At 45.9% G+C, this 121,144-nt stretch overlaps 7 protein-coding genes across 14 annotated transcripts; 5 read left to right on the top strand and 2 right to left on the bottom strand.

Annotated features, from left to right (window-relative positions):
* The first annotated feature begins 1,180 nt into the window (after nt 1-1,180).
* Nucleotides 1,181-12,833, top strand: LOC308128870 (PHD finger protein 20-like). Of its 3 annotated transcripts, XM_080494572.1 has the most exons (18): nt 1,181-1,310; nt 3,267-3,373; nt 3,982-4,153; nt 4,418-4,502; nt 4,677-4,715; nt 4,838-4,914; nt 5,040-5,628; nt 5,725-5,775; nt 5,872-6,141; nt 6,352-6,546; nt 6,734-6,829; nt 7,443-7,598; nt 7,960-8,141; nt 8,236-8,335; nt 9,925-10,120; nt 10,234-10,672; nt 10,893-11,073; nt 11,463-12,833. In XM_080494572.1, the coding sequence occupies exons 2-18, from the start codon at nt 3,291-3,293 to the stop codon at nt 11,603-11,605; spliced, it is 3,054 nt and encodes a 1,017-aa protein (XP_080350698.1). In that variant the 5' UTR covers nt 1,181-1,310; nt 3,267-3,290; the 3' UTR covers nt 11,606-12,833. The 3 variants fall into 3 exon arrangements, with proteins under 3 accessions (XP_080350698.1, XP_080350699.1, XP_080350700.1); XM_080494573.1 differs by lacking the exon at nt 4,677-4,715; XM_080494574.1 differs by lacking the exon at nt 7,443-7,598.
* A 1,572-nt stretch (nt 12,834-14,405) lies between these two features.
* On the top strand, nt 14,406-51,783 carry LOC308128990 (protein NDRG3-like). 6 transcript variants are annotated; one of them, XM_080494727.1, is made up of 18 exons: nt 14,406-14,541; nt 30,350-30,433; nt 33,994-34,026; nt 43,366-43,471; nt 43,632-43,752; nt 43,992-44,054; nt 44,142-44,202; nt 45,240-45,326; nt 47,077-47,133; nt 47,454-47,557; nt 48,274-48,339; nt 48,428-48,479; nt 48,602-48,649; nt 48,725-48,760; nt 48,845-48,896; nt 49,312-49,337; nt 50,185-50,223; nt 50,734-50,755. In XM_080494727.1, the coding sequence occupies exons 2-16, from the start codon at nt 30,377-30,379 to the stop codon at nt 49,335-49,337; spliced, it is 969 nt and encodes a 322-aa protein (XP_080350853.1). In that variant the 5' UTR covers nt 14,406-14,541; nt 30,350-30,376; the 3' UTR covers nt 50,185-50,223; nt 50,734-50,755. The 6 variants fall into 6 exon arrangements, with proteins under 6 accessions (XP_080350853.1, XP_080350850.1, XP_080350851.1 ...); XM_080494724.1 differs by lacking the exon at nt 49,312-49,337 and having other exon boundaries at nt 50,734-51,783; XM_080494725.1 differs by lacking the exons at nt 49,312-49,337; nt 50,185-50,223 and having other exon boundaries at nt 50,734-51,783.
* Nucleotides 51,784-54,063: 2,280 nt separating this feature from the next.
* On the top strand, nt 54,064-57,481 carry LOC308128738 (src-like-adapter 2). The gene is made up of 8 exons (XM_080494404.1): nt 54,064-54,199; nt 55,186-55,298; nt 55,380-55,479; nt 55,545-55,646; nt 56,066-56,169; nt 56,516-56,668; nt 56,760-56,889; nt 57,246-57,481. The coding sequence occupies exons 2-8, from the start codon at nt 55,226-55,228 to the stop codon at nt 57,367-57,369; spliced, it is 786 nt and encodes a 261-aa protein (XP_080350530.1). The 5' UTR covers nt 54,064-54,199; nt 55,186-55,225; the 3' UTR covers nt 57,370-57,481.
* A 2,252-nt stretch (nt 57,482-59,733) lies between these two features.
* On the top strand, nt 59,734-72,932 carry trpc4apa (transient receptor potential cation channel, subfamily C, member 4 associated protein a; the record flags this gene model as incomplete). The annotated part of the gene is made up of 18 exons (XM_080494719.1): nt 59,734-59,859; nt 63,210-63,338; nt 63,441-63,557; nt 63,644-63,701; nt 63,793-63,848; nt 63,956-64,084; nt 64,588-64,789; nt 64,894-65,079; nt 65,174-65,316; nt 65,407-65,538; nt 65,623-65,681; nt 65,773-65,958; nt 67,888-67,978; nt 68,081-68,221; nt 68,310-68,421; nt 68,648-68,760; nt 68,914-69,120; nt 70,518-72,932. 18 exons carry the CDS (start codon nt 59,734-59,736, stop codon nt 70,653-70,655), a joined length of 2,325 nt encoding a protein of 774 aa, XP_080350845.1. The 3' UTR covers nt 70,656-72,932.
* Nucleotides 72,933-73,020: 88 nt separating this feature from the next.
* On the bottom strand, nt 73,021-86,557 carry myh7ba (myosin, heavy chain 7B, cardiac muscle, beta a). The gene is made up of 43 exons (XM_080494713.1): nt 86,085-86,557; nt 85,580-85,683; nt 85,335-85,478; nt 85,091-85,247; nt 84,965-84,992; nt 84,601-84,697; nt 83,982-84,005; nt 83,796-83,888; nt 83,653-83,716; nt 83,469-83,567; nt 83,268-83,371; nt 83,021-83,159; nt 82,810-82,928; nt 82,390-82,539; nt 81,982-82,152; nt 81,727-81,906; nt 81,509-81,641; nt 81,337-81,413; nt 80,974-81,061; nt 80,772-80,889; nt 80,567-80,690; nt 79,936-80,072; nt 78,357-78,612; nt 78,034-78,276; nt 77,741-77,917; nt 77,490-77,635; nt 77,309-77,399; nt 76,842-77,231; nt 76,625-76,751; nt 76,414-76,532; nt 76,105-76,301; nt 75,828-76,011; nt 75,480-75,645; nt 75,244-75,368; nt 75,037-75,152; nt 74,762-74,954; nt 74,466-74,669; nt 74,257-74,382; nt 73,971-74,141; nt 73,787-73,891; nt 73,609-73,704; nt 73,377-73,511; nt 73,021-73,126 (listed from the first exon to the last, which is right to left on the bottom strand). Exons 1-43 carry the CDS (start codon nt 86,179-86,181, stop codon nt 73,115-73,117), a joined length of 5,826 nt encoding a protein of 1,941 aa, XP_080350839.1. The 5' UTR covers nt 86,182-86,557; the 3' UTR covers nt 73,021-73,114.
* A 17,942-nt stretch (nt 86,558-104,499) lies between these two features.
* Nucleotides 104,500-108,202, bottom strand: snai1a (snail family zinc finger 1a). The gene is made up of 3 exons (XM_080494728.1): nt 107,814-108,202; nt 106,764-107,282; nt 104,500-106,080 (listed from the first exon to the last, which is right to left on the bottom strand). The coding sequence occupies exons 1-3, from the start codon at nt 107,887-107,889 to the stop codon at nt 105,896-105,898; spliced, it is 780 nt and encodes a 259-aa protein (XP_080350854.1). The 5' UTR covers nt 107,890-108,202; the 3' UTR covers nt 104,500-105,895.
* A 4,709-nt stretch (nt 108,203-112,911) lies between these two features.
* On the top strand, nt 112,912-117,525 carry LOC308128736 (glutathione hydrolase 7-like; the record flags this gene model as incomplete). The annotated part of the gene is made up of 12 exons (XM_080494402.1): nt 112,912-112,929; nt 113,307-113,458; nt 113,541-113,658; nt 113,727-113,794; nt 113,878-113,951; nt 114,058-114,239; nt 114,350-114,437; nt 114,527-114,610; nt 115,154-115,178; nt 115,261-115,378; nt 115,467-115,604; nt 117,457-117,525. 12 exons carry the CDS (start codon nt 112,912-112,914, stop codon nt 117,523-117,525), a joined length of 1,134 nt encoding a protein of 377 aa, XP_080350528.1.
* Between the last annotated feature and the right edge of the window lie 3,619 nt (nt 117,526-121,144).

The following is a 121,144-nucleotide window of genomic DNA, read 5'->3' as shown; positions in this document are numbered from 1 at the left end:
AACTGACGCAATTGTGTGAAGGAGTTTATGTTCCTTACTTTTTACAAAATTTATTTAAATGACTCAACTCCACAAAGACACTGGTGAGATCGAGTTTATAAAAACGAAGAAGTGCTTGGACTTCACATCTCTCCGTACACGTGATTGACTCTGAAAGTTTCTCTGTAGCAACTGGATGAAAGTAAAGTGAGCTCAGAGTGAGTTCCAGAGGAATCTTTCTTGCTTGGTATTTCAGGGAGTGACGTGCTTTAACCATGATGAAATTGTTGATCTGTACCAGGGCTGAGAGCTGACTTTTAGGTAAGTCAGCTTCACATTACAATACTCGATATGAAAGTATTTACTTACTTTTCTTAATATCTCTAGCATCCAACAACATGTATGAGGTAAACTGGAAGCAGTTGTAGAGCAGTGTAACGTTGATGCATTTTCATTTGATATATTAAGAAACTTTTTTGATTGACGCTACTTACAATAATACCTCACTAAATTAAATCTCTTTAAGTTTGTTTTCAGTGGATAGATGGAAGGAAAAGAAGCTTAACCTTTTCTAGAATAGTATCAAAAACAGAGCACCAATAGTTACTTGGGTGAAATAAAAGTAATAACGTCAAATTAATCATACAAATGATAAAAGACACCATTGATGAAGGGTTGCACGGCTGTGCAGTGGTTCGCCTCACAGCCAGAATGTTTGAGTTCATTTACTGGCCGGGCTTTTCCATGTTCTGCTGTTCGGTGTGGATGGGTTTCCTCAGAGTCTTCTTGTTTCCCCACCATAGTCCAAAAACATGCACATGAGGTGAATTGGTGACGTTTAATTGCCCCTCAGTATGAATGACTGGAGATCTGTCCAGGGTGGCTCCTGCCCTGGCTCACAGTTCACTGGAGATTTGCTCCAGCGACCACAACCTTGAACAAAATTAAGTGGTATAGAAGATGGATAGATGGATCCATACCCAGAACCAGGGTTTGAATCCCTCCCCACAGTCTTTGTCTCTCCTTCTCCTCACCCCAACATAGTTCTGCAGGTTTCTTTCCACCATTGCTTTTGCATGCTCATGTGAAATTGCTGTATTTTTTCTCTGGATGGACAGATAGGCAGGCCCTGTTACACACGAGGGCACGGCTCAGCCCTGTGCACATGCGCACTGCAGCGCCGCTAAGCGCGCGCCGGTGGCGAAGGCAACGGGGAGAAATTCAACTGCGTGATCTAGGGCAGACAGGCGGAGGCGGCGGTGCCTGTGCTTTCAAAGGATTACGCTGCACATTTTTTACCCCAAACCGGACAACGAGTGACTGGAAAACAGGTAGGGGACCCGACACAAACCCGCCCTGTGCATTTCAGAGTTTCGGGTTCCTCGAAACACGGCGGCTGCGGCCCGCTCGGTGGATACATCAGCGGCGTCAGGCGGTGCGATGCCGCATGTCGCCTCTCCGAGTTCAAAACAAACGTGACGAAGTCGCTTATAAAATGCTAAGCTAGTACAGCTCGTGCTCCGAATTGGTGAATCCTCGGCGTGTTTTTTTGGGGCGCCCGCATAATTTCCGGCGGGGTGTGTGAAACATGTGTGCGGGGGGGGGCTTCTCCGGTGGAGAAGTTTGATGCGTCGCGTTTCCACGCCGCTCGCTCGCGGCAGGAAAGTCTGAAAAGTAGGCCCAGCGCGAGGCCCCGACGAGCGTCGAAGAGTGACGGCTCCTCCACCAATCACACGCGAACATCCCGCCCACATCGCGTCGTGTTGACCAATCGGGTGGGCCCGACCCGCTGACGTACGACTCGGTTTTTCTCGCGCTGTGTCTGCCGGTTATAAAACACCGGACAATAAAAGTGGCAGAGTGAGGTGGAAGAGTGGTCAACAATGAGAATCTTTCAGCTCAGCCTCCGTGCTGGAAGAGAACTATGCTGGTAAAAGCTTTTAAAATGCATCGAGCCCTCTTTGGAGGGCAAAAAAAAAAAAAAACTCCCGCGCTTCCTGTTTATTCCCGTAAAATATTAGCCTGCAGTAAAAGCGACCTTTAATAGCCATGCTCGCTGCAACCGCACCTTCATGTAATCTAATGATTTCTGGCCTTTTCCAGACTCGTGTGGCATCACAAACTCTATTCAACCCTATGTCTCAATGGCGTCCATGTAGCTTCTTTATACAGGACCTTAAATCCACCACTTTAATTTTTTTAAATCGTTAGTCGGTGGTTATTTAATGAGTCGAATCGACTTGCACCATGCGAATATTTGAGATGCAATGTGGCATCGTCCCCCCCATTGTGTCTCTGCGTGTGATCGGCTGACCGGCGAACACGTGGGCCGGGTAGTGTGGAGATATCCGGTTTGTGGGCTGCGCTGAGCGCCAGCTCCTCCAGACACTGTCCGCGATGCTGAGCCCGATCCGCCGCATCCCGGCTCACTGTAAGACCCTCCGGTGTTCCATTTGTTACGTTTTGATTTGCTGTAATCCTCGGTGGTCTGTCAACCTGTCGTATGTGTCGTGTGCATGACAAAAGAAGCGTGGTTATCTGGTGCATAAAGACGCCCCCCCCCCCCCCCCCCCCCCATCTGATCGCGCCACCCGTCCCTTATATCGTGTCCATTTATGGAAAGATGTATTCGACGAGTCACGTTAGAACCGATCCACAAAGAATACAGTGTAAAATCAGGCCAGATGTCACTTGCTGCATCCGTCCCAGCCCTCCTGTAAGGGTGGGAGCCTACGTTGAAAGATAAAATATATCTGCTGTCATCCCCCCACCCCCCTACCTTCTCACCGCCACCTGTACTCTGTTAAAATATGATTTCCCTTTTTAATCATTTCAAGACACCCATGCAACCTTAATGAGTGATGAGCTGAACATCTGGCTAGGCTACATGTCCACCACCATTTGAGGGGCATGGCTCACCTTAATCGGTTTCCTCTGCTTTGCACACTATGCTGCATCATGTTACAACACATGTGTTCTTTAGTGTGTGCGTGTGCGTGTGTGTGTTTGTAAAAATGTCTCCTAGCTTGAACAGCAGTATGCTGCTGAAATGGAAGGGGGTGTCTTACTTGCTACTCAGTTGCTGAGGAGTGATTTCCTATGTTCTCTGGTGAATGAAGTGAAGCTGAGAGACACAAAAAGGGTTACAGACACCGATGTATGGTTTACATGCACACGCGTAGATTTTTTATTTTTTTTAAATGCGTTTCGTTGCATAACTACAGTCACATAAGTCTAGTTTGTTATAATTAGTGTGTTTATTGGTGTGTGTGTGTGTGTGTGTACAGGAAGGGAGCCTTGATGTGGGCAGTATGAGTAAGACGCCCCCTAACAGAAGAGGGATAACATTTGAGGTGGGAGCTCAGCTCGAGGCCAGAGACAGCCTCAAAAACTGGTGAGTCATGGCCTCGCTCACTCCTCTCCATCCATGTTCCTGTTCACTCCCCTCATCCCTGCACATCGAGCTCCCCTCCTTTCTGGCCCACAGTCAGGAGAGAGTGAAACAAGCTACTCGGATGTCTTATTGCATCACTGCTCCAGTGCGGTTAAACAACAGCCGGTCAATGGGATTACACTCCTGAATGTCCACCAACATGGACTTTGACATGGATTTGTAATGAAGTGTATAAAATGCCCACCCCCCCTTCCCTAAAAAAAAAAGTACCAGTTAAAATATGTTAACAATGACGATGCCTTTACAAAGAGGTTAAGATTTCTCTTTTTATTTATAACATGCAAAGATTAATACACAAGACATCCAAGTAACTCACTTTTACACCAGCTTGTCACGTAAATGTAGACTGTGATGGAGCACATCAGACACGTGTTTATGCCCAGCTCTGCCTCCATTGCCTCACGTGACTCATTGTCGTGCTCCATGTTTACATCGTCCAGCTTCTGTCATTATGTTTTCTTTTGGAGAAGGAAGTAACTCGCAAATGAAATGGCTATCACTATTCTGTCTTCCTCCCCAGTCACACGTGATTGATTGTCCCCGTGTAGGTATGCTGCCAACATAGAGAAGATCGACTACGAGGATGAGAAAGTGTTGATCCATTACCGGCAGTGGAGCCATCGTTACGATGAGTGGTTTGACTGGACAAGTCCCTACCTGAGACCCGTAGAAAGGGTACAACTGAGGCGGCAGGGCCTGAATGATGACGCTTCCAATCCCGTAAGCAAACAATGCCGTTGTCACTCCCATGGCGTTTGGTGTGTGTGAGCCTTTGTTTTGCTGCATATTTTTTTTTATCCGAGGGTTATTGTCTTTATCTTTCTGTGGGGGGGAATGCCCTGAAAATGACACTTGCAGTTGTGCAAGTGAAATGGTCTCTGCCATTTCTACGTTTTGTCAGTCTGCCAGTATTGTTGGTTTGGGGAGCAGGTCTCCCCGCCACAAGGTCGCGACGTTGTGATCACATGTTCCTCTTTTCTCCAGGGCTTTCGCGTGAATGACAAGGTCCTTGCCAGCTGGTCCGACTGCCGCTTCTACCCTGCTAAGGTCATTTCTGTCAACAAAGATGGTGAGTTGGTGATTTCAGGAGTAAATACTGGCTACACTAAACTATTTCAATATACTCGTCTGTTCTGGTTTCGTGGTTTTAGTAAGTCTAAAAAATCCTACTGTGACTTTTGTTTTCAAAAAGTAAACTGGTGTTAAATGGCATCAAGCAACATGTGACTTTCTCTCTCACTAGCAAAACAAAGAGGGACAATGAAGATAGATCTATCTGAAAGTTGGAATATCTCACTTTCATTACAAACATTTTAAGCATGACTGCTTTTGAAAGAGAAAAAAAAGTGGTGTAAGGCTTGTAATTGTTAGCATCAATTGGTTTTTGTGTTTTTTCGCCCTCAGCATCGTATACGGTGAAGTTTTACGACGGTGTCATTCAAACTGTGAAGGGGATGCACGTGAAGCCGTTTATTAAAGAGGTAAACAGAAACGGATGGGTTTTAAACGTCCGGTTTTCTTGGTTTTGTTTGGCCTTGAAAACACAAATCGTCAGGAAGCCACCGTCTGACCGTCTTCACACCTCTTCTCTCTCTCGTGCCCACAGAGGGGGAGCGTTGGTGGAGGGAGGGCCCGGTCCTCTGACAGGAACATGGTGAGGCGGGCCCCCAACCGCCGAGACAGGAGGCCCCAGGAGAACGGGGCTCCCAAAAACAAGCGGGTCAGACGCAGCACCTCTGACCAGGAGGAGGACAGTAACAGTGAGGACGAGGAGCGCGGAGAAGTGGCGGCGAACGAGAAAGGGAAGGAGACAAATGGCGAGCTGGAGGCGACACTTGCCATCAAAGAGGAAATGGACACGTCGGAGGGCGCAGACCAGGATAAGCTGAAGGAAGCAGCGGACTGTCCAGGGGTCCCGAACGGAGTGAAGGTGGAAGGAGACGACGAGGGGACGCTCCACGTAAATGGAGAGGTGAAGCAGGAAGAGGTGGAAACCGAACAGAGCGCGACGAAGCCATACACGGACTCACCAAAGCCATACACTGACTTGCGCACTCAGACGTTATCGCAGACGGAGCCGGTGCCCGTCACCATGACAACCGCGGAGTCCAATGGAGACGTGGAGCACAAACCCAACGTCCAGTCGGAGAGCTCTCAGCCTGCCGCCAGTGTGCCCCCCCCACAGCCCGTGAAACGTAGGTGTTTGTGAAGTGTGCATTTACTGTAGTGAAGATGCCACGTGTGTGTGTGTGTGTTTACAAGAATTCATCCATCTTTTCCTTCTTTGAAAGCGGTGAGGAAGCAGGGATTCCACAACCCCAACAGATTCAGTCGAGAGCCATGTGAGTACATCTGAACTCTTGTGTTGTTGAGGTGTTCGGTTTCAACCGGGTGTCTTCTTCAAGCCCGCCTCTCCTTTTTTTGTGTCACTTCACTAGTGTACAGAGTGATAAAGAACCAACCTCCTCCTGTCCTGTCCATCAATCTGGACCACAACCCTTTCAAGTGCAGCGCTCCCGGCTGCACAAAGTCATTCCGTAAAGCCAAGCTGCTGCATTACCACATGAAATATTATCACGGTGAGGAGCAGCCTTTGGAAGGTGACGGCAGCCCCCCCAGGAGTGTCCAGACCAGGACCTCCGATAAACAGTCCACTGCTGCCGGGCTGGACGGCACCAAGAGGAGGCGCACCATCTCTGCCTCGATGCGTGAGTGTCACTTTTAAGTTTATCTGAAATTATTTGACAAATGAGCTGTATTAGAATGCCTCTTTTGTAATGATATGGTCACTTGTAATCAGACAACTTAATAAACCAGTTATAATTATGTTAGAGCGGCACTATTTTGGACGCCTCTGGTCAAGCCTCAATGCAATGTGTGGACACTGGGTTTCTACCCCGTCCTTTGACTTGTCTCAGACTCAGTCGGAGCCGCCGCAGCTCCCCGTGGCGAGGTGAAGACTGCAGGCAGGCGCACGTCAGCCCCACCTGTCGCCAACACTCAGGGCCATCAGCAGAGGGCGCTGCTGAGGGAGAAGAGCAAGGAGAACCAGTTGGACAGGAACGGGTGCCAGCTGCAGGACAAGGACTCGGACAAGAGTGGCTTTGACATTGGTCAGTATGATGCAGCATAAAGGTGGCCTGTATTGTGTGGCAGAGAGATTTCATTGTGTGACATGGAGTCCAACTTCTTCACCGTTGATTCAGCTTCATATTATACACGCTGCACAAGAGCCACCACCTCCAGTGTTTGCTGAACCGCGGTGTCTTCATTATCCCGATGTCTCTTAATGGTCCCCAGGGTCGGTGAAAGACAAACTGCGAGATAAACCAAAACAGAAGGACTTCCTCCGCATCAAACTAAAGAAGAAGAAGAAGAAAAAGAAGGCCAAGTCTGGTAAGAAGCGGCCTCCCGGCTTGGAGCTGCGTCACCCCTCTTGCCGCTCTGCATGTGCACTCACCGTGACCTTGTGGAACCGGCGAGCCTGCCCAACGCATAAACTCCTCCATTCACTCCTGTCGGTGTGGTCGCTGAGCCGCTGTGTGTGGGAGCAGTGCAGCATTTCGTTTCTGGCTTGTCGCTCAGTTGTGCCGATCAGGAAAAAAACAAAACAAACAACAAAGAGGGAGCCCCCACTGATATCTGTCAGTCGTGGCCTGCTTTTACTCTTACGTGAGAGAAGTGGTGCTAAGCAGTCAGATTTCACTGTGGCAGAACGCTGACAAATCCAGACACAAGTCCTACACTCTTGGTCTGCTTGTCAGTGTTCTTCCCAGTGCGTAGGGCACGCACACAGCCGTACTACCGTCAGACTATCCTCCACTTGATCGACGCGTTGAAAACTGATTTTCCCTGACTGTGATATCATTTGTCCATAATGTATGTTGTGCCGCATTTTATCCCCCCCCCTGATGGGCGTTTGTTTAGCATTTTCAAACCTGACATTTTTGTTTTACATCTGCTTCCCCCCCCTCCCTCCCCTCCCCTCCCCCTTCCCCTGTATTAACAGACTACACAGGTAGTGAGGAGAATATTGACATCTCTGTATTGGGTCTTCAGTCCAAATTGAATTTGCCACTCAAAACACCCCCCTCACACAATTACAACCCCGAGGCCTACCCCAGCAGGCCTGGATACAGCTACTCAGAGCAGATACATGTGGATGGTGGGTATTTCTGTGACAGTTTGTGTTGTCGTGTGTGTGGGTGTATTACGTTGCTTCCTTCTCCCGACATTTTTCTATTGACTTTGGATTCAATCAATCAAGCCACTATTTAAATTTTTATTATTATTTTTTTTTTAGTTGTTGCCCACCAGACCTAAGACTCAATTGGTAAGCCGTGGTTGATTGAATCCAGAGCTGCTCTTTGCTGCTGTGGCTTGCTCCTTCATGCAACATTCTTTGAAATTCATCCATTAAAGGCAGATTCTGTGGAGTGAAATAGTCGCAATTCAGCAATTTTTTTATACATTTTTTTTCCTGAACCGAAACCGACAACCCATGTCTTCATCCCCGTTCCTTGTAGATGACGACAGCATTAGTGACTGGTCCACCGACAGCTGTGGGTGGAGCGATGATGATTTCGAGGTGGACTTGGACGTGACGACTCCGCCGCTGAGCGTGGACTCCGGCGCCGTGGACACCAACGAACAAGAGATTGTCCGCTGCATCTGTGAGGTGGAGGAGGAGAATGACTTCATGATCCAGGTGAGCTGCCCATGTGTAGTCTGAATCCTCGACTTTTCAAAGGCGGTGACTTTTTTCGCCTTGCGGAGTTTGTAACGCGGGTTTGTTTCGTCAGTGTGAAGACTGCCTGTGCTGGCAGCATGGGACCTGCATGGGGTTGCTGGAGGACAATGTCCCAGACAGATACACCTGCTACATCTGCAGAGACCCTCCAGGTGAGAGGAAGACATCGCCATCTTTGAGCCACGTTATCAGTCAGATTTGTCGATATTGAAGAGCTTAAAAACTAAAAACAAGGGCGGTAGAAAAAACCCCCACTTGGATCTCAACAAACGAACATGGATCAAGCTTCTGATATCTTACATATTACACAAAAGGAAACATTTAAACCTATTATTTCAGTTTCAATGGGTAATTATAGCTGCAAGATGTGGGTACAATATTTGTGTGTATTGCTACCTTGACATGACTTGTAGCTAAAACACACAAGTATATATTGTTGATGTTTATGCTTTTGGATTTGTACTTGTAAATAGTGCTGTGCGGGACATGTGTGTACCTTTAGCCTCTTACCACCAGGAGTGATTTACTGTTGAAATAATGAAGGAATCTGTTTGGAAACAATCAATTCAACGTCCTTCAATCAGTAGATTCTAAGTGTTGTGATGATAAATTTGCAATATATTCTGTCGTTGTACTTATGAAGCATGAACATGCCAAATTAAATCCTGTCACGATTGCCTATGTAATTAAAATAAAATGACAACTCACTTCACTTTTGTTGCATTATAATACGAGAGCTTTTCTTTTATTTAAAAATGCAAACAAAAAAAAAAGCTTAATTTGAGGTTTACCCTGCTCACACGGGCAGCTTCAAAACATTGTCCCTTTGAACTTGCAGTATAACGCCCATCTTACCAAATATTGAGCTGCCATTCAAGGCGAGCAGAAGCTTAAATGTACAGAAGTGTTCAGCATTGAACTCAACCATGTGTGTAGTTGCTGGCCTGTGTTTAGTCTGTGCTTTCATTTCACTGTGGCATTGAGGAACTTATTGGATGCAGTTCCGTCTTAATTACACTGAACCCTCAGTCACCGTGACTGTCAGCAGCCTGTAAACAGCTCTGTTCACATAACAGCCTCGCCTGTATCCTAACTGAGTCGGTTGTCTTTTGAAAGTACTCGCAGTGATGCTGCCTTCAGCAATGTTCACCTGTTTACTTTCCTGTTAATCATTACCTTGTGCTGAAATGAACATATATCATCCAACACAGACTATCCTTTATTCCATGCAGCATATCACACGATATATTACAGTGTGAGGTTTTATACTTGAATCTCACTTGTGTATGCTGAGCTATGTCATGTACCACAAGTCAGTAATAAGATCAGAACATTGATTACTCCTATATAAGTGCACGACTACCAAATCTCTGTTGCACATCTCGGTTTTCAAGAACTAAAAATAAGCTATCCAAGGGTCCAGTGACCGTTCATTTTTAATCAGTGATGAGAACAACAGTAATACAGGCTTTTAGGAGCTGCACTAAATGTGGAAGTCAAGAGCTGCATGACTGCAGTGCTGTTTTTAGCTGGTGGAGTGAAGCAGGATTGATCGTGCCAGTGTGGAGGAGTGGGCCGGTGTGCCAGTGAACAGCATCGCCTGTGAAACTGAGCCGTAGAACGATTGTTCAGGGTGCTCCGCTTGTATGTGTATATTGCCTCTAAACGTCTTAAATAAGACGCTCGCAAATTCTCGACTGATTTGCGTATGTGCGTGTGGATGTCATGTTGGTCCTCCCAGGGCAGAGGCAGAGCCTGCGCTATTGGTACGACCGCGAGTGGTTGAGCAATGGTCACATGTACGGCCTCTCCTTCCTGGAAGAGAACTACTCCCACCAAAATGCCAAGAAGATTACCACCACCCACCAGCTGCTGGGAGATGTGCACCACGTGGTGGAGATCCTCAACGGGCTGCAGCTGAAGATGAGCGTCTTGCAGTGAGTACAGGGGAAACCACGAAATACACTTCGCTCAGGTCGAGGCAAAATAATTTGATAGTACCTTTATGAAACTGATCTGCCCTCTCATTTTCTGTTTTGATGCTTTTCAGGAGTAACACGCTTCCCGACCTGCAGATGTGGCGGCAGCCGTGGAAGCACTTGGACCGGTCGCAGGTGGGCTTCGACTCGTGCCGGGGGAGCTACGCGGCGCCGTCCCCCATGACTCCCGACGAGGACATGAGCCGAGGAGAGATCCTGATGTCCAACGCGCTGGAGAAGCTCAGCCGGGCCGCCACGGCCGCCACCTCGTCCTCGTCCTGCTCCTCCCCCTTCCCGTCCTTCCAGGACTCGTACATTACCAGTGAGCACTGCTACCAGAAGCCCCGGGCGTATTACCCGGCGGTGGAGCAGCGGCTGGTGGTGGAGACCCGACAGGGCTCCGAGCTGGAGGACAGCTTGAGGAGCACGGAGGAGCTGTTGGAGCGGGAGCAGCGCTACGGGAGCCTGCTGGAGGCCAACAAGCCCAAATCTGCAGGCAACAATAACAAGGTTTGAGTTTTGTCCCGTAATAAAAAGCAGTTGTGTTTTGAGTGAGGAATGGATTTGAGTGTTTCTGGTTGATGAAAGAATGGACCCTCGGCTGATTTGAACTCCTGTTTCCATACAGCGTGTTATAGTTTGGTAGAGTCTATAGAAAACCTCCTAATTGTCCAAACAGTTGAATGTATAGTGGTCTGTACAGCATTTGAATAAACCTGCACCTGTCCAGGCTTTGTTAGGCTCCTCCGACACTCGGATTGAAATCAAAGAAGAGAGCGGGAGGGACCCCGAAGACGCAGCGGACAACAGCAAGCAGCATCAGCAGTGGCAGATCAACCTGCTGGATCACATCGACGCAGTGCAGGACGAGGTCTCGCAGAGGATGGACTTCATCGAGAGGGAAGTGGATGGTAAGGCTTGTGAAAAAATTATCTTTGTCACAAAAAAACCCTTCAAAATCTATAATCATTTGTTGGTATTAGAGAAAGAAAGGAGTACAGTTCACACATTATCTGTATGTCCTGATTTAGTACTTGTATTTGAAGAATCCCTGCAATTTTGCTTCATTTAAAAGGAAAATACCTTAAATGTCCAAAAACACAGAGGAGCTGCCAGTCTTAATGGTAATAAACACAGTTTTTTGTTGCAAAAATAGATCTTTTGTTTAAAATTTGTAACCAAGAGGTTATTTCAGCAACTCGAGGTTGTCAGTCATCCAGTTGTGTAGCTTGACCAAACACAAGCTAGCGTACGTTGGCGTGTCCCCTGATCTGAGGCTCCTGCTCCTTGTCTTCTGCAGTGCTGGAGAGCTGGCTGGACTACACCGGAGAGCTGGAGCCTCCCGAGCCGCTGGCTCGTCTCCCCCAGCTCAAACACCGCATGAAACGGCTGCTGACACAGCTGGGCAAGGTGCAACAGATTGCCCTGTACAGCTCCACATGAGGGCGCCAGAGAACAGAGGCGGGCTCTGCGTGCATGCTGCACTAAAGAAAACCGGTGCAGTGGAAGATGCTCGCCGGTCGCTGGCTGCAAAGGACACGATATGAATGCAAGTCCAAGACTTGGGACGGCTCAGCACTTTCTGTTTGGCCGGACCTCTTGCTGCTGTGTCTCCTTGTTGAAAGGCTCTGCGTGGCGGGATCCGATGGCAGAGCCTGCCGAGTGTCGTATGTACAGTCATATGAACACGTGTGGAAAAGTGAGCATCTTAAATCAGGATTAAACACAAAGAGTAACCTCGTACACGCAGGAGAGAATCCTTTAGGACCAGATTTCTCATCTGCGGTTCCCATGCAACTCTTAAGCCTATCGAATGCCTTTTGTCTGAGCTCCTGCTTAAGGTCCCCCCCCTCCCCCTCCCCCTCCCCCGTCTCCGTACACCGTGCTTTACAGGCAGAAGCTTTAGAATCAAATTGCAACCGAGTATCCGAACCAACACTCTTTGCAATCGTTCTTTGAACACATTTTGAACTCGTCTCTGGTTTTTGCCGTTCCAAAGTTGACTTGTGTCCATGCGTCCCAACATGCCGTGTTCAGATTCATGCTGTACGTGCAGACGGGACGGCGACTGGGGGGGGGGGACGGTTGTGTACGCGCAGCCTCCACAAAAAACTTTTCTTTAGTTGCCGATCTACTCGAGGGTTTGTTTGCAACGACACTGTGAAGTTATTCTTGTCCGCCATCAAAGGCGTCTTATTTTGAGCTTCAGCGAAGATAACAAAATGTGATTTGTGTTTGGTCGTCATGCTGAAGCACTACTTTCCTAACGGTCTCACCATCCACGGATCAGGTTTGTTTCTTTGCGTTTGTCACTTTCCCGTAGCCCATACTCCTTGTTTATTCCTGGCATTGTTGTTGCTGTAGCACTTGACCTATTATTCACTGAAAGGTGTATCGTGGAATTGTCTTTTCTTTACCTTTGCATCTCGTGACCGTGACAAATACGACTTGGAGAGCCTCTACGTTTATTTTCCTTTCCCGTTTCATGTGTTCATTTACAGTATTTTGATTGTTTGTAAATATGTCATTGACAATGTGTTCTCCTTTATTGACAATGTTCCAAATACAGTTAATGTATGCCACTGTACTGTAAGTGTCTGGCTTAGAAGCAGGGAAATGTCAAGACAATGCAAACAGATTTCCTGGTACATAATTAAACTTATCATTGTTATTAATCACTATGAACAATGGTTTCTGATGTCTTCTCTTCTCTTCCTGTTTATCAGTGACCTCAGAAGTTGCATCACTTGGGCTTTGATGTAACGTGCTTTATTCACCGCTGATCTGTGCCCTTTACGCAATCAGATTGCAGCTCAGGGCAGCAGTGTCTGCAAGCTGAAGGCAAGACCTCATTTTGCCTGAACTCTCAGAATCTCAGCTCTTGTCTCAGGTGGAAGACTCATTAACCTACAAGCTAAACTTCACCTGCTCATGAAGGACAAAAAAAAAAAAAAAAGCAGACATTGGGGACGTGGTATAAGTGAGATTTGTCTGGGAAAATGCTTTTTAAGAAGGAGGGGGAGGGATTGCGTGCGTACTTTGATGTAATAAGGGTTTTTTTGGGATGGGACAGCCGATTTGCGTGGTTACATAATCGGATTGAAAAATAGAAATTTGATGGGATCGTAATCGGTTAATCTTCCAAATTCAAGCCGACATCATGTGGAGACGGGGAGAAAAACATATTGCCAGAGGACCTTCAAGTCGGGTGTGTTTGTGAGTTGAGACTCACTTGCATCTTGAGCCAAATCAAATCAATTTTAATTGAATGTGGTCCGGTGGGCCTAATGCCTTTTAACATCATTGGATGTTAATTTGAAGGGTTTTCAGGACGCACTTGCTATAATCTATTCAAAGAAGCTCTTAAGAGCAGCCGACTAGATGTGTACAGGGTAGAGTTTACCAGGACAAATATAACGAGCAGGACAACCTCACACATACGGGCGATTTGAAGCCAATGAGATTGAAATGCACGTTTTTGGATTGTGAGAAGAAAGCATCTCTAGACTTAAACCCCAATTTTTACTCAGTGTAATTTCTTACATGTATGCCAATCTGTATATTTATACCTGCAGATATAAATGAGATGTTGCAGTGATCAATTGCAGGACTATTGTATTTTAATTTCAAATTGCATTGGTCTCAAATACATTTTATTACCATTTTCAATCCATGTATCTTAATCAAAAAGTCCCACATATTACATCTTCCAATGATTTATGCTAATTTAAAAAACAAAAAAGTCCAATTCAAACTGGGTTGAGGGGATGAAGGCATCCCTCACAGTTTTCATGTTGTTACCCCTGAAGCTCTCTGACGCCCCCCAGTGGAGACCCACCTTCAATAACTAATGTAATAAAGGGGTGATGGTGGTGGTGGGGGGGGGGGGTTCTCCCATATGATGATTGGACCTAGTCTCGATCCAAAGTGGGCAAAGTTGCTCATTAGTGGGTTGATCATTAGTGCTGGTGAGGTGCAGTGAGGCAGAGCAGAGTCCGGTCCTCTGATCTGGGGGCGGAGTGAGACCTCCTCCTGCTCCTGCTCCTCCTCCTCCCCGTGGCAGAGTTGAGACTGTTTGCCCTCTGGGAGCAGAGTCCTGTCCTCTAATCTGGAGGCGAAGTGAGACCTCTCGCCCCGCCCCCTGTCCGTGGGCCGCAGCGCCTCCTCCTATTGGCTCCCCCGAGCTGCCTGCGCCGCAGCGTGTAGTTCCGCCCAGTCGCAGCCAAATACTAGTGGAGGCAGAGGGAGCAGGAGCGAACCCGAGCACCGCCGCGCATTTTTCTCACTCGAAACACACGCTCGATCGTCGATATTCACCTGTAAACCCGGGCCGGGGGTCGACCGAAACTCACCGGATACTTGAATTTCCCACCGACGAGGTGAGTGAGAAAAAAAATAAAATACCCCCGAGTTTTTCTTTTGCAAGGATCGGATCTTCCGTTTCCATTTACAGATGTGGCCGATGCCACAGGAGATTATCTCCCAGCTCGCCGGATTCCCCCCCTCAACCTGTCCGTGCCGCTGTCTCCCGAGTCCCCTTTTGACGCCACCGGAGCGTCGTGGCTGCCGGCGAGGACCACATGTTTAAGCCGGAGGCTGAACGCGAGCGATCGGGAGGGGGGGAAGCGAGAGAGAGAGAGAAAAAAAGCCCCGCAGCTTCGGTTGAGTCGAGTTGCTCGCCGCTGTTTTCTCCTCCGTTGATGCGACATAACGTCGGTGTTTCACGTCGGCGGTTATGTTACATCGGTGGGACGTTATGTCACCGGAACCAGTGTCGTGTCGATCGTCGCCGATCGGCTTCAGAATTTAAAAACACCGAATAATCCGACACGGGCAAACATCACCCCCCCCCCCCCTTTCTTTACCACCACCACCACGACGCGTTACATTTCTAAAGTAACTGAGCCGAAATAGTAACGCTATAGCTCAACTAACTTGACATCTATCGCAGATCGCGCCTCCAAGAAGTGTCTTTATTTAGTAGTAAAATGGTAACAAGCAGTCGGAGTGTAACACGAGTTGCACATGTTTGTGTTTTAACAATAAAGTGGTTTGCAGCTACGTTATTCAGGAGAAGGAAAGTGAAGTCCCCCACAGCTCATTTTTTCTGATCCGTCTCATCTCATTATGTGCCCCTCTTGGATTTTTCTACATTTCTACACCCCCTCCCTAAAAAAAAAAAAAGTGTCCCAGTCTGGACTTGGCTTGATCCGTCCTGATCAAGCGGTTCCATCGCGGTGGGAAAGCTGCAGGTGTTGCACCGATCAGTCGTCACGTGATGGATGACAATGTCACAGTGGCACATGGGAAGGTCACACAGGTGGGGAAGTGTGAAGAGACTGGGCATCAGGTGTTTCCTGTCACTAAAAAAAAAAAAAATACCTGCTGCTGCAGGCAAAGTGTGTGTGTTTTTTTTTTAAAAAGCCACGCGGCTGGTCTTGCTTCATGTAGGAACCAGTGGTAAGGAGGAGTACTTCCAAGACCAGTTGGACTACAAGGAGATTAAACCACGCAAACAAAAGCGGGAGAAGGTCGTTGTGACCTTTTGTTGTGAAGGACTTGAGACATGATACGATCGCGCAGCGGGCATGCTTGATTCTGGTGTCTTTGACCCTGTTAAATTGTGGTTGTGTTCAAAGTTTAATGCCGGCGGTGTTGAATTCCCAACCCTCTCATCTCCCATGATGCCCCCTGGCAGTGTCACGTGGCTGATGCAGCTTCCACAACTAGCAAAGGGCAAGATTTTGTTGTTACTCACAACACAGCTGCTTAAGACTGTTATTCAGACAACAGATGACGAACTAGTAAAGCAGAACTGCTCTCTCGTCACTGAGTCACTTTGTCAGGGGGTAGTTTGGGAATTATTTCAGCGTCGTTGCGCCTGGTTGGTCACTGCAGTGAAAACCTACTGAGTAACTAGTGGGAGTGTTAAAAAGTTGTTTATTAACCCACACATTGTACTTGAACCGTGGAAATCGGCAAGCAGCCTGCTCTTTAGACTGATTGTTGGCCTCACGCATTTATTGGATCGCACATTATGTACTTTATCTCGACAGTTTTCGTTGACGTTAATCGAGTTTGTGCATCAGTGAATGACACAAGGTGCTAAAATGCTACCATTTTCATGACGTTAACCCCGAGAGTGAATAAAGTAGAATAATTCCCCCACGTTAGAATAGGAAAGTGACAGTTTAAGGTGCCTTTTTCAGCCCGGATTACAAATTACACTCAATGTCGAACAGGGATTACCAGGTACATAAAGAGTTAGAAAGGCTGTTTTGTAGAGGAGGATTTCTAACGCGGATGAATGTCAGGAAAAACCACTCGCTGGAGAGATGGAGACGGTAATTATGCCACCGCGCTGACAGTCTGCCGTGTGTTTACTTTTACCTCAGCATTACTGTGCCTGTCGGTTTGCCAGCCCTGCAAAGCCTCAGATGTCCAAATCCAATGATTAGAAATGGCCCGAAACTCTTGTCGGCAGCAGGTCATGACTTATTTAGCAATGTTGGATGTGCGCAGTTGTTTAAATGTGTGTATTTCTGAAGACTACATAGCCATGTAGAAAAAAGGAGTGTGTACCTCCAGCTTAGTTTTCTCACTGAGCAGCGTCTGCAATACAAGATGGACAGGACCACACTTACAGCATCGTGTGCATCAAAAATGGCCGATACCAATATTTCCTCCAGGCTAAATTTCGCTTGACCTCACAATCAATCCGTCTCATTTAGCTGAAGCACAGGAGCGTCTCCTTATTTACACTCTTGACGAGTGACTCGACTTGAACTACTTTTCTTCGGGGAGGTGGCTTTCGCAGTGGTCATCCTCTCCCGGTTCTCGCACGCTCCCACCAGCCGGGCTGACGGCTTTGCGGGAGGGAGAGCTCCACTCGTGTCTCTTTCCCCGTCCACATCAGCAGGTGGAGACGAGAGGAGGAGCGACGGAGCACAGGTGGTAAGCTTGTTGATCCCCACAGTTGGACGTGAGCCAAGCTGGACCGCTCTTCATCCCCCCTGCGGCACGCTTCGCGGCCATACTCTTCTTTTGCCCACGCACAACATTTTCGCAGCTGCTCAAAGGCTTTCACATCAGCTGAGCTTTAGTTCTTCTCCAAATTTTTTTCCTGCAGCTTTTTCAGTCTTGAAGAAGGCTGTTCCATTTCCACTCAAATCTCAGTGTATCACGAGCGTCTGTGTTGGTGGGGGAGAGAGAGAGAGTGAGACGAAGGGAGCATTAAAAGAGGATGTCTCCAATCCCTGTTTGTCATAGATACAAAAAAGCTGGCACGTATCTCGCACAGCATGGTCGACGCTTGAATATGTTTAGCAGCAAGCCGCTTTGGTCACAGTGTCCCCGCTGTAAATTGAATCCTGAATCAGTGATTTCACACTCGGCCTGTCTGAAGGGAAAACCCAAGAAAGTTAAATACCGTCGTGGTTTTCGCCATAAGTAAAAGCTCCGGTGCCCCGGTGGCGTGAAGACGCCTGTCCTTCCGGTTGTGTTCGTCAGATGAAGTTGAAGCCCTATACGCCTGAGCTCGAAAGACTTAACGAGGTAGGGCACGCTGAGAATATGTGCGCCGAACGTTCGCTGTGAGTCGTGACTTGCACGTTTGCTACCTTTCCATATTGTGGCGATGCCGATTATTAAAACGAGAACTGTCTGTTCACTTTTTATGATTCAACTTGGTGTTTGGTCCCTGGATTGGGAGTTGATGATGAGTGCTTCAGAGCCGAGTGGAAGAGGGTTGCACGATGCGTTGGTAGTTGCTACGAGAGGAGAGTGACGTTATGTAAATGGCGGTGAAAAAGGTCGCTCAATTTTCAGCCGCGCCACAAGCTGGGCTACGTACGGCTGGGGGGGGGGGGGGGGCCTCACTCCGTGGTTGCCAAGGCCACCACCGGCCTCCTCGGTACACATTCGCAAAAAAAAAAGGAAAGGCACCAGAGGAGCCGCCTCTTGTGTTTCTCTGGGAGATTGAATTGTCAGTAATCAGTCATAGTGACAGCCACGCTGACCACATGGATAGCTCTATTAGCAAAGGCCGTGTTTCTGCGAGGCAACAGGCCTCTTGGCACTGATTCACACACTGAAGACACGTTCTGATTCAGAGCCCTTGTTGCGCTCGCGGACACACTTCTGTGGTGTCTCCCGGCTCTCATGTCTCTGTGCTCTGTTAATGTTTTATGGAAGGAGTGTCTTGTGTTTCCGCTCAGCTTGTTGAAATGATGCTCTATGTGTGTGTGTGTGTGTGCGTGTGGGGAGATGTTGGTGACCGGGCAACACAGATGGCCTTGCTGCTGCCTCCACAGCTGCCGTTCGGCCAGTCTTTGACGGTAAGCTGCAGATCATGCTGAGACTTCAGTAGGACCCTGCGCCTCTGGAAAGTCTTGCCTTCCACATCGATCAGCTCAAGCTCTCTCTTATACACATACACACACACACACTCTGGCAGTTTGTCTCCCTCTCTGCTCTCCGCACGACGAAGCATGGCCGAGGAAATCCCCACAGACTGAGCGGCAGCGTGGCGAAGCAGGGGCAGGTACTCTATTAGCAATGAGCGCACGGCCGACAGAACCGGTCATTCAGTCTTATTTTTAGCCAGATACCGAGAGGGGGAAAGACTCATTCAGCCAGGCTCGCACCTCTCGCCAACCCATCACAGCAGATCTATCAAGGCACCTCGGTCTCCTGGCACCGTCCTTAGTGGAAAACGTACATTTTCCTCTCTCTTTCGTGCCTTCCTTCGAGTGAGGCCCTTTTATTGTAATGTGCATTGATTTATTGACGATGTGCGTCATGTAGCTACAGCTATCCAAACCGCCGCTTGCAATATCATTCCATTATTAAGTCTGTTTATCTGTGCTTGAAAGGATCAGCTGGGTCAGTGCCATGCAGTGCCCAGTGGAGTCTGAGGAAAGATGAAAAACATCATTCAAGTTTGTGTTTGTAGCAAGCGCTTAATAATTATCCCTTTTAATCCACTCATGAAAACCCCCGTCTCGAGCCAGCGGCGTCCTCTCTTATAAGATCGATCAGGTGATGTTGGTACTACAGTATCATGACATATCTATTACTTTTGCCAACGAAATTTGGGCACACCAACGACGTTGCGTTACCAACGACGTGGGCGGAGAAGGCTAAGGGTATCTGTTCGTCTCTGTTTATTTATGTTTTTATTTTTTGTATTTTACCAACCTTTCGCAAAAACTCCTGCAGAGATAATATGTCATCATCCAAGGACCAATCGATTCGATTTTGGGATGTTAATGGTTAACTGTTTCCAAATAAATCCCCAAAAACCGGCAAACATTTTTTCAATATATCTCCGAGAAAGCCTTTTACAGCCTCTTCGTAATTTGGCAGCTGAGTCGTTTCCATACGGACAAGTCACCCACCCAAATGCTAAAACGTTGAAATGCCACATGCGGTTGGGGGTCGTGGGGGGGGTCGGGTCACACGGAAATTGCAAAATGTGTGTACATCTGTGTCAATAGATCAACAGTGATAATATGAAGTGATTCAAACGACCATGACAAATGATGGTAGTTGTGGTGTGGTGGATGAAATAACCTTAGAAATCCATTGGCTTCCATGGTGACAAATGTGGCGTTGGCGAAGGTGTGCCCTCTACCGAGTGCCCGTTGTAGTCTTAAATGGGACATTTCTTCTTCTTCTTTGGGGTTTAACAGGAGTTTGCGTCGATAAAGTTGCGTTACCACCATCTGCTGGTTTTTATCCACCTATTGTTTCCCACCACTCTCGTTGTCCCTGATGACTGTTTCTCCTCTCTCATCAGCTTTTTTTTAAAAACCAAGATGTAAATGGGATACTTGCAGGAGGACCTTGTTTTTTGACATAAAGCAAAATGCTGGTATCTGACTGAGACAATTGACATTTTCACATCCACTGCCCTGACTGTTGACGTAGTCGGTCTGTGTGCTTGCATCTGAAGCTTCGCTGTGATTTGTAAGGACGTCTGGTCAGCTTCATCGATGACGTGTAGTCATTTTGCAGAAGTACAAAGTCTTCGACAAAATCCTACATCAGTGACAAATATTTTTTTGGGTGATGTATTTGTTGCCTCCATCTGTTTGTCATTAATCCCAGTAATTACCTGCTGCATATAACACAAGGACCTCATTTGTGTCTACAAATCAGAACAGTTGTATGCATTTACACTTTTAGCCACAATAATGGTCACTTGATAAATAGTGTACAGTCATAGAGTCACAGTCTATTTAGTATTATTAGCCAGCTGCTCGCTGTCTTGAGTGCCACTTCTATTGTCACTTACACTCTTTGTATCTTTCGCTCACTTGACTTTATATAAAACTCTTTTTTTTTTTGTCCTACTTTGGAAATCCACCCTTGTAATAGCAAAGTTTTTTCTTTCCCTTCTCTGACTAAATACAGATAGGTATTTCTACTTCTTTCAAATCTTCACAGGCCAGCTATATTAGAAACCTCAACTAAACTAAACCTTTAATGTGAAGCGATCAGAGGTCGTCCTCGTCATACCCGCATTGCCTCAGTTTTGGCTCGTCTCAATGTGGAGGAGAAGTAGTTCCACTTCAAGTCCCTCCAAGACATCTGAACTTTTGAGTCTGTGCAGAAAGCTCATTTCAGCTACTTGGTTCTGAGTTTCCATTGTTTTGATCATGAGCCAAAGTTCATGACCATCAGTGTGGGTGAGGATGGAGACTGGCCGGTAAACAGAGAGCTCTGTTTTATACCTCAGTACGGCACCTGCATTACCGCAGCCACCTATCCTCTTCTGCTGATGTTATATTTTAAGTTTCCCAGTACAGTGTGCATGGCAGCAGTAAATTATTGGAAGATTTTTCACTTTTACCTTTTCTTGGTATATTTGAATACCACTGCTATGCGGAAATGCTGAAAAGATCTCAGTAATCTCACCGTGATTAATAGCCACCCACATTTGCTGTCATTCCCAAAATTGTCAAGTAACAAAAACCTCTCGGGTTAACCCCACTTCTGTCTCGCATGATTGCTCTGTTTCCACTGACGTGAGTGAGCGAATGTCAAAATGTTGTATGGAGCTGAAGTGCTTTCATGATTCATACAGATTATTGCTGTTTTACTGTATAACGTTGCGTTTTCGCCTGCAGTCTTGTCGTGGCCGTTCAGTCAAAACACCCTCACCTTAAAACTGGCCTAAAACTGATACGCCGCTTAGTGCAGGGATTACTTCTTTATTCATGAAGACCAAAATAGCTTCTCGGATAACTTGGAGAGGCTGTATTGTACAATGCACGGAGCAGGGGGGGCACCACCAGCTGGCCACGGCAAAACGCCCAAACAGCCACAGCCGCTGTGTCCGGCGCCCTCCTCTGTCGCAGACGATACATGGATACATTGAGTAAGTTTCTCGGTTGGTCTGTGGTCTGAGTCGGAGAAAATTCACCGTTCCACTGGAAGGTATGACAAATAATTCCACAGACCATAGCACTCCGTTTTAGAGTGCTCGCTCAGATCTGCTGGTGACCGCGTGTGTCTGTGTGGTCATACGAGAGGCAAAGCGTGCGGAACATGCCAATAGGTGGGCGGTTATAAATCAATACGGCCAGATGCCCTTTAATCTCATGAGAACATTAGCAGATAAAGTGGCCCTTCAAGGAATAATGTAATTTTTTAAAAGCCCTCGGAGTGAAACGAGATGGTCCTGCACTTAGTGGCTCTGCAAGGCCCAGGGATGTGTATGGGAGCACATGCTTTCATTTGTCCGTATGCGTCTCTATATGGAGGTTATTGGCCTGTTTACACAGATGTCCATTTGGGAGTGTGGCTGAGGTCGTTCCCAATGTGTGTATGGAGGTCAGGCTTTGACGGCGCGCAGAGGAGCGGCTTCACGTTCTCTGGCAGATGGATCAAGTGCAGTGGCTGCGACGTGCCAACAAGCAATTTTTCCTGATGAACTGGGAAAGCTCAGTTTGACACACACACACACACACACGATACAAGAGGGATTTCCTTTCTACAATGACGTGGGGACCGTGGCTTGTGAAGTAGAAGATTTCAAAAATATCACAGACGTGTTCAGAACAGAAATCATAATGTCAGCGACACAAGTTTTGATTAGATTTCCCCCCTTTCACTTTGTTGGGACGTGTCTGTAAACCATCGCAGCAGAATTCAATATGGCAAAGTGTGTATGTGTGAGCAACGTCCCAATTTACGTCCAAGTAAAACCTCCTGCAGCACTTTTATCGCTTGCATTTTGAGTTATGAATGGCCGAAGCCTCCAGGATATAAAATGTCGCGATGACCGCGTGCACCTGCCTTCACATTTGGTCGAAAGACGGCCGAGTCAATTATAGTAATGCAGTATTTATTAGATCTTTTTAGTCCTGGAGGGATCAAATGAGAACATGGGTATTTTAAGGTGCTATTGAGACTATCTTGCCATTTCTTTTGTCTCGTCTCTGCTGCGACTATGTCTGTATCCGTGTCCTCACATCTTTCATAGGAGCCTCTCATTCCGGTACAGGATCACGTCACAAAGTGCTTGCACCCATAGTTTCCAGTGTGGATGGCGGATCTCCATTTTCATCTGATATTGGATAAGGATAGACCCGTTTTGATTGAATCTGGAGGAGACAAAACGTCTGAAAGGCGTCTCACCAAGGTTATTTGTTTCATCGACAAAATGAGGGGGGGGGGGGGGGGGGAAGCCCTGTTCTGTCAGCTTGTATCAAGAGAATCATATGAGCTGCAAGGAGGAGGATGGCGCCCCAGGTGTGCAAGCTGCCATTTAATTAAGCAGACGTGACGCACAGGGAGCTGCGTGTGAGTGTGTGCTGTCTCTTTGCTCGGACCACCTGCATGCGATTGACCACACCAGCGGGGGGGGTGCTGGTTGCCGTCGGTCAGCTTCTTCTGTGATGGAGACCAAAAGAGCATACCATTGATCAAATATCCATCCCGCGCGTCAAGGATTGATTAAAGTAGGCTGAAATTCAGCTCTCACTTCTGTCTCCGAGGTTGTTATTGACCTGACGAGAACAAGAAGAGGATGCAGACGGCTGATGGTGTAGGGAGCTGTATGAACTGGGGTCTGAAATGCCAAAGCGGGGGATTTTCGTCCCTCTAATTCTCTTACCAAACGGCCCGGGTTAGGGCAATAATCTGGAACTGAGCCTTGTCACAGTCCATTAGCTTTACTTCGACACAATTTGCCGCCTCTGCAGATGGAAGACTGTAAACACTGGCTCGGGCCTGGTTCTGAAAAGTTGCAGGATGAAGTGGACGTCTTTGACACTGCCACCGCCCCAAACCTTGCAATGGAACACTGTTGCTCAGCGCTTGTAGCCTTGACAGCAAAACACTTGGTGCACTCGAAGAGGAGCATGGCACAGGCATTGGGCTTGTCTGAGTGGCTGGCAGGCGGGTTAGTGGCCCTGGAATTTCGGTTGGCTTGTATTCTTTCATGAGTGGAAGCTTGGTGGAGTGCTGACTGAAGACCGAGGCTCCAGTGGAGGACAGACGTGGCAGTGTTTTCCAATGATTGAATTGTTGGAGGCAGTTGAAGAGAAAACAGAAACTTGTGGGAGTGTGTTGGTAATTATGAGAAACTGTGTCAAATATTGGGACTTGGTGGTGGTGGTATTTGTTCGCTTGTAGAGTTTAAAGTTATATTACCAGGACAGGATCAGAAAAAGCCTTTCAGGTACAGTTTAAAAAAAAAAGAAAAGTGAAATGGGATGATCCGCACCCCAATTCTAGATATTTATTTAGTCGTGTGCTACTGTGCAAGTGCTTGGTAATTAATGTTGTCATTAGAGTGGAATTCTGAGCACACATAATGAAGCATTCAGCATGGATAATAAAACAGGGTAAACACTGTATTAGAATGGACGGTAAAGAAATGTTTTATTTTAACAGCCCATATGTTCACACAGGCCAGGCAGCTCTGAATACACATGGGACAAATTTACAAAGTTTCACAAGTCAGATCAAGCTTTTGTTCCCTCTCATTTAAGCTTAGCTGGAATGGTTCAGTGAGAAAAGTAACAAATAATCCCAAAACAGATTTCATATTTTCGCATATCAAAACAATATAAACATGTTCTCGCAGAACTGTTGACTGTTTGAAAAAGTATTAATAGCATCATTAGCAGGAAACGATGTAAAATCCCAAGGGCAACTTGATTATTCAACTTCAATTGAACCATTCCGATCAAAAACTGCTGTTTTATATATAGAAGAGAAATTCAGTTGTACAAACGACTAATTCCTTGGTTAAAGTTGATACTGAATGTGCATCTCTGACCTGAATTCAACAAGATACACATCTCCAAGAAGTCATTTACGCGCAACAAAAAAACTCAAGTTTAAAAGTTTCAAACATTCAATTTAAATTCTTGGGGGGTTTTTTCTGACAGCTTTGAAGCAGGAAATATTTTTATCCACCATAAACACTTCTACTTAAAGTACAGCCTGATCAACGATGAGAGTCACTCTAAGACTAAAAGTAACTCTAATAAATAACTCATAAGGGTTCTGAATTAATCTTTTCCCCTCTGACCTGATAGACCTTTATACATAAAGTAATGGATTATATTACTGGTTCCTAGTTCCTTTTAAGCACATTCAAACTACAGCTAATGTACTACAACTATCAACATCACTTTTGTTGAATTGCTGGCTTTTGCTCAGCTGACATCCGTCACTGTAATCCCTCTGTCGCTGCATCGGGACACAGTGTCAGCTTCACGGCGTGTCGCCATGGCAACCTGCCGGACGCCCGATTCAGGACCTTCAGACACGCGGAGGCAGGTTGATATGAGGTCATGACGGCATGACCACATTGGTCAAACCTATACCTGGGAGGTCAGAGTCACAATGGGAGCGCTGCATGAATGATGATGACACCGAATAATCTGCAGTCACGGTTGCCATGGTGACAAACAGTAAAAAAAAAAAAAAAAAAAGGGCTAATTGAGGAGGCTGACGGGGAAGGGTCAGCGCTGCAGCGGGGGTTCCTCGGCCGTCCATCACGGGCCTTCTCAGACCTCCCGACAGCTCAAGGTGAGACGCAGACACAGACGGTGGGGGAGACGCGCCTGGAGGACGAGGAAAAGTGGTAGAAGGAACAACGCGTTCATCATTCACCGTGGGGGCCGTCTGCTGACATGACAGCGACAAGGCGCCGTTTTGTTGGCAGACGGGGCGCAGCTATAGTGGGTGTTCTGGCACGCTCCCTTGGTGTCCACACCGGCGTGTATTGAGGCGCCTCGGCGTTCAGGAGATTCTTGTCCTCTACTCTCTTCCAGCTGGAGACGCAGGAAGCTGAGCAGTGGCTGCCAGCAGGCGAGAAGCGAGCCGTGCTAAATAAGTTATCCATTGATTAAAGCGAGAGATTTCAGCGCGTCTCTGCAGTTCTTTTCAATAAAGTCATCACGCAGGAATTGAAAAGTCTGAGGTGACGACAGCACCATGGCTGTGGCTGGAGATCACTGACCTTTACCGGATGAAAAGAGCTTCACAAGATTTCCTTCTGACACTTTTTTTTTTGTGTTTGTTTTCCCTCTCCTATTGTCTGTTAATTCAGCACAGCTCGCCTCGCACCCCCGCTGCCTGCGTGATATTTAGTCCAAACATCAGGTCCCTCTGAAAAGCGTCACGCTGGGGCAGGGAGATGGACCTTAACAAGCGAGGAGCGACACGGCAAATCGTGTGCGAGAGCTGGCCAGTCGTCTTTAGTTATTTGTCTCAATGGTTGGAAGAGCAGAGAAGAAAGTGGGAGACAATAGGGTCTCACTCCCATCATCCCCCATCCTCTCCTCCATTAATAGTATTGTGTGAATGTAGGACAAGCGCAGCACGCTGCCCGGATAGCAAATGGAATTTCCCCCGCCGTCATCTGGAACGACTGTATTGTTGCAGTTACACTGAGCGTTTGCCGTCGTGTCGGGGAGGAAATGGATTGAATGATGCAGAGCTCAACACAACGTGTGTTTTTAAACAGCAGTCACTTCTGCAGCGCATCTCATTCCCCTTGTTTCCTCGCCTCACATCTGTCCCATGGGTCTATCCCAGTTTAGAAATAAACATCAGCAATGAGCTTTGTCTCTATGGCAACAGCTGTGCATGCTGAACAGTACAGCAGGCGTGGAGGAGGCAGGAAGGAGGTGGTGATGGCGCTGGATCTGTCTAAATCTGCTCCTCTCACAGGCGACTTGAAACCAGGGTTGATCGGTGCGAGGTCGGCAAAGGCGTCTGGGGACTCGACTGTCTTTTCGGTGAAGAACAAAGGACGTGCGGTTGCTTTGTTTTGAGTCCCCGACCAACAGGAGGTCAGGTTTACACTTCACATCCGTCGTTCTCCACGCCAGTCACCTCTTGAGATCCGATCACTAATGTTCTTCTCCGTAAATAAACAATTATGTAATGAAAGCAAGTCGGTAAATAAACTCGTGCACGGCGCACATTGAAATATGGTGGGCTGCCGGTTGAATGAATTGACAAAATGACGAATGAGACATCTTGGCTCACTGAAGCTTAATTTTAGTTGCAGTTAATATGATGCATTTTATATCAGAAATTTATTACTGAGGGTTTTTGTTTTTTTTCACAACATGTTTCCACAAGAAATTTGACAAGTGTTGAACAGAATACATCCAGCGGGCACTTTGCTTAATGAACCCTGGCGTCCTTCACAATAAAGCGTTAGGTAAAATAAGAAGTAGAGGAAGATGTAAGTGTTGAGGTGGTGATTCTTGCCCTTCTTGGCACAACGTGGTCTCGCTCTTCATGCTGACATGATTCTGTTATTCCATCAGGTTTGAGAGATTCCTTTCCCTGCATGTAAATCGATCATGAAGGCTCCGACGTGAAAGCAAAACTAAACTCTGCTCTGCGCTAAAGCAGCGATACCTGAATAGGTGGTCTTTGAGCATTTGAGCTCTGGTGTGGCCTGACGGCACAGATGGCAATCACATGTGATCAGCCATGGTGAAGGAGGGACCCCCCAAGAACTGCGGACCACCTTGTAGCAAAATCCACTGTCTGTTCTCGTCTGTTATATTTGTAAATGCACAACTATCCACAACGCAGAATAGCTAAAGTGATTCTCTTGGTCTATAAATATGTGACGAATCCTTTTGTTGTGGAATCCATCCGTCCCCGAAACACAACATCTTGTTCTATATAATTTGGTCCGGACAAAGCGGCGTGACTCCGTCCTAAATGCCAGGTGTGAACTTGGATGTTAGAGGTCAGTGGGGTTGGGCTACGACAGCCACACGCAGTCAGTCAATCAGTTTAAGCTCGCGCTGACCCCCCCCCCCGTCCCCTCATAACACCTCAATTAGCTGGCGAGCCAGCTGCAATTAAAGCAGCCTTTGCCTCCGACTGGCTCTCTGTGACTGCCTGAGGAAGTGTTGGATTGATCCAGCCAATACTCTCAATCTGCTCAAGCATGCAGGGTATTTGTTTTTCTTGTTTCCTTGTTCACTTGTCTAAATATTATTTAGTCCCCCCCCACCCCCCTCCCCCTCCCAACCCCCCTTGAGCCGGATTTGTCAGCGGGGATTTTGCCGGGCATGTTTTCACTCCCCATTTCAGATCGCCGAGCACTTCCAACGCTGAGTTTTTCTCCTTTTTTTCTTTTTTTTTTTTTCGTTGTTGTTGCTTTTTCGCTGTTTTTCTGTAATTTGAGCATTGTGCTCAGTTGTGCCCATCTGTTTTCCTGCCTGTTTCCATGCAAGGTGCATTGAGCTGCCAGAGTAGGATGACCCCTGGCCCAGTTCCCTGCGTCAACAGGCAGATGTCTGTTGGAGACCTTTTGTCAGGCAACAAGAGGATGAAACCACTCGTAATGCAGACGTGCTGTGACGTCATCACCGCCAGTGTGTTTAGCAATAACTGCTGCTCGAATCTCTCTCTGACCAACCTTGAAGGTTATCCGAGGCGGGCAGCTCAAGGTCATTTCGGAAGGGGGGTTGGGAGTATTCTTGCAGTCGACTCATCCTCTTGTCTTTTTTTTTTTCTGTTGCCATTATGTGCATTTGACTTGCTCAACGTTATCTTTCAAAATACAGCAAGGCTGTTCGCGGCTTTGGGGGGTGCCGGCTGATTTGGCTTTGTCTTCCAGCTGTAAGCATTGACCTAGAAGTGGCAGCCGCTCCATCTGCTGTTATTTGCAACCCGAACTGCACTCTTGAGCCAAGCCAAGGTAATTCAATGCTACTTCCTGTCCTCACCTTGTGCAAACAGGCAAGGCCAAAGAGGTACCATTTCAGGATTAAAAAAAAAAAAAAATAAATCAGGGGGGGAGGGGACTGTTTTTCTGTGTCTGTGTCTATGTTCTGTAATTATGTGAGGGGACGAACGGCCGGCTTCAAGGGTAAAACAAATGAGGTGTGTTTTTTTTAGAGCTTCTTGTTAAACCTGGCCTGATCCCTCCGTATGCGTGTGAACATGTTTGCACAACCACCTGCGTGGGCCGGAAGTCGGCCCTTAAGAATGAGAAATGACCCTCTCTCCTGTGATATACGTGTATGTATTGTCACTGTCGGTGAGACAAGACAAAGGTGTAGTTAATTTTAGTCTTTCTTTCCTTTTATAAAAAAAAAACCCCACTGAGTATAATGTTTTAATTATTGTACAATTCAAAAGCGCAGGCAGCAGCATCGTGTTGTTGTTGCACTGAGACGTGTTTTCTCACAATTGGATTATTTTCTTTCCGCATTAAGAGCAAAGTTCTGCGATATCAACATAATTATTAATTAAAAGCCAATGTCAGCAACTTTGAATATGATCTTATTGTGGAAATGAAAGTCAATATTACACGTCATGGTTTGAATCTAATGTAATCTGTACGAATGACACAGAGATGATGACATCACGGGTTCTCTTAACACGGTTCTACCTGAGGATGTTTTCGTGTGTCTCACTGTACCTCATTGTGTGACAAACAAGAGTTTACAGATAACCCAATGACACGTCATTATGACTAGATATACCAAGCTTCTTTTTTTTTTTTTAAACCTGTATATTAATGCACAGGTAAAGCTGTTCTACTCGCTTCAATTCAATGGAGTCTCACATTAAGCCGTCAAACTGTCGGACCCACGTCTGTGAAATCCGCATCACACTGTATTTCTATAAATAAACTGTAACGACTGCGTGTGTGAGCCTTTAGATAGCATGAGAGGTAGTAGCTGAGGTGCAATCAGAGGCTACATCTTGTCCATATGCAGTAATGAGTTGGAGTTGCAGTTGGACTACGCCCACACCGATGAGTTATACGTTGCACATTTAACACTCCGTGGTTGCGGGGAATCTGGCTCCATGTGTGAAACCATACACTTAAGTCATCTTTAGCTTGGTTGTGTGTGAATCGGTGACGGCTAATGTTGAGAGTGGAACTCGTTCGGCGCATCGGTGTAAAAAGGAGCTACCGTTTGACACATACAGAGACACACTTTAGGGATTTCTACCAAGTTGAAGCAAAAAAAGTCTTATGAGATCTTAGATTTAGATTCAAACATTTTGAGGGGGGGGGAAAGGCAATTTATATTTGCTATTTGTACTCGTGAGTGTGTGGCCCAGAACTACAAATGGCAAAAAGATGGAAGCCATGTCGTGTAGTGATCCGATATTGTCAGTTGCACATCCATGATTGAAATCAAAAGACCTGCCACACAAGTTGTTGTCACCCTGAAGAAACCAGTCTGAGATAAGAGGCTTGCCACGCGTTGTGCGTGTATCCTGCTTGAAGTAACCTCGTCAGTGAATCGGTGTGTCTGTATGGAATGGACGTTGGCTCTACTCATTTTTAATATTATGGTCATACCAATTAAGTTAACAAGTCATTTATCCATCACAATATATCTGGACATACAGTGTGTGACCATTGTATGAGCTTTGTATGACATTATGAGCTTTCTTTGGGAAAATAATGACCTATTTGAGTCTACGTTTTGTTAAAAACTCTTCATTTTGCTTTTTTTTTTTCATATTAGATGACGTGATAATCATCTTATCAAGAAATGCATCAAAAAAAAAGTTCCCCACAACTTCAGCCTTCCATTACCCAACTGTAGTACAAGTATTTAAATACAAAAGGATTGATTTTGTCTTGTAATGCACAGTAATTCGACCTGCGTCACTGCTGTTAGTGTTTTTGAGTGTAACGTAGTTCTTCTTCTTGTCGGTCAGAGTGGTTTCCAGAGACCAGACGGGAAGATGGACGAGCTGCAGGATGTACAGCTGACTGAGATCAAGCCACTGCTGACCAATAAGGTAAGTTTGTGGCGCGAACAAGACGGCGACGGACTGCTCGCGGAACTGCGTTGTCTTTGCTGCGCGTTGGCGAACATCTGCGTCACCTCGAAACATTAAGTGTAATAGACGTGCAGTGTGCACGCCGAGTGAATGAAATACATAGGCTCATGCAGCCGGCGCGCACACTCTGCAGTACCGCTCATCAAAGTGAATTATTTATATCTGCTCCACTGACGAAAGGAGAAAAAGAAAAGGCAGAAAAATGAACAAGTACTTAGGAAGAAAATAGAGGTTGCAGACACAATGAGGCAACGGAGAAGAGGGTGTAAAGTGAGAGAGTCGGAGAAAAACAGTCCAGTAAGAAGGGAGGAAGGGAGATCAAAGGAAAAGCTGCAAGAAACTCGTCTCTTTTATTTCTCAGCGCTTTAAAGGCTGGAGCACAGCGAGGCGCTGTTAAAGCACAGGGAAGTATACAGGCAAAAAAAAAAAAAGGGGCAGATCAAAGCTCTGCACTCGTCCTCTTCTGGCCTTTCCTCATCTCTTGTCTCAGCAGCTGATTAACTGATTAGAAGACGACGAGTTTCGAGACGCAGGAGTGTTTGTCTTCTCCCCAGGCGACGGCCACAGATAGAGAGGAGGGTGTAGCTCCTCGGAGGAGGAAGGGGGAGGAGGAGGAGGGTGATGTGTGAGGACTGAGGGCATTGCATCACCTCAGTGGTGGGAAGGATATTGTTTCTCCTCATCATCCTCTGTGTCCATTGAGGAAAATGTCTTCTGTCTGCTTGAGAAGGCAGAGAAGGCATCAGAGACATCAGGACCACTGAAGGGGACGATTGACCTCTCACTCCACCTAGTGGCCAGCGCCTTACCAATAAACAAACCCAGGAGTCCCTGAAGGCAAATGGAGATGGATGGAGATGCCATCATTACAGCAGTGACAGGAGAATCCTTAAATGCCTCGTGCCAAACTGAATAAAGCAAGTTGCGGTGGGCGTCCTGATAATGCATGATGATCAATACAGAAAGCTGGGAGGCGGCGCGCCGGTAGTAACCATAACAACAGTGATGACCGAAGAGGTATTATTAGCAAATGTGCATGAGCACATGTCAGTTCAGTCTGGAGCATACAAATTAGGAAGGGGGAGGAACAATACACTGAATTAGTCTGAGAGGAGCAGCTCAGCTCAGCACAGCAACACAACACACACCAGAGCAACAAGGAAACATCAGCGTCACTGACGGAAAGCAAAATGTGTTTATTATTGTGTCTCATTAGTGCCTGCCAAACATTAGGAAAGTAAACAATTGGTAGACTGTAGGTGTGTTTCACAAACCATCAGGTAGTTGTAGGGCTGCTCAATTAATCAAATTTTAATCGCGATTACAATTTTGGCTCCAGACGATCTCAAAATTCATATAAATGAGGGAAAACGGTTATGTTGTAGAGTCGATGAACTCCAAACTTTATTCTCCATTAATCCACAATTCTCAGTAACTCTCTTCTTTTCTCTCTCTCTCTCTCTCCAACATGAGAGACACACGCCGCGTAACACCATATTACTACCGACCGGAAAAACCCGCCTCTTTACAAAATAAACTTCCCCACTGTGGTGATCAGTTAAGGTCATAGTTCACCCAGTTACTGTGGGGTGGTGGGGATTTCTGAGCGGAAGTAGTTTTGTTGTGACACCGTGTGTGAGTTCCGTTGGAGAGATGAGAGAAAAGAAAAGCGTTTCTGAGAAGTGTGTTCGAATGGAAAATACATTTTGGAGTTTCTTGCTGAACATGCCGACCTCCGTTCCACAGCTCTACACCAACACTATTTTATTTTGGACCAATTTATCAACGCATTTATGTTGGACTCATTTATTGAAGTATGTCTATCTCTTATTGTGTTTTATTTATTTATTGTTTTCAAAAGATTGAGTGCAGTACAACAGTTAATGTGTTTTACTACTACTTTACAAGATGTTTTTTATATATTTAACAGGAGAGTCTTTATTTTAAACATGTTCAATAAATGCTGTTCCAAATTCAGACATAATCATGTAAATAATCCTGATTTAAATATTGCCCCAAATAATTGCGATTAGGATTTTTTTCCCATAATCCTGCAGCTCCAAATAGTTGACATGAATCATTAAATTGTTTTGGGTTTGTTTAGTCTTTCGAAGAACCAGACATGGGCTAAAACAATGGCGGTGATGCTCACGAATGTTCTTCCAAGTGAAATCAGAAAAGTTACTCACCTGATGTCACTTTAGCTCACGAGTTTTGCATTTTATTCCTTTTGATTTCAGGGACAGAAACATAACGTGCACTCTGTAGATTCATTAGCTCAACTTTCCAGCGGGAAAATACTGTAAAGCCCTCATGTTGACGCTTGATTACCATTGTGAAATAACAATATCCTAACAATTACAGAAGTCTCAGCGTTCCTGTTATTAAATCTACTTTCTGATCCTATTAATGTTGCTGTACAGAGCAACAATCCCTCTCCCTGAGCTTTAGCTTTAGCTGACGACAGTATTCCTTCCAAGCAGTGCAATAGATTTGCTAAATAAACATTTGCTTACCTTAAGATGAACTCTGCTCGTATTGGCAGCGCCACTATTTATACTTTTAAAGCTGCTTGTATGTTTCTACGAGTGTTTCTTCTAGGATTGGGTGCAGTGTCCAGGCATCCGCATCAATTGAAAAGACCAGCTAATAAAAAAAAAAACCACTGATAAACAGCTTAAGATGCTGTTTGTCTGCATTTATGTGTAATGCAGGAGTTACTTTTCCAAAGAACTCATTAACCTTTTATTTTCAGTAACTTCACTATATTTTGAAGAATGATGTTAATGGTTTCTTTTAGCAGAACTTAAAGGCAAATGTTTCAGAATAAGTCATTTGACATGAACTACAAGGAGGTGAAATAACTAAAAGTGACAAGAGCTATAGCCACAATAAAAAAAGTAAAAGTTTTATTCTAAAGGATTCTCTAAGAACAGATAACATCTCAAGAATGTGGTTTTTATAGTTGTGGACTGAGCTTCTTACCTCCTACATAAATGTTTCTCCTCTCAATATCATCCTGTTTTTTTTTTTTTTTTTTTTTTCCTAGCCATGTCTCACCAATACTAGGACCCTGAGCAGTTAGTTAGTCTGTACCGTGTACCATTTGCCTCTTTATTATTTACATAAACATATTTTGTTTTGTTACTGAAAAATTCTATAAAAATTTAAATGAGAAAAAAGTAGTGAAAACTTTGGCATCGCATCTGATTTCACCATGATTCCTGCGGCACAACCGTGTCAGCGGGGAGACGGGAGCCAAAGCTTTTGTCGTCTCCAAGGCATCTTCTGTGTTTTCTGCTGCCCACACTGGCTCCTCTCGCCCAGGCGTACTGTTTGACTGAAAAAGCGGTGACTGAACCGCAAAGGCATTCGAATTTTGGAAAATAATGAAAGTGAAAGTTTTTCTGCGCCGGCAGGTAATTGACCCTCTGAGAGCGCGGCGGTGTTCTGGAGCTGCACACGGAAATGTTTACATGAAAAACACTAAGATGCACCATTTTTCTTGTTCCCTCCAGAACGCACGCAACTTTCAAGATTTTGACTGCCAGGTGAGTCTTTTATTTCTTGTTTTTTTTCATGCATTGTTTAGGGAATAATCTGTTGTGCTTGCTGATCCTGTCCTCGGTCTCAACACTGCTGTCCTCCACTCGCACTCAGTTTCGCATGACGGTGAAATGGTTCCACATCATAACCCCCCCCACCACCACCACTCCTGATTAACCTCTGCTTCTTTTACTAATGTGCATCTGTGATCCTCTGGAGGAAAGTGCAGAGGTCGCTGCGAAATCATCTTTTGTTGTGGCCCAGTCTATCGTGGCAGTGAGGCGGTGAGAGAGAGAGAGAGAGAGAGGACGAGGACGCAGCATGAATATCAACAAAACCACAGAAGATTGTTTTTGAAAGTGTTGGGAAAATGTCGACTCATCATTCCCACGAGGCTGTTGTGTTGTGAGATGAAACAATAGGTCACTTTGTTATGAATGCAAATCAAAAGCTTTTGCTCCCTGTTGTATTTTGTTGCCGACGTGGGCATGCGGTGTAATCGCATAGAGGGTATTTTCAAGAGTAAGAAACCCAGTTTGGGGTCTGGTCTATTGGAAGGATATGTCTTAGGAGCTTATTGCCACTCATTTCTAAAAAAAAAAAAAAATCAAAACTTCAATGAGAGACCGAGGAATAAGCCTTGTAAATGGAATCGACTATTGTTCCAGTGACGATGCAATAGTTTAGAAAAGTAGAATCATTATACAAATCTTCATAGTGAGAGCAGAATTATATCCCCACATATAATAGCACATATTCTAAAGAAGGTTTTTTTTTTTTGTTTTTTTTTATTGTATGATGTGTCAAGTTTTTTTTTTTTAGATTGGTGAGAAGTCAGAGATGCCCCCATACTGTGAAGCAGTGCCGTTACGATGAATCCAGCATGTGATGTTGCCATGGCCGTCCATCAAAAAGACCTTGTCTGGATGACAACACGGTGTCCCCGTATTTCCTCTATACACGCTGCAGTTCTGGTTGTGCCTTTCCAGATGCTGGATTTTAACTATATTATCATCATAAGCTAAAAAAAGAAAAAGAAAAAGAAAAGCAAATTTTTGGTGCATCTATATTTTTTGATCTTTTAAATGAGTTTCCGTTCACATGTAGCTTCTTCTTTTCACCGAACTGTTTGTCATTCAGCCTACAAATGTTCACACAGAGAGGGATTCTTACGTGTTTGTGATCCTAAACAGTTGCTTCAATTACAGAACCGTGTGAGTGAACAACGCACTGCAGTTCTCAGCTCTTTGAAATTACAAAAGCTTCTCCTGGAATCGTTCCACAGTTTTGGAGTGCATCCTGAATCATATCTGTGGTTCTGGACGTCTTGCTTCTGTCGAATGTAACCTTTTGTTTCCAGTTAATCTAATTGGCACAGTGATTGATTCTAATGCATATAGTTATCATCAGAGCAATAGTAATTGTCCTCATAAGGGCAGTGTTCAAGATTGCAGTTTTTTTTCTTCTTTGCATTTAAGCCCACGCTCCACTCGAAAACCGCACATCTTGTCCCTGTCCTCCTTCAATACCTTGTGCAATTTGCTCTTCTCGTAAGGAAGAGCACCTTCACACGGGCAAAGCTCTCTGCTGCATTTTTATAAGCATCCCGGACGCGAAGGGTTAAACCTTTCATTCCCTCGCTCACTTTTCTGCAGTCATGTCTGCTTCCAGCATCCCACCAGAGCTAAATATAGCTCCTGCAAGCAGGGGACCAGAGTAAGCATGTTAGCTGGAGCAGGCAGCCACATGCACCCCCAGCACCCATCCCGGTGTGTGTGTGTGTGTGTGTGTGTGTGCTATTATTAATACATCCACAGACATGCACGGCTGTACTTTCTCTCCCCTTGGTCTTCATTCAGGTTGAATTCTCCAGCTGCAGTGTACAGAAATGAATGCATCTTGATGAGATTAACTGAGATGTAAATGTTCTTTGACCTCACGTCCATGGGGGGCACGTGTGACCTTCCATCTTTATTTGCGATCTTGGTTTCGGGTGTTTTTTTGCAGTGTGGAAACCAAAGCGATTAGATAAGTGTGACTTGAGAGATTGTGTTGGATTTATTCTCCCCATTTTGACTGAAGTTCCAAATCTAAAAAATGGCATTCCTACAGATGTAGCATATGTTCACATATGGAGTTACATTTGTTAGGCAATAAGAAGAGGGGGGGGGAATCATCTTCAGAATGACACTTGATCCAGAAACTATGACTCCAGATTTGGAGGAAGCACGGCTGCAGTATATTTCCAGCAGCTGGAGGACAAATCCTGCTGCTGAAGCTCCTCCACAGGCAGCCCTCGGCTACTGCAGCGGCGGTGTCGGAGCTGTGCATGAGTAGTGGGGGTGGTGGTGGGGGTCAAAGAGGAGAACCTGAAGGGGCTCTGCTGCACTCTTGCCGTCCTCTCCTGTGGTGAGAGAGGCACGCAGGAGAAGGCATGAGTCAGCCTCCCGCAGCCCGTGGGAGTTCAGGTTATTTTAAAGTGCACACTTGGAGACGTGAGTTACTTTGTGGATGTGAAAATCGCTGACTGTGCACGTAAAGTAGAGCAGATGGTGTGATGGTACTTCTGCAAACCTGTGTTTCATACATATTACTGTTATATTGCTGTTTCACGTGTTGTTGTTGGTTTTTTTTTTTTTTGGGGGGGGGGGGGGGGGGTTCACATTGAAGAGACAATCATTTAAAAGTATTTTCCTATCCAATCTTCACTCATTAGTTTTGTTTAAATGCCATTGGGAGTTCCTGATCGTACATCATCATGTCACGATTCAGAGAATGGCTTCGTCTCTATGTCGTTCCCTCACTGGCTCGTGAAGCCCAGCAGAGGGCGCCATAAGACAGGTTATTCTGTAGTTATTCTAGAGCTGTTGGCAGGTGGTGTAGTGTCCTTCTAAGAATAGCTTAAGCTTCATAATAAAAGCTGATGCAGTCCTCATCCGTACCTTAGTTACTATCTTAGGACAGACTGAAAAATGAGCATGCCAGGTAATTTCGCAAAGTGTTAACAAAATGTGTGTTTGAAATATAGTATATAGCAATAAGTGTCAGTCTAACCATATATGCAGCACAAAGTGTATGCGGATGATCACATGTGAGCTGTATGACTCAGCGGCACAAAGACACACCTGCTCTGTCAAGGAAATCATGCGTCTGTGATAGATCGCCTCCTTCACTTCATATCGCCGCATGACCACTTAAACCCGACGACACATCAGTCATTTACCAACAGTCTCACAGGAAGAGCTGAAGATGGAACAAAAAAGGTCATTTATAAATGGAAACATGAGATTGGATGTGCTGTTTCAGTGTGGAAGAGGCTTTGTTTTGATCAAGTAAATGCAAAATCAGAGCTCTTTCTATTATCAAACCATTAAAATAACAATTGTGCATTTGAAATTTTCCACAATTCTGCATTTCAATGCGTTTACTCTCACTCGCTCGCTGGCGCTTTATCAGGTACACTTGTACAATCTGCTGTGATTTACTACAACTGTCATGATATCTCCTTTATAGGGCATACACTGTTCACATTTGCTTGAAAATGTTTGAGCTTTAAATTGCTTAATAATGAATTTTCAGGAAGTTTGCTGAGACATTTCAGAGGCCAACAGTCTATAGAGACCCGTTTCTTATATATTGGCTTCCCACATTTCCATACATGATTATTATTGTTGACATTGTGATTAAAAAGCTATCTGATTGTATTTGCTGCTTTTTGAAATAAATAAATAAATAAATAAATAAAAGGAACAATGCACCAAATGAGATTTAAAATAGTGAAAGAAAAAAAGTAAAAAAATGTAGACACAAGTATAACATTCAATATATTTTCTTCCAGATCTACTTAAAGTGGTAGTTACATTTAAAATGATTGTCATTAGCAGTGATTCTGTTCAATTTACTGGGAGAAATGATGTGTTTAAAGCACATTTATAATACTAAAGTCATGCAATGGCAAACAAATGTAATTGCAAAACAGGAAGTGACATTTTCTAAAGAATTAACGTTTTACTGATAGGTATAGTTTTTAGGTTGAATATTGGTTCAAATATTGGGTGTTTTTATTAAACGTAATTAATTATTTAACATTTTTAAGTTCTATACCACCTACCAAAGCACTGTGTCTCCACAGGAGCAGAGTCTGGGTGATCTGAACTCTGTAAAGAGTCACGTTGGGAGAAATGTGTTCTTTATTGCCGTTTTGTCTTTGTGTATTTTCATTCTGTTTGAACACTGTTTGTGAGTCTCTGGCACCCTCTGTGGGTCACCACGGGAACCATTTGAACGTTTTTTGTTTTTTTTTTACTGCTACATTTCATTCAGCCAATGACCTTCCTCCTTTTCGTGGGATTCCTCCGGCTAGGTGGCGTCTTCCTCTTCGCCATTGGCCCCATGGAGGAGTCTGTCTGGGAGCGAGGCGTGACTGACTGCTCTGGTAGTGCAGATGATGGAGGGAGGGAGGAGAGGAGGGAGGGAGGGGAGGATCGATGCACTATTAGGATCAAGTGACTCAGCGGGAAGTTTAGAGGACATTGATCCTGATGGTGTGTGTGGTTTTTCGGGGGTTTTTTTGGTCGCTCAATGAAATTAAGTTAAAAATAGTTTTGGTTTTCCTCTGGCACACCTGCTACGTGAGCAGGGTCGTCTGCTGGAGGTCGATGCTCAAAGGAAGTCTTGGGCACTGCATTAGAGGCTCACATGACTGAGTGGTGGTGCAGGCGGAGGCGTCACACCCCTGCGGAGCCCAACTCGCCGAGCGCTTTCTCCTTTTTGATGGCGGAAGTCATTGAGATATTTTTTCTATTATATATTTGCTCGACGATGCCGAGTCGGATCCGGGTGACGGGTTATGTTGGCGACGTGCAGCCATTTCGCTGATGCAGGGATGCGCTCGGGGGGGGGGGGGGGGGAGCTGTCAAAGTCGGCCCCCATGTCCCGCCTATCAATAACACAGCGTGACGTCAGCAGCCCCGACCATTTTCCTGGTCTGCCTCTGCATCCGTTGCACCCCTTCACCCCCCTCTCCACGTGCCCAACCCTCTCAACTCCCTCCTCCATCCTCCCCTTTTCCATTCGCCGCTAAGCCCCTCCCCCCCCCTCCCGCTACCCACCTGACCCTTTACAATCCAATTAGATGCACCAGTGGTTGGATGTAGGGACGCGCCGTGACTACCAAGCGCAAACTGCGGTCTCACTCTCCTCCCCCTCTGTCTCTTGTTCCTGCTCTCTCTCCCAACCTCTTGTTTCTTGTCTCTCTCTTGTCCTTTCTGCATCCTCTCCTCCGCCTCTCCTCCGCCGCTCTGCACGCCCACACCCTTCTGCTTTCATTCAGCTTGTTTTTCTCCCCCATCACCTCCTCACGCCCGCCGTCCTTCTCCTCCCTCTCTTCCTGTCCTGCTTGCCGCTACTGCTTCAAGCCGCCTCACCCCCGGGTCCCTCCCTTCCTACCAACGCTCCCTCCCTTCTTCTTCTTCCTCCTCCTCCTTCTCCTCCTCCTCCTCCTCCTGCTTTTGGAGCTCTTCAAAGCTGCCCAGCACACGCTCGCACATAGCATAACACACTCCTCTCCTGTGTGGGAAAAAAAACATGTCAGCTGTTCTGGACCTGGACCAGATTGCATGCGGAGGAAATGGAGTGGTGAGTGGCTGACGGTCCTTCCTGGTCCGCTTCTGGTGCAGATCAGAGGTGTTGTTATGTTATGTCGCCCGTCCAGAGTCGGCAGAAGGGGCGGGGGGGGGGGGGGAGCGGCTGATTTGTTGGTAGGGAATAGCTTGTTGGGGGTCTTGCTGACTCGCCGGGGCTTTTTCCGTCCAAGCAGCTGCTGGTATGGGGGTGAACATTCGCTGGGGTGGGTGTGAACATGTTGGTGTGTGTATGTGTGTGTGTGTGTGCACCTCCAGGTCACTCGGTGTCCATGTGTGCTGGTCTGCACAGCCTGAATGTGTGCTCGCTCTGCAGTGGTGCATTTTAATGTCACCGTATGAAAGATGCATGCGCGTGGGGCTCAAGTGTCTCCCGTTCTGCACAAGCCACACTGAAATGGTGTGTGTGTGTGTGTGTGTGTGTGTGTGTGTGTGTGTGTGTGTGTGTGTGTGTGTGTGTGTGTGTGTGTGTGTGTGTGTGTGTGTGTGTGTGTGTGTGTGTGTGTGTGTGTGTGTGTGTGTGTGTGTGTGTGTGTGTGTGTGTGTGTGTGTGTGGGCATGTCGAGCTTGTTTGTGGGATCAGGATTGTTGGTGACTGTGTGTCAGTGTGCAAATCCTGGAAGTGGTCATCTAGGACTGCAGAGATGCACGCTGTGACCAGTGCTCGAAGAAAGGCTGTGGAGCGTGAATGCACTGTGCTGTATTATTTATTCCGTTATCACTGAAAATAAGAGACAGCCCCCCCCACCCTACCCCACCCCCACACACAATAAGGTAACAGACAGAAATGACTCCCACTCCATCGCTGCAGAGACCTTGAGTTTGTGGTCTCAGCCCACTGCTTCAGACACACGTGTGTGTGTGTGTGTGTGTGTGTGTGTGTGTGTGTGTGTGTTGCAGGTTCACAGAGCTGTGTTTACAGCAGAAATGAACCAAGAAAGCACGCGCCTCGAATATGCATGTTGTATGTGGATGTGTGAGTGTGTCTTTTACACACTAGTGTAGCGTTCCTGCCCCGTTGTGCTGCTCCGCCGGGTCATGGATGTCCTTACTGGCAGGGTAGGGAAAAACCAACATGACCAAGTGAGTGCGGGAAGTGGAACATGACATGGTACCGTTTTCCCTCACATCTTGCAGCCTCGTTAGCATGGTGTTTTTAAATTTTTTTTTACTGAAACTCTGCTCAACAAAGCAGAAATCTGTAGACGACTCCTACCTCGCCTCCCCAAAACATCTGCACACACTTTTCGTCCGCCATCAAGCCCCATCAAGATTGATCCAGACATTTGCCCCACCCCTGTTTTCTCTACGTGTCTCTGTGTGTACATATATATACACAAGCATATGTGATGAAAGGCTGAGCTCCTGGATCAATACAGCTTTAAAACTATGCCAGGAGCCAAATGGACAGATAAAAGATCCACTCTTCCTCCTCCTCCTCCTCCTTCTCTCTCCATAGCCGCCTGAATTGTTATTCTCCATCTTAGTGCCAGGACGGTGCAGGAGAGTCATGATAAATTAAAGTGATGCGCCCCGTCTGTTTTGAGGCACACCCTTCTTCTGGTCACACAGGACTCCCTCCGTCTTCTTTCCTCCACTTTCTGTCACTGTTTGCTTTCACACTCTTAATTCCTCCAGCCTCCTCCTCTTCCGTCTCCTCTCATCTTCCATCTCTCGTCTCTCACCTTGTGTCCCTTGAGCTGCGTTGCTTTATGTCGCTGGTGCGCGTCATGTGTGAGCACGGGACACAATGGACATGTGTTCAAACAAAGTGCGTTTCCTCGGGAAAGCGTCTCATTCCACCGAATGTCCTTGACTCTGTCCTTGTCTGAAAATGAAAATTGTTGCCGCAGCCCAGAGCCCAGAGAAAGAGTTTCCTCTCCATCTGTAACAAGTTGTTCTGCCACGCCGCCTGATCAAGCGCAGGATCATTTTATCAGTCGAGACGAGGCCTCGGATACGTACACGGCTTCCCGTCAGCTGGAGACTTTATTCCCATCTCAGGAAGGGGGGGGGGGGGTTGGATTCTGTATCTGTAGATAGCGGGCAACAAGCCGTGCATTGTGCTGTTATTTGTACGTGGTTGCCATGTTTCGTGTGGCAGGCTAATCTCTGTGCCGCCGCCCACTCAAATGGAAACGCCTCGCTCACTTACCGACGGGATGAGCCGTCGTCCTCACGTGCTGCTATGTCAATTACAGATTTCAGAGGCCAATTACTGCAGCCTCGTCCTTGAGAATTAACCTTGGTGTGGCGTGAAGAGATTCTGACGTCCGTCAGACACACGGGGTACACAGGGCACGCGGACCGGCCCCACCCGCTGCTCCGTGCCGTGCACACGCGCAGGTCGCTGCGTCATGCACAATGCTATTTGTAGCTGCAAATCGTGCTGACTGCGTGTGGATGTGTGTGTGAGAGCATGAGATTTTGGGTAAACTCTGGAAAACTTGTATAGTCTTTTATCATGTCACTTCCTGCCCTTTTGCTCTGAACACCAGGAGCGTCTTTAACTTGTTTCTGCTGTGTCATCTTTAAATCCCCACTCAATTAATATTTTTAGTCCCCCCCACCCCCCAGTTAAATCAGCCCAAACTTCAAGTCCATTGATCGTGTCTTGTGAAGTACTAATGTGGGATTTCACAGTGTCTGGTAGAGAAAAGGAGATCTAATTCTTAAGCAACGGCGACAATGAAGCTTGTGTGAGCTTTTGAATTTTAAGGAGTCTCTGCAAAAGCCGTTGAGCGAAAGCGAGGGATGCTGCCATTTCCACCAAGTCATACTTGTGAAAGAGCTCGGAGCTTCAGACCAGTGCACATAAAGAGTATTTTTTCTGGCTGAAGAACTTGTTTTGCAGACCGCCCTTTCAGTGCTTTGTTTGTCCGGGGGCACAGGGGGGAGGTTTCGGGGAGATGCAGGGTGCATGCTGTGCAGCTCCAACTCCACATAGAAACCCTCAAATGTTGTGTTGGGTTTTTTTTAGGGGGAGGGGGCGGTGTTTTTGTTTATTTTGATTTTTTTTACTGTTGGGAATGTGTTTTCCCATCTGGAAATTTTGATGTAGACTTTGATAATAATCCTGTGAGTGCAGTGGTTCAATTCAAAATAAATATGCAAGTCATGTGAATCAGTCGGATTAGTAGAGAAAAGGCCCACTTTTTCTTAATAGTGTTATTATTAATACTCAGCGGCATAAAGCAGTGTTTTCATTCTCATTAAGTCCCGAGTTACACTGTGATAGAATGTCATGAGTTTTTTTTGGTTTTTTTATGTTTTTGCTTATAGGCGTACTCGTTGTAGAATATCAAGTGAAAACCTTGTACGTGGCTGGATTGTGTGTGAAACACTAGAACACTTTCAATGTGAAAACACCTCACGCTGCAGCCCGCCAAGCAGTTGTGTAACTTTAGCACTCTCTCACGCACCGAGAGAGACCTGCAGGTTTGTAGGGCTGGCCCAATCACTGTGACTAAAAATGTTTTTTTTTTTTTTAAATAAACACTTGAAGCAGAAGAGATTCCTTACTTGCAATGAATTCAGACTGGGTTGTTTATCCCAATCTAATGACCATTAGGTGAATAATGATGGATACCTCTGGGTGAATGCATGTCTCCGTTGATATGAGCCCTTAAATACAACCATGTCGGCGATGTCTCCTGTTTAACTGTCCAAGTGTCCCTGATCCAAAACTCTCTGTGACTGCAGGAGCATGACATTGAGACGCCACATGGCGTCCTCCATGTGACGATGAGAGGCGTCCCAAAGGGCAACAGACCCGTCATCCTCACCTATCACGACATCGGCCTCAACCGTGAGTCAGCATTACATTCTGCTCCTCAATATGCACGGCGTCTTGTGTCGCCAAGCCGTTTTTTGGGTTTTTTAGCCTCTGCGCCCCGGCAGAGCCGCCCGGCTCCTCCGCAGACCTCTAACTGCTGCTCTCCCCCCCCCCCCCGCCCACACCTTTCCAGACAAGTCTTGTTTCAACACCCTGTTCAACTATGAGGACATGCAGGAGATCACCCAGCACTTTGCCGTGGTCCACGTGGACGCCCCCGGGCAGCAGGAGGGCGCGCCTCCCTTCCCCACCGGGTGAGTGTCGCACTGCCCGACTCTCTCGGCGTCTGCGGACGAAAGGGAGCGGTGCCGTTGTAGAACGCTGCAGTCAATTTGTTTTGGAGTGGAGCCGTACGTGGGCTCATTTGCTAATGGACATACTCCCGTTTCCCGCCCCGTCGAAATCGTGGGAAGAATTAAGATTTACAATGAGATAAATTTCTGTGATTGACTCTCCGCCATATGGAACTGAAACTATGTCCGTCCGTCTGCAGGTACCGCTACCCGACCATGGACGAGCTGGCCGAGATGCTGCCCTCTGTGATGACTCAGCTGAAGTGAGTGATGGATGATTACGGATGTGATGACTGTGCGTAAAACTGGCGATTAATCTGGAGTCCGACTGACGCCTGCTCTCCTTATAGAGTCAACAGTGTGATCGGCATCGGCGTGGGAGCCGGCGCGTACATCCTCAGTCGCTTTGCAGTGAGTCCACACCTTTTATGCCACCTTCCAAATCCCTCTTATTATTCTTTCGTCCAGCTCTTAGTCTCACCTGTTTTGTTTTTTCCACGCCACACTGCTTGATACACTGAACATTTAAGGATCCCATCGAACCCACTCAGGGCACCAGCTTTCTCTCCAGCGTGCTGCACATGCTGACGTTTCCCCAGATGATGAATCACCTTGGTGATTTTCTCCCTTTCAGTTGCCTTAACCTTGTGTCCGCACTCGGCGCAGCGGAGCTAAAATAAGCACAATGTAGCAGAAAGATCCAGCGTTGACTGGCGAGGCGGGATGGAGCACTAAAAGATAAATAATGGAATGGGAGGATGCTAAACTGGGTAAAAAGGAGAAACGGCTAAAGTCTTGGGATCGCAAATGCCTGAGTTCTTGTTCAGAATGAATGAGGGGAAGAATTGATTGCGCAATGCATTTGCTTTAACCGACCTGGAGCAAAATGTGTTTAGCCACGATAGAATTACAGCAGCTGTTGCTCCTCCGCATCTGCGTCGTGTTGCAGAACGCAGCATCCACAGCCTCGTCTCCGCTTTGCAGGAAATAGAGCTCAGATTTCCCTCGACGTCCTCTTTCTGTCTTCAGGCAATTCCAAAGCCGCACCCTTTTATTTAGAAGCCCAAGATCCCATCTTCTTTGTTTTTGTTTTTTGGTCTGTTTGAACAAAAAGAAATCACTTTTTATTGTGTTTCATCAGCCTTTTTTTTTTTTTTTTTTAATCCTCTGCCTGCACTGCTGAGGGAAAACGCAAAGTCAAGGGTAAAAAAAAAAGAAAAAATCCAGACTCGACGAGTCTTGGTTTGTGGAGATGAAGCTCTGCCTCGTCACGATTCGGTGCTCCGCTGCCCAGACTAATCCACACTGTTGGTTTACACAAGGGGCGACATCTAATTCATCTTTCCAAACACTGTGAACCTGCAGCGGCAGGCTAATCCAAGAGAGGGCTGCTTTTTTTTTTTTTTTGGTTATGAAATCTTTATTTCCTGCATCCTCTCCCCCTTCAGCTAAACAACCCCACCCTGGTGGAGGGCTTGGTCCTGATCAACGTCGACCCCTGTGCCGAAGGCTGGATCGACTGGGCTGCGTCAAAGGTCGGTATCTGTAGCATACATCTGGACGGCTGCTCTGGTTTTAAACAATTATTACCTAAATGTTTTCCGCTGCTCTGGATAATATCAAATCTTCAACTGCAATAATAAAAGTCCCCTCAGTGTATATTTTGTAATGGAAGGGTGCATGTTGGCTGATCTACAAAACACTCTCCTCGTCTCAAAAGTGTGAACACAACATCACTGATTCCAGAAGAGTTCTGATTTTAAAAAAACAACGCCGCTTTGAGTGGAAGTGGTCATTAAATAATGTACCAGCCATTTCAGTTTGGCTCCCAGACTTCTGCAAGGTTGTTACTTATGAATGGATTGTGGTGTTCCACCGGCGTCCTTCCCACCCTCGCCGCTCTGCTTGAAACTCCCCAGTGTTTTTAGTTTGGGCCGAGAAAGAGACTAAACACTAAGTAAATATTATGTTAAGTGATTAAGTGTTATACGTACATATTGTTGAAGGAACGTGAGACAAACGGGGTTGTTCTTGGACTGAGATCGCTACAAATCAATATACGCTTCCCCGTCGCTCAGCGCAGACGCGTGAAGTGTTTTCTCTCTCGACGCAGTTTTACCTTAAGCGGGAATAATTAGTTTCAATTGGAAAAACAAAACAGATCAGTGCTCTGTGATGGGACTGCGAGGTGTACGTGCTTTTCAAGATTGCCCCAAAGATTCTTCGATCCGCTGGTGTTTCACGCGGTCATGCAGCCGGAGGAACTTGAAGTGACCTTTGTTCCATATATACATTAAAAATCCTCCCCCTTTTGTGTTTTCTCCTGGTATCATTTCACTCAAGCCTGTTTCACAAACAAATAAGAGAGAAACAGTCTCGGCAGTTTATTTGCGTCGTGATACTGTCTGGCAGATATTTAGCTTTCTAGATTAAACTGGAGAGGGTGAGCAGCGGGGGCAGGGAAGTTTTACACGTAGGATCGTCAGTCGGAGTTAATCCCAAGGCTTGGCGGGGGGGGGGGGGGCTTAATGCTTTTTGCCAAGCTAATCACAACGGAGGAGTTGGTCTTCATACCTTCTAAGAACATGAACATGCATTTCGGAGAAAGTCTTTTAAACGTCCTCGGTTTCCTCAGTTTAACTTGGGACGGTTCTATTTAAAGAATATCAAAAGGCTTCATCAGTAAGTCTGTGTTTTAAAGCAGGTCAGGAAATGGTTAATTGTGGCTAAAAAAGACTGCAGAGAGAGTGCGTGGTACTGTGTCATTCCGTCAGACTGCATAATCTAGATGTGTTCACTCTCGTCCTCTTGCGAGCTATTGGACATTCTGACTTGTGGACTTTGCATTTCTTGTTTTCTCACAGTCACATTTGAGTTGAAACTGTTGTGAAGGAGTTTCTTAAATCAAACCAGAAGTCTGGAACCTATTTTGAGTCTGTGATTGGGTGAACGTACTGCAGAAGACGCGGACTATTCCGAATTATAGAGACAAAGTTTAATTTCACTTCTTTCTGCTGGGTTTTTTTAAATTTTGGTAATTTCGTTAACTGTGGAGGAGTTGTGATTGTGAGAAGTTCACCTGCTAAAACCTGTCCGGTTTGTAATGTAAGTGTTAAATTAAAACGCCATAAAGTAGCTCCCTTTGGCTTTCTGCTTGACGGCCACCGAGCGACAAAAGTGAGTCATTTCTGACGGTTAAAGCATCAAACGAGGTTTTCTTAGGCTGTGATCAATAAAGGCCAGCTCTCGAATGTACCCTGACGTGCTCGTTCTGCTTGTCCACAGTTGTCCGGGTGGACCAGTAACCTGGTGGATATCGTCATGAGCCACCACTTCAGTACGGTGAGTTTTTCATTACGATCCCTGCACTTGCTGATCGACATTGTGAAACAGTTACTAAAGCTCCCGGAGGCCTCTGTTGATTTCCCTCGAGGCCGCCAACTCATCTCACTCCCTAGAACAGACATTTGCTAATTATTTCTCCCTTTGTCCTCGTGGCACACATCGACTGGCAAACTGTGACGTACAGAAACTTTAATAACCAAAGTTAAACACACTACTCTTCGTATGTGGCCTCCATCTCACAGTAGTTTTATTTTAGGTGCATTAATTAGATTAAAGACTCCCCGCTTGTATCAGATTAAGTCTCTTCTTTTCAACAGGATGAGCTGACGGACAACCAGGAGCTGATCCAGACCTACCGCCTCCATATTGCTCAGGACATCAACCAGGACAACCTGGCCCTGTTCTGTGGATCCTACCAATAGTACGACACAGTGAAACGTGACAACATGTGCTTTGCGTTCAGGTTTTTTTAACGTGCTCTTTGTTTACATGGATGTAAGCAGACTGGTTTTAGTAGTCCTGAGGTACGTTTGCGTTCCAGATCTCAGCTTCACCCAGGATGGGAAAACCAATTTTAATTCTGCTACATTGATCCGCTTTGTCCTGGTTTCCTACCGGCCGCACGTCTTCAACTGAGCGGTGGAAACAAACAGTGGCTGTTGAAAGGTCAATGCTGCGTTTAAGTCGTCAGGGGGATTTTCAACTGAGCAAAACTCCCCATAGCTTTTCCACTTGTTCCACTGTTTGCTCTGATGGCCATGTGTCCACTTTGCAGCAACTGGTTGGGCATAAATCAGATTTTCCTCCGGTAATGTCAACACACTGTTCATGTTTTCAGGATGCTACTATTTATCATCCAGAGATGTCGATAACGCGGTTTCGCTGACGGATCAGAGTCCTCGCCTGGATCCTGAAGTCTTTGTAACTAATTGTGTCTTGGCCACTCTTTTTCTAGTATCAAACGTAGTTGCACTGAGGCTGACCTAAATACAAAGCACAAGGGCACAATACAAAAACTGAACAGCACAAAAAAAAAAAAGAAAAAAAGGTTGTGCCAAGTGACCTTATATTTTTTGCCAGATTGTGTTACTTCACTGTTGCTAACAGATCACTCTGTGTTTTGTCCTCCTGCACCAGCCGCCGAGACCTTGAGATCGAGAGGCCAGTTGTGGGTCTGAACGAGGACACGGTCAACACACTAACGTAGGTTTTTATGGGGGCCAGACATGGTCAACGTATTTGCAGGGTGAGTCCACGGCTTGACCCCAGGACTCTTCCTCCTCTGTTGCAGGTGCCCCTCTCTGCTGGTGGTGGGCGACACCGCGCCCGCGGTGGAGGCCGTTGTGAGTCACAGCTCATCTTCTTCTGTAGCTTGAGAAGCATCACTGACAGGGAGCAGCTGTTATTTGTGTCGGGGGGGGGGTTTTGTTTTTTTTTGGTGTTTTACTCCTCATTGATGTTTCAGGTGGAGTGCAACTCCAGGTTAAATCCTACCAAGACGACATTGCTAAAGGTGATGTAGAAATCCTCCCGGGGACACCAACATGATGTATAAAAGGATTTAATATTAACACTATTTTCCTCTCAGATGGCCGATTGTGGAGGCTTGCCCCAGGTTGTCCAGGTGAGTTTTAAATGTCTTGAGAAACATCTGTCAGGAACCGTCCTCAACCAGGACGACCACTTCAATGTGTTCATCTCTTTGCAGCCGGGGAAACTCGCCGAAGCCTTCAAGTACTTTGTTCAGGGCATGGGCTACAGTAAGTCAACAACATCTCACCTTTTACACGGTACATCAATGTAAAAACATCCTGAAGGTGGGACCGGGTGTAGAAACGGGGCGACTCTGTGGTCAGGGTTGTTTACAGACTTCGGACTGACGTGTTTGTGGTCCGAGCTCGTCTTGATCTCCACCGGGCTTCCTGTTGACGTGCTCGCAATGACAAGTGTTACTTAAATGAGGATTTTTTTTTTTTTTTTTTGTTCTCTCACTGCAGCGTCCTAGAGCTTGTTGCTAAACACCCCTGCTGATGGGGGTTTGGACTGTGGCCAGCGGCATTTGAATAGAAAGCAGTTGTTTTGTGTGTTTGTGTGTCAGCGCTGGTCACAGAGCGGAGAGGCGGCCCCGCGTGGCTCCATGGATGCTAACACACATTTCCTCTCTGCTCTTTCCAGTGTGTGGCACCCACAACCCTCAGTAGGTGAGGTGGTAGTGCTTTTTTAGCATGCGTGAAGTGACGGCAGCACTCTAGCGCCGAGTGTGCTTCAACAGTCACCCTCTGGTTTTTATTTTATAAAAAAAAAAACACACAAAAAATGTTCTTTCATTTTTCTGTTGTGCTTTTCTATCCAGAACTGTTTAATGATGCGGCCTGGTCTCCATTCAGGAGAGACTTAAAGTGCATAATTAAACAGGCCTCCGGGTTTTTTAACGGCCCTTCGTTTGGCAAAGGAGACGACAAACACATCCCTGTCAGACTCTGCTGGTTTGCTGTGCACCGACCGCTCTCCGATCCACGGGGTGGATGAGGCTCTGAATGACCGAGCCACTGAGGCCACGTCTGTCTCCGTGTGTTTCTTAAATGCTAATTTCTCCTCTGCTCCCTCCCTGTTCCCAAACCCTCCTCTGTGGGCCGCGGCCCCAAGCGCAGCTATTATGTCAGCGCCTCACTGTTGCTTTAAAGGCCAACCGAGTCCCCCTATTGAGCAAATGCCACAGCGGGATTAGAGCAGATTAAAAAGTGTTTTCATGCCGAGAAAAAGTGTGGAAAATAAATCTCAACACCCCGGCGCGTTTTTGAAAGCTGCTTTTCCGTCATTAACATGTTGCCACAGTGTGAAATGCAGAAGGACGTCAGCCAATCGGGACAGGAATTGAGGAATTGTAGTTTAGCGCACATGCCACAATATCTTCACCTGTTGTTGCCACCACACAGTGAGCTCGTCTTCATCGGCGCCTCGGGCGAGACGGGATGAAGCGGCGTGACGTTTCTCCTTCTTCAACCCTTTCTCCTTTCTTTCCCCCCCTTTTGTAACCGTGGCTTGCAGTTCCCTACATTCTTCTCAGTCACCTGAGCAACGAATCAGGTACCAGAGTCCCGTGCGGCCGCCAGGCCGGGAGGCTTCGAGCCCGACAGCCTTGTACCCGCCCTGCGCAGGATGAATGTCAGCGTATGCAGAAACATCTCCGGAGAGCGCCGTTTGACACTCCCCAACGGCCGCTCCCGACGGCGGCCACGTTCTGTGCTCTTGCTCGCTGGGAGAGCTTTCTGCATACTTCCGCCACATTCATCTCTCAGCAGGAGTCTGCCGTTAGCATGGATTCCATCCTCAGTATCCCGTTTTGCTGCATGAACTGCTGATGTGGCTTCAGTTGGATCGTTGCTACTGCCGATTTGTTGCTTTTCAAGTCTGTCACACATTTTGTTGTGGTTTTTTTTTTTCTTTATTTGAGTAGTCTCCATGTTGGAGAATTACCTGCATGACAAGCACCTCTTTTTGTTCTCTCTCTCTCTCTGCTGTGGTGTCGGGGATTGTGCGCGTTCCCACACTGCACCACCGTGAGCGGAATACTAACGCGCGTCACTCTGTTTTCAGTGCCGTCAGCAGGAATGACTCGTCTGGCTCGCTCTCGCACCGCCTCCTCTTCCAGCATCACCTCCATGGACAGCAGCCGCAGTCGCAACAACCTCAACAGCCTGCTGGAAGGCGGCGGCGCCGGGGGCCTGGACGGCCAGGCCAGGCCTCAGACCATGGAGGTCTCCTGCTAAAGCCCCTCCCACACACTCTGTCCCTGCACTCCCCTGTAGTAACTTATGTACCCCCCCCCTTCCTCTTTTACTCCCCCCTCCTGTGCCCGGAGGCTCTGTAATGACCTATGTGATTAGAAAGGAGGATGTAATGAATATATTAACAGATGCATATTATGAGATGTTATATTGAATATACTGTCACGGTCACGTTCCTTCCACCAAACATGACTAATTTAATCTGTGTTGTATTTTCCAACAGTTAAAAAAAACCACATCATTGACTCGACTGTCCAGCCTTGTATTTATTTTTATTTTTTTTCCACGTCGTCTTTGTTTTAAATTGTCTTCACACACACTGTAGACATCCTCCTTGTGTTCAAAGTCAGCTTGTTTTTTTGTTGTTATTTTTTTTTAACTCTTTAATATGTGGACTGCATTGATTGTAAGTCATTATCTTGTTTCTTATTGTCAAACTAGTCACAGACTATAGCGAGAGCTGCAGAGAGCACGGGGACGTTGGGAGGCAGGTGAACGAGTTGTGGAAGTCGCGTTGCGTAACTGCAGCACACTAAAGTCCAACTCTTGCAGTGAGCCGCTTTTGCACTCTCCAACCACATCGAGTTGCGCTTTGCAGTCCATAAATTAGCGACCGTTTTGTAATTTCATCTCGTCGTCTCCTTTTTTCTTTTTTTCTTTCCCGCTTTGTGTTGACGTTTTTTTTGTTCAGTTGAAACTTAGTATTCAGTTGGATGTTTTAACAACCTTTTAACAAGCAGGATCTTATTTGAAAAGTCTTGAGTCCCGTCACTCCAGGGGGCCGAGTGACGCTCGTCACCGTCTGCTGATTCAGCTCATTTATATTACTACTGAATAAAGTTACAAGATGAGAAAATGCCCGGCGTTGTCAGTCATTTCTTCTTGTCTAACGAGGCTCACGTCGGGGCGGTTTGCTTTGTGTTCGCCGTCGTTCTCTTCGTGGAAAAGTGAGGTGTTTGTGGCCAGTGAGTTTCCAACCACACTGGTTCTCATTTCCTTTCTGAGTGAAACCTGCTGCTGTCACAGATGAGCCAGTCTATTTTTGCACTCATTGTTTGGAGCAAAAAAAAAAAAAAAAGGTGATCAGCTGATCTGCAAATGAGATGATTTAACTTCTTTGATGGCTTTTCAGCTCGCATGACCTGAAAAGCCTGGATTTTTTTTCCACCCTGACCTCTGACCATATAAAAATTATTTGCCTTGTAAGTGACCATCGACACTTCCTAAAAGTCATTCTTTCACCAAAACCTCGCCTGAATCTGCGCCATGCGGCTCTGAAGAGCCCCTGTAAACTAGGTCATGCTGTTTTACCTCAACTATATAACACCCAATGTTAACTGTGCCATTTTCTAAACTCTGAATCGCAGGACAATGATGTTTAAAATGTCAAAGATTCTGCTTTTTGAAAACTTGCTGAGGCCATTAGTTTCAATAGGATCTATATGAAAGCTACTGTTCCATCTGTTTACCTCTTTTGAAAAGTCACTCTATCCTGCACATTTGCATAGTGGTTAACACCTAACTCGGTGAGAATGTCCCTGGTTTCAGTTTGCATTGTTCTGCCTATGTATATAGATTTTCTTTGGACGCTCCGGTTTTCTCTCACGGTGTAAAGACATGCAGAAAACATTGGAGTTTGTTCTCTGAAATTATGCGTAGCTGTGAATGAGAGTGAGCTGTTGTCTGTCTTGTTTTGACCTTTCCAGGATGTACCCTGAACATTACAATCGAGGCCGATTACTTTTTCCCTCCACTTATCCAACAAAAGAAAATGGTGACGGCAGAAACCTTGACCTGCATTAATAGAATCCCTTTAAAAATGTAGATGAAAACATTTGCATTTAGATTTGTTGAACCTCCAGGCGTCATTACAGAGAGGCCAAAGTGGCTCCCAGACCCCTGATCCAGTAGGAAATGCTGGTGAGGACTTGAATAGTGCGCTCATGTGAGGCCTGATGCTCCTGTCACAAGTCATTCTGGCCTCTGTTGTACTTCGCTGCAAGTTTGTCTTGATTAATAGCACAGGGAACTATTAAACCAGCCACACAAGCATGAATGTTTGCATAATTTTTGGAAAAAATAATTATTGGATCAAACGATAAAGAACTCGTTTCCCTCCGCACGTTGTATCGCCAACCTTTCTCCACTCACACACAGACAAAGTGCTCAAGGATCTCCATGCATCCGTCTCTCAGACGGTTTAATCCACTTGAGTGTGACGGCGCGCTGGAGCTGATCCCTGCTGACACTGCACAGGTCACCAGGCCTCTACAGGGCAAACACACACACATGATTTCAAATTAGAATATTATAACAAGATAAGACTCCATGAATCACAAATGAAACGTTTTACCGAGAACCGCGTCACTTGTGAAGTTAAATAACGCATCACAAATTGGACATTTGCTGTATTTGGTTATGGAGAACTATAATTGAGTTGTGACACGGTAGGATGAGATGGTTTGATTTCTTGTTATAAAAAAGTTGTTTTTTTTTCTCCGTCTGTGCCGACGGATGTGATCTGATGTGATTCGGCACCGATCTGATCTGTTCCTGTGTGATTGTTTCCAGTTGAACCAGGAGAGATTCAATAGTTGTGTCTCGATCTCATCTCCATCACTGAAATGTTCACTCAACATACATGAATATGTAAGAGCATTACCAAACAGCCACTGAATATCTGAGTGATTCTAAACCAAATAAATGCTACACTTCTTGGAAGTGCAGACTTTTCCTGACCAGCCGAAGTTTTCCTCTGCTGCACATGTGATTCTGCAGACTCGTGACTCTAATCTGATGTTAATATCACATCATGCAATGAGAGTAAAACATGGTGCCTGTCCTCTGAAGGCGGACGACGGCAATTTGTCTTTTCAACAACAGGAACTATCTCCATTGATTTGAAGTCATTGCTGCAGACCACAGAAACGCACCACGTTCTGCATGTGGTGTACAAAACGCCTTGTGCGTAGGCGCCAGAGCTCCACAAGACAAAACGACAGACACTCCATTTGAGACGGGTTGCATCAGAGAGACATCAACAGCCAGGACGTCAAAGTCTCGATCGTCACAGGAAGCTCCAGCAGGGTGCCGCATATATAAAGACGAGGCGGGAGGCCTCCACTCTCCAGTCGGCCCACATCAACAGCTGCACAAGCCCAGCACTCTGATGGGGACAGATCAGAGGAGGGTGACAAGCTGTTTCTTCTTTTTTTTTTATACCTAAAAGAACTGGGATTTTAACTAACAACACCACTTTGTTGTGAGATTTAAAGGTGAGTAGGTCAATGGCTTTTTCTATTTGTTTTTTCCGACTTCAATTTGCAAATACCAAAATACCAAATCAACCAGTAATAAGTTTCATTGAGATATTTTATTTGACTATATTATGATACTATGCAAGGTCTCAAAAACCATGATCATCACATATTTCCTGTACAATTACTCTTTTCTTCTATTACCTCGTGAATCACAAATATGTATGTAGTTATGATGTGGGACTGTCGAGCTGTTTTTTTGGGTGAAATGTATGCTGGTGAATCTGATGCATTGAAGAAACAAACAGTCCCATGCTGCTACTTCAAAAGCATATCCAGACTTCAACTTTGAATACTTTTAAGAAATCTTAACTTGCATCAATGCATCGAAAAAGACAATGGCAGTACAATAGAATAGTCCTAACACTAGTATGATATTTAAATGGATACACTTTCATTCATATTGTGGGTTGGTTGTTTTTTTTGGCTACAATTTGTGATTTAAACTTAGTTAAATGATTTAATCTCCTCCACCATCCACACCTGGAAAATGACACATTGACTCATATCTGAGGTTGCTATATATATATATTTTTTTTTTATTGTTTCATATTTCCTATATGTTTCCGTGTTGAACCGATTCTCTCTTGCCATATGAAACATTATTCAAGATAATTGATTATCTCCCTGAATCTGTCAGTAAGCCAACACTGCACACGTCACTACAATAAAATAATCTCATCTTTCAAGATCTTGTGAAAAATAAGCCTGATTCCTCACTTACATGCTGCATGGAAACTTAACACAGGATATCACTGTCTCTGTGGTGAGGCGCCTTCCTGTTTCACATTGCTTTTGTTGCCTGGTTATAAACCCTTCAGTAATTTAAACAATGGCCCATTCCGATTGTGAAATGAAATAACTGATGAAGGCCTTTACACGGATAACAATTTCTTATAACATTGTCCTTCTTTTCTTTTGTTGTCTCTTCATTTCCTTTGAAGTCACTGTGGCCTCTTCAGAGTAACACATTACCCAGGGAAAATGGGAAACTGCCCCACGAGATATCAATCCAACTTGACCATCCTTGAAAACTCATCTGAACCTGCGACACAAGGTAGGTTCAATATCAACATGAGCAAACGCATGTGAAACTCTAGAAGAGCGTGACCCAGTACTTCCTCCTTTCTCTCTGCAGACCAGCAGGAAGGCGTGATTGTCTCCCTGTGTAACTACCCATCATTCGCCCCCGCAGAACAGATCATGTGCATCGGGGAGAAACTGAGCATCGTATCAGAGTAGGTGTTACTCTCGGTGTCCCACCTCCACCTGTCGATGAAGAAGCAGGCAGTGATCATTGACTTTTCTCCTCGAACAGCGACGGGGAGTTTATGCTGGTGAGGTCTGCGAGCACAGGCTTTGAGAGCTACATCCCCACAATCTACACAGCCAAGGTGACCCACGGGTGAGTTCCTCTCACCGCGGTGTGTGTGTGTGTGTGTGTGTGTGTGTGTGTGTGTGTGTGTGTGTGTGTGTGTGTGTGTGTGTGTGTGTGTGTGTGTGTGTGTGTGTGTGTGTGTGTGTGTGTGTGAGAGAGAGAGAGAGAGAGAGAGAGCAGAGGAAGACGTAGGAAAGACAAGCAAGGGTGGAGCGGGGGGGTTCCCTCAGAGGTGGGAGGTGAATCGTTGCATCAGTGGAGACAGATGTTTGGAACTTTTCTTCTGTGCATTGACATATTCAGCCTCCTCCTCCTCCGGCGGAGATTTTGCTCAGATGTTGTTCCAGTGGATTGGTTTTTTTGGGGTTTTTTTTCCAAACGTGAAAACATTTTGTCATGAGCGTGACACCGTTTGTCCCGCTGTTCTGAACCTGCTTCCTGTGCAGGTGGCTGTTCGAAGGCGTCAGCAGGTGCAAAGCGGAGGAGCTGCTCAGGCATCCCAACAACCAGAGTGGAGCCTTCCTCATCAGGGAGTCGGAGTCAAGCAGAGGTGACAGGGTTGCTTCAATGTTGCCACCATTAAAAAAAAAAAAATGTTTAAATGCCCAGTCTGACAGAGAAGGTTTTGTGTGGCTCCATGCATCAGTCAAAATACTATTTATCTTATAAAACTATATTGGTCATATGTAGTTTTTTTTAAAGTTTTTTTTTTACTTTCAATAAAAGCAGTTCATATTTCCTGCTTTTATGTCTGTATTATGCATGTGATGGTAATGCACCTGACCAGGTGTTTTATTATTCTTTGGTTTTTGCATCCCCTGTTTCAACTTGAAACGATCACAAAACTGCAGTTTTCTCTATTTAACGCTGCCTCTTTGTGCTGTCCCTCTCTTCAGATGGCTACTCTTTGTCGGTCCTGAGAAGAGCCAACTCTTCCTCCCTGGATTGTGTGAAACACTACCGCATCTCTCAGCTCCAGAACGGCTGGGTCCACATATCCCCTCGGCTCACCTTCCCCTCCCTGCGTCACCTGGTGGAACACTACTCAGGTCGGCTCTGAGGCTGTACCGTAGCTTTTCTCACTTTATAGAATGCAAAAACCCCAAAAGAGTGACACTGATCTGCTGCCTCCTGTTGCAGAGTTGACAGCTGGACTGTGCTGCCTGCTGACGGCGCCTTGCTTCATCAGGGGTTTGGACAATGCGACAGAGCCCAGGCCCGTTCCCACAGTTATCCGCAGGCCAACCATCAACTGGAAAGACATCACCAAGTGAGCCATTTTTTTTCTTTGTTTCTACAAATGACCACCGCAGGATGTCACTCTATCAATTAGTTTGCAGGCCAGTAAATGGCGTAAATAACAAACGGCAATGCCAACACATACCAGTGTGGTGCCACTGGATGTGAATCACGAGCGACGATGTGTAACGCAGTCGCACCAGGTACACAATGCAAATCGAGAGCAGGATGATGTGCAGTCTGAAAATCACAGATTTTTTTTTTTTTATTTTTTTTTACTGTGCAGCATTTATCCGTTATGAGTTATCGGCGGGCCATGCATGTGACACAGCCAGATTACCGCATTACCAAGTTGGAATTTACCCATGCATTTATTGTGCCCTGCAGGTCTGTGATCCTGAGGAGGAAAAGGACCGAGTCAGACCACTCTCTCGTGAGCGAGGGGCTGAGGGAGGCCATCACCTCCTATCTCCAAATGACTGAGGGAGACGACAGCAGCTGGGACACCTGAGGACAGACTCTGGGTTGGACTGGGACAATAAAAGTCAGCGAGATATAAATGGCGTCGGATTCTATTCGACCACAGTTGCAGCAGCAGCAAAATGCAAGAAGAGGCCGTCTGCAAAGCCAAACATAGCCCCCCCCCCCCCCCCCCCCCCCCCCCCCCCCGGACTGTCCTGGCACAGCAAGACGGCTGAGACACTACACTGCGATGATGTGGCACGCTGTCTCACAGCGTGGACAACTGCTGACCCCTGGCCCCCCGACTTTGTGGGCTCATTGACAATTTCCACAAAAATGTTCACATTATTGGCTTTGTTGATTTTAGGATGATACTCCTGTGAGACGACTCCAAACTATTGTTTTATTGGTGTTTTGGTTAAAAGGGAGTCTGCGTTACATTATTTTAATTATATTGCATTGTATGGCAGATGTTCACCTCAGGAAATGCTCTCCTGCATTAAATTGTAAATAGATTTCCTTTAAATAATGAAAATGTTTGTCACTTTCACCCATTCACACACACCACAAATCCAGAAATCCAGTAGGAGCAGTTTATGGCTCAAGGACACTTTAACATATGGACAGATAGGAGATCGAACCTGCAACCTACCTGGTTGAGAGCCTACTGAGCCATAGCCACCTCTATTAGATAGAGGAGTATTTCGTATGTGTCCAGAGAGTGGAGCAGAGGAGGTGTGAGCTGAAAACTGAAAAGTGAGTAAGATATCTGTTGTAGCCCAGTGGTTGGGACAGACCTTCCACCCGGGGTTGCTGGAGTGAGACTGAATAGAAAAAAAAGACTCCTATGATTCCCTGTTTGAGATTTTTTTTCTTTGTTTGTTTCTATTTTTTTTTTTGAGGAAATCATGATGTAAAAGAAACACGTGTAGAGTGAAACTCTGATACAAACAATTTTACAAGTGATTGTAATACAAATGTTATGGAGATGGATTAGAATGACACAGTAGGGAAACGTTTTCACAATCAATGGCTTCATTCTAAGTTAAAAGCTTCCAGGAGAATTGTTTTTCTTTGTACTGGTGTGGATCCCAACAGTCCATTGAGCCATCATTTACGTATCCAGCTGTATCTAATTCATTGTCAGTGGGGACATCCATGGCAGGGGACAGACAGCCGTACAATTAAAGGTCACCAATTAACCCCAAGGTCATGTTTTTGTCCGACAAGAGGAAAAAGAGGCACCAACACTAGACAGAAAAGACCAGGCCAGGCCTCAGACTCACAACTTTCTATCACGACTTCCATCCATCTGTCTTCTATACCCCTTTATCCTGGTCAGTGTGGAGCTGGAGCCAATCTCTTGGGGTTGATACTGATTCCAATATTAGGGAATAAATAAAATTTCAGATAACCGATTTATCAGCCGAATACATTTTCTGTGTGCAAGTGTGACCTGCCAGCCTTTATTATGTCGATTAGCAATGACATGCGGGGATGTGTCACATTAAAGATGGTGATGTCTGGCCAAGGCAGCGATAAGAGCATGGATGAAGATCTAGTTAACATATCAGTCAATTGATGAATGACACATTGATGCACGTCATGAGGAATGAGAAACTTAGAGTAGTTTTATTTCACAAATTAGTAAACTTACCACTGAGGTAAAGCGGTCTGTTCACTCGATTGCACCTTCGGCTGTTCACTCTTCACTACTTCACTCAGAATAATGTAAATGAAGTGGAGCATCCTCTACTACTGCATACGTAACACAAGGACATCAGAAAAAAAAAACATGTTTTATGCATTTTATTAGTGAAAAATAAGTGTGAAGCTTGGTGTCAATTGGCCAACTTTTGGACGATTATCAATTATTCTCTAAGGGATATAATTGGCCACTTAAATTGGCCATCCCCTAATTTGAACCCATGATTTTCTCACTGTGAGTAGATAGTATGAACCACTGCACAACTGTGTGCCCTCCTCTTCTATCACAACAGCCTTTCATGATCAAATATAATGTAAAAAAGCATTAAGAGTCTAGCAATTAACCAGAATCCATTGCCTGGCATAAGACAAAGCAATGTGATGCTCGGGAGGTTGCAAATCCTGTGGAAAACCTTTGTTTTTAGTCAATTAATATCGAGCCTTCAGTGAGCACGTTCCTGTGGCTGCAGTGTAACAAAAGATTTGAAGGTTGTGTAACAAATGGTGGAAAAAGCACAGGAGGAGCGTTTCCTGTATTTGACAGAGGCGGACAGCTGAGGTCGAACCCGGGCCGTTGAGCACAGAGGTGTGTGTGGATGTTTGCAGAGTTTGCGGCGACGCCAGCAGATGCCGCTTAATTGCGTCCAATAATTCATCAAAGCCTTTTCACTTCCTGCCGAGCGGCTCAGTCCAGGAAGGAGAAATAATGGCGACGCTTCTGGGGTCCGACTCCCCTTCGACTGGAGCGAAACGGACACTCTGCGCCGGCAACATCGTCACCAAATTCACCGCCAGTAAGATTACTGGCAAGGGCTTCAGCCGAGGCACACAGGTGAGCGAAGTGACCCCTGGGTTGTTTTATCGGAACGGTGGAACCGTTAAAGTTTGACCGACGAGGCCGGGGACTCGAGCTCGGGAGGCGAGCCCGAGAACGAGGACGCCTGTCCCGGAGACGCGCCGCTCCGCTCGGTCCTCACGAGTGGCCGAGATGTCACAAGCGCGGATATTGCAGTGGAACACGGGCGTTTTCCCACCGGGAGGACGTTCGCTGACTGACACGCAGAATTAACGTCGCCGTGTTGTCGGAAAGTGTTTTGAGAAGAGCGCTCCGCTGCTTCGGTGGCTCTTTTGTTGTTAGCTCCGCGTTAGCTTAGCATTAAAGGCCAAGTTTAAATGCGATTTAAAAAAACAAAACCAAAACCTGCCTCAAAACGAAAGCAGTCGCACTGTATTTGTTCGTACTTGTAACGCGGGAGTCTTGCTTGGGTGATTCTAACATTCTGAAGTGGTTAAAATGCACAGTTGGTGCATTAAGAGCAGAATCGCCTGCTAGCGTTAGCTACCTTAGCTAAGCCAGCTGAACGGCTCAGGTGATTACGTAACCTCGACAGGAGCCACAATAACTATCGTTCCCATAAATGGAGCCCGCACAACAGCTGCCCGAGCAACTGAACAATAACAGGACTCGTATTGATTACAACAAGGCGATTGTTTTACATGGTATTGGTAACTTTTTGAATTGCACTCTTGATTCAGGTTGGTTTGGGTAGTTTAGGGCAGGGGTAGGGACACCCTGGTCCTCCAGGGCCGTGGTCCTCCACGTTTTCAAGATGTCCTCACGTCAACACAGCTGCCTGCAATTATCCAGTGGCTCCTTATCAAGCTTTGTGCAGAGCCTCGTCATGAGAACTCAGGTGTGTTTTAGCAGGGGGACATCTAAAACGTGCAGGACTGCGGCCCTCGAGGGACCAAGGTTCCCTACCCCTGGTTTACGTCCCCATACTTGGACACTGTCTGACTTTAATCCAAGAAAACACTCTCTACTTCCAATGACTGATGGATCTGCATGTGCCCTGGTGACTTAATTTAGTTTATTTATCAGCTATAATTCAACCAGTGTGTCTCTCTGACTTCACTGTGGAGGTGGTCCTGTGAACTGATTGTGGTTGTACACATACCACAATAAAATGCACCTCTGAATTGAAATCACACACAAAAAATACATATACAAGTATGAAACATCCATCCAAGGAGGTGAGGACAGAGGGTACATTGGACAGGTTGCCATTCCATCACATGGCAAACACAAAAAATGACACGCTTGCATTCATGTCTAGGGGCAATTTAGTGTCACTAATTAACCTTACGTGCATGATGGACAAAGTCAGAGTATCCAGAGGAAACCCATGCTTGCGTGCGGAGAATCTGCAAATGCCACAAAAAAACAAATGCCTGGATGGAACTTTGAACCTGGACCTTCTCACTGTAAGACAAGAGCGCAAGCTATTGGAATTTAACGTGCAAAACTAAGATTAAAATACACTTCCACTGAGTGTGTGCTTGAAATTGTGGACCATTCCCATTGGGTTCTCTGTAAAATATTGAACCGTTCGGTCAATATGCCCTTATGGACGGCGGGTTTTCAGTTTTGCAATTCATTTTGTATTGATGCTCTGCAGGCTTGTTTGCGTGCGTCGCTCCAATCACTGTTGTGACTTTGCCCACAACTGGAGCTGGGGAAAGTGAAGCTGGCCTCGCGTGTCCACAGTGTGTTTTTATTAATCTCGCGTGAAAATGCACCGCATATGAAAATGGCATGCTTGGTGGCCATGTTGCTTGTGGGCCACTAAACGGCGTCTACGAACTCGGTGGCTGCCTGCTTCTGGAGTCCAAACTGGACCAACATGGCGGCTAAACACTGCAGTCGCTGAATCTGTCCTCGTTTTGGTTCCACTACTGCTAGTTTAGATGTTTTATGAAACTTTGACATGTCAGACCTCCGCTCCCTCTCCAGTCGCGCCGGCTTCATACAAATCTCCAGTGTGGGATCATGTTGTTTTCGCTGTTCAGTGCAGCGACGAGGGCATGAAAACAGTTAACAGACATTTCAGTGTCTGTATATGTTGCATACGTGAAAGGAAACACAATCAATACTAGCATACGCCTCCAGCATAAGCACCCTGATGTAGCATTTTCTGACAGTCGAGAAGGTAATGCCGGCAAAATAAACCCCCAAACCTGTCTTATTGAGAAAGCTTTTCAACAGATCTATAGTGCCGCTTCAAAAAACATGTTCTCTTTTCACACAAATAAACATACCGAACTGAAACCGTGGTTCAGACCGAACCGTGAGCTTCCTGTACAGTTGCACTCTTAATTCCCATGTATTCTGGCGAATATTTAATTTTTTTCCTGTACATTACCTGTCCTGAGATTAAGTGCTGGATTTTTCACACATGGTTCATGTCGTGGGTTGTTGTATTATTCCCTGTCAACCTGCTGTCATGTGGGGGAGCAGCTCTGTGGAGCTCTGTCTCTGGATCTCAGTCATTTTCAAAAGCCTGATAGTGCAGCTGATGGGTTACATCTTGTTGATGAAAAGTTGTAGTTGTCTACAAACACCCGCAGGGGAACGGGCCTTCAGCTGCAGCCGCTTGAGTTCTCACAGAGCCTCTTGTGATCTGATGCAGTCGAGGTGATTTGTGGGATTTTGTTTGTTTGTATGCAGCTAATTGGAAATACAAAGTTTCTCCTTGTGAGAAAGATAGACATTAAAAGCTTTTCAGTTTTTTTTCTCTACATGACTCAGTTCAGTACATAGTGATTGACTAGGATTGTGTCTAAAGTCATACTGCTGATATGCATTCTGCACTTTAACACTGTTTGTTCCCAAACCAGATGGATACTCGTGAGAGAACATCGTCTTTTACATTGTTGCATAATTCCAGCTCCACTCCTTGAGTGTGAATTTTGAATGAAAGCAGGGTGAACTTTAGGATCTGACAGCTTCACAGTATATTTCTAATCACTGGCTATGTGCAACACTGGCCACACTCGTCTTGTGACTTTTACTGCAGTGATTTAAAAATTTGCTTTTAGTTTCTCTTCTCTTTGTTTCAGTAGTCCCCCATTTAAGGAAGCCCTCTCTTTGACTTGTAATGTCTTATGGTTTACACGCCTGATATATGGAGAGGGACGCTTTTTCACACTTCATGTAGTATTTATACATTCCTATAAAGATTCACCATATTTGTTTCTCTGTACGCAATTATGTGGGAATAAAGTTTCAAAACCTTTGCGACTCCCACGTTTTTGAAGCTCAAAAATCGACGGTCATGCTTTGTTGTTTTTGCACGCCTGTGTTTTGCACTATTCAAAGTGTCCTCTGTTTCTGTGTTGCAGCTCCCCGGAGGCCTGCTCCAGGAGAGAGATAAACGTGCCAAGTGGCATGGCATCCCCACTCTGCTGCAGAAGCTCTACGAGAGCAGCCATCCCAACAGTGACCTCTCCCAGGCACACAGCTTTCTCAAGGTAACCACTCGTCGCCCGCCCCGCCCCGCGCAGCGCAGCACAGCACAGGGAGGCTGTGGCGTTGCTGACGCTGATGACATGTCAACGCTGGCCTTTTGTCAGGTATTATCATCCCAGCTGTCCATGGAGGCCATGTCGTTTGTCACGGAGGACAGGAAGACCGCTCAGGAATCCACCTTCCCCAACACGTACACCTTCGACCTCTTTGGTGGAGTCGATGTAAGCCTGACCGTCTCACCGTGTGGAAGCATGTGACCCTTGGAGGGAGTGATGGCTCACTTCCTACTTGTTGTGTTTCGTTGCAGCTGCTCGTGGAGGTCCTGATGAGACCCACGCTAACTATGCAGAAGAAAAAACCCAAAAGTAAGAATCCCCCCCTTTCACGTGAGCTTTAATTTATATCCTATCAAAAATGAGACGGGTCGACTTAACTTCTCTGTTTCTGTTGCAACAGTGAATGACGACCTGGTCAAAGACTGCCTTAGTGTTCTTTACAACTGTTGTATATGTGTGAGTATCCACAATGAGCCACGTTGTCCTTTCAGTCTGTTTCTGCAGATTAGAGTCGGTCTCATGAACCAAACGTCCATAATTAGTTATTTTTTTTCCCTTCATAGACGGAGGGGGTCACAAAGAGCCTGGCAGCGAGGGATGATTTTGTTCTGTTTCTCTTCACTCTAATGACGAACAAAAAGACCTTCTTACAGACCGCGACCCTCATCGAAGACATTCTGGGAGTCAAAAAGGTCACAGTTGAACTTTGCTGAATTCCTCAGCATGTAAACACCTTTTTGTTTGGTGAAAAATAACGTCGTTTAAAATGCTATCCTAAGAAAAAGTGTTCGGTTTTTAATAAGATGTGTTTTTTTTTTTAATTGTCCAGCTAAATGTATATGTAGCTACATTGTTTTTGAGAGCTGAAACGTCTGATGCTACAGGGTTCTTAATTTTCTGAATGCAACAAAATCAGAAACACTTCGTTGCCATGTACCATAAAAAAAAAACAACTTTACAGGATGAGGGCATTTCTTTGGTGGATGGTGCAAAAACACAAAGTAAACAGAAAATGTAACTGCATGTTGTAAACATACGTGTGTTCTAGAAACGGTAAGGCTTCTTTGTTATACTTATGGTCCTCATTACATGTAAATTCCTGTATTTGCCAAGAAAAGTTGTGTTCAATCAAATACTGTCGATGTCTGTGCGCTTTGTTTCTTGTGATAACCGTGCATCGGTTTCAATTCTCCAGGAAATGATCCAGTTAGAAGGCATCCCCAACCTCTCAGGCCTGGTTCAAAGCTTCGACCAGCAGCAGCTGGCCAACTTCTGCCGGATCCTGTCCGTCACCATCTCAGAACCGGACGTGGGAAATGACGACAAGCACACGCTGCTGGCCAAAAACGCCCAGCAGAAACGCAACGCGAGCCCCTCGCGGGCAGAGGTCAACCAGGGTACGTCGTCATCGGAGTTGAGGAGTCTGATGGGCGTCACAATTAAATGTGCGGACGCGAGGTGACGGCTATTGACGTGGGACTGTCGCGCTGTTTACTCACAGTGACTCTGCTGAACATCCCCGGCTTCATCGAGCGGCTGTGTAAGCTGGCCACCAGGAAAGTGTCTGAAGCCACCGGGGCCAACTTCCTGCAGGAGCTGGAGGACTGGTACACGTGGCTGGACAACGCTCTGGTGCTGGACGCCCTCATGCAGATGGCGACTGAGGAGACGGAGCAGAGCAGTACAGGTCTGACGGGCCTCGCCAGTGATGTTGCTGCCGGGCGTCTGCTCAGTCCCGTGAGCTTTGGTTGAAACGTTTGTATTTTTCCTTCTTCCTCCAGAGTCGTCTGACGAAAGCTCTCTGTCCACCAGCCCTCTGAGGCACCGGCTGCCTCAGTCCATGAAGATTGTCCATGAGATCATGTATAAAGTAGAAGTGCTATACGTGCTCTGTGTCCTCCTCATGGGACGGCAGAGGAATCAGGTACTTTCCTCCATCAAGCAAACCACATGGCTGTCGATTATGTGGATGTGTTTTCCCCCTTCGTTGACTTTTTTTGCTCCGTCCCTCCAGGTTCATAAGATGTTGGCCGAGTTCCGTCTCATCCCAGGACTCAACAACCTGTTCGACAAGCTGATTTGGAGGAAATACACTGCTTCAAATCACGTGGTGCATGGCCAGAATGAGAATTGTGACTGCAGTCCAGTATGGATCTCTCCACCCAGTAATTTCTGTCAAAACTGTCTCGTGATAAACAAGCCTTTTAAGCTTATTCTCTTATTCCTGCAGGAAATCTCCTTCAAAATCCAGTTCCTGCGACTACTTCAGAGTTTCAGCGATCACCACGAGTGAGTAACCCTTTAGTCCAGTGACTTTCAATGTGGCGTCGCACATTTATACTTGTACCGTACGTTTTCAAATGTGCTTTCTGTCTTTCAGGAACAAGTATCTCCTCCTCAATAGCCAGGAGCTCAATGAGCTGAGTGCCATATCCATGAAGGCAAACATCCCTGAGGTAGAAGCACTCGTCAACACAGACAGAAGCTTGGTGTGTGACGGCAAGAAGGGCCTCCTCACCCGCCTCCTCACTGTCATGAAGAGGGAGCCTCCAGACTCCTCTTTCAGGTGAGCATCATGGAAACCTTGATTCCATAAATATTTTAGGAATCAATATAGATGAATTCATACCTGTTAAAAAAAACTTTAAAATTGTAGGGCTATTGTTGAAAACAAGACAGTTGGTCCCAATCTCTCTGAGCCTCACTTGAATTATTGTAACTTTGTCTGTCGTAATACGTCCTCGACTTTCATTGATAACTTCTGAAACTACAGAAGAAAGTCACAAGAGTCATTCTATGGTCAATGTCTAACTCTTCAACAAATGCGCTCTTCCATAAGTATGGTCTCCTAAAGCTTCCTGAAGTGAATCTTTAGCACAATGAATGTATTATGCATAATGTTGTTGGCAGGTTAAATACTAGATTGTGTGAACTCGTTAAATTATACTTGCCTTCTCACCAACATAATACGATGAATAAGCTGCTTCTAAAAGGGAAATAGGGGAAACTGAAATGTACTAGTTTGAGTCGATGCCATAGAGGTCCAAACTTATGGAATGAGCAGGAAAGCAACTTAAAACAATTGTCCACATTATCCATATTATTAAAAAAAACTAAATAATCAACGACTGGAGAATTATACATGTGGTTTACATGCGGCTTGGTGCTGCCAGGGTTAAACTGCTTTCTCTCTGTACATGGATCAATATTCAAAGTCGTCATTGACGTCAAGACATTAACACTGTATGCAAATTTAGTTGAGTCTTCTTTTGCATTGTTTAGGGCCACACTTGTCGGAAAATGTTTGTTTATTGATTTTTTTTTTTTTTATACATGGGACCGAGTTGTGGTTGAGCCATCCTTAAAGTGTACAGAACTGGATGCAGTGGGTGGTGGAGTGTCAGACTCCAGCAGGAGAAGCTCCAAGCTGTTTTGAGTGTCCGTTTCTTTCCACAGTATTCACATGTTTCATGCAGTCAAAATCCCTGGTTGCTTTTTTATTTCATTTCATTTCTTTATTCATTTTCCACAATTTCACACCTACAAAGTCAGTCAGTTAAACTGTCCGATATCTTTCCGGAGTCAAACCTCCTTGTTCTGGAACATCAGGAGAACGTATTCCATGTCGACAACACCCCTTTTATAAGGCTCATATTTGGAAAAATAGTTTTTGTGGAAATGAACCGCTTTCTTTAAGTTGTGAGACTTGTTGAATTGAACCCGTGTGAACAAACATTTTAAAATGTCAGAATAATCTTTGAGTGCAGGTGTATTTTTTTTAATCCTTCTTGATTCAGGGGGCTTTGGGTGTTTTTCATGATCTCAGTTTAGTCCTCGTCCAGGCTTGTCCACAGTTGTTTGTCTCCATAAAACAAGCATGAATCATCTCCACCAGTCCAGACCGGCATCAAACTCCGTAACGGGGATCTTGAGCTCTTTGGAGATGTTCCGTTCCTTCAGCCGAACAACCATTCTAGTCATGTTCATTCCATATTTCCTGTACATCAGTAATCATTCCATCTTCAAGGGGTCCAGCTTTACTAAACCGTACCCACCTGCGCCCGTAAACCTTAATGCAAAATCCCACCCCTTACTTGCAGTAACCCTCATGTGAAACCTGCATCTGCCTACACTATTTTATTTTATTCTGTACTCGTCAGTTAACCTGCAAAACAGGCATCTTGACTTATTTTAAGTCTTGGCTGCATTGACACACAATCACACTGAAATTCTGGTTGAACCTTCCGTCTGGCTGGTTGGTTTGACCTCCAGGGCGTCACTGTACTTTTTTAAAATTCGGAGGTTACAGTTATCTGAATATTTGGAACACCTTGACGTCTTTGTGGAATACACACTATCACACCATGTTTCTTAACATCTAAATGACGCGAACAAAGAACAGACGCCTTGTTTCTTAGAGCCCAAATATGAGACCACCTCACTTTTTCAAACCGATTTTGGGTTTGCTGATTCTCTCCGTTTTTGCGTTTGCTAGATTCTGGCAGGCCCGGGCGGTGGAGAGTTTTCTACGGGGAGCCACGTCCTATGCAGACCAAATGTTCCTCCTGAAGAGAGGATTACTTGAGGTAAAAAACTGCAGCCACAGATGATGATCATTTCTTTTCATATAATTTCTCCCTCCTTGCTGACACCTGGATGACTTCTTCTCTGCTTTCCTCCGCCCGCAGCACATCTTGTTCTGCATCATCGACAGCGGCTGCACGTCTCGAGACGTCCTTCAGAGCTACTTCGACCTGCTCGGGGAGCTCATGAAGTTCAACATCGATGCCTTCAAGAGATTCAACAAATACGTCAACACTCCCGAAAAGGTGGAATTTTTAAAACCCTTGCGTGTCGTATGGTCTTGATATTTGTGTATCGTTTTCAACGCGTGCCTAATGCGTTTGTGTTTTCCAGTTCCAGACCTTCCTGACGCAGATCAACAGCTCTCTGGTGGACTCCAACATGCTGGTGCGCTGCATCGTGCTGTCACTGGACCGCTTTGAGAGCCAGACTGAAGACGTGAAAGGTGAACACATGATGGAGACGGTGCTAACAGGCTTTTTTTGTCCTGTTTTTTTTTTTTTAATAACCATAAAGTTAAATCTGCTTAAAATGTGTTTCATAGTTTTGTTTTTATTTTTTCCATTTTGTCTCATTTCTATGTGAATAAACAACATCGATTGTGTTTATGTGAACTGAGTCCTGCTTGGAGTCGCCGTCTCTCCTAAATCTGTCTTGTTTGGTCCCCTCAGTGGTGGAGGTGCTCTCCGAGTGCTGTTTGCTGTCCTACATGGCCCGAGTTGAAAACAGGCTGTCGTTCCTCTTCCGCCTGATCAACATCATTAACGTGCAGACGCTCACACAGGTCTCACTTCATTTTCACGTTCACGTTTTCTGAAGAGTGCTTGTTTTCTCTTTTCTCTCCACTTTGCAAAATCAAATGAATCTCATTTTGACATAATCCTGGTGAAACTTCAGATCGTATTGAAATCGTGCCGTAACTTAAATTTCCCTGCAGGAGAACGTGAGCTGTTTAAACACCAGCCTGGTGATCCTGATGCTGGCCAGAAGAAAGGCGAAGCTGCCCTTCTACCTGAACGCCCTGCGGGAGAAGGAGTACGCCGAGAAGTACCCGGGCTGCCTGCTCAACAACTTCCACAACCTTCTGCGCTTCTGGCAGCGCCACTACCTCAACAAGGACAAAGACAGCACCTGCCTGGAGAACGTGAGTGTCCACCACAGTTTTGTGCTCGCGGTCGGAGCTTCAGCAAACGTGTTGGTTTGAAACGTAAGGAAGTGAGAATTCTCTCCACGTCTCCGTCTCTCGTGCTGAAAGGCAAATCACATGCTATTAAAACCTCAAGAGCATAACGCAGTATAAATGCGTGAAGACAGCCGTGCGTTAAATGATAGAGGAACTGCTGGAAACGGGTGATTTTCAAGGCGCCTTTGAGTGGCGTTCTTAAAGTTCTCCAACTTTCAAACAAAGAATCACTCTTTTATAACTTTCAATGTGGTAAAACTTTCCTACAGATGGACACGGCAGCTACTTCAATTCAATCCGAGGTTATTTGCAAGTGTGGCTGGAAAAAGACATAACAAAACCCTGCATTGTGAAGAGACACACACACACACACACACACACACACTCTGCACCCGAGAGTATGCAGGCCTTGTTGATACCCTATATGAACACATGTAATAGCTGAAAAGCCTGATTTCTCCTTCAGGGACTGAGCTAGTTGAAGTTGACCTAAATTGAGTGAGAATCACGACCTACGTTTAGGAAGTGACCAAGGACACGAGTGTTAATGTTCTGTCTCTCTGTCGGGTGGAGGAACAATCAGCTGAATGTCCTCCACCAGGCACTGCGGCTTGTTTCCATTTGTTTGACTGCCCCCAAGTGGCAGAAAATATTAGTCGCAGCTGCCAAGTTCAGAAGCTTTTTACAGTCATAACCACTCTTATTATTATTCATCACACAAGGTGGATTGCTGTGATGTCAATGCATTTATTATGTTGCTCATATTTCTGCCACCCCATTAACATGCATGCAACAAGTGGACTAAAAGAAACTCTTCCAATAATAATGATATACTGTCCTGCTTGACATCGGAGCAAAGTACAACGTCAGAAATGTACATGAAGTCAACTGAATGTCTCCCTGATGACCTCCAGGACGAACTGAACATGAGAATGTTTTCTGGTCCTGGTTCACATTATATGATGCAAATGTACCTGATAAAAGAGGCAGCTGAGTGGACAACAATAATAGTTTGGATCTGAATGCCACATGAAACGACTCATTTATGTGTATCTATAAGAGAAGGCTAAATGAACCGGGTTTGTTTTTGCTGTGAACCTGAGAGGGACACATATGGCCTGTCTCCCTTCTTTGTGGCCCACCAGATCATTTACTCAATATTGATGCTTAGAAAAAGCTCCAATAATCACATTTGAGCTCAAGAGTGATTATAATTATCCTGTAAATATTGGGGAAACTAATTGACTGTATGAGGTCTTCAAATTGAGCTTAATTGGTCAAGCGGTAATTCACCGGTCCCTCACTGTGACCAGATTTGTGCCTCCCCGCCCTGAACGCTTGTGTCGTCCTCCTCGCAGAGCTCCTGCATCCCGTTCAGCTACTGGAAGGAGACGGTGTCGGTGCTGCTGGGCTCAGACAGGACTTCTCTGTGTGCCATAGCGAGCTACATCGACGAGCCCTTCATGGACCTAGACAAAGACCTGCTGGAGGATTGACCCCCAGGGCGCGTGCACCGGACGCACCGTGGGCGGGTCGGGGCAGGCGGCAGCAGGGAGCACGGACACCTAAAAGCCGGTGGCGACTCCAGTGAGCTGAGGCATCCTGCCGCTTTTTGACGGCGCCACGGATGCAAAGACTCGCCTCGTCTGCCTTCTAAGACTTGCATGGAGTTTGTCCCCCTCCCCCCAGGGCGAGCAGACCGGGCCGCCGTCCTCTCTCCGGTTTCCGACCTCCTCTTGAGAGGAGGAGAACTGGAACCTCGTACGCCCACCACAGATTGGCCACTTGGAATTACAGACAATTAAAGGACCTTTTAAAACGGCACCTGCATTGGTTGTTTGCTTTAGATGAAATTCAAATAGAGCCTTTTATATTAACCTATACAAGATTCTATGAAAAAATATGTATGATTCAACAAAATATGTTAGAAGAGAGAGAGAAAAAAAAAGGATTCTTTTCACGTGGACTTGGTTTGGAGACGACCACAGACGCGTGGCGGGTCACAGGGCTGCCAGGAGTCACCAGCCTCACTCTCGCACTACCTTCACTCTGTCCCGACTCCGCCGGCCGACCTCCGGCGGGGACGAGCTGCTGACGTTGGAGCTTTCATTGGCGTCTTCCCGAAGGAGCCTTTAAAACTGTCCGTGGCTCCGTCGTTTTAATAGGTGGCCGTCGTTTGATTGGTGCTTTCTGGCTCTACTCGGCACATTTTAGGTGGCTTGAGGGGCCGGCTGACATGTTCACATATCACAAGAGTTCCTCTCACCTGGAAAAAAGAAAAAAGAAAAAAAAAAAGTGTTCTGTTGTGGCTTCTGAAGCTTCACCCAGGGACTCGTCTTTTGTTTGTTCTCTTAAATGGTATTTGTTGATTTCTTTTGGTTCGGTTGGGGGGGGAGGCTTTTTAGCTCTGGACAAACTGTAGAATGAAACCTTGCACACGTTTTGTTTTTATTGTTCACCATATTGCTCCACATTTGTTTATCACAAGCATCTTCATTCTGTACCCGTGTTGCGAGCAGCGCTTTGGGAAGAGATTAAACTATGCAGGTTTCAGCGTCGGGGGTAAGACTTTTGTTTCGTCCCACACAGGATTAGGTTTCACGTGAATCAGCCTTCAGCCAAATATCTGCTACCTTCTTTTAGCATTTTTGTTTAAACATCTTCGAGTACAAGGTGAGAATGACAATCCCTCTTCTCGCACGGCACAGGTGGTTTGGGTGGAGGAGGGGCGGGGGAGTGGAAGGGCTGATTTGGTGTCTTGCATTGGAACAGTTGGAGAAGTACAATAGATTCAGCTACCTCATGCTTCGTCCCGACATCGAGCAGATCAAACCACTGCGAATGACCAGTTGTTCAGATTTGGTCCCGGCAACGTCGCCACTCATCGTCGCACCCATCATGTGAATGTATCGGGGGGGCAATTTCTCACATGAGCTACTCGTGCAAAGCCGCCTTGGGATGCAAACAAACTCAGCTTTTCTTTTCTTTTTCTTTTTTTTTTTTAGGGGGGAGGGACACTTTCAAAGCCTTTTGTTTGCGTTGAAGCTGATTAACTCTGTTTTCTAGCTCTCATTCAGCATGTCTTAACTCTTGACGCGTGTGAACATACTTTGAACTCCTCTTTCTGTGCTTTGCCATGAGCGTTGACGCAAGTACAAGTGCTTCTCTTATGGCTTCTCGGCGTCCCCGACGCGAGGCCAGAGGTATGGAAAGCATGAATGTTGTGAGCTCCTCAAAGTAACAAAACAATCTCTGAACCCTGACTTCTTCTGTAGTTTTGCGATCAGAGTTCCCGCGAGAGCGACCCCTCCTTGAGATGCACAAGAGAACCGGTTCTCGACGGTTACGTGGTGTGATGCTCCTAGTAGGCCTTAGATTTCATTCATTAGTTTGTATAGAAAACTATTTGAAACGTTATCCTCTTGGCCAAGAACATGCTGCATTAATATCACACACTATTGGGTTTTATTTTGGATTCGTTCTTTTGACTTTAACTAGATTTTATGAATTTTTTTTTTTGCAATGTTTAGCATGGTGAGGACATTATTATACACATTTTTAAGCTTGTCCTTTTTTTTTTTTCTTTGATCAGATGTGATTGTACCTCACCTCACTGGGACTTGCTAACGGTGGATGAAACGGTGTAAATTCTCCAAGTTATTCTAAGAAATGACCCTTTTTTCTTTTTTCTTTTTTTTTTTTACCATCAACGCTGATATTGAACCTTGTTTTCCTTATTTAACAGCTGTTTGTCAAAATAATGCTATAATAAATTCTTGGTTAGACTGTCCTTGTTGAGTATATCTTCATAACCTTGGTGACATGAAGGGGGAGGGGGGGGTGGAAGAAAGAGTGGACATGTTTAGAGGTGAACGAGTCTTTATTTAGGTGTGTGGTCACAGCCACGCACAGCTGTTGCAGCTGGCGGACGGCGATGCCTTTCTTCCTCGCCACGTCACTCAGCGAGCTGAAATGCACAAGACAGGCGGGATGTTTATTAGCAACAACACACACAGTGCGGCGGAGAGCTCCTCCTGACCACACAACAGATCACATGAGATGGCTCTGCCAGTTCATCTCTAACAGAGGATTACGCCCAGTCCGCTAAATTTAGGCCGTGCCATGAAGCCCGCTGGCTAATTTTAAGAAATTCTTCCAAAGGTCACCCGGTTTAGTTCAAACCGTCCCCGCGCCCCCCCCCCCCCCCGTCTACCAACCTTGCCGCCTTGGTCGCGTGTGCGGACGCGGAGCTTGTTGACCTGCGACTCCGCCGTGTCGGCTCGCTCCTCGGCGTCGTCGAGCTCGTGCTGGATCTTCCTGTACTTGGACAGGTTGGTGTTGGCTTGCTCCTCCTGCGGATGAAGTGGAAAGTTAAGACCGTTTTCCAGACGAGCCTTTTCAGTCCCACCCCCCCCACCCCCTTATAGAGAGTCGTCACTACAGCCTCACCGCTTCATCAGCCTGCCTCTTGTAGCTCTTCACTTTGGCCTGCAGCTTATCAATGAGGTCTTGCAGGCGAGCCAGGTTCTTCTTGTCCTCCTCGGCCTGCGTCGAGAACAAGGTGAGTCAACTTCCCCACTTTCGCACTGCGGTCTCAACGTGTGTGCCAACAAAGGCGGCGGCCTACCTGGTAGGAGAGCTCTTTGATCCTCCTCTCATACTTGCGGACTCCCTTCTGGTACTCTTGGCTCTTCTTCTGCTCCGATTCCAGTTCATTTTCCAGTTCTTTGACCTGAAAAAAAAAAGTGACCCGTCAACGTATTGCCGACGGCGTGAAGGTTGACTGAACCTTTATTTGAGTCAGGTCTTACCCTGGCCTCCAGCTTCTGGACTTGCTTTTTGCCACCCTTGAGGGCGATCTGCTCGGCTTCGTCCAAACGCATCTGGAGGTCCTTTACGGTCTGCTCCATGTTCTTCTTCATCCTCTCCAGATGTGCACTTGTGTCTTGTTCCTTCTTCAGCTCCTCTGCCATCATGGCTGCCTGCGAAGACGTCAATTAAACTCACCACCTGTCGTCTATAAAGCCCCCCCACCCCCCTCTAGATATGCGCCATCTTAAGTGGGACTGGTGTCAAGCTGTTGGTGGAGGGTCTTACATCAGTGATGGCCTTTTTGGCCTTTTCCTCTGCATTGCGGCACTCCTGCACGGCGTCGTCCACCTCATTGGACAGTATCGACACATCACTCTCAAGTTTCTTCTTTTGGTTGATCAACCCAGTGTTCTGTAAAACGATCAAAACATCTTTCAGTAGAGTGGTGAAAATGGCTTAAAGAATAGCATACTGTCTGGGTTTCGTCTCTCTACCTGAGAGTGCAGCAGGTTGACTCTCTCCGTGGCCTCCAGCAGCTCGTGCTCGGCCAGCTTGCGCGAGCGCTCGTTCTGCTCCAGCAGAGCCCTGAGCTCCTCCACCTCCGACGCCAGCAGGTTATTCCTGCGCTCCGTCACCGCCATCTGCTCCTTCAGCTCCTCGTTACGGTGGATTGTGTCATCCAGCTCCATCTGAATGTCCTGGAGTCACAAATCCATCCATTTGAGTGTTTTTTGTTTTTATTCACCAGATGAAAACCAGGTGAGCTCACTCACTCGACGCGGGGCCTCACCTTGATCTGGACCTGAAGGTTCCTCAGGAGTTTCTGTGACTCGGCTGCCTGCCTGTTGGCATGGTTAAGCTGCACCTCCATCTCGTTCAGGTCGCCCTCCATTTTCTTCCGCAGGCGCACCGCCTCGCTGCGAGATTTGGCCTCTGCATCTAAGGTGGCCTGCATGGAGTCCAGTGTCCTCTGGTGGTTTCGGCTACGGAGGTCATGGAAAACATTAACAAAAAGATAATTGTGTACGTGATGTACTTAGTAGATTGATTGGTGAGAAAGCGCACCGAAGGTTGTCAATTTCCTCGTCCTTCTCGGCCAGTTTTCGGTCGACGTCGGCCTTGATCTGATTCAGCTCCAACTGGATTCTGAGAGTTTTGCTCTCTTCATGCTCCAGAGTGCCCTAAAACAACAAAACGTGACACTTAAGAGAAACTATACTTGAAGATCACCCTCAGAGAGCAAGACGTGTGCTTTCTCGACAAACTGCTTACTTCAGCTTCCTCCAGGGCAGCTTGAATCTCACTTTTCTCAATCTCCAGACTTTTTTTAATCTTCTCCAGCTCGTGGATGGTCTTTGACCCCTGGCTGATCTGATCTGAAAGGTCAGCAATTTCCTCTGGAAGAGAAAACGGGGAGGTTTGTTTTGTAATTAACAAAGTGGGAAAAAAACCAATGAATCCTTAAAAAAATAAACCTTCAGACTGGACTTCAGTGTGTCCTGCTTTACCTTGGAGGTTCTTATTCTCCCTTTTGATGGTCTCCAGATGATCTAAGCTCTCTTCATAGGAGTTCTTCAGTTTGAAGAGCTCCGTGCTCAATCCGCGGGACTCCTTTTGAGAGGCTTCCAGCTCCGACTGACACTCTTCGTACTTTTGCTTCCACTCGGCCAGCACCTGGAGCAAAATTAAAAAAAATCTGATTACAGATTCTCCTTTCTTAATCTGAATATAGAATCAAAAAGACCTGAAGAAGTTGCACCAGTTACTAATTATTTCAAAACATGCCAGTCAGGTTGTGTCCAAAGTTTAAATTAAAGATCTACTGAGGATCATTGCACTTCTCCTTTTGTCCGTACCTTGTCAAAGTTGCGCTGCTTTTTGTCCAGAGCGGCAGCTGCAGCGTTGGAGCGCTCCAGATCAATGACCAGGTCCTCGATCTCCGTCTGGAGTCGGTGTTTAGTCTTCTCCAGAGAGGAACACTTGGCGTTGGAGGCCTCGACAGACTCTTCAGCCTCCTGCAGGCGAGTAACCAGCTTCTTCCTGATGAGAGGCAAAGCGGGTTTGAAGATCTCGTCCTCAAATTATCCTCCGACTTCATCTGATTCTAGTGATTTAAGGCCACATCCCACTCACTTGGCTTCCTCCAGTTCCTCAGTCCTCTGGATGGCATCAGTTTCGTACTTGGTCCTCCACTGAGCCACCTCCACGTTGGCCTTGGACAGAGCTCTTTGCAGCTCGGCCTTGGTCTCCTGCTCTTCCTCGTACTGCTCCCTCAGCAGGTCGCAGTCATGTCGAGATGACTGCAGTGCGTGGGCCAGGGAGTTCTTGGACTGAAGAGACCAGTCACAATGTCAAGAGGGCAGCCAGTTTAATTATGAGTGTCTGCCGAGGCTGGTCAGACACGGGGATCGTATATGACAATGCCGATAATAGCTAAGTGACCTTGTTCTCTTCCTCCAGCTGCTTTTTGAGCTCCTCCGCATTCTGGATGAAGGAGTTCTTGGCGCGCTGCAGCTGCGAGACCATGGATTCCCGTTCCTCCAGCTTCCTGCCCAGCTCGCCTACGTGCAAACAAGGGGGCCACAGTGAGTCCATCCACACCGGCAATCCACTGAAAGTGTCGTCGTGAAAGTTAAAAGTCAAAGTCCCTCACCGCTTTCAGCCTGAGCTCGGGCCCTTTGAGTGCTGGCATCATTGAGCTGCCTCTGAAGCTCCTCCACTTTGGCTTTGGCTTCATTCATTTGATCTTCATAGTGACGAGACATCTTCTCTGAAGAGGTCTGCATACAAAATTGAACTTTTAGTCTTTTTTTTTCTTTTTCAAAGCTCTGATTTACACCGTCTGTGTGTGTATAATTCTCCCTACCCACCTTGGCTTTGGAGAGCTGCTCCACGGTAGAGGCAAGGTCATCGGCCTCCATCTTGGCCTCGGTCCTCTCCTTCTCCAGCTTCTGCTTGACTCGCTGCAGGCTGTCAATCTGCTCGCTCAGCTCTGCCACGGTGTCGGCGTGCTTCTTCCGCAGAGCCGCCGTGGTGGCCTCGTGGTGCAGCATGGCCTCCTCCAGGTCTCGGCGCAGCTTCAGAAAGTCCGTCTCTCGCTTCTTGTTCATTTCGATCTGGGCCGAGGTTGCTCCACCAGCCTCCTCCAGGCGCTCGCTCAGGTCCTCCAGCTCACGAGCCACATCACTTCTCTGCTTCTCCACTTTGGCCCTGCAGGCTCGGTCAGACTCCAGCTCCTCCTCCAGCTCCTCTGTGCGAGCCTGAAGGAAAAGAAATATTCAGATAAGTTGTGACGGGTTCAGAGGTGTCAATCACAAGATGTTGGTCAAACCCTGACCTGCAGCTCCTTGATTTTCTTCTGAAGTTGATTGACCATTGCTTGCTCATCTTCAATCCTTGAGCTCATGCCATTTATGTCAAAGTCTTTCCTGCCGGTAAAACATTTGGGGAAACGGTCTTTTATAATTTGTCTCACAAAAAAAACCAACTGAGAAGTGTGAATGTGGGACGACTCTCACTTTTTCAGCTTCTCTTCAAGTTGCTGCTTGTCGTTTTCCAGATCCATAACAGACTCCAGGGAGAGCTTCAGGTCTCCCTCCAGTTTACGTCGGACCCGTTCCAGGTCCATACGCAGCTTCTTCTCTTGCTCCAGAGACCCCTCCAGCTAATTTCATTGGGGGGAGGGAGGATAGTATGGCCAGTTATGTATTCCTTTGTACAGTTTACCGTGTCAAAGTGTATGATGTCATCGGTTCGTTCTGATACTCACATCATCTACTTGTTGCTCCAGCTTGGCCTTCGCCTTGGTCAGACTATTGACTTTGTCTTCCTCTGCCTGGAGGTCATCCAGTGTCTGTTGATGAGCCTCCTGAAGAGCCTTTTTCTCTTTGGTCAGCTTCAGTATGGTTTCATCCAGGACTGCCATCTCCTCAATCAGATTTTTCACCTCCAAGCATGAAGGGGGAAAAATAATTTTAGCAAACAAATCTGACACCATCTGGTTTCTTGGACCATGTCCTGTGATTATGCTGTGGAGGAAGAGGAATCTTCTTATGAACTCACCTTGTTCTCTATGGCATGTTTCTCTTTTTCCACCTTCGCCAATGTGATCTCCAGGTCGTCAATGTCCTTCTTCAGTTCGGCACATTCGTCCTCCAGTTTGCGCTTCTTCGCCAACACGTTAGCGTTCATCTCCTCCTCATCCTCCAGCCTCTCCATGAATTCCTTGGCTTTAGCCTCCAGCTGGATCTTGGTTTTAATGAGCAGGTCACAGCGCTCCTCGGCGTCGGCAAGATTGTCCTGCTCCTGCAGGAGACATAGGGTTTGCGTTTGGTGCGTTCCGGCACATCCACAGTTGCCGAGGTGAGCACGTGAGTAGGACTTACTGCCTGCAGGTGTAGAGAGAGGTCGTTCTTCTCCTGGGTCAGGCTGACCTGCCTCTCCTCCAGCTCTTTCCGCTTGACCTCAGACTTCTCTAGCGCCTCCTTCAACCTGGTCAGCTCCTCCTTGAGGGCTGCCAGCTCCTTCTCGGTGGCAGCGCTCTTCAGCAGAGGCTTGATTTTGAAGAAGAGCTTCATCCAGGGCCAGTGTTTGACGGCATTGAAGGCCCGGATGTTCCACTGGATGATCTCAAGAGCCTCCCTGCAAAACAAGTGGCAAGCATTGAAGGAGTCGTATATACTTATGTAGTTTCAGTGACACATTAGTTGTTCGTATTGTTGATTTAAAAGGAGTAGCCTGTTGGGGACTGATGAAAGGTCGAGTGCAAAAGAGCTGAAAGTTACACAGACTGATGGAATAAATGGCTAATAATAAGTAATAATCAATCATTTCTGCCATCAGATATATGGCATTGATATTATAAATATCCAGTCGTAAGGGTGAAGTAGCAATGAGACCACATTTAAAGGAATGAAGTTCACAGCATGTATGTCAGAAAGATTTATCACGGGCTTCCCCCTTTATTTATTTCATTTATTTTCTCCCTGGTGCCCGATTTTTTTGGCACTGATCCCGGTGCTACCCACTCCCTTGTATCTGATCATGCTCGTTGGGATGCCACTTGAAATCATACACCTAATGCTGCTTTTGATGTTTCACCACTGTGGCCAAACAGGGTTATCAGATTGATTTAGTCTCAGTAAGATGGCGTCTCAACAGCCCTAAATATGGACCCGGAGCAGATTGGTCAAGGACTTCCCGTCAGTGTTCAGAGGGGTTAGAAGGACCGAACGAGGGTGGGGACGGAGCTGATTGCATTTTTCGCATGACTCCACCCTGAGCGCCTCTCAAAGGTGAGCGTTTGTGTTTATTTAGAAACTGAAGCCTTCTGTCCGACGGGCTGCCTTTAATCCTGTCACCCGCCACACATCCCATCAATGCACTCAGAAGTACAGGCGCCGTGGACAAAAGGGGCCAGGGGCCATCGGGCACCCAGGGAGGGGGCCGGGGGTTGTATTTTTATTTTTAGGGAGGGCCGAGCAGCTGCCACTTGACACATGTCGCCACCTGGCTCTAAGGACACCGTCTGCATTGTTCCATTTAGACTGGGAGTGAAATGACTAGAGACCTGCGAGTGTAGTAGTGTGTGGTGTGTGTATATATGTATGTGTATATGTGTGTGTGTGTGCGTGGGCAGGGGCCCTTATGACCAAGGCCACACACACGCACGGGAACCATACAAGGGCAAGCACACGTCGAGCACACTGCCCTTGCGTGCCCCACATATTTGAGTGAGAGAGTGAGTAGTAAGGTGTAGTGTATCACAGGCTGACCGACTCGTGTCCGACCGCGACGGTGAACCTGCTCGGAGTGGCAACTGTTGATCTCGAATTAAAGTTAAAGTCAAATTGTCGTCGTTCAAAGTCGTCGCCTCGGCAGCCGCCTGTGTCCCATTTATACATTTCTCTCCTTATTCACTGTGAGGTTTTTTTTTTGGGGGGGGGGGGGGGGGCTTTTTCTTACGTGCTCCTCGTCAGGCGGTACAGTTCCATCCTCATGTGTTTACCACGAGCCACCGCCTGCATCAGCGTCAGCAGTTTGGCCAAACGCTCGTCTCTCAGCTCCTCCAGCTGCCCCAGCAGGCCGGCTTTAAAAAACACCTGCCAGAGCCAAAAGGGAGCAAAACGGTCAATTTAGCCGATAAAATAAATTAATAAAAAAAATTGCATCAAAACACAAATTAAATTATACATACTGAGGAAAAGAAGTGGATAGAAGCAGCCTCTAAATTATTTCAATTTGAGTGTTAGCACATTTCAAATAAGGACCTTCAGGTTTTAAAATATAGTTTACGAGTTCCTCATGTGATCTCTTTCATCAAATCCTAACTTCAAATTAAAATCAACTTTCATTTGGAGAACGATTTTTTATTTTAGGACACGCTGTGTTCACTGAAGCAAAAGTACATGTAAGATAACAAATACCAAGTGTTAAATACATGTATTTAAATATTTAAGTGCATTTGATCATGTTTGTGATTATTATTAAATTATATATTGCACGAAATGTTCTATAATTTAGAATTCATTAATTTAAACTATAGTAAGTGCCATATACAAGTTGTGTAACTGCCAGCCTGCTCAAAGCTTCTCACCTTTGTGTGTCCGAACCTGTACTGATTGTGGTCGATATCCAGCGAGGACAATAACTTCTCCGTCGCTTTTCTGCTGTCCACAAACTTATCATCGGGGATGGCATGTGGGTTCAGGATTCGGTAGCTGAAGAGTCGAGACGGAGAGGATCAGTGTTGGTGTATTTCCACCCGGTGATTTGAACGCGATCTGTGTGTCACGTCTTACCGCTGTTTGAAGTCGGCGTAGACGAGGCGGTTGGGAAAGCCCTTCCTACAGATTCTGATGCCTTCCAGCACGCCGTTGCAGCGCAGCTGGTGCAGCACGAGGAACGGGTCCATGATCCCTGCGAAGAAAGGGTTTCAAACATAAAGCTGCGCTCCCAACTGTTGATCCTCTGGTGATCTGTAAGGGTTTCACCGTGCGTTACCTGGAGTCTTGCTCTCGTTGGGGATGATGCAGCGGACAAAGTGTGGCTGCGTGCAGCGCAGGTTGGTCATCAGCTTATTCAGATTTTCCTGCGAGGACAAGAGAAAGTTGTAAAGACTATCAAAACGTGTGTCACGGCACACGATCGACTGTATATTTCGGCAGCGTCCGTGTCACACGAGGAATCTTCGGCCGTGAAGGAGAGCGGAGCCAGCACAGACTTAAAGTGATGTTCATGTGATCATTGCCCTAAACATCACTGCAAGTCTTAACTGCCTCCGTCCCAGCTGTCCAGTGACGCCGCGCATCGTCCAAAATACTCCTGGGGACATGCAGAGGACTTTCTTCTGGCTCGTCCTCTCACCTTGTGAAGCTGTGACACCGTCTGAAAAGAGGCAGCCTTCTTCCTCTTCTCCTTCGCTCCAGGTTTGGCTTCAGATGCTGTGAGGGAATGGAAGGAGACGTTAACGTGGCCACTTTAAATCTGAAGTTATTCATCTGGTTGTCTGCACGGTGTGAAGCCTGCGTGCCTTTACCGCAGTCCGAGCCAATGTAATTCTCGTACAATGAGGCCAGCAGCTTGTTGGAGGACTTTCGGAAACAGACCACCACCGTCTCGTTCAGTGGGTCCTTGTTTTTTTCCAACCAGCCAAAGATATTGTAGGGTACCTGCCGGAGAATCATGACGGTGAGCTGTGCAGTGGATTCAGGTCAGAGTTCGTGTGAGGACGGTCATTTACTGAGAGGCGCTCACCACACCGGCGTAGTGCATCAGCTCAAAGTGAGCCTCGTACTTCCGCTTCTTGTCCGGCCGGGGTTTTTGGAAGTTGGGTGATTTGCCAAGGTGATTATCAAACAGCTTGGCTTTAAAGCTGCTATCTGTGGCCTTGGGGAACATGCACTCCTCTTCGAGGATGGACATGATGCCCAGCGGCTGTTGGAACAGCTTTCATTTAGAAACACAGACGATTCATTACGAGGCTATTAATGAGTACTGCACTGTGCTCACCTTCTCAATGAGATCAATACAAGCCTGAAGGTCCAGGCCAAAGTCAATGAAGGTCCAATCGATGCCCTCTCTCTTGTACTCCTCCTGCTCCAGGATGAACATGTGGTGGTTGAAAAACTGTTGCAGCTTCTCATTGGTGAAGTTGATGCACAGCTGCTCGAAGCTGTTGAGCTGCAATGAAAGAGAAACAGGTGTCCAGAGAGCAGACAGTATGAAAAACAAGAGAATAGTGGGCTGGGGACTCATCCTGAAGTGCTGCTCATTCATCTCAGTGAGGAATAAAATGAAACACCAGCAGATTAGAAACTGTACCACAGGAGGACACCTTGATTTTCACTGTCAAAGAAGACAACTTGTATCCGAATTGATTATTGCTTCAAATGTGTGATGTTATGCCGAACAACTTACTTCAAAAATCTCAAACCCGGCGATGTCCAGGACTCCTATGAAGTACTGGCGAGGGAGGGACGTGTACAGGGTCCGGTTGATGCGTCCCACCAGCCATTTGAACATGCGGTCATATGTGGCTTTGGCCAGAGCGCCTACAGCATAGTTAACCTTGATCACACAATACACACACACACACACACACACACACACACACACACACACACACACACACACACACACACACACACACACACACACACACACACACACACACACACACACACAGACAAAAAACTTGCTGATTCCGTTACGACACTGTAAATTGTCTCCACGCTTCAGATTTGCTCATGTGACTTGGAGGGATTGATAGATGAGTGATGGCTCTGGGGTTGGGAGAGACAAGGTCAAATAAACAAGGACGACCCTGCACCTCCTCACCTGCTCGACATTCTGGCCCTTCACCACATACTCGTTGCCCACCTTCACCCTCGGGTGGAGGAGACCCTTGATGAGGTCGGCTGAACTGACGCCCATCAGGTAAGAGGCCTTGTCTGCGCCTGTGGAGCAAAACACAGATCGAGGGAAGCTCAAAACCTGATTTCAGCGCCAACTTATCTGCATTTATTTTCGGACGTCTGCTTGCTCTTACTTTCAGTGCCGTCAGCCTCCGCCTGCTCCTCTCGCTGCTTCTGCTTGAATTTCATGTTTCCAAAGTGCATGATCGCCCCGACTATTTTGTAGCAGCCATACTTCTCGTCAGGGAGGAAGCCCAGGATGTCCATGGCATGCTGTGGAAAACCCCACGGCAAACAGATTCACCCCATTGCACATGTGCCCAACTCTCGGTATCCTCTGCTATCTGTATATTCACGATGTGGGAAAGCTAAAGCGCTCACGTCAGTGGCCATCAGCTCCTGAGAGTCATCCAGGCTCTCCACTGTGGTCACGCCCTGAGAGCAGAAGTGGTAGTCGTACGGGTTGGAGGACACCAGAAGCATGTCTGAAACAGAGTTTTCACAAGTTCACGCTGCAGTCTTCCAGAAGCTTGCAGTCTTTGCAGAAAAGAAAAAAAAATCTGAGTGGGCAAACAGGCCAACCTAACAGCTCCGGTTTCTTCTGAGACATGATCTGGTAGTAGATGTGGTAGCTTCGTTCACCAGGCTGCTGGAATATCACTCTGGATTTTTCCAGAAGATCTGAGGGACAGAGGGAGGAGCGGAAGCTTAGAGATGAAACCAAGAGAGGAACGTATGCCTTTAAAATCCACCGTGCAACACTCACATATCTCAACATCAGCTGAGGCCAGTTTGCCAGTTGGTCCAAAATGGATCCGGATGAATTTTCCCTGCAAGCGATGGATCAGAATGAGTCCCGGTATGAAACCTGTCAGAAGCTGTGAATCATTAAATAGTGTTTGTCCTCACAAATCGTGACGAGTTGTCATTCCTCAGCGTTTTGGCGTTACCAAACGCCTCCATGGCAGGGTTCGCCTCAATGATCTGATCCTCCAAAGTCCCCTAAAAGACAAATGAGCAAAATGAAAGAAATGTCAATCGTTTTTAAATCAAAGACCTTTCGGTAAATTTCACATAGGCGCTGATTAAACTCACCCCTGTTTTTGTGGTGGGATCTTGCTGCGAAAGCAGGTGAAACACAAGTGAGCGTCTCAGTAAATACAACATGTATGAATGATGCTTTCACAATCAAAGGGGAACACCATAACCAACCGGAAAATTAGAAACTGGTTGTTAAAGCTGTGGTGAAAAAAAAAATAGAAAAAATGGTGGCCATTGTGAACCAGAGGGAGGAAAAGGGGGAGGAAAAATGAGCGTCAAACAACATAGAAAAGTCAAAAAATGGCAAATCAAAGCAAGGGGTGGAAAAAAAAAAGAATTGGGAAATGAACATTTTGAGCCATAAAAAAAAGGACAAAGGAAGGGGAAGAGGAAAAAATAAACGATTAAAAACCAAAAGCAGTGGAGTGGCTGGACATGGCTGCACAACACATGAAGGTAAAGAGACGGATGTAATCAGTTCTCACATTCACCATTTGGACAGTGAGGAAAATGTATGGACATGATTTAAAGGGAAATACACGAAATGATTCCTGGGATTAAAAAAAAAAAATGAGGGAGAAAAAAAAAAAGATAGCAAAAAGCAAAAAAAAGAAAAAGCTTGAAAAGGAAGGAGGTGGGGAAACAAAAATACGGGTAGCCACATCAGCCTTACTCCTTTTTTGGCAGTTGTGTCCCCGAGAGCTGCTACAATGGCAAAATACTGAATGACACGTTTCGTGTTGACAGTTTTGCCAGCACCGGATTCTCCGCTATAGGAGTGTAAAAAAATGACAAAGTGTATATACAACAGGCACAAGGAGAAACTGCTCACAAAAAAGTATGGTACAGATCACAAAAGGAAAAAAAAAAGAAAAAAAGGTGATTAAAAAATATCAAAAAAAAAAAAAAGGACAGATCATAAAAGGTGTCTGTGTGTGGAGTGTCTACAGCTCGTACAAATACAAAATGTGTGTTTCTTTCTATTTTTTTTTGTTGGTGATTTACAAAAAGACGTACGTTAATATGTGTAAACTTACGTGATGAGCATGGACTGGTTCTCCCGGTCTGGAGGAAGCAACAGGAGACGGTGTTTAGTTATGATAACCGCGCCGACGTAAAGCTGTGTGATACAATGAAATAAAATAAAGTGTGTGTTTGCTTACTGCGCAGCATGTCATTGTAGGCATTGTCTGCGATGGAGTAGATGTGCGGCGGCGCCTCGGAGCGGCGTTTGCCTTTGTAGCCAGCGACCACGGGAGCCGTGTAGACCGGCAGCCATTTGTACGGATTCACGGTCACGCAGAAGAGGCCGGAGTACGTCTGAGGAGAGAGGAGGGCACACACGCCTCACCTACAGCGGGCCTGTTGGGTGATGAGGTATGACGGGGCAGGGCAGGAAGCACTCACATAGATCATCCAGGCAGAGTAGCGTCTGCGCAGGTTGTAGAGCACAGAGGCCTCATTGAGGTGCGTCAGCATGGCCATGTCTTCGATCATGTCATACTTGGGAGGGTTCATCTGCTGAATGTCGCTGTCCTTCACCGTTATTGTCTGAAGAAATGCACACATAGGGGTGGGGTGGGGGTCATAGTGGTACAGCTGAAGCGTTGGGAAGATGTAGCAACAGGATCTAAGGTGAGGTGGAGACTTACCCTCTTATCTTTGGTCTCAACGACGACTTTATCATCGCTGAGCTCCTTGATCTCGATCTCGATGTAAGCTTCTTTCTCATCAGGGATCCAAGCTCGCTTTTTACCTAGCAATCCCACAGAGGAATTTTAAAACTGTGCACATTTTGTTTTTAAAGAATAATTTAAAAATGTTTTTAACAAAATGACAAATTATACAGAAGTAATGTTTCACACAAGTTGTCAATGAAGAAAACCAGAGAAATAAACCCATCCCTTTGTATTTGTTTTTAAAATACAATATACAAAATACATATTTTCTCTTATTTCATAAAACCTTTTTTTTTATTTTCATCACAACAAATGATGTCACTCAGCCTGATTCTATTGTTGAACGTTCGAAAACTGTATATAACGTGAATAATTAAACTATATCAAAACTTAATTCATGTATCAATACAACATATCACTTTTTTTTATTTGTATTTAATCAGCGTAATGGAGTTCATTTGAAGTCTCTCAGGCCTACCGTCAAACGGAATGGTGTGCGCCGTCAGCAGCTCCAGCTCAGATTTGCGTAAAAATTGAGCGGCGTCCCCAAAGTCCTTGTTGTCGTAGCGCGACATGGTGGAAACTCCTCGCCGGCTCCGGAAAGTGAGAGGCACCAGAGACACAGACGGCTTGAGGAATCCCTTTGGTGAGAAAGTAAACCTTTGCGTTAAAGCTCGAGTGCGTAAAACACGGTTTCCCCAGTATTTGACGCAGTGGAAACGCTCGTGCGTAAAGTGCGCGTCCGGTTCAAACAAACGAGAATAAAAAGTTACAGATATGTGTATCTCGATACCCGTCACGTGCCAGCTTAAGTAAACAGCATTACTTTACTGCTCGGAGAGAAATTCACACTTGTGAGAGTCTTTAACTGGCTGCCAGCCCGTGCGCAAAAAGCGCAATGATCGACGCACCAATCTAAAGCAACAAACAAACAAACAAAAAAGCCTTCCAACTGACCTCAGGACGACCACAACGAAATGACAGCCTACTGAGATGTGCCGTCTTTTATACTGTGTCCCTCAAGGTCACGGTCAGTGGGCATTTGTCCCTCATTAGCATATGTCACCTCCTCCCACGCCTATTGGTGCGGCGCGCCTGTCTCAATTGACACAAAAGGAAAGCTACGTTTTTGTCATTGCGCTAAACTCCAGGCGGCTATTTTTGTATCCCAGTTATTTTATGCACTGTACACACTGCGAGGGAGTGGGACAGAGAGTCGCATCCCAGTTGGGAGGAATTTTATCCTCCTCAGTGGGCTTTCAAAGGGCAGTACATCATTAAGACTGGCAAGTTGAAAGGAAACATAATAAAGCTCTTTTTTTTTCATGTGAAATCATTGAATTAAATCCACAACATATTTGGAAAAATATTCCATAACCACTAGTAGACCTCTGGTCTGGAGGTGTTTCATTTCGACTGGGCTTTGACCTCTGGACAAACTAACTTTGGGTTAGTTTGATGCTGTGGCCTCTCGGCTGTGTTGTGAAGTGCTTCCAGGGATGTTTGCTATTGTGTGTGGCCACAGAGGATGCAACCTTAGAGGAGATTATTTCAGGAGCTGCGTGGCATTAAACAGGCTACTATAAATACGCAGCAATATATTAATAGAGAAAAAACATGGCGCGTGGCTCCCACCACACAATAAAATGGACCGTCTATGAATTTTATAAGCAATGATCACGTGGCAGCAGGACACAAAAGACGTGTTGAAAGAGCCAACATTTTATGCTCGTTTCTAAGAAGCCAAAGTCACACGGCTTTGACTCTAGCTCCCGGGGGCCTCAGAGAAACATGGGATGGTACTTCGTTGGAGTCTTATCCATATCAAAGTATGCTTTGTTACGACACGTAGGTGCTGTAAGTTTGCATATCCATACAACTGTGTCATAAGCATTTGCGCCTCTCACACTCCTGCTCCACCAGATCTGACCTTCAGAGCAAGGGGAGAGGTTGGTGCCTGGTATGGGAGCAGGGTGACAGTGCAGTATGGGGGGGGGGGACCACGGTTTCTCAGAATAGACAAAGCCAGAGTCCAGCATTCCTGATAGGGAGATTCGACTGTCAACTATCAGCCATGTCATATTCGGCAAAAGCAGAGAAGATAAACTGCAGCGGCTGTGTGATTTTTATTTATTTATTTATTTATTTATTTTGGTTTAGAAAAGTACATTGTGTTTTAAGTGAGAGCGGGAGAAGAAAGTGAGAACTGGCCCAAGCAAAAACAAAACCACCACGAGAGGCCACCATCTTTGTTGATGCCCCTATCTGCTGCTGCGGCAAAGTGAGAGGTGTCGCCGTGATGGCTCAAACTGTGTCGGGCATCAGTGAGATAGAGCGGGCCGGCGCTATTCTGGGACGAGGGTCTCTTCAGAGAGGCAGAGGCTGGTTTATGTACCGTGTCACTCGCTTGCACACATTCGAAAAGCCGGCACGCTGATAACACATGAGGAGTAGACCAATCCCAAAGTCCCCCAAGCTGCTCGCTTTAAATAAGTAAAAAAAAAAAAACCATCCGGCGTTACGGCGGCGTCTCCCGGCACATCTCTCGGCACCGCCACGCTGCAGCCGCCGGCGACAGCTGACTTGTGAGAGCCGCGGGGCTCTCCTTATGTCCCCACAGTGTTGGTTAAAATCATTTAGAGCCGAAAGTGGCCGGGCCCGTCAGTGCTCATGTTGTTCATTATTAGACAAATGTGCAGCTTTAAATTACGCCGCCATATAGAATACGGGCCGACGTGTCGGGAGCAGTCGGTCCGTCCTTTTGGGGGAGGCGGAGGGTTTGGTGATGTACAAGCGAGGAGCGGACATTTTGGGCATGAAGATTTGATCTGGGGGTCGGTCACAGTTGTTTTAGATCATCATGCACCGAATGCCAGCAGGCTTAGGCAGCGAGATGGAGAAAGAGTTGGAATTATGACTGAAGTCATTCTCGGCGCTGGTTGATCACACCTCGCCCCCCCCCCCCGTTTGGCCTCCGGGCAGGTGAGACGCCTCGTCCCAAACTAGAGCGACAAAGAAACAAAGAGACTGCTCAATGAATCAGACTGAAATCAGTCATGACGCCATTTATCCTTCAAGAGATTAAATGAAATTGAATTTTAGTTTTACTGTGGTCAATATTTACGTTTACCGGCTCAGAGAGATGAGAAGATACATCGTCAGAAGTATTGTATAGTCGAAGCTTGTCCTTTAATTCTCAAAGGTGATAAATAAAGTACACTTTTACATACTTTATTGTCATTAATTCTCTTTGACTGCTTCTCACCTCTACTTCCTACACACTTTACAATTCTTTTCTCATTTAATTTTCATTGCATTTATTTACTACATTTTTAAAATCATATTTTCATCATATATTTAGCATAATATTTTTTTCTTTATCATCACTTTGTGCCTTTTTAACATCAAGACTAATGTCAGTCTCAATTAATTGTGCTTCAACACAAAATATCATAGAAAAGCAGAAGAGACTCTCCGTCTCTCCAGTGAGTACAGACACGATTAAACGTGAACCAAATAACACGGCAGGATGAAATCCAGAGCATTTAAACTCTGTACCTTAATATTTTCTTGTGTATGAAATGTGGTATTTCTATGGGTTTTTGGTTTTTTTGCCTTTAATTATATGTTTCCAAAAGTGCCTCAACAAATTGTGTTTGCTGGCTCTTGCTCGCTTTAGTGATTTGAAAATGAAGACCTCTGCGCTGTACTACAGCGGTAATCTAAAATTGGGCAGTGAAGCAGTGTTTCATTTTGGATCAAAGCATTCATCGCTTGTGGATATTTCTGTAATCGCCTCGTGCCTGCCCACAATACCTTGCAGCAACTGTGTGGGCTCAGGTCTTAGCCGTGGGTTCATCGCAGTGGAGCCGGGCAGACGCGTGGCACAAACACACTCTAAAGCCTCAATTACTCTTCCACACACACGCGCACACACACACACTCACTCACTCACTCCAGCCCCCCCATCATCTACCCATACTCAGGCAACACGACATGGGGCTAATCAGTCCTGCAGCGATCCGTTTTGGGGGGAGGGGGTTTGATACCTCAGCTATTAGCCTCTGGCTCCAGACAATACCCCGTCCCTCATTGTGCTAAGTTGTGGTCTGGGTCAGTGGGCCCGGCCTGCATGGCCAGCCCTGCCTGGAGTATGCATGGCAGCCCTCAGCTGTCTTTCTATTTCAGGCGTATGGGAGCATACCTCGACCCAGCTGGGGCATCGGAGACAATGGGTGTACGGCCTTATCTAAACACAGGCCCGCAGACAATCTGACGCACTCCAGGATCCTGGTGACAGCCATGCTGCAAACCCCCCCTTCCCACCCCCCCAACCCCATCCAATAAAGTTGAAGGGAAGGGTTAACAAGGATACACACACACTTAGACATATCACTCGTAGGCCCGAAGGCTTCCTTTAATGAATCCGCCACGGGGAGCGACTCATTTGTTGTTGTGATCCACGATGATGGGCTGGAACAGAGCAAAGGGTCTCTTGATTCAGAGCTGTTGAACGGTACAGAATGAGATGAGTGATGAGACTGAGCTGTTTGCTTTGTGCTTACAGTCACATCACAGCCGCAGGAGGATCTCTGCAACATTTCCTGCATATTTTATATTTTTGTCGCATTCCAAACTATGATCTTCTCAATTCTGGACGACACGAGCCTGTTTCCCCCCCCCCCCACTGGTCTGACGGAGCAATGCTGAGTGTGGGCCCCGTGGAGTTGTGTTGACAATCAAGGTTGTTGCTCCCTGTAGATCCATCTTTTTAACTTTTTTTTTTTTAAATCTCGTCAGGTTCCGATGAAATCACGCTTTCTAAACACCGGGCCATGACTTCAGTTGCTTTGCTCGACTTTAAATAGACTTGGGGGTGGAAACCTGTCTAACTGCCTGGAAAGACCTTCAGTGGGTGACCTCACAGCATCTCACTGTCAAAGCAGGCATGGCGGCACCTAATTTACTGTCAGTCCCCGGTGCGTGTCTTTAAGAGACGTCCAGGGATACAGGTGGCTCTGCTCGGCCTCTGACCATAAGTACCGTTCAGCCAGAGCCGCTCTCACAGTCGGTGGGTGACTCTTTCCCAGTTCACACAGTGCTCCAACCACCGGCGTATTTCCTTTACGCACGAATGCACACCGAAGTGCAGACGTGCTCCTGAACACTATCAACCCCACCTCTGCCACAGAAGTCGTCACCTGTCGCCTGGGACAACTGCTCCGGGCCAGAGAGAGAGAGAGAGAGAGAGAGAGAGAAGCAGCACATGCGTTACACCGTCTGAAAGAGAGTTCAGTTACTTCATCTGGCTTACAGACAGAGTGCTGTCAAAATGAGACGGCGGCCTCTGGAGAAATATCCGCCGCGGCGCGAACGGCGACCCGGGGAGCGTGTGCTACTTTGGCACTGCATTTTATTTCATCGATGTAAGAAATGAATATATTTGATGTCTTAAAGGTGTGCTGTGGTGTGCACTCTCGTCTCATTTCCACTGTGTATTGTTTTCTTTTTTCTTTTTTTCTTTTAATCTTTGAGCGCTGCTGTGGTTGTTTTACCAGTCAATCTGAGATTAAGGTGTAATCTAGCCATGTCGCCGTGAGTGTGACGGATTGATAATCTGTCCAGGGCGCAGCCTGCCTTGGATAGATGTCCTGAGTCACTTTTCAATTTGTTGTTTAAAAACAATACATCATTTTACAATATATTTTCATCTCTGAAGGCTGAGAAACATATTTTTATGATCCAATTCATCATTGTATTTCACCTAGTAATCTTTTTTTTTTTTTTTTTGCCAACACATAGCCTTGCAATGTATGGACTTTATTAATGAATTCACTGACAGACAATTTATTGAAGCAATACAACAGCAGCTAGTGCTGAACGTCCACACAGCTGTTATCAGGTGAGAATAGAATAGAATAGAATAGAATAGAATAACCATTTCATTGTCAAATGGAACATAGCAACAACTTACCATCAGACTGGTAAAAAAAAAAAAAAAAAAAAAAAACAAAGGGCAAAAAAATTTCAAACAGAAATTTAAATAAAACTACAGTTAAAAAATAAAGAAGACATAAATATATTTAAAAATTATACACCCATCTACATCTACATTTATTGCACTAGTGAAAAAGTAGTGGCAGTATTGCACAGAATTGTATTCCTAGTTAAACATTGGAAATGTGGCCACATTTCTATTTCACAGTGAACAAACGTCTTGCCTACAATTATTGGGAATTTATGAATCTGATGACTTGAATAATAACAACTGATATTTCTTTTATACAGCAGTCACACTAATTCTACCATTTGGTTGACATCTATAATAATAAGAATGATGATTTTCTTCAATTATTTGTTTTGCAGTTTGCTGACATTAAACCAGAAAGTAACTTTTACTATATAACACAAACACAATTTTCCATCATGATTCTCTGTCACTATTTTTCTTCTTTGCTGTTTTGTTCACTCATTTGAATCATTTCCATGTATTTACTGATCTCTATTGAATATGAAAACAACACCCTAGAGCCAAATGTTGCTGTTCTTAGTGTCATAACATCTGGAACAGTGTCCCAGTGCTGAGATACTGAATGTCACTGATTGTGCCATGAAGATTCATCAATCTTTTTATTTTATTTTATTGTTTTGTTTTTATATTTTGCAGTTTAAATAATTGTACAGTTTAAATGACAGGTGCAAGAGAGTGGCGCCCATACTACACCAAAAGGTACAAAGATACAGGTTCCTGTTATGACGATTGATGACTCAACAAATCAACACTTGTGTTGTGATTTTGGAAGAAATAACTCGAATTGACAGACACATTACCACAACTTCACTGCTTCTAAATGATACAGTGAGTCTGTTTCACAGTGCAAAGTTGATTTCAGTAACAGTTGCAAATCTATTTATATATTATATATATTACCCTGTGTTATATCTGAGAAGACTGATAAGAGTGAAGCTGGGTTTTTTTTCCCAACGTCATTTCTTTTCTTATAAACATCAAGTTAATAATAAAAACATTTCTGCTTTATCTGGGAGACTAAAAAAAAAAAAGAACAATCAGTATCTGCTGATGCTGAAGAGTGAATGTGGCTTATTGCATTGACTGAAATGCCCCGTTGAAAGCTTTGCAAGCTTTTATATTGACATTTATTGGCAGATACACAGTCTGCACATCGAGATCAGCCGAAAAGTTGTTTAAAAGTAGTAAAGTTTTGTTCTGATCCTGCTTTATTGAAGCTGCTTTGAATTCTACATGTACCTATTTATAGAAAAAGAAAAGTTCAATAGGAGAGTTTTCAAAGCGCTTCATAATGCTATGTAATATCAGTTACATCATTTTAACTTGGATTGAAGTTCCTCCTGTTTGAAGCCCGAATCATTTCATTGGGATCCACAATGAAACAATATGACTGAGGATTTGTTCTTTACTCGGTTACAGCTCTGTGTGATTTATGGTGGTCTGCTAATCTTCCTGGTGTCTAATGAAGTAAGAACACTGAAATGCTGGTCCGCACTGTGGATTCATGTGCGTGTGGGAGGTCTAAATAATACAAATATTTGAGAATCCTGGTTTAACAGCTGACACATAACAAAACTCTGTGGGATCAAATCCATCCAAGAGCTGCCCCACTTGTCCTTCTTTTGTCTTCTTGTCATATTCTTGATAGATTTACCTCCTTACTTTAGTTGAATACAAAATACAATATAATTAGAGGAAAAAAAAAAGATATGTAAAACAGCTCAGTGAAACAAAACGAAACCTAAAGAAAAGAGTTGAGACAAGATTTATTCCAAAGACATTCAAACTCCCAGTGCTGCTCCCAGTTACATTACTGCAGCATAGAAAGGTCCTTTTCATACATCTCAGCCATTAGTGAGCCAGTGATTAGTTGGAGTTTGTGAGAATCAGACGAGGGCCTTCACCTTGGTCCCTCCTCGGGCCTCCTTCCCGGACCTCCTCCTCAGGCCTCCTCCTCGGACCTCAGGCCCCAGAGATCCTGCCAACATTTACTGTAACAGCTCGTTGGAGGCACGCGGGGCCGCCGGATGTGGAGCAGTGAGAAGTTGGAGCAGGAGCAGGTGAGGAGAGTCCTGAGGGAGGCTCCACACTCCTTCCTCACTTCCCAAGACGTAACAGAAGGATCAGCTCGGCATCCAGAGAAGTGCTACTTCCCGGCAGCAGGCCAGACTCTCTGACAGCTGGCAGCGTGTGTGTGTGTGTGTGTGTGTGTGTGTGTGTGTGTGTGTGTGTGTGTGTGTGTGTGTGTGTGTGTGTGTGTGTGTGTGTGTGTGTGTGCGTCTCAATCCGCCTCCTTTCTCACACTGCATTTAGCGCACAATACGATATATATGTGTCAGTGGTCTGTTGTCGTCTCCTAATCGGCAGTATCAGAATAGTGTGAACACCAGAGGTCAGAGTCTCGGAGGAGTCTCTTTATGTGGAGCTCATGTCTCATAAGAAGTGAGTCTGTGAACAAAATACATTTTGGATTCTGCTCAAAGAGTCAAACTATTCCTACAGAGAAAGTGCCACAGAGGTTGTTTCTTTTCTTTTCCTTTTTTTATTTCCTAAATCTGTGTCAGAAAATCTGAAGTGATTTTGGCCTTTTTTTTTTTTTTTTTTGAGAAAGCTGCTGTGATTCTGACCAATGCTCCCCTCTGCTGCTGCGGCCTGTGAATCACAAGCCTCAGCTTCCCCTCTGCTGAGCAAACATGAAGGGCTTTGTGAAGACAGCAGTTTAACTGCTGCTAAATAGCTTCATTCATAATGCATCAACAAAGAGGAGGCAATCACTCTGCTAGAATACATGAAGATTGAGCAATCTGCCATCACCAATTCACCTCAAGAGCAAATTTTTTGGGGGGGATAATCGGAGGACAACGGGAGTATCTGGAGGAAAGCCATGCTGAAAAATGCATAAATTCACAGCGAAATACCCCGATCAGACTCAGACCAGAGCCATTCCCACTGTGAGGTGAGAGCACTCACCACTACTCCACCACACACACATAGGATTATCATCTCTTGCCAAAAGAAAAGTGCACTTATGCTGCTTTTGTTCAGTTTGTTCCTCTGTTACGTTTACGTCTGTATTCGACACAGATCACCAGAGGAAATGTCCTTTTTTGTTGTGGAAATGAAAAGTAAATAAGCAAAGACTCTTAAACTGATCAACTGTACATCTATTTGACAAAATGTTCAATTGCCTTGTTTTGAAATTCACTTTTGTCTTAAGCTGTAGTTATGATCTTACCTGTAACACTTTGACTCAGTGCTTGAACTTTCTGCCATCAGGATGTGACTTTCAACACATAACAAGGACCGAAGCAGCCCACTGGTGTTAGTCCAACGTTTTGGTTTTTCCCATATATTCCCTCATAATATCAATTGTTTTTTCTTGCAAAATATGACTTCAATTACTGAGAAGCTTGACATTGATGCCCTGGATATAGCTTTTGTTTATTTCATGTCCTTTTGTCAAAAATAAGTACGGAACTGCATCATGACTTTCAGGAATCATTTAATAAAAGCAGCTAGAGCCTTTTTATGATGGTTCATATACAGAATACTCACCCTACCCAATGTGAAGTTTGTGATCTGCAAAAAAACCCAGTTATTTTTAATGACTTTTAATCTCATTTAAAACAAGGTGTGTGCACTTTGAACACGGGAATGTTGCTCTGAGGTCACATTAATATGTTGTGAAATTCTGTATTTACTCACCTAAAAGAGTTGATCTTGTTAACTACTGTTCACTTCTTGCTAGTTCGACCTGCATCTGCCAGATTGGCTACTACGAGTCAGATTAACAGCTGTAGATGGATGACATTACTACAGGATCAGTCTGACTCCTGCGGCACATCAAACAAAGTGAATATTTCAAATTCTTTGCAGAAATAGACCAGCACACACATGCATCCCCCCCTTTGATCCGATTCAGAACTTTAGGAATGTTCGTCTCATTGAGCTGTTGCAGTGCTACATAAACCGCCAGCAGAGGGAGCCACGTGCCAGTGCCTCAGCAGAGACGTGGTCGGTTCACATGTGGCAGGTTCAGCCTGAAACCAAACAACAAAAGGAGTCTTATGCCTGCACTGCACCTTGCATGCAGCTGGCTGCTGGTATTCCAAAGGAAGGACAACAAAAGTTACATTCTGCCTTCTCTCAAAAAAGGAGTCGTGTTTATTTGTTGTGGCAGCTTTGGACAAATGTCAACTTTACTTCTCTGCTGGACTCAAGGCCACGCCACCAAACAGTCACCAACATGCTGTTTCTCAATGACAGGAAGGGGCTATCTCATAGGAAGTGGAAGTAGGAGCGTCCCTCGCGCGTGCACACACACACACGCACGCACACACACACACACACACACACACACACACACACACACACACACACACACACACACACACACACACACACACACACACACACACACACACACACACACACACACACACACACACACACACCCTACTGGACCTGCCACTTGCTGGCCCATCCTGTAGCTGTGCACACTGAGCGCCAGGAACACCCCCCTATTTTTTTTTTTTTTTTTTTGCAAGGCTATAGCTGCCTGCTAGTATTTTGGTAATCGTCATCCTCCCTGACCTGCTGGCCTGATCCTGGCGCCAGGAGTCTCCACGGCTCCCCCCACCGTCGACTACCCCCGACCCCACGGATAATTCAGACCAGCTGTTGCAAGGTGCCTTGCCTACTCCCACCCACTATATACTCACACTTGCCTCTTCTACAGCCTTGAGTTTGTTTCGGGGGGGGGGGGGGGGTCTGGCTGTGGAGTTTTTTGGAGGCCTCTCAGTCTTTGCATGGGGTCTCACTGGTGCATAAAATAAATCCAAGTCAATCAGAGGCCCGGTTCCTGCTCTGCAACAAATCAGCGCCATGTCTGGATTCGATGTTGCAATGTGGAAACATATATTCAGTTGCTATTGTCCTGTGGCTAAGACTGTAACGTTGATAGCTTTTTTTTGTTTGGGTTTTTTTTTTGCTTTTTTTGCTTTCCTGCTCCTCTTCCAATGTCACTGACCTGAATTTCTCTCATTCCTCCAACTGTGGAGTCTTAATGAAGAGGAATGTGTGTCACTGTGAAATGCGCGTCTGGGATAGAATCGAGTTTTGTTGCGTTATCCCTCCACAGAACCATCTCTTCATTGGAGTCACATGAAGAGCATGTGCGTCCTCGGTGATCAAGTGATACTGTGAGGAGATTCAGAGTTGTTGTGAAGGAATGTTAGAAGAGGAGAACGAGTTAAGGAAAAAGGCCTCAATTTGCCGCAGATCCCCTCGGCTCTGTTGATTCTGTGCTTGCGAGAAAGGAAACTTTTACTGTTTTCTTTCTTTTTTTTTTTTTTTTTGGTGCATAGTTAAGTGTTTTTGGCATTTGGGAGCTCTGTGTAAAGTAAGGTGCCTCTCTGTCTACAGTCTAACCACAGTGGGACTTTGGACTGAGTTGGAGGGGAACCCCAAACGTTTGATCCCCACTCCTCAACCCCCAACACTGCTGAGTAACAGCCCACAAGTGAACTGTGTGTGAATATGTGTGTGTGCGTGTGTGACAGAGGTTTGGATTGTTTTTTTCACAGTGGTGGTGGTGCGGTTGCTTCGTAGAACAGCAGTGGATGGTTGTCAGAAACAGAGGCCTAATAGAAAGGGGGGGGGGGACTGGTACAAAGAGCTGCTCTAGTGGAACTATGGAGGAAAATAGTTCATGCTGCATTGGGATTTCCTGCCTTTGCCCTGGTTAGCCCCCCCCATCTCATTCCCTTCCCTCGCCTGTCTACTCGCTCTGCTCTTGACGCCCTTCAGCCTTATGGAAACTGCTCGGACAATGTTTCAGCCTGCGATGGGCGAAGCAGTCGACTTAATGAAAAGGACCTTGGGATTCACATGGCAGGAGAACCAGCGTTGATCCAGACTTTTGCAATCAGTCCTCCGTAATTCCATTTCCTCCCCTAATCGGTCCGCCCACAGGTCCTGGTGCAGATGAATAGTTTTGACTGAGCACAGTGTTCTGCTCACGCTGTCTCTCACACACTGACCGGTGGCGTATCTGAATACCGTTATCTGATCTCTGGTCGTCGGCAGCTGGAATACACATCAAATCAGTCTCGACGCTGGTCGTGTGAACGTACGACGACGCCACTGCGTTGTGATGTAAAAAAAAAAAAAAGACAGGTGCATCACCATTTGGCTGCTCTCAGACATATCGCGTGGGTGTCAAAGAGGAGGTAGATGTGGGAATAAGGGGGTTTAAACCTTCTCTTCCAGGGCTTTGATCTGAAAGTGTTAGCAGCAGAGCTGGAAGGGGGGGGGGGGGTGGAGGGGGGGGGGGGTGGAGGGGGGGGGGCATGTGTCACTCATTAGCAGTGCGGTGAGAGTGTGCTGGCTTGCAGGTTTTTTTTCCTCAGCGTTGGAGAGGATGCTGTGAAAATGGCTGCTCATGGGGTGTTCCTGCTAATAAAGCCTGAGGGTGGCGTCAGGGCGTGTGGGGGGTTGGGGAACTAAAAATAAACCCCGGAGGAAAGCAGGGCAGTTCACTTTAATAACTGCCTGAGTGTCGAGCATCGCTTTCGTTGTTTTCACACGCACGCACACGCACGTACGCGCGCACACACACACCAACTTATGCTAAACTGATAGCACAGGAAGTTGAATAGACGATTTCATTGAAAAGCCCCGCTGCCAGCATTCACTGTCTTGGGAAGAAGGGAAATGGAAACCAGATGTCTGAGATCCACCATGAATATGTCAAATCTCTCAGACTATGTCAGTTCCTGCGCGTCTCATTGGTGGACTGAAGCTTTTCTGCGCTGTCATCAGTACTGTCTATAATACTCCCTCCCCGCGGACACCTCATACAGTCTTGGCTGCAGCTTCGATCTGGAGACTCGGGGAAAGAGAAGCTTTGCTGTTCCAGTAGATGATCATTTTCTGTATTCCTTAGGTTTCAGACCTCACCACATTCCTCAGATTTCAGGGTAACTTCCCATATCCCAGGGCTCAGTCGGGTGGCAAATCTCTCAGCACTCCTTTGTGGATAGATTGCTTTCTCTTGCTTGAGAAAATAACAAGCTATAGAGTAATGACTTAACAAGCAACAGGATAATGGCTTCAACATGTGCAGGACCGTGTGCGTTTGTGTGTGTGTGCGTGCTTGGGTCTGTGCGAGCGCTTGCTTACTGGCCTGTGTGTGTCTATTGTTTGGGAACCAACTGTGCAGAATCAACTGTGTCTCTGTTTGGTTGGTGGAGTTGTTTGAAAGCTGGATAGCTGATGAATAGATGGCTCTGCTCTGGGTTTGGAGCCTGGGAGCCTTTGGGGACTCGGCGGTCCTTCTTGGTGTGTCACAATGACAGGACAGTCTTGTGGGGTATCCGCGGGAGTGTCGGGGAGTTTTCCATCATAGCCGGCTGCTGTGTCGGCCTCCCACGCAGAAGACAGCATCTCAGCTTGCACTCCTGCGTTCACCTATAGCTGTGTGTTTCTGTCTGGGGACGGAGGAATCAGGGCTGATTAGCAGCGCTAAGACAGCTGCTCTGCGTAATCCGTGTGTGTGTGTGTGTGTGTGTGTGTGTGTGTGTGTGTGTGTGTGTGTGTGTGTGTGTGTGTGTGTGTGTGTGTGTGTGTGTGTGTGTGTGTGTGTGTGTGTGTGTGTGTACATGAAGCAGATTGTTGGTGTTTACCGCCTCAAAGAGCGTGTTGATGCAATGCATCTGTTCCTGGACCTGTTACCTTCTTTGATCTTCACAGGAACAAATGGGAAACCTTTGACTCCTCACCTTTCAGCGGCACCAAACCAAACTACTATTACGCCGCGCCAAACATCCCACACTGGTGCGGTTTCAAGATTGTGAACCTGCGAGGAAGTTTGACGCGATACAGACGTTATCGTGACTCAATTAGCCTCTTCCTGTTAGTGATATTCATGTGCGCAACACATTTGGCCGTGGCATGATCCAGCTTGCCCGAATCAGTGCTTCTCCCTTTTCACACAGCACTATCTAAATTTCAGCAAATCAAAACCGAGGGAAGTAAGACACAAGTGGGCCGACTTTCCCAGCTCAGTGTGCGATGCTGTTTACACACGGCCGTGCAATGGCATGTCCTGACAGGTGGTCACAAATCTGCATTACCTCTTTCATAATGCTCTGTCAAGCCCTCGGGCAGCAGCTCAACGTCGTCTTGCACCTTGTATGGGAAAATATGCTCAGGTGCATTTTGCTGAGGCAAACAGGTGATATTTGCACCTATGTCAAGTGGAGAGGAGGCCTAAGTATAGACTTCGCACGCGGTTGTGACTTTCTCTGGCTTGAGCCGTGAGACATAAATGTCAAGTCCACCACTTCGGTTCAGACCTCGGAATTCGAAGCCAGCTTATGAAAATATATTGTTTATCGCCGTTTTCTGCCATGGTTTTGGAGGATAAAGTTAATCTACTGATGATTCCTTTTTTCAGGAAATGAGGTTGTTGCTTGAATCAAATATATCCGATTGTCTTGATATGTCCCGTTTTAAAAAAAAACGGAATACTCTTGGTAATCTGTCAGTTTTTTTCTTCCGTCATTACATCTAATATGACAAAACAACTTACATTGTGACATGGCCTATAAGTCGTTTTGGTTTATCTGCTAATTTGCTAACTTTTATTTTGATGTCAACAAACAACATCCCTGCTGGGAATCAGTAATATTCTTTTACCATAGAAATGTAATTTCAAAATGCTTTTGGGGTAAATAATTATAAACTAGAAGACATATGTAATAAAATCTGCAGTTGGTGAAAAACAGGAAGAGAAACAAGAACAAGATGTGATTTCTTTGTGGAAAGAAATGGAGACATGAAATATTTGCGGGATACAATCTGCGATACTCTTTGTGGTAAATGTGTTATGCAGTGTCAAAAAATTAGGTTTGAGGTGAAGCTTTTGGGTCTCTGAGGAGGACAACGACCCAAAATAAACATTCAGCAGCACAAAGGAATGATTGAAACAGAAAAGATGGACTGAAACTTTCCAACAAAGAAGTCCTGACTGAAGTGCAACTAAAAAAACGAGCAGAATTCTGTCACAGCAGTAAGAAAACAGCCAAAAACAGCTAATAGGCTATTATTGTTGCTGGTTTTGTAACAAGATACTAGTTTGTTTGTGTGTTTGTTTTTTTTACAGGTGTTTTTATTTTAACAAAACGTTTCAATTTCTAATAATTGTGTCGTTTATTGCCATAATATTTACTGGCAGGTAATGACAACGTTTTCAACATCACTGTGTGTGGATGAACATGCTGCTGTTAGTCTTTACTCAACACAAAACTGTTCCTAGATTAAGGACTTTCTAAGCAATGGTGCAGAAGTGTTGGTACAGATTTAGGTTTCATAACTTTTTTTTTCTTTTTTTCTTTTTTAGGACAGGATAAAGTCTGTTATGACTGTTATTGCATTAGTGGACGTGCTGCTCTTCAGCTTGCTGAGATGCCACACAAGAATTTGGGAGTAATGGTGATTAAAAAAGCTTGGTCAGGATCTTTTCTGAGAATCTCTTGTTTCCTGTCCCAGGGTAGAAGTCAGGTTTATTTTCTCCCTCCGTCTCCACTGAGATCGCATCAGCCCCAGTGTGAGGCAATGCCCAGAAGGACACATGGAGGAAAAGCAGAGAGCACAGGCGCCATCCATCCTCCCACCTCTTCCCCCGTCTCCCCGCTTTCTCGCTATGCTTCTCACTGGCATCGAGTCTGCAGCAACACATGTCTCTGATCAAGTCCAGCCTGCGTCATCAGTTAGTAAACTCCAGGCTCCAGGAAAACCAACAGAGAGCACATTCATAGCCGGCGACCCTGTGACTGAGTGTGTGATTCATTACTCTTTAATATGCACCCCTACCCCCATTCCCTAACCCACCCAACCACTTCTCCAATACAGCCTTGGGGCAACTCCACAGCCTGATCAAATCCATCATTAAGCATACTTGTGGTGTTACCGCTATTGGCCTTCTTATTTACCAGATGCAGTGGTTGTGTCTCTGGCCTTTTTTGCAGGGATTAGCTCTGCATTCTGACATTTACATCAGTCCTCCCAATTTTACTGTGCAAAGACGGAGGCAACAATGTTCGGAAAGAAAGAAAGGAAGAAAGAGAGAAAGTGAGAAAGAAAGAAAGAAAGAAAGAAAGAAAGAAAGAAAAAAAGAAAGAAAGCAAGCAAGCAAGCAAGCAAGAAAGAAAGAAAGAAAGAAAGAAAGAAAGAAAGAAAGAAAGAAAGAAAGAAAGCAAGCAAGAAAGAAAGAAAGAAAGAAAGAAAGAAAGATCTCCCTCCAGACAGGAAAAGTTTTTCTAAACACCAAAAACATGAGAGAGTAATGAGGTGCTCTCGAACATGGTGATAGACACTGAGAGGTGTTAATCTTCACAGAGGAGGCTCGGGGAGTGTTGTGTGAGGTGAGGGGTGTTATGGGAGTGTTTTTATACAAGGTATAAAAAAAAAAAAGTGAAGATGGCGACGGAACCACCACCCCCCCCCCCCCCCCTCCCCGAGGGCTCGCACTTCACACTGATATCCTCGCTGACGTGCTTGATTTAGACTTCCTCACTGGTGATAATCGGCTCACTGTGAAGGGAATGCATCGGGTTTGTAAAACAACAACTGACTCTCAGGTGACAGTCACAAGTGTGACAGGCCATTCAGTTTCAGTGTTATGGTTCATCCTGAGCACCGGGGGGGGGGGGGGGGGTCACAGCCTGGACTCGAAGGGGGTGTTTGAAGGCTTTTCCTGGGAGAGTTCTCCCCATGTCCTATGTGTCATGAGTGCAGGATGAGTCCTGTTTATGAGATGCTGACAGCTCCTTCCTGTCTCCCAGACCTGGAGCCATGACTGCTGGTGCGCTGAAGGCCGCGCTTTTAGTTTAGTTCCTGGCCACCCAACTCCACCCCAAAAACTTGGCTGGAGCAGCAGCCATGGGTGGGACAGCTGATGGGGGGATGGGACATGGTGCTGGCAGCGGCAAAGTCCAGCAGCAGAAACGTCTCTTGAGCTCTGCAGCTCCTCGACTCAGAGCTGCTCTCTTTTTTTTTTTTTTTTTTGGTAAAGTAGGCCAATGTAAACTCCCACTTCCTGTCGGCCTTGTCTCAGAGGGAGAGAGATGATCCTCCTGTGAAGAGCGAAAGGGCTGCAGCGAGGGACCATTTCCACGTACTACACACACACACACACACACACACACACACACACACACACACACACACACACACACACACACACACACACACATACACACACACATAAATAGAAATACAGCCGTAGAGGCAGGCGGAGAGTGAGTGGGAGAGAGCAAGCGAGTGAGCGAGGAATACACAAACACAGTGGGGTTCAGGAATGTTAAACACATGCTTTATGGCATAAATAGCAGCCACTTTTGGTAAATTACAGTGAGTGCTCTGGCACTGTAAAGCACACAGCAGGAAAACGCTCTCAGATTTCAGATCCAGGCCCTCAACTCTCCCCAAGGAACGGGAAGGGGAGCGTGTTGTGTTTTCAATTCTCTATAAAAAGGCAGAAAGAAGTACAGTAACGTATGATGCAGCGCAGACTTGCAATGTTGAGTATGCTGGTCAACTGAGGCTCCACAACTCCTGAGGAAAATGCTGACGGGGTAAGAAAGGCAGAGGAAAATAAAATGTGCCAAAGCTGTTCGATTAAAAATATGTTTGGGTCTTCTCATATTCTGCCAAGACCACATCTTATATGAGAAGCCTCCTAAAATTGGGGGTGATGACAAAAAATTTAAATCATCTGTAGATCAATAAACCTGAGGCTGAAGTTTATTAAATTTGGGATCGGAGCGAAGCTAAGGGGGCGGGTGGAGGTTTCCATTGTCTCTAATAGCAGAGCTAACACCCTCACCTCAGGACACGCCAGCTGACATCATCAAAATAGTCCTGAGCTAACTTCAAACAGCTGAGCTTTTAATAGTCCCTTGATCCAGAGGCATTATGGGTAAAATACATGAGAACATAAGGATGCGAGGGACCACAATCAAGGACTCTGACATTAGTTCCACATTGGGCCCTGTCGGTGTTCGCACACAGATGTTTGCGAGCCTCCTCGGCGGGAGTGAGTGTTGCGAGGTGAATCACTCGCTTACATGCCGCAGAAGCCGTCCGGGCCCGCAGCCCTGAGCACATTTCCCTGACTCAAAAGGAAATAAGGAACTGTACCGTGGAACAACTTACTTCATACCTTGCTTGAGCCCGGCGCGGCCTCATCCCACGCACCCCTGAATGGCTGACTGACAGCCGCGCTGACTCGGAGCCTGACTTAGTGGCTGCGAGCGGCGGAGCCATGGGAACCTATCGCTCCAGTCTGAGAGGAGTCTGACTCATTGTCTAGCTGAAGGAAGAGGAGAATGTTTTACTCTCTCTCAGTGTGGAAAATGTATATCTACTACATTCAGTATTTATATACCGCTATCAGGGAAATAATTAACTCAAATTCCTCCTCGGAGTCGTGACAAGGGTTCACGTTAAATCACTAGAGGGACAGTAAACTGTTCAGTCAAGTTCAGTCTAGAACTGCAAAGGCACAATTGCCACTCCAGCAATGTTTGCACAGTGACAGTGAGAAGTAAATGGCAGGTGGAAACTGGAAGCAGGTGCATTCAGTTGTTCCCATCCATTACACGTGCTCACCTGCACATCTGCGCTTCACTTCCAGCACAGTGGCCGGTTTACTCCCCACGCCTAATTACTCGACACTGTACAGAAATTCCCCAGTTAATGATCTAACAGGCCTTTATGAACCAACGGTTCTAAACCGCGTGTCGCGTGAAAGCTGCAGCGCTGCAGCGTTTTAACCTGAAGTGACTGACAGAGCAAGTTTTAATAAACATAAATTACTTTATTGAATGAAAACGTTTCAGTTATGACATACAGGAAATAGAAGTGAACACACAAGCATGGTACAAAAAAAACAAAAAACAAAAAAAATTCAAATAAAACATCATCTGCACATTGCACTAGAAAACACAGCCATAAAAAGTTTAGGAAAGGTAAAAACTCGTTGTACTGTCCATTTACAATGTTCTCATGACATAATAGGCAAACCATGTATCCATGGTGTAAACTGAAAATATCTTTGGTCCCAGCCTTCTTACATTTCAAAACCCCACAAAGCTAATTCCTACTAATACTGCTGTATACCATTTTTTTTTTTTTTTTTTTACTTTAAAGCCACGACAAATGAATGAGGTACAAAAAAAAAGGCACATTTTGGTTTCAAAATAAACACAATTTCAAGGCACTGGTCGACTTAAGTTATATGGCTTTGGCTGGTATATTTAACACTGTGGTAACCTTGAGTGCATGGCTTGCATTGTCATCCACCTGGCAGCAGAGCGGCACAGTGGAGCTTCTTTGGATGATAACAGAACAGCGTTGCCTATCTCCGAAACTCATCAGAATAAAGACAAGGTTTGGATGTAGTCAAAATACAGGCTTAAAAAACGATCCCCGCCGGTGAGGGAAAAGACTAACTGATGCCATTCTTTCATGATGACACGCTTCCTCTTTTTTTTTTCTTAAGCAAACCAAGGGCAGTGGAAGTCACCTGCTATCAACCAGCGAAGGTCACGGCTGTAGCACCTGTTAGCACCTCGTCTATCTACACCACAGTACCAGGGACAGCTGTGTGTGCTTTTGCCTTTGTGTGTGTGTGTGAGTGTGTGTGTGTTTTGAGGCACGCTAAGAGATTTATTCCACCCACGCTCCCCTACCTCTGAGCAGCTGTGTCTCGGCCGTGAGCCCGAGCTGACCGGCACCAGGACGGAGACAGGAAAGAGCACCTCTTACCCCAATGACTTCACTACATATTTGGTGTTTGGAATGCACACAACAGCAACAAAGGGGACTGGTATCAAGTGTAGAGTCTGCGTTGGTTGTTCCGTTCATATTTGGTCCAGCCTCAAGACCTCAGTTGTAGATTGAATGAAAAAAAAAAAAAAGAAAGAAATCGGCTCCTCAGCTGTTTTTTCTTTTCTTTTTTTTAAATAGAGAGAAGCTAAGAGGCTTTTAAAGTCAGATCCACAATGAAGGTTTGAATCCCTCCAGGGTCTGTTAAAGCGGCCCATTTTTATTTATTTATTTTTTTGCTCTTGGATCTTAAAACGGTCCTCAACAGGCCAGCCGGGCTTGTTTGGATGTCTTCTCCATGGCCACAAGCCCTCCACTGCTCTGCTCCTCAGAGTGTGTCCTCCTCTGTCTCTCCCATGACCGACTCACACTGACGTGGAGCAGCAGCCCGAGGAGCTGTGCTTCTGCAGCAGGGACATGCGGCTGAAGGTGCGAGAGCACACGCCGCACTGGTACTTCTTCACCTCTGCGTGGGTCTGCAGGTGAGCCCGCAGGTTGGAGCGGTCAGCAAAGGCCCGGTTGCAGTGGGGGCAGGAGAATGGCCGTTCACCTGGAGAGAGGCGGAGGACAATGTTGGACCTCAGTGAAAACCGTCACTTTAAACCAGCGTTGCTATATTCTCCACGGTTTCCCATTAACACACACACACACAGCACAATGTGCAGTGAATATGGTATCACATGATCGGCTGGTGGGATCACAGCCTGACTGAATTAACATAATTCAATCAGGGCAGAATACGATTAGTGTCCTAACAAGTTGCTGCAGATGCTAAAAGTGTTCACAGATAGAAGGGAGCCCTTCAGGTATTCTTTAAGCATTTTGTCACTCCTGTGGCTCTACATCCCTCCTCCTTCTCCCCCACCCCCCACCCCCCACCCCCCAGCCATGATAAGATAATTAGCTGACAGACCATTGTTGCTGGCGCATTAAACACAATAAGTAATCAATGAGGACAGAGTCTACAGAGAGCTCCCCTGTGTGATAATGTGTGCTGCTCCAGTCCTCCTCAGATTGACTGTCACGGATATCTTGCGGCCTCACAGCTCAGGTGATGAGCGACTGACCCAGAGACACACAAACACGTCACGCCAAACTGTAGTCCAATAGTTTTTTTCCACTTGCAAATATTCTCTCTCTTTTTTTTCTTTTTTTTTTTACAACTTGTCAATCAATAGTTTTGGGAGAAGTGTGCTGTGGAGGGGATGACGCGTAGGATTTCGTGGATCTTACCTGTGTGAGTCCGGATATGTCCCCGCAGCAGCCACGGCCTGGAGAAAGCCTTTCCACAGGTGGTGCAGACACAAGGCAGGGTGTGCGAGCGGATGTGCATCTTCAAAGCCCCCAGGCTGGTGTACTCCTTGGGGCAATGTTTGCAGAGGAAGGCTGGCCTGGCTGCTGTGACGGGGGTCTCTCTCTCCTCCTCCTCCTCCGGGGGGCTGATGTGGGCCATGACGCCCGTGCATTTCATCCGCTGACGAGGGGCATACGTGTGTACGGGTTCGGGGCTGGGGGGGTCCGAAGTGCGTCCTTCATCCTCCTCGCCACTGCTGCTGGCACTGCTGCTGAGGCTGGACGGGGAGCTGAGGTCCAGGGGACCCGGGGCGGCGGAGGGCTGTGTTTGGGAGGTGGGCAGGTAGAGGGCAGGAAGGACACTCAGGTCCCACACCAGACCTGTGCCGAAGCAGGTGGCAGCAGAGTTGCTGTCCGCTGAGGAGAGCTCAGCCAGAGGATACCTATCAAATGAAGTGTCTGAGAGGGAAAGGAGGAGATTGTTTAAATATTTATGTATACCTTCATCAACAGCACACTGAAATACAATTAATGTAGAATGGATTATTAAACACAGTACAAATAAAAAATACACAGAGAAACATGTTGTGAATTACTTTCACCTGTTACACACATGTGCTGTAATAAGTAATGTTGTAACTTGTTGTGTTTTTCCGCCCGAGCATGTACCGAGCATAAAGTTGGAGGCATGTGAAGGCTCCACAGGCCGTTTCCTCCCACGTATTCACAAGAGCTTGTAACATGAATGGAGCTCTGTCTGGTTGCAGAAAGGGAGAAAGTGCGTCTAACGGGCCCCGACTTGATCGGGGTGTAGCCCGGCTTGTATTCGAACGGCACTCAAAACTCAAAACATTTAGAAAAAAAAGTTGTCGTACTTTTAACTAAACTTGCTCGTAAGCCGAGCAAACCAGTGGATGTCTGTGTCGCTGGCGTCACTTATATAAGGATGTTTTCATAATTCACAGAGAAATAAACAACTTCATAACTCACCATTCTGACATTCCAGCTCACTGTAGTTTGGCTTTTGTTTGGCGAAGTACTTTTTGACCAAGAAAGATCGCGGCATTCTCCTTCTTTGTTTTTTTTGTTTTTGTTTTTTTTTTTAAGCGTAAAATAACCGTGCGTAAAAGTATCCTGTGGTCACGACGCACAGTTTTTTTGTTTTTTCTTAGAGGAAGAAAAAAGGACGGTCGGATCGTGGGTCCACTGGTCCGCTGAGACACTGAGCAACGTCCTCTCGCAATCCACAAGTTAGAGTGGACTTCAGCAACTAAGTGATATGAAGCGCTTTCATGCGGAGTGACTAAATGCTGGCCTCTGTTCTGAAATACTCTGACACAGGCAGTAGGGGTGTGCTCGCCCCGAGGGCCCTCCCCACCTCACGTATCGCCGCTCAAGTGCTGCAGGAAGGAGCCTTCATGCTCACACACTTTTACAACAACAAAAACATGAGACCCGCGACGTTTACGCACAGGAATCCGACGGTGTTGACCCGCAGACAAGACGGGGTGGGGGTGGGTGGGTGGGGACCGGGGCGATTCCTCCACATGCTGGAAGTGAGTGACGGTCGGACACTTGGAGTGAATGATAATCCGCTAATATGTCTCTGGGAACTGATCAATTCGGTATTGCCAAACAAACTAGATTTAATGGCCTCTAACAAACTACCCATCTCTACATTTAAAGGCTGATATGACGTTCCCCGTGTGTTGTCAGCTGCTCTAACACTGCTAAATCCATCATTAAATCAAGTAAAGAAGTAATAAATAAAGTAAAGAAAAATTAGTAAATTCAATCTTCAGTAGAAATTGATCGATCCTTATCGTAAAGTAATTAATGCTGGTAATCACAGTCCTGTGATGAAGCTGCACCTTCACATTGAGCACATGCTCGGTGCGTCAGGTGCCCAGCCGGAGCGCGTCGCTTCAGTGGAGCAAGTGCGTCCTCTCCTGGAAGAGAGAGGTCCGCCATGTCTGACAAGTAGGTGCCAATAAACATCAGGTGGCGCCTTCACACATCTGTTCGGCGTCAATCAGTGCCTTTGTAGAAGTCGGGAACAAGTTGTATGACCTGTAAAAAACAATATATCACAGCTGGATAATCCGTGGAAACAATATTAATCGGATGGATGTTGACCGACTGCACATGATGATATTGAGATTGTATATTTGTGATATATCGAGCAGCCCAAAGACAAATAAAAAATAAAAAAAATGTCTAAACCAGCTTCACAGCAATGTTTTAATGCCAACGTTTTGCATTTTAGGTTCCTCTAAATGTGTTGTTGAAAAACTGTATTCTGGTTTGCTGTCATGTTTGGAGGGGTCGAGGTGCAGTAAAACCTATTTTACTTCTGCACAAGCTGTGAAACTTGCTTCTTATTAATTCTGCCCAAAGAGCTTTTTTCCGTAAGATTCAGGTGTTAGTGGATCATCTTAAGACACTAGAGGGAAACAAAGAGTTAACAATGTGTAACCAGGTCCTATGTGCTTGTCAGCAGTGATCTTTGTTGTTGGAAGTGTCTTGTTGTTATTTATATGCTATTTGATTGTGTGTTATTTAAAAATAAGTGCCTGGTGCATGTTTAGACTTTGTGGCACATGGAGCATGATTTACCTATGATTCATCCTCATCATAAACGTATAACCATTTACAGTGACAAAGGGAAAATTGAACACGAAAAGAAAGAGAACACTCACTGAAGGAAATCAAGGATACATGAAGTGATAATGTTGCCTTTATCTTCCTCTTATCTCCTGTTGGGAGTTGCCACAGCCGATTATTTTCGTGCATTTCAATTATGCTTCTTGAGTTTGTCAGAGATTTGTAACTTTAGAAAAACAAAGAGATCATTATTGGCCCAAAAGAAGAAAGGTTAATGGTCATCGCTCACCTTGACCCCATTTCACTCATTACAACAAATCAAGCCAGAAATCTCAGGTGTAGTGATGGACCCATACCGAAAAATCAACAACCACAAGACAATATTGAAATCAGTTTATTAGCATCTGAAAGAAACATTTCAAGAATTGAAGGGTTTCTGACTGAACGGGATTTTAACTTTGCGTTTCCAGATCTCGGTAAAAAAAAAAAAAAAAATCTGTTCGACGGCTCTATCCAAGAGATAATAAGGCTGTCATTTGTGTCGTTGACAGAACGGAGTAGAAGGAGCGTCACGGCTGAGGGCGAATCATCTTGACAGAAATGTTTCGTCTTTGGTGAGAATCAAACCGACCGAGGCTCCTCCGTGGCTTCTGATTGGTGGTTTAGTCTGCGTGGGCGGGGCCTGCGGCAAAGCTTCTGTTGTCTGAGATCAGTTGAATATTTGAAATACAAAAGTCTTGCTGTTCCTGCGATCTGCTGCTTTTACAAGGATTTACAAACATATTTTCAAAATATTTGTGGAAAGTCTAACCGAAGAATGATCTGCGAGTCAAATTGAGAGACAAAACGCAGGTAAGGATGCGAAACGATTTATTTACAGATACGTCCGTTACATGTAATATACCCTGTATGTTACCGGTGGATTATTATTATTATTAGTAGTAGTAGTAGTAGTATTAAATTGAAAAATTGCATTTGACAAGTGCTGAGTTGGTTTTTTTTTAATTGCAGATCTCATAGCTATCGTCATGGTATTGTGACAAACGAAGAAGCACCTCTGAATAAAGCATTTAAAGAAATGCATTTAAATCCGAGTCCATTCATTGAGAAAATAAGACGATCTTCCATTTCTAATGCTTTGAATCCCTTAAAAGCATCCATTAGGTCTGGTCTCCAGCAGATCATAACAACACAACACTTTACAACAGTGTGCAGCACCCAACATAATGCTTATTAATTAATTAAGTTCAGTGTTGCAGCATAGGGCTGGTGCAGAGCAGGTTTTTGATGAAAAGAGCCCCTCCCCCATGTACCCAGAAACAGATGGACTAACAATGAAATGTTGGGGAGTGGGCATCCTACTTCAAGCCACTGTACTGGAAGAAATTTCATTGGACACCCTGATCAGCTGACCCAAAAGCACTTGAATTTTGAAAAATAATATACAGAAAGCCTCTGGTGGCGTCATGCACACTCCCCTAACAGTCGACCACTGACTTGATCAGCAGTGGGACGTTCATCTTCTCAGACTTGGCACAACTGTTCGGGGCTGAAGCACAAGTTTTACGCAAATAAGAATTTGATTCATTTATATTTATATTCCTCTAAAAGCAGTTTGTTGCATAATTTAGATCAGCTTCCATTCCTGCTCTGCATCAAGCTTTGGTTGTTCTTTGTCTGATGATAGGAATTCAAAATATAGTTTTTCAGCGCAATGGTAAAAGTACGACTACAGGCATGAAAATGCTTGTAGCTGCCAAAACATGCATCATGTACACAATTGTTTATTTCTTTTTTCTTTTCCAAAGCAGTTGAAGATTCTTGCAGCGCCCGAGCATCACGGTGACTGAAAGAGACGCCAACGCAGCAGGAACAAGCAGTCATGTTCAAAACCATCAGCCGTCTTATTTTCGGAGGATCGGAGGAGACCCCTGAAGAGGTCAAGTCTGGAGAGGTGGGGGAGGAAGGCTGGCATGTGGTCACCCATCAAGGTCAGTCACTGAGCGTTTTATAGCCTGTATGTCATCGTGTGGAAGATGCTGGAAGTGCTGCTTGTTGTAAGGTTGAAATTCATCGCACTACAAGCGCAAAATAATTCATAAAACCGACATATTATCTACTGGACTTTCTGGATTGATGCTTTGACGATTGAGATGATTAATGCATCTGATTGACTGGTGCACGTGTATGATTTGTCTCAATCAGTCTGTATGCAGATAACACTTCTCATACAAATACAATGTCACACAACATGTCTGAATCCTTCACCGGTGTGTCTCTTCAGAGGCAGAAGTGGAAAACCAAGGAGCTCTTTTAGCTGTCGCCCAACCATGCAGCCCTGGCGTTTGTGAAAACGCATCTGCAGACGTGGAAGCTGACTGGTGAGACAACAGTCGGCATCAGTTCTGTTCACATGCTGGGTTTCCCACCCTCAAGAAGCTGTTGGCTTTTTAAATAGCATGATGTATTTCCCACTCTGTGTTCCTCCCAGCAGGTCAGGTGTAGAACCAACAGTTCAGAGCAGCAGGAGCCCCTCGACAAGTCGAGCTGTGTCTGGAGCTTCTATCTCGCCGAAAACTCTGGCAGAAGTAACACGGATCACCTGCATCCAGAGGGCCAAGGCCTGGGAAGACCGACGCTGCGTTTCTCGTAACGCCATCCAGCGCCAGAACCGTGTTCGCCAAGGAGTCCAGTCCCACTCCTTTCACCTCCAGCAGCCGGGCCATCGCAGCCTCGGCCACTGACGCTCCGCCCGTACGGCCGGGATCGATCACATCGGATCACCTCGTTCTGCAGAACACGCCTACCTTACTAAATACACACACTCCTACCTTACAGGATGATTCTGTAATGTTTGTTGATTTTTCTTCTGATTATCATATCTTTATGATTCAAACTGTGTACTCCTGATGAGACCCATTCCAGCCACTACATTGTACCTGAAGTTAGACTGAAGGTTTTCTCCTCATTAAATGAGATATTTCTTTTTGTTTTGTTTTTTTGGGTGGGGGATTGTTGGTGTGGACTTGATTATATTCAGGTGGATTAACAAGTGCAGCCAATCCTCACACATTTAAAATGAAATGTTGTGTTTTGTGTGGCAACATACATTTGTATAATTTAATACCATTTTTATGCTTCAATTAAAAAAAAAAGTATGACTTTACATCTTGTGCTTTGTTGTTGTTGTTGTTTGGTTAAAGAGAAGTTGCAATTCCCAAATGACATTGAACTGCTCACAGTCTGACCATTAGTCTGGACTCGCGCACCTGCTGGCTTCAGGGAGACGAGTGAAGCAGCTCTGCTGTGTTTGTGAGTGAGGATGTGTGAAACGAACCCCAACAAGCAGTCACCTTTGACTTACAACAGCTTTGGTTGTTCTTCTCATTTGGCTGATGACTCATCCCCAAACGACTTGACTAAAAAACACGGTGAGAAGCTACAGGTGGTTTGTTACACCATCTTATGATGCTAAATTGCACCAATGCCAAGTGTGAATCGCGTGAGGAAACAGGCAGGGTCTGTTTTCTGAAAACTGCTCGATTCAAATTTAATTTGTGAATCCATCAAGTTTTCAACCGTCATTAATGTTTACGCTTTGTTTTCTCACTGCTGCTCCAGAAATCCATTTGACCGAGCTCAGCCCAGACCCTGAGAGGCCAGATTTGTTGATCCAAAAGGACAAAGAGGCAGATAAAGCCTGCTGCAATCAGGACCAACCTTTGCTGGTCTATGCCGTACTCGCTGTCTTTACCGTATTTGCGACGGCTGTTTTGGTCCTGCAAATTTACTTTGATAAAACGTTGGTACGTCATATTGTGTCACATATATCAGCAGAACCCAACCGTGGTACATTTTCTCACCAAGGCTTCTTTCCAGGTCTTCAACAAAGGTGTGTTGGCGTCGGATCATGAACACTGCACCGCGGTTGGCGAACAAGTCCTCCGTCGTGGTGGATCCAGCGTGGATGCAGCCATTGCTGCTGTTTTGTGTCTATGTGTCGTGCATCCACACGCGTCCGGTGTTGGTGGGTACGTGATTCCCTCGGGTGTATTTCCTAACGCCTTCAGACGCCTGATCCCGGTTCCATCAGAGTTCATTGGCTTTCTGCAGAGGCGGCGTGATGCTGGTTCATGATGTCCACAAGAATAAAACTAAGGTGATCAATTTTCAAGGGACGGCGCCGAGATCATTCAGAGTGGAGATGCTGCAAAATGTGCCAGAGCTGAAGGTGATTTATACCGGGGAGAAGACGGATGAGACATTAGTCATCACTTAACGTCTATGATAAACTTTCAGCAAGGTCTTCAAGTTGGAGTGCCTGGTATGCTCATGGGGCTGCATGAAGCTCATCGTCTGTTTGGGAGGTAAAAAAATAGAGAAAACCTATTAAATACAAATGTCACAATGTGTTTGAATGTAACATCTGACGTCTCATATATTCCTGCAGTCTCTCCTGGGAGGATGTTGTGAGCAGAGCAGCAGATGTGGCCAGAGAAGGTTTCAAAGTATCCCACAGTCTCTGTGAGGCAAAACTACCTCTATTTGCAGTCTTGTTTATTTTCAAATGCGTCCATCTCACCTGAGGGCACTGTATTGTCAGCGCTGACTTATTTGTTGTTCTTACCAGCCGACGCAGTATCAGAAGTACAAGGTGAACGGCTATCGCAGCGCTTCAGGGACATGTTCACCCCAGACGGCCGAGTGCCGAGTCCCGGATCGTTTGTGAAGATGCCCGCTCTGGCAGGAGTCCTAGAGGCTGGATTATCAAATTTCTACCATGGCAACTTATCACAAGAGATAGTCGAGGAGGTATTCGACAATCTCATTATATGTAACATAGTTTTTCTGAGAAATGATTAGATACCAAACATGTCCAGGATCATGATTTCCTATTCTATTTTTTCTTTCTTCCATCAAAGGTGCAGGCAAACGGAGGCGTCCTGAGCCGAGCGGACATCAGTAACTATAAAGCAGAGGTAGAACAACCCCTGGAAGGACGATTTAATGGTAAATACTGATTTGCAAAGCATTGGAAGACGTGCGTCTATGTATAAGTTCTGGATGTCTTCATGGAAATGTTGCTACTTGTGTCATAGAGTTTATAATTCAAGTTCCTCCTCCTCCGTCTGCTGGTGCAGCGTTGATATCAGTTTTGAAATTTTTGGAGGATTTTCATCCGAGTGGGAACAACGCTACAGGAAATCAGACCCATCATTTGAAGGCTGAGGTGCTGGGATTTTAATCGCAGTTTAAAATGTATGTCATGTTTAACATGGATGTGATTTGAAGGATTTTATTGCATCGTCTTCCAATAAAGGCTCTGGGAGCAGCTGCTGCCTCTTTCCTGAATGAAAATATGTCCAACTCTTCGGTGGCTGAGCTCCTCTCTCACATACTGAGGTACATTGTACGCTGACACTTTAAAAGATGCCGAGGCTTATAGCCGCACTCTGAATTGCAGATGTATTCAAAATGCAATTTTTACACCGAGAAAAACAAACATGTATTTAAAATTACTCGGGGGGGGGGGGGGGGGCACTTATTGTCAGATATTGCATTTTGTTCTGTCTGTCGTAATACAGTAAGAGTCAGGCAGACGTGCTTCACCGGTGGATGAATTCCTCCCGTGCGTCCGACTACGACTCCTCAAACCACCGGACGGAGCAGATAGGTGGGCAGGTGGTAGTCATGGGATCCGATAACCTCGTGGTGTCTGTTGCCAGGTGATTGCGTTACAGTTTCACTTGTGTGAGCACACATTATGTTTGGTATGTGCTCCTGGGCAATGTGACATTCCTGCATCTTATCTGTCGTCTTCGCGCTATTGCAGTTCCTTGAGCCGAGCCTTCGGGAGCAGGCTCGTAACTCCGTCTGGCATCATCCTCAACAGCCTCCTCCTCGACTATTCCCGGTCAAATAAAGTCAGAGGCCAACTTCAAAATGGCCAGGTGCAACATCTGGAGAAGTCCGACCCCGTGATCAAGTATTGATATAAAGTCTTCGATAACTGTCACTGAATTGTCCTTCCTTGTGTAGAACTACAGTGTTGACTTCCAGAAGAGGCCTGAAGTGTTTCTCATGCCCACTATTATTATCCCGGCAAGGCGCAAATGTGGCGTTCATACGGCTATAAGCAGTTCAGGCGGACAAAACCATCAGAAAGTAATGACCCAGGTTAGCTTTCTTTATAAGAAGCAGTTAGATATGTCGCCACTTTTGCCTGTAAGAACAATCCAGTAAAACCATTTCTGCTGTTCTAGATGTTTGATGCTGCGCTGTTCCTCCACAAGGAGAGAAATGAGAGCCTTTTCATTGATAGACTCCAGCTTCTGCCAAAGTCACATCCTTGGGTGTAAGTATATCATATTGAATGTTTACATTTGATTCGATTAAAGGAAAGCATGTCTTTGTTAATATGCCTCATCAGCTAAATATCCAGAAGATGTGCAGTTTTGGGATGGAACTGGTCAAGTCGAAGGGAAGAAGTCAAACTCTGCTGCCTGGGCTCGTCATCGGTACGATGGAGGGACCTCACTGACTGGATAGCGCTTCATCGTGTTACTCTTTCTGACCTTGAAATAAATGTACTAAAGGAATAGATCCACTTTTGTACTTCAGTATTTCTTTTCTTCTGTGCTGTCATTGTCACCTGCCAAAAACATGAGATAATCCCTAAAGCACCTCGTGTGTGAGTTCCCTATTGATAAATCTTAAGTTTTTTTTTGTTAAGTGAAGGTTTGTTGCTGTGAGGAAACATAGCAACTACACTCGTCGGAGTGAATGAGGGCTGTTATGTAAAGCTGATGAGAAGTGAAGATACTGTCAGAGACGCACGCCGCCTGCGTCAAAAGGAAGGACATGTGACATCTGTGAAGCCCGAACAAACATGTCACTCAAAGTGCTGAACTCCACCTGTGGTTACCATAAACATGTTGGTCCCTTTCTGCTGACACTGGGTCCTGCCGGTCCCAGTGAGTAAGACTTGTTTATTACTAATGTGTGTGTGTGTGTGTGTGTGTGTGTGTGTGTGTGTGTGGGGGGGGGGGGGGGGTTGTGCTGAAAGCTGCTTTTTTATTGTATTCTGAGAAATGAAGTCACTACTCCCTTACTCAAGTCTGGTGACACAGTTGTTGATGAAGGCATAAAAAAAGATAAGATACGAGTGTCATGAGATGTTGAGGAAAAATGACGGCAGCTGTCCTGATGCCTTATATTCTGAGATTTTCTCTGCAAAATCTGCATCATTATCCCGTCCTTAATGGTAATGGTTGAGCTTTGGTTGATGTTATTCTGGCCCTTGAACACCTGGTGGATTATTGCCACTAATGCCAGAGAGGTTGGTCTGGTTTGAATTTTGGCCCAAACGGGTCACCGATATGGGTCCCAGAGCAAGGCCGTGAGCTCAGAATGCCCCCTGATCATGGCACAGCGCTCCCTATAGCGTCTGTGGGATGGGTTGAATGCAGAGTCTCGCTGTCCTTTGGATATGTGACAAATGCAAGAATCTCAATTCTTCATTTGTTCCTGAGTCAACAATTTTTGAATACCATTGCTGTTTGCTCTGCGAGTTATACAGTAATAATAGGATAGACTTGAAATGGTGGATTGACTGTCATGTGGATGGATTAAGGATTTTTTTTTGGGGGGGGGGTCCTATTGTTTTTTTGTTTGTTTTTCCCTGAAAGGAAAGTGTATTAAGAGTTGGTGTAAACCAGTAGTTGTGAAAGTGTGTGGCGGGGGGTCAGGGGGTCATCATTTCTCTGGAAATGACCATAAACAATAATCAAGTGGAATGTGAAGTGATTTACTTCATTTATTGTAAGAGTGATAAAAAAAAAATTCAATTGGAAGATAATCAAATACAACACTAACAGATTATATATTGTTTCCAGTCAAATATACAATATCCAACTTTGGGGGGGGGGGGTTCTATGTCACTCTATAATCAAACGATCTCTTGAGAAAAGTTGATGGGATCAGTCCGTTGTGTTGTGTTGTGTTGTGTTGTGTTGTGTTGTGTTGACAGCTCGCCTTGGGGGCGGAGAAGAGGAGCGTGCAGGTGGGCGTTGTCGGTCACGCGGAGGTCACTGGTTAAATACCTGCAGCTGAACCCTCCTCCTCGGTAAAGACAGGAGGAAGTGATCCATCCAGGCAGACGATCCTGCTGCTTTTAGGTTAATCTCAATAGTGGAGTCACCGATGGAGGGTTAATTGCGCTTGAAAAATTCAAAGTAAGTTGTTTCTTTTCTTTTTCTTATTTTTTTTTTTTTTTATAACCTTCAAAATTGTTTTGAAGCTTTACGCGGAATGCAAATAGCAGGCGGATTTCTTTATCATAGATCCTGTTTATTCTTTTACTCAACGAGATTTGTAATCCCCTAAAGCTTGTTTTTTTGTACGACTCCGGTCGTTGCATACAGTAAAACTGTTGTTCTATTGCTCTTTTCCTTCCAAGTTTATCGTGTGACTGCGGGGTGCCTCGGAGGTTCACTCCTGTTCAATGGACTAGAGTTCAGGTGGGGGTGTCAGCCGTTCCAATGGAGCCCAACAGGGTGGCAAACGACAGGTTTTTCATCGTCATTCGTGGGAAGTCGAGGAAAGGCTTCTCCCGGGGATGCATCGGTCGTGTGGAGGTGGAGACGCAGCGCGGAGAGTTCATGGGGCCGCTTTACGCAGGGAGCAGCGGCGGCGGAACCGCGGGGGGCCCCAAGAGCGGAGGCACGGTGCGCAGGGAGGACACCTACCCGCTGAGCCGGCACCAGGCGCAGCTCCTGCTCTTCGTCCCCGCAGCCAGCAAGCGTCTGGAGCTGCTGTGCAACCCGCAGCTGTTCTCCGCCATCTGCGAGCTGTCCAGGGACGACCTGGTGGTGGTGAGGCACAAGAGGGAGCACCTCCCCGGGCTGGTCAAGAACCTGATGCAGATAGAAAAGAAGGAGAACAAGGAGGACCTGCGCATGCTGGGCTTCGAGGTGGAATTTGTGGTGGGTTTTGGTTCTTTTGTGTGTTTTGGATGAACCGTCGTGATCATTATCAAGACCAAGGCTTCTAATCTCTGCTTATCTGTGTCATCAAAGATCGACACTCAGTGTCATGAGATTGAACTTCTAAACTCTGTTTTTTTACATCCTGGTACAATCGATTTTCTTTTGTGTTTCTTGTCCCTTTGTCTACCATAGGACTGCGATCATCATTTATCTTCCAAGAAACCTGCTCCTCTGCCCATTTTCAGCGCGGCAGACATAATCCAGGTGGTCCCGTCTACCAACGTCCGCTTGGGACAGCATTGGAGGGATGGCAAATGTGCAAGTGAGTCCTCAAAGTGAATGTGGTGCATACAAAGTCATGGTGTCGCGTTTCTCCTTGTGTTGCTTTTTTGCTTTGTGGCTTTATCAAACTAATTTTCCTAAACATTGGAGCTAAAGGTAATGGGGTATTGGTATTTGTTTATAGACACGTAATGAGTGAACAGCCATAGACGTTGCTAAATTTCAAGACGTGAGTGTAACTTGTGACTCCTGAGGGGATGCAGAGGCAGCAGCTCCGTAACACAACTGGAAATACTGGTCTTCCCTCACTGGAATGAAGTGAATGCATCACATGGTCTGACATTTTTTGCACACCGTGCAGTAAAAGTGTCTGCACACCTCATATGCAGACCTGTGCGGTGTTCACCAGAGTTCAGCCCCACCGGGCAGCGTGGGACGTGTCTGAAAGATTATATCATATGACCTTCTCGGCACGAAACCTCCAAACTTCTTACACAATTTGCATGGTTGTTCCCACAGGTACGAATAGAAAAGCGGTGACGCTCATCAATTCCATGCCAAACATCGGATCTCGTGCACGTCAGGCGACAGAGGACCAGCCGGAGCGGGCCGTTTCTCACAATCCGACGCCAACTGAACCCCTTGCGCCTTTGGAGATGGGCTCCCTGGTGGAGGTGGTCTCCAACACCGGGATCACAGTGTATGGGGTGATCCGGTGGTTGGGAATTCCTACTGGAAAGACGGAAGAATGGGCTGGGATCGAACTGGTGGGTCTCCTGTGCAGTAGAGCCGTCTGGCAGTTTTAATGATCGAATAGTCATTTTGCATCTTGTTGTTTGTAGGACTATGAGGTGAACGGCTGCTCTGAGGGGCAGTACAGGGGTCAGCAGTATTTCATCTGCAAAGGGAGCCGAGCTTTGTTTGTTCCCATCACCAAGTGCAGCCCTGACAGCAGGTTCGTCACTTCCTTTGCAGAAGTGGAAACGCTCCATCCTAAAGAAACCCCTGCAGGTGAGACACACAAATGATACTTGCAAACTTCACACTCGCTTATTTGTATTCCTGTTGCATTTAGTTAGTAGTTTAGTTTTTGCAGCATGAATCACCAGTGCACTGCGCATTGGGCTTCTGATGAGGGTGCCAGTATCATGTCATGTTTGTACTCTAAACTCTCAGATTAGACGTTTTCATGTCCGACTGGTGTCTCCCAGTCACAAGTCCTTCGATTCGCAAGTCCTGCTTCCTAGATGTTTCAGCTCGCAGTATTTTCACACACATAAAAACAGGATTTAGTAATAACATGCCAGTTGTACCTGAAACAATGCCGAGCTTGTGACGTCATTCATCAAGTTGACACTTCCTTCCGTGGAAAAGTAAGTTGATGATTATCTTTACAGGCCTGTGTGTTTTCAAGCCAAACCAAACTATGGTTTGGCTTATGGGATCAAATCGGGAAAGCCGTGGTGAACTGCAATCCAATCAACATCTTTTATTCATTTTACATTTATCTGTGTTTTTCAGCTCCTCTATTTGAGGAGTCCAATGAGGACGCGCCGCCCGTCTCTGAATCGGAGGCGTCGTCTTTGTTGGTGGGCAGAATGAGGGGGATCCAGGGTCACTTTAACTCCTGTTACCTTGATGCCACCCTCTTCAGGTAAAACCAGTTCACTGCCCCGTGCACCTAAATCTCACAAAGACTCGTTTATTCAAATGATGTCATGTTCAGTGAAAACAAACATGGTAAACTCCTCTTAGATAAGCTCATAGCCGTTTTTGTTTTTTTTTAAACACTTTTTCTCTGCTCAGTTTGTTCAGTACCTCTGTGACATTGGATAGTGTCTGCCCGATGCCTGCCGATAAATCAAAACCCGTAACCTGCACACTGAGGACGATAGTCAACAGCTTACGCAGGTAAAAACCCCAATGCCTTTTTTTATTTTCATGGTAGTGAAACAGTCCCTTTGTTTACTGCGTTGTAATGGAATAATGCAGTTCTGTAAAGCCTCTGTGTGCTTCCATGTTGTACTTGTGGTCGGTGCAGGTTTAAGACTCTTTTGCCCACTAATCTCTCAATGTGTTGGTTGCAGACGGGGCTTTGTGCCTGCAGAGAGTGTGATGAATTTTCGTAAACAACTTGGCTGTGACACTTTCCGGACAGAGGAAAAAGGTACTCTATCTTGTATGGAAGATCTTCATGAATCCATCGCCACATAAAACGATGATGCGGTTTGTTACAACCTCGTTGTCTTTCCTGCCTCCAGATCCAGAAGAGTTCATCACAGTCCTCTTTCAGAAGGTGTTTTGCATCGAGCCGCTGCTGAAGCTCAGGTAGGATCAAGGTGACGCGCTTTCACAAATTGGACTGCGGTTCAGTTAAGTTTACTTGACATTTGTTTGCCCTCAGATCCAAATGGGAATCCTCTCACAGTGCCTACACATTCCAGATTT

The sequence above is a fragment of the Blennius ocellaris genome (assembly GCF_963422515.1).
Source record: "Blennius ocellaris genome assembly, chromosome: 4".
In the NCBI taxonomy this organism is placed as follows: Eukaryota; Metazoa; Chordata; class Actinopteri; order Blenniiformes; family Blenniidae; genus Blennius; species Blennius ocellaris.
The sequence above is the reverse complement of the archived record's forward strand: the minus strand, read 5'-3'. Positions and strand labels throughout refer to the sequence as shown.

Bases quoted from the DNA above. Each gene is read 5' to 3' on its own strand.
- LOC308128870 (XM_080494572.1), top strand. From the start codon at position 3,291: ATGAGTAAGACGCCCCCTAACAGAAGAGGGATAACATTTGAGGTGGGA. The intron at 4,154-4,417 runs GTAAGCAAACAA...TCTTTTCTCCAG, and splicing joins ATGATGACGCTTCCAATCCC to GGCTTTCGCGTGAATGACAA. The intron at 4,915-5,039 runs GTAAACAGAAAC...TCGTGCCCACAG, and splicing joins TGAAGCCGTTTATTAAAGAG to AGGGGGAGCGTTGGTGGAGG.
- LOC308128990 (XM_080494722.1), top strand. From the start codon at position 30,377: ATGGACGAGCTGCAGGATGTACAGCTGACTGAGATCAAGCCACTGCTG. The intron at 45,327-47,076 runs GTCGGTATCTGT...GCTTGTCCACAG, and splicing joins TCGACTGGGCTGCGTCAAAG to TTGTCCGGGTGGACCAGTAA. The intron at 48,897-50,184 runs GTAAGTCAACAA...CGTGGCTTGCAG, and splicing joins TGTTCAGGGCATGGGCTACA to TTCCCTACATTCTTCTCAGT.
- LOC308128738 (XM_080494404.1), top strand. From the start codon at position 55,226: ATGGGAAACTGCCCCACGAGATATCAATCCAACTTGACCATCCTTGAA. The intron at 55,480-55,544 runs GTAGGTGTTACT...TGATCATTGACT, and splicing joins AAACTGAGCATCGTATCAGA to TTTCTCCTCGAACAGCGACG. The intron at 56,669-56,759 runs GTCGGCTCTGAG...CTCCTGTTGCAG, and splicing joins CCTGGTGGAACACTACTCAG to AGTTGACAGCTGGACTGTGC.
- myh7ba (XM_080494713.1), bottom strand. From the start codon at position 86,181: ATGTCGCGCTACGACAACAAGGACTTTGGGGACGCCGCTCAATTTTTA. The intron at 78,613-79,935 runs GTAAGAAAAAGC...CTTGTTTTGCAG, and splicing joins TACCGCCTGACGAGGAGCAC to GGAGGCTCTTGAGATCATCC. The intron at 73,512-73,608 runs GTGAGGCTGTAG...CTTCATCCGCAG, and splicing joins AGAGGCAGGCTGATGAAGCG to GAGGAGCAAGCCAACACCAA.
- snai1a (XM_080494728.1), bottom strand. From the start codon at position 107,889: ATGCCGCGATCTTTCTTGGTCAAAAAGTACTTCGCCAAACAAAAGCCA. The intron at 107,283-107,813 runs GTGAGTTATGAA...TTTCCCTCTCAG, and splicing joins TGAGCTGGAATGTCAGAATG to ACACTTCATTTGATAGGTAT. The intron at 106,081-106,763 runs GTAAGATCCACG...GCCTCTCTCCAG, and splicing joins ACATATCCGGACTCACACAG to GTGAACGGCCATTCTCCTGC.